Source organism: Lonchura striata, chromosome 1 (genome assembly GCF_046129695.1).
Source record: "Lonchura striata isolate bLonStr1 chromosome 1, bLonStr1.mat, whole genome shotgun sequence".
Classification (NCBI taxonomy): Eukaryota; Metazoa; Chordata; class Aves; order Passeriformes; family Estrildidae; genus Lonchura; species Lonchura striata.
The window spans coordinates 18,514,155-18,658,333 of record NC_134603.1 but is presented as its reverse complement, the minus strand read 5'-3'; the positions used below and the strand labels follow the sequence as shown (position 1 = coordinate 18,658,333).

At 38.2% G+C, this 144,179-nt stretch overlaps 1 protein-coding gene across 1 annotated transcript; it reads right to left on the bottom strand.

Annotated features, from left to right (window-relative positions):
• Positions 1–30,735: 30,735 nt before the first annotated feature.
• Positions 30,736–129,511, bottom strand: RSPO2 (R-spondin 2). Its single transcript, XM_021546429.2, has 5 exons — positions 129,232–129,511; positions 76,087–76,275; positions 71,862–72,005; positions 71,038–71,226; positions 30,736–32,853 (listed from the first exon to the last, which is right to left on the bottom strand). Exons 1-5 carry the CDS (start codon positions 129,323–129,325, stop codon positions 32,744–32,746), a joined length of 726 nt encoding a protein of 241 aa, XP_021402104.1. The 5' UTR covers positions 129,326–129,511; the 3' UTR covers positions 30,736–32,743.
• Positions 129,512–144,179: the final 14,668 nt, after the last annotated feature.

Here is a 144,179-nt window from a genome sequence, read left to right as displayed (position 1 = left end):
CAGCTCTTTTTCTTGTATTTGTTCTGCATGCCCTTTGGATATCTTTATTACTTCAAATTATAGCTACATCTTGTGACCTTAACTTGAGCTTACCATAGTTTTTGTCTAAGACTGTGTATGTTTAAGGTCACTACCAATTAACTTCAATATAACATTGAATTCACATAATAAATTTAAGAGAATGTAGTATGTAAAAAGCTCTCATTACCTCTAAAAAAACATTCTGAACTGACCCAGATGTACAAGAACAGTACTTACTGACTACACAGAACAGGTTCTAGGGTCCTTTGATCTTAGCCTCCCCCTTTCTTTTCTAAACATCTTCAAAAGGCTGCCTTTCTGAAATGAGAAGTTCACCCATCCATATTTGCTGATAGACTGAACAGGGAGGGCACATGGAAACTCTTCTCTTTTTATTGTGTGATTTATTTTAAAGGCTAAGGCAAAAGATCTGACATGTGTAACACTTGGATTCAGGACTCTTCAACATACAGCTCGGTTCTCTGTCATGGCAAACTTGGAGGATTAAATAGCTACAGCTATGCAAAACAATTATTTAAGTGAGTTTCAGTGCAAAAGTGAATTATTTTTCATTTACACTCTAGAAGTCTAACACAATAAAATTCCAACATGGTTAAATTTTGTCTGAATTGTCCTTGTCACTTACAAAACATGAAATACAGATAGGTATTGAAATATAGAGAAGTTCTTGTTTATTGGAAGTGGCAGTATCTCCAGGTTTTATTCAGGCTATTGGAAAATCTGAAGGTAAAAGTATAAGTATTTGACACCTTTAGTATTACTCATAGACTAGCTGATACGGATCTCTTGAGAAGAACTGCAAATACTCCTTAAGTCTATCAAGAAAATTAGAAAACAATTACTTTAGACAATTCCTGCAAAACCAATAGAGTAGAAATCTGTAACAAAAATATAACCACTTTATGAACTTCTTTTCTAACTCTTTGAAGTGTATATGGTCATAGTCTTACACTGTAAGGTAGTTCAGATTCATTCATTAATACTTTAAACTGTATTTATCTCTGTCATACCAGCATCCTTGAAATATTAGAGTCATTATTTCAACAGATGTTCTATATTTCCAATCATTTTACAAATGAGAAGACAGCCACTTTTCTATCTTCCAAGATGAGGACAGAGGCAGCTTCTAAGCATGCCTTGGAGATATTTAAAAACTAATTAAAGCCATTTAAAAATGTTACTCTTCCGACTCTCAGAAAATAAACCAGATATTGTGATAATGGTAGCTCTCAGATATAATTCTGTGGGAAATTATACTTCACATAAGAGAAAATACATTGATTTATGAAGTTTCAAAATGTTGCAACTTCTGAAATGGAACCTTTATACCTAAACACAGACTAAAATGCACGTCCTTACCAACTCCAAGAGTTGTGAGAACACATCTGGAGTAGTGTGGCTTGTGGGAGGCTCCTCAGCACAAGGACAGTGACACTCAGGAGAAAGTCCAGTGGGGGCACGGAGCCAATAGGGCAGACAACAGAACCCATGAGCAGAGGCTGAGAAACTGGGTCTGCTCAGCCTTAAAGCAAGGCTAAGGGAAGATCTTATTGCTGTCTACAAGTTCCTGAGTAGATAGGACTACCATGAAGACAACTCTTGCAAATGCACAGTGAAAGTGAGTCAAGAGACACAAGTTAGGAACATAAAAACATCTGCTTAGATATTAGAAAACTGGTATTTCTATTAAATATTGGGAAAGGTCATCCAGAAAGATTGTAGAATCTCCATCTTGGAGGTGTTCTGAATACAGCCCTGAGAAATATGGTCTAATTAGAAATGCTTTGAGCAAGGGATCAGACTGGATGACCTCTGGAGGTCCCTAACACCATAAATTGTGTGATTCAGTGGGTGATGTTCTTCACCCACTATTGTTGCCATAGTCTGAGAACCTGGTATATTTCTGTGAATTTGAATCCTAGCAGGTTGGAAAAGTATATTGATTTTAAGAATCCCACATTCCAGCAAGAGCTCCAACTGCTTCAGTATTGCAGTCAGAAAACACAGCCTCTACTGTTCTAGAAAATAAAGAATTTGTTTATTGTGATGTGCAGTCCCAGGAGATACCTTTGCTTTGTGGTAACTAAATGGGCAAAATACCTGTACACAGCCTTTATAAAAGTCTGTGCAAGTTCTAAAAATCAATGGTTACTCAAGTTTTCTTGACTAGCCTTTAGATATTTTAAATTCTCCAGTGCCTTACATGAGGATGTAGGTTGGTTCTGGATTTCATTTACCATGCTTAGGACTGACCATCACAGAGACTGGATTTGGACTCAGTGGCCCTTTTATGGCCCTTCCAACTCAAAATATTCTATGAATGAATTTACTTTCTTTGTTTGAGAGCTGTTATTATGGAACAAACGCAACTCTTCACATTGTTTATTTACTAGAAATTCCCCTGGCAGTTTTTTTCATGCAAAAAAGCTCTCGAACATCTGATAACAACTTGAGAATAACATAGGGTATACGAAAAGGAACATTTAGCTATTTGGATATCAATTGTGGCCTGACATGTTCCCTAATGTCCTTTTTGAACTGACTCTTAGACACTCAGCTTCTTTCATGGATATAGTTTTTTATCAAACTATTTACCCATACAAAAAGCAGGAAAACCTGATTGAATACCTTTTTATGTTCTGCTTATACTTTGTCCATGTCTGTCCTTAGGAATTAAAAGAAACTGGTCAAACACTCTGAGGATACTACACCAATGGAAAATGCTACTGTAGACTACTTACACCATGTGAACGTTAGAAAGATGCCAGTGCAGTGCCCACTGCAGCCAACAGAAAGGTTCATACTGACACTGCCAGACACACTGAATTAATTTTTTAAAAAGTGAAAGGTACAAACGAACTAAACATATGAAAGGAAGTCAAGAAATAAAATGCAGGAATACTGAAAAGAGTGAAAACACTGAAACCATGCAGCTAGCTAGCAAAGTTGTCAAAGGCAGAGGAGTTGAAATTCCTCAAAATCTTTAGTTAAGAGCCAAAGAATGTGTATTTATTTCACTCATGGTGACAAGTTCAAGGCATCTACACAAAAATAAGATGAGTGCCGAAAGATGAACTGACATAGGCTGTGCATTTCATCTGAGTGTGGGTGCTGTTCTTACAGGAGAGAATCACAGAGTTATTGAAGGCAGAACAATCACTGCTCTAATGAAATGATGTACAACTGGTCAGAGGCATACAAAAGCTGTTTCTTTTAGGAAGATAATGAAAAGCTTTTTCTGTTTTAGAGCTGATAATGAAAATGTCTATATTGAAAAACAGCTGAGAATACCCAAGCACATTATTGCCGTGTACTTTATCAGTTCCTTCCCTCTGAAAGAGGGGAATGCTACAAATAGATACAAGTAGTTCCCATTGCACAAGTTTATTTTCAACATGACTTAACACTCAACATTGTCTTCCTCACTGTATATAGCTGGTGACAATCTTTCTATATTTACAAACTGTATTAGTTAAGTTCACTAGGGGACTGAAGTGTTTGAATTGGAGGCATAGGAAATTCCAGGAATTCAAGATAAAAGTAAGCACTATTACACACTAAATGTTCATTTATAAACTGCTGGATGGCCTCAGCATTCCATCTGGCCCTCCAAACCAGGGCCTGCTATGGGACATTTGAACAGAGAGACTAGAAAAATTAGTGTTTCAATGGGAATAAGAAAGACTTCTACTTGTCAACAAGAACTTTGGTTTTCATTTTGCAGATAAAAATGAAACTGTATCTGGAAATGTTCTAAATATTTAAAAGTATATAAGAAGCTATAAGGAATTACAATAATAAAAGAACCCTCTAAACTAAAGCTACCAGGGTGTACATGGACTTAATGAAGACCTAGTTCTTACAGGCAAATTGCTCTGTTTTATTAAAATGGGATGTTAAAAGATGACTTTAGCACTAACATTTTTATTGTGAGAATAATTATTTTTGCTTTAAATTCAGATTATTCTTAAATTTTAAATTAGATGTTCATTGAGGCAGGCTTTAGTGCTATAAATTCTTAAGACATTTTTAAATTTACATTAGTTCAGTTTTTATGCAGTATTTCCACAAAGCATGACTTATTTTACAATTTCTACTCCATTCTGTCTCCCAGCAACATCTATTTACAAACACTCAGTAAATATTTTGATATGAAAACTACAGATATACAGGGTAAAGAGACAATCTAAAAAGGAATATTCAGTATCTTTCTTCTGGCATATTTGAAAACTTAACTACAAAAAAAAGGTATCTTGCCATCTTGAAGTCCTTCACTGATGAGGCTGGGGATGGATCAAGGGCAAAAGACTTACAATATTCTGCTCACAAATTCTATGAAATCGTATGTCAGATCTTTAATGTTACTTTTCACTTCATATTTTTCAACTCATTCACAAACTATGGAGGAATATAAGAAAGACTTCAGATAGATACACATAAAAAAAAAAGACAATATTCCAATGCAGTTTACCTATCTTATGAACCATCTGAGTTTGTCTAGATTTCATCTTTAATGACTAAATTTAAACCCAGAGAGTGACAGTCAAAAACTCAGCCTATGTTGAATACTATAGAGAGGAGCCTATGCATTAAAGGCCTTTTGCACATAGGATGTAAGTCCAAGCTTAAGTTTAGAGTTATATTTATGATTTTATTATTTTTCCCTTCATAATAAAATAAAACCCATTTAGCTGAAAGAGCCATAACAGCATCCCACTTCAGGGAAGTCTATTCCTGTAATTAGCAGGAGGAAAATCTGGTACTTAAGGGTAATTTGCAAGATAAAGAAGTTCATGTGAAGGGAATCTCTCTTCTTTACTAGTAACTGAACAGAGTTGCCCATTCTGTTGAGAGACAATAAAGCTATTTTGGAATTTTATATTAATGTAATAATAAATACATGGAAAACAAGCATAAAAAATGTTTTATTTCCTAATCAGGAAAAAGTTGTGAGACTAAGAGAAGAACACATGTATTAAATTAACATAGAAAAATACTATTTCAAAAGTACTTGGTAAGTGCATAGGTGTTGAGACACAAATAATGAAATCAGTAAAATTTATAGACTTAAATCTCATGTGCCCTACTACCTTAACAACAAAAACCCCAAACTTTCTTGTTTTTTTAACAAGTGAAAGCTGAGGCTCTGAAATCATCCCATGCTGAACAAAAAAAGGTGATTTTTTTAAAGATACCATGGAACTTTAAAAAAAGTACAAAGACAGAAAGAAAATCTAGGCAACATACACTCATTAACTACTTAAGCAGCTATTTGAAAAGCAGATTTAAATATTTTGGAGCAGGATCTTAAATCTGTTAAGTCTACTGGCAAAATATGCAAAGTATTACTATTAGAAGATGTTAAAACAGATGTTCCCCAACAATTTGTCACAAAAATTTAAAATATTTTATTAAGTTCATCTATTTTTTCAACAGTCTTTGAAGTACAGAACATCAATTTTTAAGAGCTGTGATTAATAGGCATACTGTTTTATTTGGATTGTTTTGTAAATCATGTGGGGCTTTTTTCTGTTCCTGTAATGTGACAGTTTAACTCCTCTCTTATGTCAGAACAAACTGAATAACATATCCATAAACAAAGAAAACTCTCTTTGGACTTGTAAATCACAAAGAATATGGTGGCATGATGCACATCAGAAAAAAACTGTAGGTGATTTCACATGTGCTTTCTGTTCCAAAGCCTGGTGACTGGAATTCTATTACTTCATTGGAAGTATGGATCTTACACCTAGTTTACACAAAACCTATATCTTAAATATTGCAGCGTGAGTATGCTGTACATATCTAACTGAATGTGAGACATTAATTCATCACCACCTTGTCCTGTGTGGGCCACAGACATTTCCTGAGCAATTAACCAGCTTTCAGTGGTTTATTAAGTTTGGGGTGCCATTCCTCCTGGAATGTCTGAGCCCAGAAGCAGCAGGAGTTTTCTGACACAGCCACAGGTATCTTGCTGCACCATCCACTCTGTACATGTTTATAATTTTTGAAACAAATTCCTTCCTCTTGATCATTTCCCATGTTGGTGAACACCCATATGGAATAGCCATTAGCACTAGAACTAGATAAGTTTTTATTTCATAGATTTCCTGATGCCAAGAAGAAAATTACTTATCTCATACAGGAACTGAAGGGAAAGTGCTTCAAAAAAGCCATTTATTGTTAATTTTTAAATAAATGCCCTGGATTTCCTTATTTTTTTTTACCATCCAAGGTGGCTTTAAGTGTTGAAAAACACTACCATTTTTTTTTCCAAAATACTGAGTTTTCAAATTAAACTTTTATATTAATTCACATTTGAACTCATTATGTCTCAAAATTGTCATATGTTGTCCCCAAACATGACATAGGCATGACATTTATTCCCAGAGAACTAGCTAACAAGGAGTTAAACATATACAATTAATTATGTATATCAATTACACTAATTACCAGTATTATTAACGCCTGTGGTAAATCTAGTGTCTTTTCCCTCCCCAGTTCCCTTAATTTGTAAAAGAGCAAATATTTGTTTTCATCAGTAACATATAACAGCTTAGCCGTATCTTGACAAAATTACTTGAGAGTTTTCTTGTCCTTTTGTGAGTCCTCTTTACAATACTTTCCCTAAAATGTCTGAAGAGCATACTGATTCTTCTATTGAAAGGTTCCTGTGAGAGCGGAGCAGCAAGTTAGGCTGAAAAATGGCCAAAGTATTATGCATTTGCATTCTTTTTGTTAGCAAAAACCCTGGGTCCTGAAAAGTTATAGTAAATCAAAATCTTTGCCTGCTCTTCTGCAAACAGAGGAAAGATAACAACACTTTTAATGACCTACTGGAAAGTCAGATGAGGTCACAATATTAATTAACAAAATAGTTAACACCTGTGAGGGGCTAATGCAATGACCAGGAATACAGAAAATCCTGGAAATCTTTATTTCCAGAAATATTCATATAGCTGTAGAAATCTAATTTATTTAGGCAGGCACCTATTAAACTATTAATTATATAAAATTTTGAAAGTTGTGTGAGGGGAAAAAGCTTCCAAGTGCATGTGATGCTCATGCACTGTTATGAATTCAGAATACACTGATCTGGAAAATACATGCAAAAACCCTAAGGAGTGGCTATATTCATGTTTGTCTGCCTCTCTGTGAAAGTTCACTGATATTATGAAGGAACATAAGACCCAGAACGTGCTTAAATGCTGTATGGTTCAGCATCCATTGTAAGTTTTAAGGGCGCCCCAATACAAGCATAAAAAGGGTTGACTTTACTCTTTCAAGTACCTATTATAAAGTACCTACACTGGGATCCCAAGGCAAATGCTGACAGATTATACCCTGGAAACTGAGATGCTTAAACATTGAAACCATTTAGGTGATTTTATGAGTAATGATAAAAATGTTGCTGTGTTTTGCTTCTTTAGTTCTAAATTTATTTTTACTATTATTGCATAAAGGCTATTAAAAGAATATACATTGGTGAACAGCACTGCTAAAAAGTTCTTCCCCTGTGTCAATGTAAAATGTATTCTAAATTTTATGCTTTTCTGGGAAGAACTATCTGTCTTCTAAAATATGCTTTTCTAAAAATTCTGTAAGTGTTTTAAATGAGTATTTGCATGCTCCAGTTTATTCTGTACATCTGGGATCCCTTTAATCAGTCATTTTTTTGTGAGACCATGTGGAGAAATGATAGTCTTGTTCACACAACATTGCATTAAAAATATGGTTGCTTCATGAAAGTAATTAAAAGAGCCTAGGGATGCTGCAGTTGACTTCATGGTCTGGTTACTTGAAGTTTAACAATTCTTGCTATTCAAAGCTGTCAGTGTTGCGCATAAGTGTTTTTTTCCCCATTGTTTCCCAACTCTTTTTACCTTTTGTAAGATTAATACTTTTTAAAGGATTGTGTAAGACATACAGCTGATAATCAACTAAAGATTAAAGATTAAAGAAGCTTTAAAAGGCACTGGATCCCTTTAATTCTTAACTTGCATAAAAATTTGTTTTTATATTTTCTCTAGGAAGCTTATAACTGTAATGTAAGAAAAGGAGAAAGTTTCATTTCCTAATTAAAAATTTCCATTTACTTCAATAGTAAATCTGAGCCTGGAACAACAAGAATTAGCTGTTGTTTAGGGAGTGAGGAAACTGCACAGACAACTCCAACAACTGTTGCTTCAAAATATGGTCCAATCTGGAAAAAGTTTTGCTGTTTCCTAACGCTGAACATCAGCATCACCACTCTATTTTCAAAGACCCAACAGGAAAGGGGAAGATAGAGGGAGGGATGTGTATGAGGAGAGACCAGAGCTCGACAGGAACTTCAACAATTTTTCTCTCAGTACCAGTTTAAGGGCAAAAGGGAATTAACAAAAAAATTTCAGCCAGCATTCACCAGCAGACTTCCTCTTCCCAACTGTTCAGTCCCATCCTGGGATGAATGAAAGGATAGAAGAATGAGTGGATGGATGAATAGGTAAGATTTGTTTTCCAACAAAAATTTCTGATAGAAATATCAAAAATCTAGTTAAGCAAGTTGAGAAGTGACAACATCTGTATTTAATTTCCTTTCTTGTCTGATATGAAATTCTGACAATGAGTTTGAATTGTAGGATTAAGTTTTGAAACTATGGACTCCTTTCTAGTGTTCCTATTAGGCTTGAGAAGAACAATACTTTTGGTTTTTAACAAATGGATTTTTGCGGTGTCTCGGTGCCACGGCCGCGGGCAGGCGGGCTGAGCCCCGGGAGCGGCCCCAGCGCCGGCGCCGCCGCCCGGCGGGGCTGAGCGCTGCTCGTGGCGCAGCTCCGGCGGCTCTGCGCCGAGAGGGCAAGGGATGGCAGAAGGACACTTGGCTGCCAGCCCGAAGAGGCTTCATTTCCCCAGGCGGGGCAAGAACAAACGTGCTCTCTGAGGGGCTGCAGGAACAAATGCCAAAGAAATCAAAGATTACAGCAACTTAAAAAGGGGGTGGGTGGACAGGGGTGCACAAACCTGTCTTGCCCAATGGGGGTAAACCAGAGAGGGATGACACCAATTACAACAACCTATGATAAAATAAAACAGGGGTGGGCACAAGGTCAGGGAACAAATAGAAAAGCTAAACTGGGGTGATTGATACAGAACTTTCTTATAGAAACTGGGGGTGGTTACAGGATTGAGAACCAAAGGGGTATGAACAAATACAGATTGATGGAACCAAATAAGGAGAAAACAGGGAGAGGTGAGAAGATTGTCAGGTAACTGGGGAGCCAAGTGGCAGGAACTTTTGGGGTGAACAACTTGAATCAAACCAACTCTGAGGGGACAAATGGGGGAGCATAAAGGATAACTAACATTGATAAAACCAACTGACTAAATCAAACCACACCAAAACAGATTTTTACTCGTGTAATGGGGAAGATCATTGCATTGTGACATCTGATTCATGTTTCAAATGCTATAACTGCCAATGTTTGTGGAGCCTGAACCATGTGCTTTTTCCCATTTGGGCATTAAGTCATTCACAGAACTCAGCAAAGAAACCCTTTGTAGCAAAATAATAGCCTGTTTGTATATTTTCTCCTAGAACTAGCAAGAAGAAATAAGAGGGAAAATAGTGTAACTGTTCCTTTAACCAATGCACAAAAATTAAAATGCTTTCCATTTAACTTGTGATATTTCCAGCTTTTTCCACTGTTGAACAAATTACCTAAGAAAAAAGATTTCCTATGAGAAATATCTCATTAAATTGAGATGTCCTTGAAAAGTTCTGCTGGCTTTTACAAATGAGAAAAAAAAAAAAATTTAAAAAGTGAGAAAATTACCAGAGCTGAAGAAAATCCCAGCAGACCACCAGGAGATTTGAGTTCTGAAAGTCATCACACCAACAAGGACTCACAAATATTCACACGTGGAGCAGTCAGAATACACTGCTGGAAATGAATCTTACATCAGCCATGCAAAAGCTGTATTAAATCAACAGCATTTGCACTGAGGCTGGAACACTAGAAGTGTCACGTTATGCTTTTGTTAATTTAGTGTCTGCTCTAACATCACCAATTCTCCAGTTATATTGTAAGTACAATATTTTTTATGTAAAATCAGTTTCTCTAACAAGAATTCACAGAAAAATCTGAGTTGGAAGGGACCCACAAGAATCAACAAATCCAACTCTTAAATGAATGCAGGGAACAAACCCCCAGCCTTGGTGTTATTAGCACCATGCTCTAAACAACTGTGCTAATCTCAGGATGTAACTAAAGTAGCACTTAGTACCATGTACAACTATTGAAGAGCATATTTTGTGTTTTTTTCATTTACTCCTATAAACACAAAAATTAGAGCCAGCTGCCAGATTAGCTGAAATTAAAAGGATGCATATCACTTTTATGTTACAAATGAAACCAGATTATTTTTTAAAGAAAGAAAGAAGCAGCAAGTTATTCCTTGAAGACTTTGTGGAAGATTTATTGCAAATACACAAACCAAATTCATTTAATGAAACCACAGCTAAGATTCAGTATATTTTATTTCATTTCTCATACAGATAGTTCTGGCAGAACTACTAATTATACACGCCAAAACTCCAAGTGTCTTTAATTATCTCTTTGTCTAAAGCTAATATGGTTGCCAGTAATTAAACTCAACCTAAAACATTTTAAATATATTTCATTATTATTAGAGGGTACAACACAGTTTTCCTTACCTTGTGTTTAAAATAAAATTCTACTATTCTCACAAATTATTCTGAGATTTTTCTTTCTGATTTTTGTCTTAAGAAAAGCCCAGTTTGATAATATTCTATAAGACCAGACACACTTTTAACATTAAAACAATGACTTGCAAAGCTGAATGAAATCATTGAAGACAAAATTAAACAAAACAAGTGCAGATGGATTCAGCTGCCTTTGGTTGGGATGCTGTCACCTCTGCATGTAGCTGCCTCATTGATAAAATATTTGCCAGTATAATGTGGTACTAGCAGCAGAGTACACAGCAGCAGTAGCTGTATTCCAGCAATGAGGTAATTTCTGCAAGGCACTGATCCTGTGCCTGCAGCGGTGCCTTCCTTCCCTGGCGTTGTGAAGGCTCTCTAGCCACCTGTGCTCTGGAATTTTCTCATGTTCCTCTCACAACCACCTTAAATAATCCTACCTCACCACACGACTTGTCTTTCTCCCGGTGCCTTCCAGCAGTGTGTTCTTGTGTCCCTAGCAGGGTTTGTCCCCGCACAGCGCCGGGGGCTCTGGCACAGGAGCATGGTGGGGCTGCTCCGCGGGGTCTCGGAGAACCGTCTGTGCAAGGCAGGGTGAAACACAATCCCCAGTGGCCTACCAACCTGTCTGTCATTTTATGACCAGTCTGGAAGAGAGAGTTGGCTCACTTCCCAAACTGTTAGGATCATACCATAATTCTGGTGAGTAACAGGAGCTTCAGATTTTTGATTCCTTTTTCTAATGACTTGGGACAAAAGTTTAGCCTTTAGCACGAATAGTTTGCAGGACACTTACTTTCTGTCCACCTCCAGCAGTTACAATAAGACTGTATTTCCCATGGCTATCCCATGAAGTTCGTCCCTTGTAGTCCCAACAGTGTCATAGGAAAGAAAGACCCTGTCTGATTCCTGCAATGCATGTCCTCCTGCAGGCTCAGTGCTCCGAGACATTCACCTGTCACTAACTAATACAAAGTTAGTACTTCAGAGTCCAGCCTATCCCTCATCTGCCCAGCCACACTTCCAGCTGAGACAGCAAGCATTTATCTTATCAATCGCCAGGAAATAATAAAAAGTGTGAAGAGGTGGTCATAGCTGTACTTTCTAATGGGGAGACGGGTCAAGGGCTCTTCTCTGACTTAGTCCAGTTCCTCGAGATGATGCTAGCCAGTACATCTACAGAGTTTTGCTTAACATGAGATGTGGAGCAAAATATGCAGAAAACAGACCTTCCATCTTTCACAATGCTTTCTCTCATGATGAAAAGAAGGATAATAAATGTCCTTTGATTTTACGACTTGGTGCTATCCATCCTCCAACAGTTTCTCTCTGGAAACATTATTATCCGTGAACTGTATAGCTGTAAGGATTTCCAGATTTGAACAGTGTCCTCTCACTAGGTTATATCTAAGCTTGTCCCTGAAGTAGACAGAGTATTTTGAATATTTGATTTGTCCTGGCTGGAGTCACAACATTTAAGTTTGTTGTCCTTCTCTTGATGCCTGCCAAAGATTTTCTCTTGCTTAGAACCAGGTTTTCTGTTTCTTTTCACATTGTTACTGGCCTGCTGCTTCCCATCTCTTTTGTTCTTTTACACCTCTGTGAAAAGCTCTGGAAAACATTGATTTTCTGTGACTCTCTTAACAATTTCCTTGTCAAGGTGCTCTGAAACTCCTTATCTCCCTGGGTTCTGGGTTTTGATTATTTCTGGCATGGGATAGGAGGAATGATATTGTCTCCTCAGTTTTGCCTAGGATTTTTGAAAAGGAAAATACAGGAAAAAAGCATCCTTAAACAAAGCTTTTTTCATTGTTTGATACTAGACTTTTTTCCCCCCTGTTGACTTTCATATGTCCTTGACATTGAAAAAGGGAGAGGAAAGAAAGGGATTTAACTTTCCTCTGGCTCTTTCATATTTTCTCAAGCACATTTCTGCATTAAAATTTCATTTTTGCTGTTACACCTAATGGTGTAACATTAATGGTACAATTATTGTTAAATACTTAGAGCAGCCAATGTCCCTGCCCTGAAGACAAGTTTTTCTGATATATATATATATATGTATATACGTGTCACCTGTGCATTCACCCTGTGTTGCCAGAATGAACAAAGTTGTGGTAAAACTTAAGAGGAGAGAAAGCGAAGAAAAAGCATCAGTTTCTGCCTTCTGCAGACAGTTCTTAGTGTCAGACTGCCAAAAATACACTCAGCACTTTAAGGAGAAAGGCAATATTTTTTTGGTTTACATCTGTGTTTAGGTTATGCTTTTCAAAATGAAATTGATATTTAAGTAAGAGGAATGTAAAAATTATGTAAAAGGCTTTTCCTTAATCCATAATTTACATGTATGTATTTTTTTTTTAATTAAAGAAGTGTAGAAGTCTCAGTTATAGTAAGGTAGTTGGATCATAGATGAATCACAGGTCTCAAAACAGACAAATCTGACCAAAAAAAAAAAGGAAGTATTATTATTTTGATACCATATATGAATGCAGTAACCAGCATGAGATTCATCTACACTCTGTTCCAAGTATATTTGTTTGCATAGGAGAAAGATCAAGGTAGAGAGCAGGATTACACAATGTAATATATTATGATCACAACTCTCAACTTCAAGAGATTAGACTTTCGCCTCTACAGGGATCTGCTTGGAGAAATAACATGTGATACTGTCCTGGAGAGAAGAGCAGCCTAGGAGAGCTGGTTGATTTTTGAGAATCACCTCTTCCAAACTCAAGGATGGATCATTCTCATGTGCAGGAAATCAAGAAAAGGCAGTTTGCAGGAGTCCTGCATGGATGAACAAGAACATCCTGACAAAATACAAGTATAAAAGGAAATTATAGAGGTGGAAGCAAGAACAGATGAAACTGGAGGAATATAAAAACAGTCTGAACATGCAGAGCTGGGCAAGACAAACACTTCTAGAGTTAAATCTGGTGAGCTGTGTAAAGATCACAGAGAAAAACTTCTACCAATTTATTGGTAGCAAAATGAAGATATGAGTAGGAGAAACATAGACCCACTTCTGAATGGAATAGGGGTCCTGGTGACTTGAATAAAGTACATGTCAGCCCTGGAAGAAAGTAAATGTCACTCCTCTCTTAAAGAACAGTGAGAAAGTGTATCTTATAGCTTATTCAGGCTTACCTCAGTTACTGAGAAGGTGATGGAGCAAATAAACCCTACAACTGCTGCCAAACATTTTAAGGACATAAACGGAAGAAGTTAACATGGGTTTATGAAGTGAAAATCATGCTTGACCAACCTGACACCTTTCCACAAAGAATGTTTCTATAGACAAGAGGATAGCAATGGATGTTTTTTGTCTTGACTTTAGTTAGGCTGGTAAACTTGTTGAACATGAGTCAGTAACATACCTTTGAACCAAAGGATGTCAACAGCATCATGTTCTATCTCAGGAAAAGAATCAACAAGTGATTGCCAGAGGTGACTCTGTCCTTCTAACCAGCACTCTCGAGGCATGTCCTGAGCACTGGCCTTCCCTGCAAAGGAGCAAATGAACATAAAGGTGTGAGTCCAGTGAAAGGACATTCATAGGAATATAAATATGTGATTTGGGGGAGTTGTCCTGTGTAGGCCAGGGGTTGGATTTGATATCTTTTTGTGTCCCTTCAAACTCAGGATATTCTATGATCCTATGACTATCAGGATATTCTATGATCCTATGAAGTATCTGTTGTACAAGGAAAGGCTGAGAGAGCTTGTACTGTTTAGCCTGTAGAAGAGAAGGCTCAGAAGGATCTTGTAAATATACATAAACATCCAATAAGAGGGACTAAAAATTACGTAGCCAGAATCTTGAGGGGTATGTAGTGAAAGAACAAGAAACAGCAAGAACAAACAGAAATAAATAAATTCCATTTAGACTTAAAAAAAAGGGTAAGGTTTTTGGGTTTTGGGTTGTTTTTTTTTTTTTTTTTCATTGTAATTGTTCTTGAACACTTTTAAGAACCTGATCCAATAGAGATATTGTAGATGTTTTTAAATACTCAGAACCTGGCTGGACTAAGTCTTGGGCACTCTGGTCTAGCTGACCATATTTTAAGCAGGTGGTTTTGTTAGAGGATCTCCAGACATCCCTTCCAATCTCAACTATGGTTCTTTGATTCTGTTCATAAGCCTATGTCCCTGCTTTTGCAAATGAAAATTTTAAATCTTTCAGTCCATTTTAATCTTGGAAATGTAAAAGATTTCTAGTACTGTCACATAACTAAAAATTAATGGCCAGCTGAGAGTAACTAGTGATAAAAACAGTAGAACTGTAAAGTAAATGTTCTCACCAGCACTTCTAACTGGTATATTATGCTTCTCTTCTTTAAATACATATCTGGCAAATGTGAGACCCCAGATACTCTGGAAGAAGTATAAGAAATATTTCTTTAGGCATGATGGCAACTTATGTTAAACCCTCAAAGCTGAACAGTTAAAGAAAGGAAACTATGCTATAATTAATTTATATTTGATTTTTGCAAACATATCGGTTTTAGCTGTAGGGCTTTCTTTCCCATGTAAATCAGGCAATAAAATATTAAGTAGCAAAATTAAATTTTAAAAAGCATATTAAGTACCATATTCCTTAACATTAAACCAGTTTATCTTGCAAAGAATATTCAGCTTGGTTCAGTAAGAACAGAACAGAATAGAATAGAATAGAATAGAATAGAATAGAATAGAATAGAATAGAATAGAATAGAATATGCTATTTCAGCTGGAAGAGACCTACAACAAGTCTAAATGTCTATATTTTTTTGAAAAATAATTAAATCTATTTACTGATCTCATGACTTTTTCAATTAAAAGAATTCACAGTCTCTACAAAATAGGTATTATAATGTAGGAGGATATATGGCCTCATTCAGACATAGAAAACAAAAAATGCTTCAATAGTGAAATATTGCTCAATTAAAATTTCCTGGGTTTTTCTGCAGGAGTATAAAAAGTATTAATCACACAGAGTATGAAAAATATCCTCGTGTGAAATATAACATCCTTTCAGGATTACATTCTTCCTTTGTAAAGAACCACATGTAGATGCAACTTTTAGGGACATGGCTTAGTGTAGATGAGGCACTTAGGGCATGGTTTAATGGTGGATTTGGCAGCGTCAGGTATATTGTTTAACTCAATGACCTTAAAGGTATTTTCCAGCTTGAACAGTTTTATGATTTAGATTTTCTTATAGATGTGTATTATCAGCTATTTATCATCAGTTTTGTAGAAGTATTTCCACACATATTTTACATTATTCAACTAAGAATGGAAATATAATTTAGAAACAAGGTTCAACATTAAACATATTAAATTTTTATTAACTTAGGTGGGGTGCAGAGAGATACTTGTAAATGTGGATTGTGAGGAACTCGCAGCAGATGTCTTGTCACTTTGATGTTTCTGTTGTGCTAATAAGTTTGGAAGCAAGAGTTTGAAAATCAGGGAGCCAGAGTTTCTGGAAGATAATTATTTTTCTTCTGATGTGAAGTATTTTACATTTCACTAAAAAATTATGAACCTGTGTATGTTGCCTTAAATTGCTGTAAAGGCCCTTTTGCCCAGCCTGCAGAAGCACTAAATTGCAGGACTGTCTTACTCTGTGCCTGATAAGATGGAGAGACATGAAAAGTTTAAAAACCACAACCTTTTTGCATCACTCACACAAAGCAAACACAAAGGTCCTGAGGGGTGGGAAGGCCTCCATAAATCTGTGTCCTCTTGAGAGATGCGCGCAACAGGACAGCCCAGAAGAAGAAGAAGAAGAAGAAGAAGAAGAAGACAAAGACGAAGAAAGAATAAGAAGAAGAAGAAGAAGAAGAAGAAGAAGAAGAAGAAGAAGAAGAAGAAGAAGAAGAAGAAGAAAAAGAAAAAGAAAAAGAAGAAGAAGAAGAAGAAGAAGAAGAAGAAGAAGAAGAAGAAGAAGAAGAAGAAGAAAAGAAGAAAAAGAAGAAGAAGAAGAAGAAAAAGAAAAAGAAGAAGAAGAAGAAGAAGAAGAAAGAAGAAAAAGAAGAAAAAGAAGAAAAAGAAGAAAAAGAAGAAAAAGAAGAAAAAGAAGAAAAAGAAGAAAAAGAAGAAAAAGAAGAAAAAGAACTGGGAACAGCAGCAGCAGCCGCGGCCTCAGGGCGGCACTCGCGCTCCGCCGCCGGGCGCTCCCGAGATTCGAGTCTGTCATTCCCACCCTGCAGGGCCATCCCATCGGAAAAGGATCTTGTTTTCAAATCAGAATGTTTCTTAAAACTATCCCCGGAAAACTAATGGAAAACAAAAGAGCTGCACAACATCTATGCAGTAACTCTTATGCTTGGCTCGGGCCGAGATGGAAGTGCCAAGAGAACGGCTTCCCCTAGTAACTCAGAATTTCTAATTCGGCATAAGAATATTAAAATAAAATACATGCATACACACATAATACTGTTATGATATTTTTCAGAGATAAATCTGAAGGGTCAGTCTCCTTCTTCTTAAAAATGCTCTTACTCTAATCCACAGGAGTGGGGATGGGGGACGGGGAAATCAGCACATCATTATGCATTTTAGTTTCTTGGGAAAAAATCCTCAGAGGCGGTTTCCTAGATTTTTTTCTTTTATTTTATATTCTATATGTATGCATTCTATTCATGCAAAACTCCAAAATCTGGTAAGATTTCTTTCAGAATTTTTCTGGATTTAACAGATCTGACTCTTCTGTGCCAGATTTGTTTTGTAAATGAGACACTGTTTTTTAACTAAAGGCTATGACAGAAAAATCACTCATCTCTATTTAAAATGCAGACAAATTTTCTCTGTCAAACAGGACTTGATTTGATAAGTAATGTTTAATATGAGGGAAGTAGAAATTGTGCTTTATTTTGTGCATAAACTGAATCTGAATTCACAAAAATTCTGAAGTCCAAACTACCTTTGGCACATACAGCTGCTGTCTTTACTATATTTTTATAAGGTGATGAACAAGCAATAAAGTGTTCTTTCCTCATTATTACTCAAAAATGAAGGGCTTTTTATATAATACAAATTTAGGCATAATTAATTCAAATTCTTTATTAATAGATAGATTTTAATTTAAAATATCAAGCAACCTTGCTGCCTCCAGAGGATGCCTTTTACCCACAAATTTTCATTTGATTACTCTCAAAGGAAGCAGTGGTCAATTTTGATCAACTGCCTTATTTTCAAAAAGTGCTTATTTTGATCTTGCTACTTTTGAAGGTTTGTGTGATGTGGGTTCTTAGTGAAAATTAATCTGTTAAACTTCTAATGCAAAACTGTTAAGCTGTTAGCAAGAAATCACACCTGAACATAGTCCCTGTTAGTGTTCTATTATACCCTGCTGAAGAGTGACAGGCTGTTTAGAGATTACAGATGGGACAAAGCTTTTGACTAAGTATGAAAAATTAATAGTAATCTTTTCCAGAGTGCTGAGAATCCTGATGTCTTCCTGTGGAAAACAGCAAATTGGTGTAGTGAAGCTGGACAGCAGCCCATCCAGAAAAGTGTATGATGATTAGAAAGTGTATGATGATAGAAAAGCAGGTCTGGTAAACTGAAATTTAACTGGACAGGACTTGATCTAACAGTGGGACACCTCAAGAGCAACTCAGAGCTGGCATTAGAGCCCAAAGGCTTCCCAAACCACTGACCAGAAGATTTAGGCAACCTTGATGATATTCCAGGATAAGAAAGGTTGGTAAGCTGTGCCCCTCAGCAAGCTCCCACAAGTGCATGAATCACAGTGTGCAGAAGAGTTATAATCACTATATCTTCATTAATGTGTAGATGATAACATTATTAAAATTTAATCCATTTCTAATTAAGAGCCTTGGATGATAGATTAATGCAGTAGTATTTTTTCATAAGACTTGAGACTAAGGAAGAAGAAATCTCAGGCAACCAAAAAATGCTCTAAGGATTTTTATTCCTACCTAAACAAAAACCACTGTGAGTAAGGAACATGCTGAATGGGAATCTTCTTGTTCAAACTAAAAAATAATAATAAAATATTAATCTTTTCAAACAACTCTTTCAGAAATATAATTTTATGCATTAATAAAAAACTGACATATTACTCTTGAAACGAAAGAGTGACAATTAAATAAATGTTAAAAATTAAAATAAGGAGAACAGACAAAGGGGTTTTCAGGAAATTTTAGGAGGTGATGCATTTGAAATAGTCCTTATCTCTGTCTCTTGATGACAATAAGAGAGAATGTTGTGAAAAAGACTGTTTTTAAAAAGGAACTATTTCCACACTTCTTGAAGACAATATTTGACATCTGTAACAGAAGGGGCTCCAACACAACTCTTTGCTGCTGCTCTATCTGCACCATGCCCCTCTTCAATAATATGATCCACAGAAGTCCCTAAACACTCCACGGCCTTCTGCAGGGATGGACATTAAGCCTGTGTTCCCTTCTCTGTTTTCTTTGAAGACTTGACAGGCCTTCTCTGGGCAAGAGGTCTCTTCTTCATATGGGTTGTAGTTCTGTAGTTTCTAAAGGAAATGATGATAATAAGCTGAAGAACATTCTGGGCATAGTTTTCATGTTAACAAGGATGAAAATGTTTCTGCTCAGAGTTTTGGAATGTTGTTGCCCTCCTCTTCTGGGGTGGCTTTTTTTCACAATTGTCTTATCCACAAGGGTCTGGACAGACTAGAAAGAAATGAAGTGCTGCTATTCTCTTGGCAACACTTGTTACAGGCATGGAGGGCAAACAAGAGTCAGTCAAGCCCTCTGAGTTCTGTGTTGTTTTCCAGTTTACATAACAAAGCAAAACATCTTTTTTGATTTCTATTCAGCTTTATGATACAGAGAAATCTGCATAAAGTTTAATGCAAATTTTACCATTCACATTGCAGAATTCTGTTCAACACTCCATGCTTCCTCAAATCATTATACAATTTGAGCCATCTCTGGCTTGATTTAAATATTTATCTCTTGAAGGTTCAGCTTTATTTAATATTGCATTTATTAATGCATCTTTGAACTAATACATCTTTCCTATTGTTTTAGTTAAAGTCTTGGTATCTTCTACTATTATAAACATTTTTCTTGTGTAATGTCTGAATTTTTTATTTTGTGCAGAGAACCTGAATTAAAGGACAGGGGTAGGAGAATTTTATGACCAGATAGCAAGTCAGGGAAAATTCAGGAAAGCAAGCACCATGAGCCATGACTGAGGATTTCATACAGAAACCGAAGATTTTGAAAATATTAAATTCTTCAAATTTGACAGCTGCTTGAACATGTATCATTAATCTTAAGTAAAAATCACAGCTTTTCTAAGTATTGCAGCTGATAACCAGAAGAGCACAATTTTGTGTCTCATGCAAAAGGGAAGTGAACAGGGCACTTTCAGGTTGGCCAAAGTCCTCCTTCACAGCATATGCAGCAGTGATGCTCAAACTGCAGTCTGATTAAATAGGCATGGTTGTTTTGGTAAGTCCTGACCTTCCCAGATCTCATGGAAGAGAGAGATAGAGGCTCAGTTATTAAAAGTCTGCAACACTTCAATGACCACCCGCGTCCTCTTCACAAACATGGACAGATGAACTCCAATTTATTGTAGTCTGGGCAGACAGCAGCATGGCCAGAGCTTTGGCTTTTTCTCATGAAGGTATTTCTGCCACTGACCATTTAATTTGTTTTAGCTTTGGGGACAAATTCCTTTGTCTTTTTAAGGTCATGACAAAAATGTGCTATGTAGATATGGCATTCTCTGACAATTCTCCAGCTGGAGCTAAACATGTGTCTCTCCCTCAAAGGCTCAGGATTTCCAGAGGGCTCCCTAAAGAAGTAGCAGAAAGCAGAAGGATGGCTGCACCACTAGTTGTGTGCTGTTACTATTTCTTAACATCAAGAGAAATTCCTCTCTTATCACTATTTTTTTATAAGAATAAACTTGTTAGTCAAGGTGATGTATACATAGATGTCTAGTGAGCAAGGAGAGAACAGCTCTTGGGGCACAGACACGTGAATCTTTTGGCTCCTTTTTTTGTTTTGTTTTGTTTTTTGTTTTGTTTTTGTCTTTTTGCAAAATCTGACCCACGAATCTGAGGAAGAAACCAAAATGTGAAAATCTTCTTGATGGGAAAAACACTTTCCCTTACGCATTTCCCTCTACTCTGACTGCTTTCCAACACAGACTGATGGGCTGAACTCCAGCTCTGTGCAAACACATTTCCATGCAGAACACTGGACTCAACACTAACCTGAGTGACTGATTCTGGAGCAGAGGATTAGCACTACAATGCCACACAGCTGGGACAAGTTACAGTAGTTCCTGCTCGTTGAGCCAGCAAACCTGCAGCACCACCTCGTGTCTTCAAGCACTGTCTTGTGGACAGCAGGAGCCATGGTTTGCACTGGCTCTGCTAAGGCATGTGCCTCAAGGACTGCATGTTCAGCCAAGGCACCCTTAAAAACAGGTTTATAGTTAAGTGGAATTGAATTTAATCTTACCAAAGAGATAGAAGAGTATCATCAGAGATCTTGTAACACAGGAGGATTTAAAAACTTCAATTTTTGTGAAATGAAGCATCTGTTTCTGTTCTAGGCTGCCATTAAACTCTACAAAAAATATTACTAACTACCAGCTGACACAAATTTTGAGATAAAGAAAAGGAAACACCAAATAAGCTCCTTATTAGAAGTAGTTTCATTATTTTCTTTTTAAATGTTATTTTTCCATTTCTAATCAAAGATTGGAACTCATTGGTTTCTTCAAAACTCTTGCCAAATGCATCCTTTTAGACAATAAATGACCTGGAAATATTTGCACAAAACCTCAGATAAAATTTCAAGGAAGCAAACAACCAAAATAAATGTTAAGCTGCCAACAAAACCAACACAGTTAATTTCCTTTACTGCCTCCTTATAAGGGTAGCTTTATGGCTTTTTTTCAGACTGAAAAAAAATAAGGTTGTCTTGTCTAAAGTCCTAATCTGTTCAGGACCTTTTTATTACTTCTCTAATCTGAGTGTTGTCAGTATTTCCCTCATCTTGGCTCTATTTGTCAGGTCAAGCATCTGAGGGTATGGAGAGTTTTGAAATTAAAACTGTAGCTGGGCTTATTTGAAATATGACTAAAACAGTCTTCCACTATTCTCTATAGCATCATATGTTAGCTCAACATGCCTTTTTTTCTACTGCTACAAACTTTTTGATATATATCTCTGTTTCTTTGATCCTAAGTAGGAGACCATGAACATCAGGACCAATCCTGAAAACTCTCCCAGGCTGGCACAATTCCACAAGCCAGAGGTTTATGAATCACTTTTTATCTGATGGGTGCTAGTTTTTCTTTGTAGGCTGCCTTCAGCATTTCCCACGAGAACTCAACAAATTTGAAAAATAATTTTCAGGAATATTGAAAAACAAATGCATACAGAAAAAAGAATTTTGCTGGTAAAATTGGGACCTCAGGCCTATCAATTCTACCAGTCTATTTCAACCTGCATGGTTATGGGCAAAGTACAGATTTGGGGAATTTTGCTGGAGTGCCAATGAACACAAATATCTGCTTACCAAATCTGCTGCTGAGAAAAAGAACACACACACACACACACAAAAAAAATATCCTTCAAAATCCTTCATAAAAACCCCTACTCCACTCTGTTCCTAGGCACTATTTTCCTTCCTTCTTCTCTGGATTATATTAAATCCAACAAGATCCATGCAATGAGATGATGAGGCACAGTTCCTCACAGGTACCTGCACCAGTCTGAGGTGCTCACACGACCTACTGTGTCCATACCCCCTTCAACACAGAGTATCTCCTGCTCCAAGAGTGCACTCTGGTCCCCACAAGTTGCAGATGTCCTTCTAAATTATTTTTGAATGGCAACAACCAAAGGCTTCTGGGTTAAACTAGAGTTTTGATCACAGGTGGGTTTTACCATTGTTGACACCACTTCTTTCAGAGTCAGCTGGAAGAAGCTGTGAACATCACAGTGTAGTTCATGGTCTCCTCACACAGGTCACTACATCCCTCTGAAACCTAAAACCTGCAACTTATGTCCACTAACATGCCAACAATAAATTCAGAATAAATTAGTATGTGCTGAATAATAAAATGGTAACTTTTGACAAAATATTGTGAAAACAGCACTGAATTGTTACCAGCTCTGATATTTATGTCATACTCTTATGCTTCACATTGCCAAATATTTCTCATCAAAATAATCCTTTGAGCTTGTTATCAATATAAACTAGACATTTACATTTGGAGGGTTTATTTAAAAATTACTTTTGCCGATTAACAGATATCAATCTTACCTTAATTCTGTTAGAAATTTGCAATCATGTATCTTTGAATCATTAATTGTAATAAAGAACTCCAGCTAGAAATAGTATTTTCTTCCTTTTTTTTCCAAACAAAAAAAGCACAAAAATTAAAAACCTGGCATTTTCTTTAAAAAGCTAAGTAACAATTATGAAGCTCTCAGCCTTCTAAGCAGCAATTTGCATAATTGGCATTGAAATGCTTTTGAATATGTAAGGAATTGAGCCCAAGCCGATGGCCTCCAATGCTAATGAGAAGTTCATCTTTGCACAGATGCTTTCTATCTCTCCCATGATCCTGAAATCCAGGATTTGTTAAAATTATACTTTTGGGAAAAAATGTGGAGACTTTCAGAAAGCCAGGGGCTTATTAAGCTTATACTAGTTTTTGAGTTCTTGTTGTCACCCACTAACGAAAAACTGCCCTCACAATTATTCCTTTTCATGAAGTCAGGAAAAAGGACTTATTCCCCAAGAAGGCAACAGGTTTACCTACACACACCAAATGAGCAGTAAAGGAGAGCTCATCTATAAGGCCTGGTTTTAAAAATAAAATCATGGTGTTCACATTTACAAATAAAATATTTCCCACATTCATCCAGGCGTCTAATCTCCAGCTAATTATCTAAATGTGTCATATGCTTCCCTGTATGGCATATAACTGAGCAACCCTACAGACACAGCTGGCCATAGCCTGTGAGATATCCTCCTTTCCTCTCAAGATCTGTCCTGTGCAACTGCCATTTTTTAGTTCAATGCAAATACCACAACATGTCTTACTGCTGCTGTTAAACAGTTGTTAAAGATATAGGTAAAACACACATTTTGCATGTGCTTTGTCTGAGGGTCAAAAGTTAAATAATATCTCCCCATGGAGAGACTTCACTGAGTAACAGTGCTTGTGAGACTGCGCTTCTGATTACATCTGATAATTTCCAAGAGGGTTAAGGGTAGGATTCTTGCTACCTTAAGATGATACCATTCTTCAGCTTGGGATGAAAATTTTGGACTATGTCTGGTTTTATCTTTCTCTGCATCTGACTGACTACCATTATGAATTTTCTCAAAAAAAAAATGGGATAATATTTCAGGACACCAGAGGAGACTATTTTTACAGATTTGTGCCTGCTCAAACTCATAATTCACTACAGTTTCTCTGTGCCTTCTGGGAACTCACCATCACAGTGAACAAAGTGGTGTCTGATAGCTTCACCTCAGCAGGATCTACAAATTCAGCTGCAAAATCTAACAAAGCGCCTGCACTTAGATGTCAGTTCCACCCTGAAGACTGATGCAGTGTAGCAGTACCCTACATGGATGCATTTGATTCTGAGGTGCTGTCATTTATAAACTGCTGAACACAGATGCATTTCATTGCAGTGACACACATGGATCTCAGCGAGCACAGCTGGGGACAGGGCTGGTGACAATTCTGAGGAGCAGCGCATGCCGGTAGCTCGGGGTGCGTCAGTGCCAGCTGCAGGTTGAGCTCTGTGTGATGACTGTCCCAGACAAGAGGCCAAGAACTGCTGACCCTTTACACAACAAATGCCATGGGGACTGCAGCATGGCCAGGGTAACACTCAGAGACTCAGCAGACCCCCAGGTTTTTGTGGACTTGGATGTGAGGGTATAAAAGCCCAGGGGTGTCTTTGTTCAAGGTCCCTTCTGGGAGGCACCAGCTCAAGCTGCTATTTTGTTATTTAATTGTTCCACCATGATTAAATTATTTAAAGGATCTTCACATCTTATGTTCTGTTCTGAGCAACACAGGGTCCAGCTGGTCAGTGTGACTGTGAGTGTGGGGTGTGCAGCCATGGAGGGGCCTTGGTTCCAGCTCAGGTGCTGTGGTGTGACAGTGACTGCCAGAATGGGTCCTGCATGGCTCAAGAGTGAAGTTTCCTTAATCCTGATGATCCCTGGAATCTGTGGAGTAGGTGGGTGGGAACTCCAAAGCATCTGGTTACCACAGTTAAGTCAGAGAAGGCTTGTGACTCAGTCCTCAGCCATGCTTTCTCGACTGTAAAGACACATTTATACAAGAACTAAAAACTGCCAACTGTGCACTGATCTTCTTTCTGGCCATATGCACACCTAGTCGTTCAGGATGTTACAGAACAAGCTGTATTTCTTTAAAAAGGCATCTATGCAGCAGTGGGGGAAGACCTTGGAAAATTCTTTTAACCTTAATACAATAGCGTTTCATCCTTGCCATGATTAATGCTTAGTTTTGTACCATACATAGCACAGTAAATGATATAATTTTTCTAATAACTTTTATAATTAATTGTTTTTATTAACTTTCTAGTTAATTGCTTTAAATAATAATAAGCAGTGCAATTATCCACTCTGTCACATCCCTCTGTAGCCAGCAATTAGCAAGGTTTATGATAAGCTGCTATTGTGGGAACACAGTTTGGGAAAATTAATGAAACTCTAAGATTTACTAAAGCAGTTGTAATCAACCTTGATATGCTCCAGGATCTAGAAAGAGGTTAACAAAGACTTTGGAGAGAGCTGTATTGCTGAAATTTGGCACAAGAAATGCAGAATTCATGGTCCACAAGGACATTTTTCAGAGCCCTGAGATTAAAAAAGAAACTAGGACAATTCAGCAATTGTCCTGAAACCCAGTCTGGGTGGATAATTAACATGAGAAGTGAGAAATCAATAACCAATAGAAGACACAATACTAATTAATGAAGCAAATTATGTAAGTTATAGCCAATGAACAATAATTTGTTTGTTAAAATTTATAAATAATGAAAAGTTTTGAAAGTTTTGTGTATATTAGGTGGAGCTATCCTCATGCACACACAATACTGAATAAAATGCTGACTTTCTAGCCTATCAAACCCGTTGGAGAGTTTATTTCTAAAGATCTAGATGATTTTTAATATTCCTTCCAACTCAAACCATTTTACGATTCCATGATATTGCACTAAAGAATGAAAATTGGCCTGCTCTGTTTCAAGTCCTATTCCAGATCTTAAAAAATCAATCCTAGGATTCAAGACTGGTCTTGAATAATGCCTTGGTGGTACAGTAGTCCAGGCTGAAATGCACATATTTTCTTCATTGTTAGCAAAGAGTCCATGAGCCTTAAATGATCTTTATTTGCGCAAGAAACATTCAACAATATTTTTATCAGTTATTTGCCATTTTAATAGGGCAAAAATAATTTTATGCTCAGGTTATTTGTGGCATGACGTTATGTTGTGGAGCTGAGTTCTCCATCTCCTCTGTCTATTCAGCACAACAATAGTAGCATTTTGCTTAAAACTACACCAATATTTTTCAATTCTAGTATGGTAAAAAAATCTTTACTTTTCTAAGTGGATTTGGAGGCTTCCCGGAAAATATATCTGCTCTTTCTTGCATCACACCTAAAAGAATGAAACTGACCAGGGAAAGAATAATAATTAATATACTTATCTAGAATGCATGTGCTACCTACTTTCTCTCTCAGAATAACATCTGGATTTTCTTCAGAGTGTGTGGCTGTGTCACTTGAAAATACATGCCAAAACATATCCAAGTCAGCTGCATATTGCAAAGCATCTGCAGCTTTGGGCTTGTGGGAATCCTTTGAATGATGGCAGACAGAGCACCAGGGAGCACCAGGGAGCAGGAAGGGAGAGGAAGAAAGAGTAGGCAAAACCCCCAAGTTCTTGTGCCGCACTGTTATCATGAAAGAAAAAAATAAACTCAAAATTAGATTAGAAATGAAGATATATTCCCTCATTCAAATAATCAGCACTGCAGAATTGCAGTTAGTTACATACAGAATTAACCCAATTTTGTTCCTCTCACTATAGATCTTTAAATTGCTATCATTCAACCTTCACACATATTTATCATTACTGCATGTAAAATTAAGAATGAAAAATATTCATTCTATATCTTTCTTCCTGTTGCCAAGTTTCTACAAGCTATCACCTTGTCATTAACTGTCACAGTTTTAGTTCAAAGTCAAATATACCTTTAGGGGATAAAGACCTTTTACTTTCCCTGCTAAGATCACTGACTGCCTTCATCAACAGTCCCAAGAGAACTGATCAAAGACTTTGATTTTAAATTATCCCATTGAACTGAAATTAAACTAATTTGAATTTATAAATCCATTATGAACCAAATAAAGGGCAGAAAACCCATTATCTAAACTATTTTAGTAGAACAGCAAACACAACATATTTTTCCAGAAAAGCCTAAAAGAGAAGCTCTAACAAGTCAAACCAATAGTTTAATATTCTGTCTCCAACAGTATCAATGGGCAATACTGTGTAATACCTGAGCCATTATCTGCTGTCCATTCATCTCATACTCCCTTAAGCATCTGCAATCACTGGATCAGGGATGGTCATTATAATTACCTATGCACTTACCTGTTCATGTGTGATTATAGCTGTGAGAGGTTACATACATGCCTTTCATCATGTGTTTATAGACCGTTAGTCCTTGAATTTCTCTTTAATTCTCTCCAGAGAGAAAATATATGACCACAAAATAAATTACTAGGATCAGCCTTAGAGTTAGAAATCACATTCCCTAGTCAAGAGAATATGCAGACTGGAAGACATTTATGGCAGAAAAACTGTTCACTGCTCCTGCTGAAGCCAGGCTATAGCACAACAAGGAGCATGAGGCCAAAAGGAGAACACCAGGCCATGACAGACAAATCCTGTGGCTGCATTCCATGTCCCTGAGACTTTTCATGTACCTACCACAAGACAATTAAACAAAAGACTGAGAGAATTCTGGTGCAAATATCAGGACCGCCATTGCAGTTGTGGTCCTTAGCTTCTGTAGATGGAACCAAGTCCACTCAGAAACAGAAAGCAAACAGAAAGTCTCACTGCAGTTTCTGACAAAAAAAAAAAAGAGTTAAAAATAAAATAAAAATAATAAATAAAATTTTAAAAAATAAAGATGTCGGGGAAAAAAATAAAACCAAACAATCCCAAACTCTTATTTTTCTCATAAAGCTCCCTTAAAGTCTGAAGGGAAGCTAAGAAACAGTTGCAAGTCAAGACATATCTTCTAACAGCTACTGTCTGCTTTCTTGATCTGAATTTCTACTTTGAAAAATCACAGGAGTAGAACAAACCAGCCTAATTTTAGTGTTTATTCATTTGTGGTCTATAAACTGTTAGTTAGCTCCATCAGTATTGCCCAATTAAAATCAAGTGTTACATGAGTGTCACTGAAGACACTATTTGAAAACAAGGAGGCTGGGAGCACTTTTGCAGCTGGCACAGCCACAGATATATTACTGGCTCTTTAAGTAAGTATACAGCTTCACTGAGGTTGAAGACATATGTTTATTAGCCATAAACAGAACTAGTTTGCATTAAAAAAAATCAGTTGAAGTCTGGAAGAGTTTGGCAATGGACTAAAGGCTGGGCTTACTTCAGAAGCTCTCTCTAGTCACTCTTTTCTTACAGTTTTTCACTTCTGAGAGGAACTGCACTCCAAATACTGAGCTGCTCTTCCCCCAGATATCCTGCGGATCAGCTGCTCTAATACTTCCTAAAGTTAATGTCCTTTCCTCAGTCCTGAGGCTGAGGCTTCTCATAAAAGAAACGAAGCCAGGTTCAGCACAGAGCTTTCGGTAAAGAACTAAACAAAAAGCTGACAGTGGTTTCTGGGTTACACTTTCAGAAGGGTACATTTTGTTCTTCTTGGTGTCAGTCCAAAATAACTTCAGTCTAGAGCTTACTGGAATTCATGCTGGCTTACACCATTGGACGTGAAAGTGAACTGGTGTCAAAAGACAAATACATTTTGTTAGTGAAGAGAGAAAGCTTGAATTCAAAACTATCATACCCTCTGGTAAGTGGTAGCATCAGCCTTCAGTAACATCACCCACTTAAAAAAGCACGGCACTTTTTCTGGAAATATCTGCTTATTTTTATTCTATATTCTATTTCATCAGCATAGAAAAGCTGAAGTACTGAATTTGATTTTAATCTGTCCGGAAAAGATCTGTCTTCTCATTTTCAGAGGCTTCAATCAGGATTTTAGCAACATTTTTGTTTAAAATAGTTAACATGGCACGTAATTGATCTTTGGTTTTTTTTTAGCTAACATGGATGAAAATCTACCTTTTTTTCCCTGCTCTGCAGTTTTCTGTGACTCACACTGATAAATGAAGACACATCATGTAAGCTCTATAACTATTCAATATTCTTTTGCTGGCATCTTTACATTGAGCATACAGGTGTAAGAGAACAATTTCCTTTGACTGACATTCGTAACATGGAAGGTTTGCATTACCATAATGTGGAATGCAATTGTTTTTTTCACCCAGGAAAAAAACAAAGAGACATCATATAACAATAATTTCTCACTGACAAGAGTAGCTGAGATGCAATAAAGACCAGTCAGCCACAAAATAATTGCTTTAAACATGCACCTGGGGTGTTTTTTAGATTTTTTTTCCTTTTTCTTTTTCTGTTTTGTTTTGTTTGGTTTTGTTTTGTTTCAATTTAGAGATAGATATTAGGAGGCCAGGATAAACTAAGGCAAACTGAGAATAGAAAGATCCTAAATACATAGTGAACTATGCAATTGTCTTTTCTGGGACACACGAACAAGATATAAAATAATGTATTGTTTTGAAAAAGCACTTTTTACTTGTCATAGCAACATAACAGCATTTTAAAAACAATGACTACAGCATATAAAGTTCTTTGTCCTCCTAATTTGAATCTTTTGTAGTTTAAAATAAATTTCCAATAGTGAATCATTACACTAGAGCATAAAAGCCTTGTGAACACAAAAGTTACACTGCACTGAAACCTTCTGCTGTTTGAGAGAAACAGATTCAAAAAGCAGTAACAGCTATGAAGGGGGGGCAAGGTGGCATTTGTACCCTTTTGGGTCAGCTGCTTATCAGAAAAGAACTACGATCTTTGTAAGTCCACTTCTGATCAAGTTTAAAGGAAATAAGAGGTACAGTGGGCACAGGCCACTGTTACACTATCTAGCTTTAAAAACCTGATCTTCACTTTATCAAGAAACAGTATCTGAAGATAATTTCTAGGTAGCCCTGTTTCAAGCAAACATTTTGACTAGCTGATGTCTCAAGGTCATAGATTCATAAAATCAAAGACATCTCAAGATGGAAAAGACCCATATGGATCACTGAGTCCAATCCCTGCTCCTCACAGGAGTACCTGAGACTAAACCATATTATTAAGAGCACTGTCCAGACACTCCTTGAATTCTGACAGGCTTGGTGCCATGACCACTTCCCTGAAGAGCCTGTGACCAAATGCCTTCTCAGTGCAAAGCTTTTTCTTAATGTCCAAGGAACAGTCCTTTCCAACCTCCAAAGTGTGATCCTCCAAAACCCCAGTGCTATGAACACACTGACAGGGTCCACCATGCAAAGGCAGGATGTCCAGGACAAAGGAGGAACTACAGAGGGCCACTTAGGGATAACTTTTTTCATTCTACACTCCCAAGAAAGCTCTTAGTGTGAGGGTAACCGGGACAGGAGAAATCAATGTACATCTAATGCTCAGGATCTTCTCAAACAAAACAGTTGTATGGAAAACCCTCACATTTTTTTACTCCACTGGAAGCAAATCTGTATCTCCCCACCTTCTGCAATTTTTCTACATGCATGAAATTCCAAAATAATATGGTATCTGAATTAAAAAGGACCAAAAATATTTTACTCAGGAGTTTGTGACACCATTTTATTGTATTTTGTAGCATTCTTTCTATGACATGCCTAATACAATATTTGTAACCACTACTGAAAGGCTTGTATGAGGGCATTAACTGCGCTTACAGCCAAATTTGATAATCAATAAACAAACAGACAGCTACAGTTCTCATTTCTTTTTTTTTTTTTTTTTGAAGTGAGAATTTTATGTCCAAAAGAGCATCCCAGGATTAGAATAATCTTACTGTCTGTAACATTATTATGTTCTAGGTAAATATGAACATACAGTGAAAACCTCATGGTTGAGTGGAAGTCCACAAGCAGTTTGATGGAACATTCATATGTATCTAACATATGTACATTTTGATAGTAACACTTGTCATTACTAAATACAGATATATTTGTGCTTACAGATGCTTTATTTCCCTAGTTTATTTGAAAAGCATATAACCCATAAAACTAAAACTGCAATTTGTAGGATTTTTCTAAAGTATATGTCAAAAGAGGCTTGTGGAGGTCTGCCATCCATTTTGCTGCTTCATTTTTTTGTGTAGGTCATACACAAGTTTTAGGTCTAAGAGTGAAATAATTTCTCTTAAGTGACACCCATTTTAGTGTAGGCTTTCCCTGTCAGGTATCCAAAAATCATCTTGAATAATAGCCCAATAATGCTAGATTACCAAATTACATAACATGTGCCATTTTGATGTCCTACACAGAAAATTTTCTCTACCTCTCCTTCCCCAAAAAATAACCCAAAGCAAACAACAGCTGCAAAATAAATTTGTTAAATTTCTACAAATAATTGGCAATACTGGGGAATTGGTGTTTTCTATACTTTTGAATAGTTGACCTTACATGACCCTTATTTTGTTTCTCTTTTATTCAGGGAGAAAAATTATTTGTTTTCTTATCTGATTGCATTGGGACTAACTGAAATAAAACACTGCATTACATTGGAAAAAAACCAAACCAAAACAAAAACACCCAAACTACACAGTCTTAGATACCAAGAACTTTACAAGTAATTTCTCTCCTGACACTCAAAACTTCTATCATCGTTGTGCCTCACCTTAAAAAACATTTAACTTCTTTTTCTGAGACAAAATACATGGGGGCTGAGGCAGAAATACTGAATAGTAGAAAGAATTTGTGCAGTACTAGTCTGGCAATGTGGCAAGTACACTTCAGAGCTGACACTGCAATGTGAGAGTCCGTGCAAGGTAGTTCTGGAAATGAGTGTGCTTTGCAAAGGAGAAAAAAAATCCAGTTTGTAACTATTGAGGAACATAAGATAGTTAAAACGAAGCAAAAAGTAAACATTTACTGGATTATTTAAAGTACATTACTAGAACGAACAGGACATACCTTTAAACATGTATAAAGTATTATACATAAAAATGCATAGATGTACAGTAAATATGCTCATTTATATGTAGACAGAGTAATATGTACACACAGAGCCTGTTGTGCTTGAGTGAGTCTAAGCAGTGAATCCTGCAGCACGTTGTCTTAAAGCAGTTTTATTACACGACTGTGTCAACGTAACAGGTGTGAGAACAATGTACATTAACACTAAGTAGGTAAGTCATACCCATTTACTCTTGAAATATACAAATATAGGAAACAAAGGCCATAAATGCAATTGTACCTACACCTCCAAGACTTCCTTTTTTCCCCCTATTTATTTAAATATGCACAAGTCCACCTACTGGTGCTGTGTAGGTTTCTTTCCTTGTCAACATGTTGACCAGGCACTAAGAACAATATCGTTGATGCACTTCAGGACCACTTCCACTGATCCAACTCAGTGCACTCCTGACCTTGAAGTCTTCAGGTCAAAAATGAGAGGAAAAAATAAAATAAAAAATATATAAATAAAACAAACAAGCTTGTGGGCTTTATTTTCACAAGCTATTTGCCACCAATACTGTCAAAGCAGCTGAATTTAGTGCATCCATGAGCAGGAGCATATAGCAGCTTTTGTGCACTTTGCAAAAAAATACATTAAGGAAAACCAAGTCTTTACTGGCTTGTTTTATCTGTTGCTAAAAAGATGCTGTGCTGCTTCTGAGCCCTTTCCATCAAATTCTTTTTCTTCTTTTTTTTGTCCTTCGTTTTTGCTGGCCTTCTCCCTAAAAAAAAAAGGAAAACCAAATAATAGCAATGAGTCAAATAAAGAATCCAGAAGTGACAAAAAACCCAACAAAAACAACTCAGTGGTACAGAAATTATCAATAGGGATTGCAATGGTAATACTGGCTAAAGAGCTTCAATCACCAGTGAAAACAAAAGTTTTCAGTGTGTTACAAAAGAAAGCAGGATCCCTGACTGTCATCACTTGTCCACAGGCACAATTTTTCTGGAATGAGTAACCATGTTGATGCCGGTTTCATTTTTGGCAGGATAAGTTACACAAGCAATGTTATGCAAGTGCTCAAGGCCTAGAGCCAAATGAGAATGCAGGCTCCTTACCCACTGGAAGCTGGATATACTCCTTAGACCCTTGTGTAAATTTCCTTGAGTGAGTAATCCTATTTAAGTCATGTCAATACATCTGTAATTTTGATGTGTAATTTGGCCTTACAGCCCAAGAACTTGGTTGGATGCCATCCTACCTGCTTTGGCAGAGACAGTACCAGAACTGTTGCTATTGCTTATTAGTACATTGTGCCTAATTCACACAGTATATAACTGTGCAGAAACAAAAATTTAATTACATGCTTCTACTATTGAAAGTTCATGGAAAAATAAACAAAATTGGGAAATCACCATCAATTCAGAAAAAAAAAAGTTTACAAGCTTTTTGAATGAGAATGATTTTCCTGTTTAGCTCTAATAATAAATCAGTGCCCTTTGGTTATCTCAGCAAAGGTAGCATGGACAGAAAAATGTCAGATACAAAGGCCCTCATTCAGCAGTGCATTACCTTTTAAGTATACGCTTAAATCCTATCAAGTCTAGTAGGATTTAAGGAGACGACCAAATGTTGTCAGATGTGAGAATGGTCTGGATTTTCTTGGCAGTATCATATACTAAAATACGTGATCAATAGTAAAAAATAAGGTTATTAAACTCTAGAAATGTCAACTTTAGAAACTTTCAGGAGCACTTAATGAACTTAAGAAGACAGTAATAAGAAATTCGATTAGCAGATTACACAAAAATGTGAAAATGCATTTTTCATCAACACTGTCAGTACATTATTTATTGGGAAAAATGTTTGCCAGTCTAGTTTTGTCTTACTTCCATATTGTTTCTTACTTAAAAAGGCCCAAACCAATGCAAAGAGTTTTCCTCTATTTGATAATAATACTGAATAAATCTGATAATAAAATTATAAAAAAATATGATTCATTAAAAATATGTACATCATGTTACACATTTGCAATACACTTTCTAGGCTACTATTCTCTAGGAATTATTGGAGTACCTGTATATAAAATAGGACGGGACATTAGGGTAACGAGCACATAAGTTTAGTCCATATTAAAAATCATAATGGCCCTTGGAGTTTACTTCTGCTTCTCATTAAAGTCTGGCACTAAAGTTACTAATGGCGTTTTGCCATTTTTAAATCTAGTTAATCCTACACAATAAATCCTCAGTCCAACCAAGCATTAATCAAAGCAGCTTTTAAGTTAAAACTCTTTAGTAACAGTGTATCTAATGACAAGGCACGCCTAATGAGGTCAGAGGGAAGGAACACTTGACACAAAGTGGCATTACAATACGGTGGTTTGAATTACAGAAATTTCAATATAATTTTTTTATGCAATTCTACTGGTTGGTATATTTTAAGGCATCAGAACTTGCATGAATTTATTGTTCAACACTGTATTCTAACCTGCACTTTCAATATGCTAAATTTTTTATCCAAATCTTTGAAATGTTTATTAAGTAGGAGTAGATGAGGGAAAATAATATGAGAAAAGTGACCAGTTCTGCTGGTCAATTGATTTTTACAAGACCAGCAGAATCAACAGGAGCTTTTACTGAAAATTTCCTACCCAGTTTGTTCAGTGATCTTACCTTCTGGAGTTTTTCACTAAACAGACCAATAAGTAAAAGAAATTTAAATTTCAGTCAGTGTCTCATCTAGTTTCTTTATTATGTCCTCCAGAAAACTTGATTAATTGCTTACTTTAAGTTTAAGGTAGTGAAAGATCCTATTATTTTTCCTCTAAAAAACTGTGAGTTGAGCTGATAAAATGACACACAATATAGTTGATATCGCTGTTTAAGCCTTAGAAAGTAGCTCCTGCAACACAAACATCAAACCAAATTGCCAGCACACTCCCCATATGATATGCTTAAAATAGAAATTAATGGGACTGGAGCTCAATGATTTGATGTCACTGTGCAACAAGCACTTTGCAATGCTTCTGCTGCTCTGCAGCACTTGCCTCCCACCCTGCTTTTCTATTCCAAGGCATACCAAAGGCAAATTAACTCCTACCTGTGCTGTGGATTAGCTATCCATGCAGAGGCAGCATCCCTGAGCCCCTGATAAATGATAGTTTGTTCTTCTGATAGGAGCTCTTTGGCTGCTCACTATATCTCAATTGTTGTACAGATTACGTTTCATTATTTTCAGGACAATATTAAACCACAGAGAGAAAATCCAGATGATTTGGTGATGCTAAGAGTCTCAAATTCCAAATGTCATTTCAACCAGAAAACTGAATATAAAAGGTATTTCTTGGGTAAACATCAGTTCCCATACTGTTAGTAAAATGTAACAGAGATTAGAGATTAGCAAGAAAAAAACTGATTATGAAGACTAGAGTTCAAACAAAGTATGATGTTGAAGTCCCCATGCACAACAACTTCTATTAACTGCACATTTCAATTACATTGTTCACTTTATCAGCAGAAGCACAGTGAACAGAAGCACCTCCTGAATATCTTGCTACAGACATCTTTTGAAGGCCATGACGTTTGTGCTGTGAGAGGATCTGTGAGCCAAGCTGTCCCTCCCTGACCGCCCAGAGAGGAGACTCCCCTGGGGCAGGATGGCAGAGCTGCCTGTGCTGTGTCGGGGCAGGTGTGTTCAAGCCCGTGTGCAGGCTGTGCTCCTCACACCTTGCCACGCTCCATCCCTGCTGCCCAGAGCAAGAGCCCTGAGCCCAAGCTCCTCTCTCCACAGGAAGCAGCAGGGCTCTGCCATGCTTCTCTGTGGCATGCAGTTGAAAAGGAGTAGAATTTTTTTAGCAGCACTGTATTACAGACCAGAACCTGCTGTGGCACATAAAAAAGGTAATTCCTGACTGAAGTAAATGAGGAGAGTGAGTGAAAGGACTCTGCTTCTTTAGAGGGGTTTTATCACAATCAAAAACAGGCTGTAATATTTTTGTACAGAACATAAAGGGACAATACAAGAGAACTGGAGAGGGATTTCTTACAAGGAAGGGCTGTGATGATAGGGCAGGAAAAAATAGCTTTAAACTGAAGGAAGGTTGGTTAACATTAGATATCAGGAAGGAATTCTTTACTGTGAGGGTAGTGAGGCACTGGAACAGGTTGCCCAGAGAAATTGTGCCTGCCCCAACCCTGGAAGTGTTCACAGCAATGAATGGATGAGGCTTTGAGCAACCCAGTCTAGCGGAAGGTGTCCCTGCCCAGGGCAGGGGGTTTGGAAGTAGATGATTTAAGGTCCCTTCCAACCCAAACCATTCTATGGTTTGTGAATATCTGAGATATTAACTCTGATCCAATTACTTTACAAACCTCTCCTGATCAGAAGAAGTATACAAGCAAGCAAACAATCCATTGCAACTGCCTAGAATCCAGTCAGCCCTGATCTTTTAAGTGACATTACATCCTTCCTTGTGGAAAGATGTTCAGCTGCTTGTCATCTGGCAGATGCAGTGCACCTTGTTTCTGCTTTCCAGGTTATAGGTCTCCAGATCAAGCCTCATCTTCAATCTTTGTTCTATGACTGCTGTCTTTGTTTTTTGTTTGTTTTTTAAAGACATCGTTGCTAGCAGCAAGGGGAGCAAATATAAATAATTTGTACAAGGAGCAGGATATTTTAGCACTATTCAGGTTACTGTATTCTTATATTTTTTTGACTGTCTTTTCCCTTGCATACTAACTAGCTAACTAGCTTTTCCTTGGAAAGCGTTTTTTATCTCTGACTGTCTAAAAACAGGCTCCTCAATTTCTGTTATCAAAGTCAGCTCTGAACATGATTTACATAATTTGTTTAATTTTCTGTAAAGTCATATGTATCAACTGAAATGTATAGGGCCCAAGAGAGATGTGAAATGTAGCTGAATTCAGTGTTCAACTACCTACCAAAAAAAAGCCCTGAAAGCCCAATCGATCATTCTTTATCTCACATTTCTGCGCAGGTTATTTCTGTAGAAGCAATACTGTTAAAGCCATTAATTTAAACTCTTTATTCCAATTTTTAAAAATTCAGTTTTGCAATTTGATTTATAAATTACCAATGAGTAAGTCTTTATTTTTTAAGTAATTTATCCCAATGGGTGGTGTCTTTACAGTATTATTAATTAAACTTTTGCTTGGACCACTTAGTTCTGATAGGTAGCTAGGCAAGTAATGTGCTATGCAATGAAATATTATAATTAGCTAACCATGTATTTTAATGGCAACATATATGTAATGGTCCAATAACATATAGGTTATAATGTAAGTATAACATGAATTCCTGAAAAAATATTATTTATGCTAATACACCCAGCAATTGTCTGTACACCAAAGAATAACAGCTACCAAAAAAAAAACAAACCAAAAACAACCTTAAGCTGGATTTTGCTGGGTTATTTTTCTTCATTTTATGTTGCTTTTGTACCATTTTATCAGTGTTCCTCCTACAACTCATGCACTTGTGCTCAGTTTTCTGATTTGTCTCATACCCCAAGTTGAAAGATGCTTGGAGATACTGCAATAGTGTATTCCTTCTGCATGGACCCACCTGGTTAGTTGGGGATACACACTACCTGGTTCAGAAGGAGCCTTCATCACCTTCTGACAGCTGCAAAGGCAGCTGTCTCCAGACAGAATTTGGGCAGCAGATTCCTAACACCCAGGGCAGTCCTGGCCCCCCAGAGTTAAACAGGGACTCCCAGCCACATTTCTTGAGATTCTTGACTCAGCCCGTCAGACTCAGTGTCTGAGCTGTGTCCTTCATCTGGTGTGCAAACACTGCTGCACGTACTGCTGTCCTAAGGAATCCTGTCCACTGGGAGTTTCAGCAAGAAAGCAGACCATACAGCCACACGAGGGCAGCAAATTTAAAACATTTAATAAACGGGAAAAACAAAAGCGACCATCTGCAGTTTTATTTCACAGTGTAATTTCAGCAGTCTTAAATACAAATCATCATACTAGAGCTACCATAATGCTTAATACTCCCTTCCTTATTTAAAACATTTTTCTCTTCTATTGATGATGAGTAAATGATGGGATTTACATGAGTGGGCCTGTTTCCCTTCCTTGGATTTTCATACACAGAATTTTCACTATTAGCACAGGGGAATCTTAAGATAAGAGCAGACTCTGCTAAATACAACTTTTAGTTTTTTTCTTCCTTTTCACTTGTCCTTTAAGGAGCTAAATGCTGCACGTTTGTACATCATGCTCCTACAGCCACAGTTCTACCACAGACCTCACGTGTGGCAGCATTTCATCCATGTGGAAAGCTAGAAAAGTTATTATCAAGACATACCACGGAAGGATATCAGGGAACTAACAACAGCAGTGGAAAGATGATAGATACTTAATGATTTACTGGTCAATGAGATCAACTCAAGAGAAAGACGGCAGGTCACAAAATCATGTAATAGAATTATTAAGGTTGGAAAGATCATCTAAGATCTCCAAGCATCAATAAAGCACCACCACCATGTTTGCCACTAAACCATGTCACAATCACAGAACCATTTAGGTTGGAAAAGACTCTAAAACACAGTCCAATCAATCACCATCTTGCCAGCTAGACTAAGTGCCATGTCCTGTCTTTTCAACACTTCCAGGAATGGTGACCCCACCACTTCCCTGGTTTAGCAACACTTTCTGTGAATAAATTATTTCTGATGTCCAGCCTGAACCCCACCTGGCACAGCTTGAGGTGATGTCTTCTAATCCTGTCACCTGCTGCCTGGGAGAAGAGCCCGACCTCTACCTGGCTCCAGCCTCCCTTCAGGTACTTGCAGAGAGCGATGAGGTCTCCCCTGATCCTCCCTTCTCCAAGGGAAATACCCCCAGCAGCCTCAGCCATTCCTCATGTCAGCTTCTGGAGGAGCCCCTCTGGCAGAACAGTGGTCATGCACAGACCCACAGATGCCTCATTTGCACCACACATCAAGCAACATATAAACACTGACTGCAAAAATCCAAACCAAGCAAATAAAGAATTCGGTCCAGAAATTATTCCCCAGAAATAATTTCTTTCCCAGGGCTTTCAGTTAAAAATTTTGGATACTGAAACTGCCAGAAAAATTGTTAAGAAATCTTATAAACACACTCAATTTAAAAAAAAAAAAAATCCTCACTGCTACAGAGTCATCCTCCTCCTAAAGCATGATTTACCAACTAACACTGACAAGTGGCCCACGAGAAGGAGACATACAGAGCTTTAATTACTTTGCAAACCACAACCCATGTGTATCCCTATCAACCTCACCTGCTAGTGAATTCACGACAGTTTTCCTAAGCTAGTTTGTGGTTGTGGATTTTTTTAATGCCATAACATGTAGGCTGAAATTTGCTCTGCTTGATATGTGCTTTAGGAGGAATATGATTTGGAGGAAATCAGCCAAAGTAAAATATCTTTTTGGACAAGGAGTGAAAGACATTTCGTCTTGGATGGTGACAGAGGAAAAGAAATAAGCTTCAAGAGGAAAAGAAATAAGATTCAGGAGATGAACCAGAAAGGATCAAGTGTTAGAAACCACTTCCTCATTTTCTTGGGTGAATTTCTGATATCATTTGACAAAGTCTTGTGAACAGGTATTTGCCTCTGAGGACACCAGAAGGGATGGAATGATCACACAGAGTACATCAGCTGCTCACAGTACCATTTCAAATCCCCAAAGGCCAGAATGTGTAAAGGTGGGTTAATAAACATTTGCAAAGCACTGAAACATGGCAACAATGGACACCACAAAAATCAAGGAATTCTTTAATCATTCTTTCTTCATTTGCAAGGGTTAAATAATGTTCAGCAAATGAGGTATTAGAACAATTACTGAGTAAGAATACAAAAAAATCATAACATAATTATAGCCATCATCAAAACAGATAAAAATAAGAAGCAAATGAAGGCACTTCAGCTTTGAAATGCCTGACTTTGCAAGCTTACTGGCCTTCTTTTATTCTTTTTGGTGTAATACTGGTAACTAATGGTATATTCCCAGCCTAATGAAATTAATAATAGACTAAGAAGTGGAATTCACTTATGCAAACACAGTCTGATGTTTTGTATGCATTCTTTCCTATTTGATGTCAGCTTTGCTGAAGAAATCAGAAAAACTTCTGTCTTGAATAAACCTTGCAATTTCTACACAAACCATTACAAAATCACTCAGTGCAAAGCTGATCAAGTGATATATCTTACTCAGCTCCTGACACCCAGAATCCTGCTAGTTTATTTTCAACTTAATAATGTCACAACTTTAGATAAATTATTGTAACTGTCCCAACCAGCACTTAGTGTTGCATATACTTGATATTTGCATACAATAGACATCAGCTACTGTAATGACAGCTAATTTAAAAGATTCAAAGACTAATTCTTCAACTAAAAGAAATACCAAAATATCTCAAGTTCCTGCATTGAAATCCTGCTAGACTTTTGTTTTGATATATCAATTAAGAAATCAAAATTATTACTACTTAGGACAAGAATAAGCAAAGTGAGGTATTCTTTTTTCTCCAGAACTACCCATCTATTTTTCATCTGGCCTGAAAACAAACTAACTAAGCAATACTATCTAACCTGATGTTCTTTCTTTCTGGACAATATGGTGTAATCAGACATTGTCATCTGTTTATGAAATACTGATTCCTAAACAAAGAATGAATTCACATGTCACAGCCTATTGGAAGTTCAGGAGTTTTTTCCCTCAACTTTAGGGCAAATTAACTGGGAAAAGAGGCATCTTACACAGCTGAAATGCAATGCATTTTCCACAGTGCAGTTTTCCAGCATATACAGTAGATGGCAGTGAGAGACGAACTGAAAACTGGCTTGCACTCCCAACATTTCAAGGAATATTATTATTTATTTGTAGAGGTATATATTCAAGAAAGAATACGGAAAGTGAAAGACTAAAAATTCAAAAACATATTCTTAAAAGAAAGCAAGAGTAAGCACTCTCAGCGAAGAGGAAAACCAGTGAACTCAAGGGAACATGCAAACTATAGAACTCTCATAGAAGACCCCATGTTTAACTGAATACACAGATGCTCAAATGTTGGGCTCCACTGCCCTGTCAGTCACAGTCCCATGAAAACAGGTGAGTCTCCACTGCAACCGAAATGTTTGCCTAATGTAAATTTAGCTCAGTATTCAAACAATACGAATATCAGTTGCATGCAGAGGACTCACTATTCTTATCTTAATAAACACCATGTCAGATCAGATACTTTGCAAGCACAGCCAAGCCAAATATTTACAATGGAATGTTCAGGTTTATTTATTTTCCCTCCTTTTACAGAGAAATATAAATCAAATTTCAAAATAATAATAAAAAAATGTATACACTGTCAAGAGTATGCATACACATGTAAATACATTCTAACCCTACAGGCAAAATATATAGCTAAAAACTAATTGGCTTGAACTTCTCTAGGATTGACTGGATATTAATCTGACTTTAAACTCCTTCTTCTCACTATTTCAAAATGGATTATTTTATTTTTCTTCCTGTTTTCAAGTGAATTTAATTAATTTTATGTTTATCTCATCATATTGGGAATAAAAAATGAATTTTATTGAATCAACATTTATTTTTGGCACCCCAAGGTTTAATTTCATACTGGAAATTGCATTTTATTCAATTAAGGGTTTCTTACAGAGAGGAAAATTATACTGAGAAGCTAATTTTTTCTTAGAGATATATTTTCTTCTGTGGAATACTATTTAGTTATGAAGAGTTAGTCCTTTTTAAATTCCCTTCAAGGATTCAGGTCAAGAACTGAGGAATATATTTGTTTCAGGATCTTTTTATTTTATTTATTTTATTTATTTTATTTATTTTATTTATTTTATTTATTTTATTTATTTTATTTATTTTATTTATTTTATTGTAGTCCTTTTTTATAACTGAAACAGCTCAGGAATTATTTTTATTATCACTCATGCCCCTCCTTAAGTATTGCACAGTAAATCCTATAGATATTCAGGAGAAGGCTAAATTAAAAACCTGACATCAAAGTAAAGTATAGTCCAGCAGGAACACTCCTTCTGAATAATAACTGAAAGTGAGTATGAATGTATTCTTTTAATATGGTGTAAAATCATTGCCCCATTCTTTGCATGCAGTGGAGAGTGTACCAGGTGAGCTGCTGCACCTGCACTGCTCCCTGGCCCTCTCTGGATTTACATTGTCAGGGTGCTCAGGATGTTCCAGTGCCCGCCCAAATTTGGTCAGGCAGTCTCTGTGTAGCTGGAACTCCACCACTGAATACAGCACACACCTTTCCCTTCCCCACAGATGTTTGATCAGGCCAGTGATCCAAATTTAGCATTGAGGACTTCCCTTTACCTGTACATCCCACACACTGTGGCCACAGACTTCTTTGTAGTAATGCTAGGACTGCATTCTTAAATTCAACAGTGCTAGAGAACATCTCCAGAGCCTGCCTGAATTGTCTGGACTTTGATCTGGAGCAGCCCTGTCCTTCCCAGAGAGGCAGAGCAGACCAGGGCTGCTCCTGCAGGCATCTCCCTGGCTTGGGAGCTCTGAGCTGAACAATATGGATGTGTCCCAACCTGTGCCCTCAATGCAGTGCAGACCCCAGCAACTTCAGTGAAATACCCTAGAGATAGTGACTGTCCTTGAACTGTGGCCAGTCAGGAGTTACAGGATGTTCGGAGTTGAGGGCTTTATCCCTAAATGTGTTACAGTAGGCTTCTTGCTGGCTTAATTAGAAGCACTTTCCCAAGACTATGAGGCCCTAATAATTCATACCTGCATACCTTTTCAAAGTCTGTGAAATAAATAACAAATACATAGGCAAATGAGATAATATTTGTCTCTTTTAGAATGCCTACACTTTATATTAATATGATAGGAAGCATGTTTTATTGCTTAAAATTTAAGATGATGCAGTGATTACAAATGAGAATTGGGATAAAGAGAACCTTTAGTGGGATTTCTTACATAAACACAAGAAATGAAACATTAGTTTCATATGCTGTTGAAGAAATTTGTCCAATCGAAATCCAAAGGCAAGAGGAGATGGAGGGTCCAATACTTTGGTAACTGTTCCAACAGTTAATCATTCCAGTACCAGAATTTTTGTCCAATTCCTAGCTTGAATTTTATTACGCAGGAGTTATTTCTCATTATTCCTTTCTGTCCTAGATCAGACTGTACATAAATGTTTGTCCATCCATAAATGTTTGAGAAGATTTTGTGCACCTTTCTTAAAAGTTTTTTTGTAGTCCTCATCTAATTCTTTCTACTTGTACCTGCAGTTTCCAACTGAACTGTTTTTCCAATATCTTATATGAAATACAGGTCTCAGTTTGGATGGCAAAATTCTGAAATTTATTTATTTTGCTTCTTCCTTATTACTAAAGTTATACAGAAAGGGATTGCATTTGAAATTTTTCTCTATATATTGTAGTGGACTCAAATGATTTCTTTTGAGAAACACTGTTTTTTGGTCACCATTCCTCATCCTGCAGCTATGTTTTCCTAGTTCTACAACTCTTTGATTCTCCAGAATAACTTTATATTTAACTATATGAAAAGTAACTGTGATTTTATTACTAAGTAACCTACATTTTACTTTGGGTCTACCCTATAGTACAGTTTCCCATTATCCTCAAATGATTTCTTCTTCTAGAAGATGTTTATATAACTGACTAAAAGATTAAGTAATGCTTACAGATTTATCTAGAGGCCATCACCACTTTTTCCTAGATATCCAGCCAGCAAATGTTTTAATTTTATTTTGTGGTAAAGATAAAGAAAATTCAATAGGTCTGTTAACGGTTGAAGTGTGAACACATTCAAGTGCAGTAGGTAGATCTGGACATGACTCCTGTGATGCTTGTTAGCTTCATTTTACAGCTGCAAATATTAATCCAAAAGGAACAAACCTTGCAGAAGCTTTTAATATATAAATATACAGGCTTAGTCTCACAAAAAGAATTCTATGTTAAAGTAATTTTGCTTGATTAGACACTTCTAATGGCATGACAACACCAAAGAAAGAATACCAAAACAACCTGGGCTGGACTTAACTATATGCCTTTAACACCTTTCATATCAGAAGCTGCAATAAGCAAAATGTGATCTCTCAGGGCAGTGCCACAGAGCCCAAGTCTGTTATTTATCTTCACTACTGAAATGTATGTCTAAGAAAAAACATTAGAAACATGACTTGAGTATATTTTCAGAATGAAATCAGTGTTACTACAATTACAGGGAATGGCACTTTTCTGAATCCAGCTGCAGCTGCTGGGCACATTTTTGTTTGAGCTCCTCCTCAGTGCCCACCAACCCAGCAACTATTACTCACAACTTTGCAGGCAGAAGAGGGAGTAATAAAATTGTCAGCCCATGGAAGCAAAGTGTGCCTGCAGGAGGGCTCAGCTCCATCCATGCTGCTGGAGACTAGATGGACAGCTGTGCACTCCCATGTCCCTTCTCCATACAGCTGTGCACTCCCATGTCCCTTCTCCATACAGCTGTGCATTCCCATGTCCCTTCTCTGGACAGCTGTGCACTCCTATGTCCCCTCTCCATACAGCTGTGCAATCCCATGTCCCCTCTCCATACAGCTGTGCACTCCCATGTCCCTGCTCTGGACAGCTGTGCACTCCCATGTCCCTTCTCTGGACAGCTGTGCATTCCCATGTCCCTTCTCTGGACAGCTGTGCACTCCCATGTCCCTTCTCTGGACAGCTGTGCATTCCCATGTCCCTTCTCCATACAGCTGTGCACTCCCATGTCCCTGCTCTGGACAGCTGTGCACTCCCATGTCCCCTCTCCAGACAGCTGTGCACTCCCATGTCCCTGCTCCGGACAGGAGCACCTACAGCAGGGCAGTGCGGGCCTCACGTACAGCAACCACCCAGAACTGAACAAAGGCTTATCTGAACCTTTTTTCATTAAACTGAAATAAGACCATGACAATAAATTTATCCACACGAGCTATTCACATGCTTAAATATGCTAAATAATGAATATGTATTTCAACCCTAAGTGCATCAGTGTTTAAGCACATTGCACTTACAAGTATTTTTTACATACAGGACTGACCTGAGAAACACAACTAAAAAATGGCTTTTTTCCCCTTCCAGAGGTAAGAGACTGATTTGCTAGGGGAATCAATAAATGGTCTGCAGCATCTCAGTTGCAGCAGCCTAGCACTGTAGATGCTCTCAGCACCACAGCTGGCTGTCTTTCCTCTCAGATTCCCCTCATATACACAGCAGCTGGAGACACATTTGGCACCATATGATATAAGAAGCAATATAACATTTTGTCCAATAATACATGTGGATTGGACAAATAGGTTCTCTTCTTATTCTGAGATATATCTGCAAGAAAGACAGTACTATAACCTCTACCATCAGTTTAAAGAACATGTCAAAACTAAATTGAAAAACAAGTTTTTCTTGAATAAAATGTTTTAAAGTATACATTCACTGAAAATTAAACTAAAAGTTGAAGGAAAATATGTGGATACTTTCTTAAGAAGAAAAGGAAAAAGAATACATGAAATAAACACAGAATGTAGCTTAAAGGCTACTTGCCATAAAAGGCTTTTCCTGACTGGAAGTTACAGTACACATGTGCTTAAAAAACAGATGTACATCAAAGACTGTTGATTAGAAGCACAGAGAGAAGTAATTATCAGTTTCATTTTTTAAAAAAAAAGAAATTCTTTATTCTAATACCAATAAAACCCTAGTATGTACAGAATGATTCTATGGGTTTAATTAACCATATGAAAAATATAAATGCATGTGCTATTCCAGCTCCACATCATCAGATTCTTATGGCTACTTTGGTGAGCTTCTAATGTATGTGAGATCTTGCCTTTATTATTTTGTGACGGTATTAGCTTAAATACTGAAACTGTTAAAGATCTAATTTTTTTTTTTTTAATTAGAAATTCCTGATGCTAATAATTCTTTCTGCACCAGAGGTACTTCCACCAGTACAGAATGAGGCTGGCTGTCAGAGACTGGAATACAGTACAACAACACAAACCACCTGAACTGGTGGCCAGCTGCAAGTGCTACACTTTATGAAAAAAAATAGTAACCTAGTGTGGTGGGTGGCATCCCTGGCCATGGCAGGAGGGTTGGAACTAGAGGGTCATTAAGGTTCCTGCCAATCCAAACCATTCTATGCTTATATGAAAATAAACAGAGCAAGAGCACAAGTTTGAACACTGTCCTGAAACATTAGCAGGTTTCCGGGCATGTTTCTTGTGCCAACTGTCTTCCAAGAATGCTGCCTTCCTGTTTGTCTGTTCTTTGCAAAAGATTAAGAGAGGATGAAACATCTACCTGAACCCTTGAGACTTCACTAACTTCAAATTTACAACAGTTTTTCAAGCTGAACAATTTTTACAGATTAGATGCATGAGTGATAAATGCCTGGGCTGGAATACATGGTCCTAAAAACCAGACATGCAAGCTGTGGTTTAACCCAACAAGCAGCTAAACACTGCACACCCATTTGCTGTGTCCTCTTAGCTGGGTGGGGGAGAAGAATTGGAAAAAAGGTAACATTCATGGATTGTGATAAGGACAATTTCATAGGATAGAAAAGGAAGGGAAAATAACAATAACAACATCAACAGCCATGATGAGATGGAATACAGAAAAGAAGTGATGCATAGTGCAATTTCCCAGCCAGTCCCTGAGAAGCAGCTGCTAGCCCCCAACCAATTCATCCCAGTTTTGTTGTTCAGCATGATGCCATATGGTCTGGGATATCCCTTTGTTCAGGTGGGGTCAGCTACCCTGGCTGTGTCCCCTCCCAGCTTTTTGTGCCCCCTCCAACCTCTTGCTGGCAGGATATCATGAGAAGCTAAGTCCTCACCTTAGTGTAAGCACTGTTCAGCAACAGCCAGCACATAAGTGTGTTATCAACATCATTCTCATCCTAAATCCAAGCACTGTACCAGCTACTAGAAAGAAAATTAACACAAATGTATGGCTTTGGCTGCATACTTGGACTGGCTGATATCGTTTTAAGTGCTGAAAGGAACTATTAATTTGGACCAAGCTCAGCTAAGTGATTATCAGCTCTTCACATTGAGGTATGACTGATCTCTACCAAACACTAATTATTTCATCATGTCAGCAAATACTCATTTCTTGGCCAGCACAATCATCACAATCTATTCCATATGTTGATTTAAACTGTCCTGTAAGATTAATAGTGGATGACAACTGGATCATTTAGGGTGTGACATACTTATCAAATTGGTTACAAGCGTTCTCTCAATTGTTTATTTTCTCTACTGAGACAATTAAGCCACTATTACAGCCAGTTTCCTTCTCTCTGAGACTGGAAGCATTTTCTTCTCCTCATTTACTGACTTCACAAAAACCCTTTCAAAATCCTGTCTGAATTTATTATCTTTCCAGTAATGCATAATATCTTCCAGTTTCCTTCTGTGTAGCCAAATAAGTACTTACTCCCTAATGCTAACAAGTTATTCTTCTTTTAACTTCTTTCCCCATACACAGTCTTTGAACATGTGATTTCTGTTGTTGCTCATTTCTGTGTAAATAAACTTTAGGTAATAGCTCTTTCCTCAAACCTGATTTCAACAGGAAATGTAAAGCACTAACACACAGTTGAAAAGAAATGCTTGTACTACAGAATAAGCAATTCTCACTAGTTTGTCTGTCAATTACAAGCAATTTAAATCTGAACAATTATTTGCATTATTAGTTAGAAATTGCCAGTGTTAAAGCTTGTCACTATCAGAACTATGGAAACATCCCAGATAAGAATAACAAAGCAGATTAACTCTCATATCTCCATGATGAACATTCACAATTTGCAGTAGTCATTATTCATATGTAATTAATTAAACTATAAAATCCTGCCACCAGCACTTTAAGCATGATATCTAGAAAAAAAAAAGTTTTAAAATGCAATTAAGACAGAATATTAACATCATACCCCAAGTTACAGAGTTATTTATATATTTAGATTTTAATTGATACACAGCTAGTTTTTCAAAGGAAAATATCTTAGACATTTGAATATTTCTAGAATAATGAAAAAATATGACCATTTAAAACTACGGATCTATCCAACAGACAAAACACACAGAAACATTTAAAAGTGATTAGTAAGGTTAAGAGCAATAAATCAATTATTCATTGTCAGGAAGTGTGTCTATTTGGATTAAGTGATCATAATATTATTTCTTTCCAACAAATACAATTCTCTGATCTTTAAACAATACATTATTTTTAAATACCTCTGATTTTATAAATTAGATGACTGATTTATTTTTAAATATCTGGATAAACATACAACTGAAATTTTTATGAATCAAGACTTTCCAAGCCAAGTCTCAACATTGAGGGATTTTTTTATGATTGAGTATGAATTCCTGGAAAACATGGTTTATCATAGAAAAATTGGCAAAACTTTCATAGTATTTGCCCTAACAGGCGCCACTGTAATGGGCTGCAGATCTATGAATAGGCCAAGTACAGAAGCTAAAACTAACACTGAACAATACAATGTATTACTAAGTGGGAAGATAGGGTTTTATTTTTTTTAAAATTATAATAGATGGGATTGATTTCATCCATAATTTATATAATGAACAACTTAACTAGCCTGATCTCATCATTTCTCAAAAACATTGTTTTGATAAATGATTCGCTTCTGAAATTTCATCTGGCAATGAAATTTTGGTCATCTTTGAGGAACTGATTTATTCTCTTCTTATGCACAAGAATTACTACTTGGAAACATAATTGAGCTTCCAAACAACTTAGATATAAGTTACTATTGCTAGCAGAATTTTGCTCATTCCATGTTGGCCATAAGTCTTGAACAATCACTGAAACTCAAATTTCACAAATCCTTAAAAGCCTATGTGCATAATGTTATGGGCTGCAAGAGTTAGCTGGTGGCATCAGAATACAAAAACATGAAAGTAGCTGCTCTGGGTGAACCAAGGATCCACCAAAACCACTACTGCAGCAGTAGCCCAAAACTAACATGTCAGTAACAGTATAAAAGTAGGACAAAGACATGCACTCCCTTTCACAAGAAGCTTCCCTAAAACACATGAGGCCTGGCATGTCCATGGCCATATGGAGGCACTCACTGCAGAAGGGCTTGGAAAGAGGTTTCTGCTGGAGAACTTTTGTTCTGGTAGAACCTTTGTAAGTGAAAGCCGTGGCCTGACCTTCTACCACTCAGGAGCTTCTTTGCCACTTCATGATGCTAATCCTGCAAATCAGGTTAGGACCATCTAACTATGACACTCTGACTTACAATTTTTCAGCTGATAATAGATCAGGGCAAACTTTTTTGCACAAAAGGAATAGCTGACTTTGCATGAAACTGAAAATGTATGAAATCTAGGCTTATTAAAAAAGCACAAGACATGGATTGAACCTGCACGTCCCACAGGTACTGCCTGAGACATGAGAGATCAGAAACAAGAAGGGAAAATGTGAACTGCTGTATGAGATTATACCAGTAGAGAGTAAAAGAAAGAGTGGAGGTACAGTTCACCATAACAGTGTTTTCATGCTAAAATCAGGATATTTATTATCTTATGCCCTGAACACCAGGTCCATTCCTGACATGACAGGTCATGAATCTACTTATTTTGTAATGCCAGCCTATAGCATCATGTAGCCATCAAGATGCTGCCACTTCAAACTCGTAGCTCCATAGTGTCATACAAAAATGTGTGCATGACTCTATCTCTAATTTAAATGCCTTACAAATCAGACACATAGTGCCTGCATTTCGGTTATATGCAGTTTCCTACTATAAAAAATAATTGCATTTTTTGCATAAGGTTTTCATGTACAACAGTTTGGAAAGACTGGTCCAGGATGGTAGCTACAAAACATGAAAGCATGTGGAGATACTAATTTCTGATAAGATGAATGGTTAAGACTTCTGTTATAAGCTGACTACGTCAGACAACACACTGAAGTAACACTTCTATCACCCTTGGGAAAGAAAACATAAAATTTCTGTGTGATTTCACTGTGATTAAATAGGGTCAGAAAAGAGAAAGGCATCTGTTAATATCCTGTTGTGAGACCAGCCTATTCAGCCAACTATTGTGCTAATGCAAATGGTAACAGTTTGTTGCAGATGTGCAGTGGAACATAATACAGCCAAATCCTCTGGGCTTTTTGAAGTAAGAAACTATACACAGAAGATGTTGGTGTGTTTAATAACCATTATAAAAGAGAATTTTAAGCACAGTGCCCATTGCTTCAACCACCAACACTGCAAATGTTCACTTGGAAATGTTATTTTGAGGAAATTAAAATGTAGATCAGTTCAGAAATCAAAGTCCAAGTGGCTAAGAGAGTTCAGGTTTGTGCATTGACATTTCAAGGCAGATAGAATCTTTTTAGGTTCTAGTCACTTATTATATTGGTTTTTATTATTATTGTAGCAAAGAGACAGAGATAGAGTGACTATAAAATCGGGGAATTACTTTAGGATAGTAAGAAAGACACAAATGGTGCTAATATCTCAGTTGTAAGAAAAAAAGCATCCACAGTATAGCACAAACTACATTCTACTTTCCGCCACATGAAGTAAACTGCAGACATTTTGCTGGCATTATATATCTCACATAAGTTCTCATTAATTTTTTTCCATAGTACTCTGCCATTTTCAGAAACTTTCTCTACAATCACCCTCAATGTTCCAGTGAGGTGCACAGCTTCCCATCAGTCATCTTGTCATATAAATTGCCCTTCCCTGGTAAAGCAACAGACTGAGAATGTCAGGTGGACTAAAATGTCAGGTTCTCTAAATTACATAGCACGAAAGCAAATGTTACATCACTAGTTTTTTTTTTAATGGAGAACCATGTAATTAATAAAAAAGCCATTAACTTTTTTACCTCTGGCAATATGCCTGCTTTTAAGATAGCTAGTGTAACAATTTTGATTCATTTACTACCACTTCAAATTCGAAATCGAACTATTCATAGCAGGGAATGGTTGCAATTGGAAAGGACTTTGAGCTTAAAAAGAGATGTCATCTGGTCCAACATCTCCTGCTCAAGCAGGACCTTGCAGAGCCATTTGCCCCAGACTATGTTCAAATGGCTTTGGAACATCTCCATGGTGGAAGATTCCACAACTTCTTCGAGCAACCTGTGCCAACACTTGGTTTCCTCACAGTGAAAAAGTGTTTCCTGATATTCAGAAGGAACTTCTTGGGTTTCAGTTCATGCCCATTGCCTTGTTTCCACTCTCTCTTCAGGTATTTAAACACATCAGTAAGATCCCCCTGGGCCTTCTCTCTAGGCTGAGCAGCTTTGCCGCTCTCAGCTCTTCCTCACAGCAGAGACAACCCAGCCCCTTCATCATCTTCACTGAACTCTCTCCAGCATGTCCATGGCATCCCAGTACTGGGGAACCCAGAGGTGGACACACTACTCCAGCTGTGTCCTCAACCACTGCTGAGTAGAGGGGAAGGATCTCCCTCATTTCACTGCCAACACTTCTCCTAATGCAACAAAGGACACCATTAATCTTCTAGGCTGCAAAGGCTGTTATGGCACATTGTTGGCTCAAATACATAAATAAATTGAGATTTCTTATTTAAAGATTAGATAAATATATCCCATCCACTTAGATTACCTACTAAATACAAAGTGGTACCAAAATTATTGGGCAGACTGATAAAAATTATCACTCTAGATACATCAATAATTTTATACAGATTGAAAGAGCTTGCAAATTTGAACAAATGAATTATAGCGTTAATGAGTAAGCAGAAAATATGTACATAGCAGAAACCCCTGTTTATTGAAGAAAAATAAAGCTCAAGCTTAGGAAGCAAAAGTAAACCATGGAAGTGGAGAAGAATATGGCTAAACAGGAAGAAATGTGTCAAAAACTGAAAGAAGAAGAAAACACACAAGGCTCCAGAAATACTTTCAGAAGGTGCAAAAGTGCTAGAAGCTTGGCAGTCACTAGACACAACCAATACCATGACAGAAGAAATGTTGACATGTTGGCATTTTGGTGAATTTATGTTAAGTGATGCTTTTTGTAATCATCCATCAAAAAAAGTAATAAATAATTTAATATAATGCTTTTAAAATCAAACATTGCAATTATTTTATGGAGGGCACAAAACTCACGTCACTATGCATGTCTGCTAAGCTCAGCAGCCTCAAAAATGGAGGTTTTGGTGAAGCTACAACAATTACATGAATACTCAAAATTGGGATTTTCAATATGCACTGTGCCAGCACCTGTGTAAGAGTGGATCTATCTCTGTACAAGCATCCTGAGTGGGGAGTCTCTCTATCAAACAAGAATACCAAAACTTGTCTCAGTACAGGATTGAAAAAATACATTATTTGACTGGAATATTATGAAATACTATGAATTTTCTTTTTTCTTCAAGATACTTAAGAAAACATATCAAATTTTTTTGTGGTTGTGGTAGAAAGCTAAATAAAAAAAAAAAAAAATACCCAGAAGTAGAAATATCCCAACAAAAATGCACAGTGTGAGCAACTACTATGTCTCCTCTCCAAACTGCATTATTCCATTGAAAATCATTTATTTTAGGAACCAAGAATTGGAGTTCTAGGGTTATTTAGTAGCCACATCTTGACATTTAGAAAAATAGTTGTATATCAAGTATCACAATTATACACAGCACAATAGCAATATAATCATACAAAACAACACACAATCCATTAACCACAATTTGAATATTTTCATATGCTTCTACAATTTCTACTTCTAGCCAGTACTGGAAGCTCCAAAATCCTGGAAGAAAGTTTGTTCTTATGGCATGATTTTGACAATTTTACATTCCTTTATAATGGTAAGATAAATGAAATCATGATAAAGACTTTTTGCAATGATATACAAAGATAAATATTATTGAGGTCATGGTTAGGATTCTAGGGCTGTGGGTTAATATCCAGACTCTATTCAAAGACATACGGTGCTACCATTATATCTAATTCACAGGTAGATATGACACAAAAATCTCTGTCCTTCTTCTATTCCATCCCCTGATTTAAGCCTTACAAAAATAGGGTATTAAATACTTGAAAATAAATTGTGTATATTTTCACTGATATCAAGCAATTCCAAGAATAGTGCAACAACATTTTTATTGACAAACTGTTTAAAACTCCCATTTCTAAACCAGTCAGGGAGGGCTCCTTGCAGAGTGTTCTGCACGCCTGACCACGAAGTTATTTGTCTTGTTTGAGCTGATACGTGTAACTGTAACATAATCAGAAGCATTTCATAAATTAGGACACTGCTTCTGAGGAAAACATGAGAATATGATTTTATGGGACTATTTGTAATCTAGCGTTTTATAATCTTGAAGTTTAGTGTGAACAAAACCTAGACTACAAAAACCTCCCAGCATGCTCTGCAATACGATTACTCTGGGCAGAAAAGACTTAACTTTATGATGAACATTTTCACAAGCCCCTGAGGGATTTAGAGCATCAAGTCCATCTAGAAGTCAGTAAGGCATTTTTATAAAAGCTGAAGGAACCTTTGAACACACTCGTCCCTCAGAAAGAAAACTCTTCAGCAGCAAATGTTCAAAAGTGCTCAGCACTCCGTAGGGCATGATAATAACAAAATTGTTATGGAACAAATTTTTGAAAGCCTGAACAACAGCAGTTGTGTATTAAAAGAAACACCAATAGTGAAAGATTAAAATTATTCTAGCTGCAAGCATCTTCTGGAGTTAGGAAATACCAGAAAGCCTGGGAGCACACAAATACTTTTAGTTCTGTGCTTGTACATTTTAGTATTAGTATTATATGTAAACACTATTTTTTTAGTATTAATATTATATCTAAACAGATGACTATTGTCCCAGTCTCTCTAATGTGGGGATTTTAGCTTTTTGGGATAAAGCAGTAAGCTTTAGGTATAAATGAAAACCATGATATGTACCAAACTTAATCAAGCACACACAAAATCTAAGTTCCCATATCTTAGCCAAATGTGTTGAGTAGTAGAAAAATAAAAGCAGAATAATAAGTGTTGGCTATTGAGGTACAATCATTCAGTCAAAAATGTTTCTACATTTTATTATTATATACACAATTAGATACTCAATTTCCTGGTATTTTTCCATCAAAATAAAGCTAGACTGCAATAAACACTGTATGAAGAAAGGAAGATTTAGATCTGATTTTTTTTTATCATTATCTTTATAAATTTGGTAGAAAAACACTCCGAAACTTCCAAACAAGGCAAAGTACCTCTTGTATTTATCTTCAGAAGTGTAATATCACCATAAGTAAAATTTAGCTCCCTTTTAATGGGAAAATATGTTTGTTAGCTAAAATGAGATTATGGGGCTTGTTTAGTATTAACTTCTGCCAAGAATAAACAATGTTTCTCTGAGTTACTACTGACTCATATGGCTAATGGCAGTAACGATTATCACTTCATTTTCTGTAAAAAGGCTTAGGCTTGAAACCTCTCACACTTGACCTCTGTGATAACTCATAACTGTTAACAATCAGCAAGTGCTTGCTTTCCAAATCTCATACCTGAGGTAGCATGGTGATACCTCTACCCTTCAACAGTCCTTTAAAATGAGTTCTTTGATTTTAACTTAGGCTCAGCTGAACACCATACTCATGTGAACACTGCTGTAAATAGGACAACTTCAATCAATTCACTTTTGAAGAAATGTTTCTTTTTCACATTAAAAAAAAGCTATGTTTTACTAGCAGAACATAAATATAGCTGAAGACTGAAGTATTTTTATCTGAAGCAGGAAATTGCCGTGCTTAATAGAGGATTTGGAAAGTCTGACTATATCACAACTGGGTTTAGAGCAACCTCTTTTTGGACACACAATTATACCTATTCAAGACAAATGAAACAGCTGACAGGAACCAAGGAAGTAAATTACCAGCTATTATTTTGCTCAGTCACAATGCATTGCACTAGCTAATTTTTTAGAGCTTAATAGAGAATATGAATTTCTAATCTTCTCAAATTAGCATGCCAGATACAGCATTGCAGTGTTCCTTCACTAATAACACTTGATTTTTTGCTGCTGAATAGGTTTTACGTAAATATGTAAAATTAAATACATAAATGAAAACCAAATGTTTTCACACAGAAATAAATCAGTTTTCACATTAATACCTAAGTGAGACAGTGTTTTAACAAACACTGAAAAACACTACCTCTAAACATGTTCCCTTTGGGGTTGATGTCATGTAAAAGTTTGACAACCACATTGAGTCAAAAATCATAAGCCAGTTGCAAGTAAAATTTAAAACCACTGGCTTTTAATGGAATAATTAATTTCCAGTGCTTTTCATTTAATTTCTGGTGTTGAAACATTCAAAGTGTCCATTTTCTCCAACTTTTGCCTGCAGCTATAAAGACTGGAAAAACAGCTAAAACATTAAAAGTATTATGTGGTGGTTCCAGCAGCTGAGCTTTAAGAAATGAGGAAACTGGTGACAAAAATTACACAAGAAAGCAATACAGGGCACTACCATTAATGTCCTCACTACTACTTTATTCTCTAAATCGTTTTAGGAGGTAATGAGGTAAAAACCTTTCTATACCAACTCCTGCAAGTGATACAGGGTAAATTTCTCACTTTAGTGAGTTCTGCTGAAGGAAGTACCTGAGCTTTCTCAAGGTGTCCACAAGGAAGAAATACTCTCATAGGTTTTAAGGCATTTGTACCTTTCCTTTGGCAGCTGAAGCACTGCTACACGGACAGCATTGGAGTTTCACTCCCTAAGAAAGGTGTCTTTCCAAAATCACTCATTTGTGCTTGAGGGAGAAGAAAAAAGTTTGCACATGACACTGTTCTCAGAAGGCATCTCCTTCTCTTATGTCTGCTTTTGTCTTAGAACAAGATAATTAGAAAAATTACTGTAAGTGGAGCAAAAGGTAAATGCACCAATTCAATTGCTATTGAACTGACAGGAAGCCTTTACCAATTCTAGAGAATTTACACAGCTAATTGTCCAACTACATGAAATTTCGGTTCACATAGAAAAATGAAACTCCTATCAATAGATCCACTCCCTTCTTTAATAGCCCTGAAAGATGATACAGAGATGCTGACTTGAACAATGGTCTAAAATTGAATAATCATTTTTAAGTGGTTGTTTTGAAGCATGTTCCTCCCAGCTTTGAAGAGCACTGATGCAGACAGTTATAACTCCAAGTCCAGCAACACTATTTAAACTCTTAGTCTATACTCAGTTGAGGAAAGCGTATCACTGTTTGGGTTTTTTTAATTATTTCTTCTAGGACAACAACCTTCACTGAAATAGAGAGAGGTTCTAAAATTGCTCATTGAAGTGAGAAGGACTCTAGTTATATTTTGGCTGCTGTTTTACATTCACTTTTAAGTTTTGAGGTCTCATTACTTCATGGAACAAGTAATATTTACAAAACAGATAGATTTACTTCTCACTTAAACCAAGCAAACAATTAAACTTTGCTGGCTTTGATAGGACTTCTGATTTTTGGCAATAACCATCAAGAAGTTCATGCTCATCATATCTGTAAGAGATAAATAGCAACTCATCTATGAAACTACACCAACCTATTCCAGATAAGCATCTTACCCAAAGAACTAGGAAGTGAATGATTTATAATCTTGTGTCACAGTTTGAGATACTGTAAACCTATGACACTGTAATAAAAGGGGGAGAAAGTTCCCCACCAAGAAATTTAATTTCTTTTATCTCTCTAAATTGTTTGGAAGAAAACTAAGAGAAAGTAAAACATTATTATTTCACAACATACTCCACCCAAAAAAACATTATTCTGGAAAAGACATACGAAACAACTGTTTTTTTTTTAGAGCTTGAAATTTGAAGAACAATTACTTATATTATTAAAAAATTCCACTTGAAAGAACTATTCAGCATGTTATAAACCTTCCCTCAAAACACTATGCTGTATTTTGGGTCATGTTTATTTCTGACTTTTGCAGAAATAATAAATCCTCTTCTCTTTTTCCTTGCCACAGCTGCAAGAAAAAAAATGAACTTATCTCCCAGGATTTTTCCATTTATATGTCTATGGCTCATTATCCACTGGCGTCCCTTGTTCTCAAAAGAGGAATTATTGCAGCATATGTTCAAGCTGGCACTGGATTGCAGACATGATTAACAAAGTCTGGTGGCAGAATAAGCATGTGCTGAGTGCTGGGAATTACAGCTGATAGCATCTATTCATCCCATAGAGAGCATACATAGAATCACCTTCGGTGACTATGAAAAACTGATTCTGACCTCGCATCAGAATGGCAGTAATTTGTATCATTACACTGACACAATCTGTAACGATCTTGAAACAACTTCCTTTTTCTTCAGACTCACCTCCCTTTATTTTGCCACAGTACTTTCTTTTAGCTAGAAACCTCCCACCAGTTACTCCAGTTGCCTAACCAGAGCAATGACCTGAAGCCTGACACAGGACTTGCTCAGTAGATATTTTTCATCTGTCAGGTTTTTATGGCCCAGAAATTTCTTCAGCCATCAGTTATCAAATACAAAACCTTGTTTCCTGTTGTAAATACACTCAGAGTCCTACTCATACATCACTCTTAGTGCTATATGGCAGAGTTGCAAACTGATTTCTAGTGCATATCCCCTGCACAATGTTTTGCGAGGCTTAAGATTATCCTCTATATTTCACCAAATTGTGGTTTTCCTTTGCAAATCCTAACAGAAGTTTTTTTCTTCTTGTTTAGAAGTTACAAGGAACAGATGGTAAATGACGAGGTAACAAAATAATCTGGTCCATAAATTCAGAGCAAAAATAAAAAGCCAGCATTTAATCATCTTTTTGGTAGCTTATAACAAGCTTTGTTTTAGAAACCCTTTAAACATTTGTCATGTCAAATAGCAGATAAATGTAGCAACTTTGTCAGTCTTGAAGAAGCTATAGTATAGATGCAATCTAGCTTCAGGGCAGCTATGCTAGATCTGATCAAAGCTGCTTGGCACTCGCCTCTAGTCAACGGCTAAGGTTTCATTGTGCAACATTAAAAGCAATGAATTAAAAGAGTGTGACAGTTTTTACAGTACTCTTTCTACTGAACTTTCTGTATAAGTACAGTTGGCAACCCATTCAAAATGTTCACGTTTGTATCTGACAGAGAAGCAGAGTAATTTAAGTGCTGGCTGCAATTTTCATCAGGAGTTACTCTAGCAAGTGACACGGTGTTAACATGGGATATTTATGTCATTGGAAATACATGTGATCTTTGTGTTCATGATAGCCCAAGCAGCTATGTTGGAGTTGCAAGTCATGTCCCTTGTTTGAAATTCTTAAAGTTTTTAATAAATCTGACATGATGTAAAGCACCTGCTTTGGTGTCCGACTGCTGCTGCTGCTCTTTGTGAGTAGATACCTCTGACTTGGTACCAGGTTTGCAAAAGTCATCACACTTACATGTATGTACCTAAGAATGCAAAGGAATGCTCACAGGAAACCAATAAAAGGCTTAAAATAGACAAATATATGAACAGCCAAGATAATACAGTTGTGTAAATAGAATAGTCTTAAATCATGATCTAAAAGCTGGCTATTGTGTCTGCAATATTTCTACACAGTAAATAGATGTGCATACTACATACAACTGAAGTGTCAAACTTGAAGGCGCTATGTAAAGCTGTATAAACTCAGCCTCATTTGAACCCCAGTAGCCTTCTACCTGATACACAGTTTATAAAGAAACACAAACTGATAAACTCTCACATTAAATAGCAAAGATGATGTAAAATACTAACTCAGTGGAGGACACTTTAAAACAGACTTTTGGGGCCCATTCAAAATCTAAACAAGTTTAGACACACAAAATAAATATGTTTTAGATTGAAGATATTGCACAAAAGGGCCCTGTATTGTGTCCATCATAATTAATACTGCTTCTGTGTTTGATCATTTGGTGCACAATGTTTATATTTACAAAAGTATTGAGATACCTCCATAGTATTGCATTGTTCTTTACATGCTCCTACTCATTTTAGGCTAATTTGTTTTTAAGACTGTGATCAGAAAAGTATTTCAACCTAATCATATTTAATGGTTACAATGCCATGTAACATCAGTGCAGAGTGGGGATGTCCTGTCCATCACGAGAAATTCTTGCTTTCTCTCACTCTTTTCCTATACTCAGGATCCCACTCCTTTGCCAAACACTATCTGCAGTAATTTTTGTAGTTCTTCAGAATGAACTAGGAATTCAAATGGTTCAAGATGAAATTCTTTGCATTCACCTTTGAAGTGTAAAGCAAAATGTACTACAGGAATCAGTGGTGCCCAAGTTTTCCAACCTGAAATAAAATATCAAATTATCTCTAAAAGCTCTAAAAAGACAACAAAGGCAAAAACAAGCAACAATTAAAAAAATAAAAGAGTATCAGATCTGTGCTTTCATTCCCCTTCTTCTATTGTCCTTCTTCTGCTGCACATGAGAGATAAAGATGCAGACATATCTAGAAGCTTTCTGTGAAGAACTTTCACTGCACAGCCTTAAAATCAGTGCAGTTGACTGCAGCTTAGTTCTAGCACTCTGGTCACACAAGTGAGAGCAGCTGGGGAGATTGCTCCTTCACATATTCCTTCTTGGCACTCCCCCTTCACTCCTCTAGATGTCTGCTGCAAGTTAATTAAATTAAATCTGGCCTGCAGCAGAGTACTGGAAGCTGCTTCATTTATGCATTTGAGCAGAGTGGCCTTCCAGAGTTATTGTGAGACTCTGTAATAATTAGACAGGAATAAATCCCACAAGAGAATGAGTCCCCCAGATGATCTATGCACCCACAGAGCAAATCACAATTCTTCATCCCAAACACAGTACCTCATGACCTGAAAACATTCTATCTGCACAGCACCATGACAGACCTAATAACTCGTGTGTCTCAGCAGGGACCATTAGCAGCACAGCATTATGCTGACACTTTTAAGCTCTGTTTCTTGAGCTACTTTATGCAGCATTGGCTTAGGAGTCTCTGAACTACACATCACTGTAGAAATGCATACTCTTTGCTTGATTTTAAAAGCCACTGGAAACCATTCAGTGAATCATCATGTGTTAATAGGCCTTACCTTCTCCCATTGGCTAAAAAAGGCATTAATTAGGCACCATATGTCTGTACCTTCATGATTTTTTTTCTAAAGAACCAAAGAAGGGGAAGACACATTCACTCTATTTCTTAGATTCTTTCCTCTCTCCTTCTCTTTCCTGGATTCTTTTCCCTCCACATTTGTGCTCTCTGGCTGTAGCATAAGAAGTAAACCACTTCTGCTGAATTTAGCCTGAAGCTGTGAGGCTCCTGTCTTAGGCTACCTTAGCTTGCCACAAGCTGTCAAGCAAGCAGGCCACAGAGCATTCAAAATGATACTCCAGAATAACAAAGCTGTTACAAAGGGTAGAGATGAGATGTCACAATCACAATTACAGCAGTGTAATGAGTTTCCATCTTAACAGTCAAGCAGCTGCAATTAGCTTGTATACACTGCTGGCCTATTGCACGTGGGAGGGTGGTCTAGATAATTTGCATTGGTACTGGACAAGGAGTACTGTACCTGATGGTTACTAATACAAATGATCATTGACACCAGTGACACCAAGACTGGAGGAAACTTGGGCTGTTCTGATCACACACTGGTGGAGTTTGTAGTCTTGATGGATATAGGTCAGGCAAAGAGAAAAGTTGAGAACCTGAATTTTAGGAAAGTGAAATTCCAGCAGGTGAAGGAACTGGTCAATAGGACCCCCCAGTCCTATTTCTGTTATTCATTAGAAACCCCTGGTTTCCCCCTGGGAAACTGCCCTCAGGGACAAGAACTGGTAGAACTTTAAGGAGCTTTCCATAGAGCACAAGAGCTCATGATTACCAGGTGTAAGAAATCAGGAAAGGAAGGCAAGAGAGCAGCATGGCTGAGTCAAGACCTACTGATCAATGTAAAGGGCAAGAAGGAAATGCCCAAGAAATGGAAGCAGGGCCAGGTATTCTGGGAAGAATATGGGCTCTCTGCCTGGTTGCATGGAGATGCAGTCAGGAAGGCCAAGGTATAGCTGGACTTAAACGTGGCAAGGGATGCAAAGAATAACAGAAAGGGCTTCCATAGGTTCATCAGCCAGAAAAGGAAGGTCAGAGAAAGTGTACCCCCCTGATGAGCAAAACTGACAAACTGATAACAACAGATGAAGAGAACACTGAGGTACTCAACAACATTTTTGCCTGTCTTTATCAGCAGCCTCTCTTCTCACACCACTTGAGAGAATGGACTGGAAGGACAGGAGGAGCAAAATCCATCCTACAGGAGAAGTTCAGGTTCATGACTGCCCGAAGAACCTGATTGTATATAAGCCTATGGAGCCTGTTAAGATACATCCCAGAGTCCTGAGGGAATTGGCTGATGTAGTCGCCACGTCCCTCTCCATAATGTTTGAAAAATCATGGCAATCAGATGAATACCAGGTGACTGAAGAAAGAGAAACACTATACTCACTTTTAAAAAGTGCAGGAGGCAGAACCCTGGTGAATGCAGACATGTCAGCTTTACCTTTGTGCCTGAGGATACCAAAGTCAGGATGTGGCCCTTGTACCAATGCTGTGAATACAAATACTCTCTGTATACCCAAATACCCTTACTTACTTATTTAAGTAAGGGTATTCTCTACTTACTTAGAGAATACCCTTAAGTAAGTCTCTTCTTACTTAAGAAGAGACTTCTGTGCAAAGAAAGCCTTATTGAACCTTTAAAAACTGAGAAAGGCTGATTGCTCTCTAGTCATGTCACACCTGAGGCAGATGGCTCTCCAGACCTGACATACCCACGCTTGTGGATTGGCAGAGGATATGCACAGAACTGTGCCTAACAGATTTATCCTAAGGGAAGAACATATAATCTCAGGCAGGTGAGCATTTGCTGGTTTCTCTGCTGTAACTGAAATGGCTGACACCATAATGTACAAAAATAGCTCTTTGGTCAAGAATTAGGAAAGAGTATGTACATAGTTTTCCTCCTACAAGTGGATTGTGGTTTCAAAATGAGCAAGAGACAAAAACCAACAGGAGTTACTTCACAAGGGTATGAACAATAAAATCCATCAAGTACCTTTTATGGACAAATTCAATCTGTGCACTTGGATCAGCTACAGCTCTTTTCAATATTTGTATTTCCATGTGGATTAGAAGCTGGCTCTCCTTCAGTATTTTTAAACAACCCTGAATTGTAAAATTGCCATGGGACCATTCTAACTCATACTCTGGTCATTTACAAGGATTTACACTCTGGTACACTCAGTTATTCAATAAAAACAAATAACTCCCATAGGAGACACTGCACCACTCAATACTCATGCTACTTCTGAAATATGGTATACTTAAAAAACCACACATGTTAGAAGTACCTATCTGGTCTAAGATATAATAATTACAATAAATAAATAAATTGTGCATAGTACCTTTTAATGATTGGGAAAACTATGTTAATGTCTTCCCAAGAAAATAGTTCCTATTACTTAAATTAAAAAGAAGAATTGAAGGATAATTTATATTCAGAAGGAAGGGAAAGTTGCACTTAAGTTTGCTTTTCTGCACTGCCAGTAACTCCCTTGAAAGCCTTTAAAAATAAGCTGAAAATGTAGCCTGCCAATATGACAAAACAATACATAAATGTTCGCAAGCTCTATCATCCTGATAAAGAATGTAGAGTTAAAACCTTGTGCTCAGTATACATAGTCCATTACAAAATATGCTTTGGGCAGTGGTACTGAAGAGGAAAGCTAAAACAGAAATCAAATTACAACAATGCTTTTCTACACAAGTGTTTTGCAACCATCATGAAAAGTACCCTCTACAGATCACTTTAGACAGATTTAACTTTTGGTTTATGCATTTTTAAATTCTGCTTCATTCAAAGAGACTGAAGTCACTTAAAAGCTTTAAAATGTAATCCATCAATTAAAAAGTAATGCATTATTGCACCACATTCACAAAAACCACAAATTTTAATAATTGTAATTGTAACCTATAGTAGTATTTATCCAGACAAAAACAGGAAAAATGTTTTGTAGGAGCACAGTCACACAGTAACAAACTTCCTCAACTCCCATGCAAGAACCACCATCCCATTTTCAAGGAAAAGAGAAACTCAAACACTGAACAGTTACCTAAATGACATATGGCTATGTGACAGTTACCTAAATGACATAAATCTCAGAAGGGTTATTTTCAATAAGTGTTGATATTGTTTCAGAGCACTTAATTGTTTAACTACTTACTTTAACAGACCTGATTCCAAATATGTAGAAAAAGGAGGATCACTCAACAGCTATGTCTTGTTCACAGAGCTTTAAGAGCCACTTCAACCTTCAAGCAATGTGATGTAATCTAGCAGCAGCAAAGAGGAGGATTCCTGCAAAGTCTGCCTGCTGGTCCTTAATGGATAGTACTTGGTTTAATAATTGAACATGACTGCTACTCAAACTGACGTTCAAGTTTATGTGGCTTATAAAAACTATTTCTAACTACTTTTCAAATATGAGTCCAATTGGATTGCATTTTCTCTTTGGAAAATAACTCAGAATGGATTGCTCCCATTAATACAAAAGAAAAATAAAAGCAATTGTTTAAAAGTCACAGTAAGTTTATTTGTAAACTCATTTTAATAAATATGAATAAAATGCATGCATAACACAGCAATTTGCTCTTTCCAGTCCCCCCCACACCCAAAAAAAAAGCACAAAAAATATCTATGCAAATTTTTGTTCCTAAGAAGGAAGATTATAGAAAACATGGTATTTTAATGCAGGAAAGAAAAATCAGAGTTTGTTGCTTCATTTTAATTACTTTATAGTATGCTATCACCTGAGAGGTACACTGCCTAACTTTTACCTGCAAATCTAAGAAGCATCAGGTATAGAAGTACTCCAATAGAGGCAAATGCATGCATGTATATCTGTCAATGAATCCAAATGTCATGAAAATAAAACTACAAATTTACTGTGCTTTTATATATTTTTCACTTTGAAACAAATAAAAACAACAAGTTGTAAATCATCATCTCTGAAATAAGCATATGAAGAAGAACATAACCAAGACCAAAAAATGGAGACTATTTAATGTCTGAGGACTGTAAGAGTAATGGCTAATCTAATCTGTTTTCTCACAATGGACCTGATTTAAGCAGGAGGCTGGACTAGATGACATTCTATGTTCTTTTCCAACCTGAAACTGCTTGTGATTTGATTTTCCTTTTTTTTTTTATTGTTACCAGAGATTGCAAATTTTCTGCTCTTCTTAGAAGCTGGTATAAACTTAATTGACTACTGAAGATATAACTATAGCTCCTGCCTATGTGCCTTAATTAAAATACAGTCTAGTTGCAGGCACTCCCACTGAAATGAGCAGTATTATGTGTTTCATTTTCTTCAGGATCTAGATTTCCTTTACAATTAGTTTTCACTGGCTGTAGTCCCTTCTGAATGTGATCAGCTAAAGGGTAGAAAAAGACCCACATTTTAATACTTGCAGCACAACATTCTCTGTACAAAGTAGATAATGACAATCCAGACGAGCAGAACCTGCAGCTGACAAAGGCCTGTTTCCTGAACAAATGTACTAACAAGCATGCCAGGCTCTGAGGGTTGAGCCACACTGTAAAACAGTTCTTGTTTCCTGGAAAGCCTCCAAAATATGTCGGATTACTATTTTGTCCTCTCTTGTTCCCACTTATTTAGTCCTTTGTAGAATGGCCATCAACTAAAATTGATCACAAAAATATTATTTCTTTCTCGCCCTGCTCTGTGCAATTAAGTTTTTGGTGGAGTTTACTTCTTGTAAACTGGCGCTGAAGCTGGTTTTCCTTCTCTCCTTCAAAAGCTTTGAGTCATGATTTGTAAATGAAAATGATGGGCTATATTTTCAGACAAGGTAAGGACAAGCCTTCTTGTCCAGAGTGGCGTGCAAAAAACACATCAAGGAGGGAAACCTGATTGGTGACAGCAGGATTCTAGCAGAGCCAGCACTCAGTGGAGCTACACTTAATGCAGCTTCTACATGTCTGGTGAGTGCAAACTAGGGCAGATTTGGACCAGTGCAACTTCAAAATTAACAGAGCTGCAGCAGGCAATGACAGTATAATTGTTGTATATTCTATGTACTACAGTCTTTTTTAAAAATAAGTCTTGTAAATCCTCATTTTAGTCTTAAAGTGATAATTAATATTCCAATGTCTTAAAGAACCATGCAATACTAACAAAGTAGTACAATCTGTTTGTAAATCTTGTCATCTTTCCCTAAAGTACAATGGTTTCTGGTTGCTACCATCTCTGGTCACATCATGCCTCAACCTAATAATAATAGATAATCTTTCCTATATTAAAAGATAATCTTTTCTAAGTGGGATAATCTTCTTTTATGTCTAACTTGACACATACATTTATGTCATAACTTAACTCGTAATGGAATGAAATCCTCAATTTATGAAAAATGTATAAAAATCAGTCTTTTCTTTAAGATGTAAAAAGTCATAGCAACTCCAAAACAGTTATATAGCTACATTTCTATAGTTCTGCTGGTCTTCTAATATTTTCTTAGACTTTCATAGTGCATTAACTTAAAATAGAAGTACATTGTACAAGGAATCTTTTAGATCCTATACATGATTTTGAATTTAGAAGTTTGCAGCATTCAGCCAAAGGAAACTAAGTTAACAGGTCAAGTAATAACAAATAAATCAAGAAACCAGCACTTTGAACTAAGATTTTATCCTGGTTAAGGCTGAATTTGGAAATGCATGAAACAAAGGTTAGCATTATATTCAAAATATGACACATACTTTGCATATAATTTCAACTAGAATAAAATAGGCCAAATGAAGATATTTCAATGTTATAGCAGCCACAATAAAGATTTAGTTTGCTCCTCTTCTCTACAAGCAGTCATTCCAGCTTTTCTCTAATTCAAAGCAGAAATTACCAGAAATTTTGCAAAACCCAAACTGGTCCCCAGTCCAAACATCAGTAGGATTGAGATCCCCAGTGCAACATCCTCAGTAGGACTGAGACCATTCAGACTAGATTGTTCATGAGTTTGTCAAGGGAGGTCTTAGGAACTTCCAGGGATGGTGCCTACACAATCTGCTGGACTAATCCAGCCAAATCCTTGACAGTCCTCATGGAGGAGGCAACAGTTCTTGCTGTTCCTGAACCAGCCTTTGACACTAAGCTATCTGCTCTTGTGGCAACACAGCACAACCAATAGGAGACATAAAGTATGGTGGTTATGTTTCCTGAGACCCAGCTAGAGAATGCCCTAGCCTTGACTCAAAGGGCAGATGGTGTTTGTAGGTATTTGGCACTGAGACAGACAGTAAGTGCAATATATAAATTATGGTCTCAAAAGAGTCCCAGCTTACAAACTTTTCAACATTGGGTACTACAATGTAGATGTATCAAAAAGCTCAAAAGAACGTGATCAACTGACTGATCATTCACTGAGTCTGGTGTTATATTTATTTTGACTGTTTTTTATTTCACTTGTGAGGAAAAGATTCATTGTAGCTGAAAGGAACCTCATGAAATTCAACAAACTGCAAAGTCCTGCATCTGGGAAGGAAACACTCCCTGAAAAACTATGGGCTGGATATGGACTGTCTGGGGAACAGCTCTCCTGGGAAGGCCCTGATGAAACTTGAGCCAAATGTGTGTCATAGCAGCAGTGATCACTTCCTTCAATCTGCTGACCTGTTAATACAGCGTGACAGCAGATTAAGGGAAGCAACCATCTCCCTTTATTTGACATTCATCAGACCACATCTAGAATACCATATGCAGCTTTGGGTCCCCTAGTTCAAGAAAATAAAAATATTGACAGAGTTTGGCACAGCATCACCAACATGGTCATGAGCTGAAGCGTTTACCCTGTGAAGAGAGACTGAAAAAATGGGTTTGTTAAGCCTGGAAAACAGAAGGCTTTGGTGACCTAGGACTTTGAGGTGCTGATGGGTGAGAGGCTGGACATGGGCCAGCAATGTGCACTTGCAGAAGTATTAGTTTGGCATAGATTAATATTCAAATTTCAGAGAGCTTGAAGAACTGCAGTCTGATGAACAGTAAAAGAGCAGAGAACTCCTTTGCTTGCTTATGCAACACTTAATATGAATAATTAAATCAATCTGCAGGTTCGAGAGTGTAAAAACAAAAGAGAAACAATTACTGAGGTAAACATGAGCAACATACACAAGAGGTACATAAATACCATAAGAGGTACAAATAAACTATTTATAGTAAATAGTTTAAATTAGTAAATATTTTAAATATAGAAAACATGAAGAGAGCAAGATTTATTAGTCTATTGTACATTTCTGACTGTTGATTTCCCCATTGTTTTTTTTTTAATTCTGGCTTTCTCTCTTTTTGAATTAAAGAGGAGAAAACTCCTTATCAAGAAGAGACCAGCATGGGTAGAACGTGGCCTGAAAAATCCAAGTCTCCTTTGCCCAAGTCTAACCTCTCAAAGTAGAATCACATTACAGTCAAAGCCACAGGGTAACTTACACAAAATTAACAGATACACAAATGTGACATTTCTGTACGGTAATAACAGTTAAATCAATAACTACTGACACTAAGAAACTATCTCCAAGTAACAAATATTAAATCAATGCTATTCTTATGTTGCTGGCTTCAGTAGGAAATAAGTTAAATAATCTTTCTCTTGTAGTCCAGTTTATATCTCTGCAGCTCTGCAGATACTGGGAAAGGGATAAGTAATTCATTAAAAACTGAAGTTGTACCACAGCCATATGATCAGCTGGGTAGCACGTTAAAACTATGAAACTGAAATTGTACAAAAACAGAATTTAATTCTCCTTCTTTAAATCTCCTTCTACTGCAAATGCATAAAAATCTGTTTTGGATGTTTCCCTGTAGTGTGGACCATAAATAGTAACTTTAAAATAAAGAGAAGTAGAAAGCACACAGCAAAAGCACTTTATTTGACCCTATTCTACCAAAAATATCCTTACTTCCTGTGCTCAGATTAATCCATCACAATCTTCAATCATTTTAGCTGTATAATCCATTACTTATTCTCCACATTTGTGTGATTTTATGTACTGAGAACATTAGGATGAAAGGATTTATTAACAGCCTCTCAGCTGACATTTACAGGGGATTATGGTTCTTCAGTCTCCCAGAAGTGCTAACCTTACCATTTTTTTCTATTATTTCTTCAGTTTAAAAGTTCAGTCACCAAATTCCTAACATTAGGAAAACACCATATTTTTAAAGACTCAGAATCTCTTCCTTAGCAGCCAGAACCTGTAAGCCGTGTCTGTGCCTCCCACTATGTCACAGTGATCAAATAGGCAATAAAACATTTTCAGTGTCTAATAGCTGCTAACTAAAATATGATAAAGGAACGGGCCCTTAGACCAGCCCTGCATATAGTATACATTAAAACATACTACAAAGCAGGAGTTTTATAAGGGCAGCCTCTGTGGCTTTCTCACCTGCAGAGATAACCAGGTCTGGGGAAGACTCACCCATGGCACTTAAAACACTACTAACACTCTCCCAGGAGTTTCTTAGGAGAGAGAAAGGAGCTTACACTCTGGGAGGTGCTTTCTATGATGGCACAGAAGCAGTATTAAACATTGTATTCAGTGTGGACAGTTCAAACCTGCAGTTTTGTACACATTCATTTTTATCTCTGAAAAGAAATGCAGGGAATTCCACACCATGGGACGAGAGGACTGTAATCTTTAGGATTTACTGGAGCCCATGAAAGAGTACTGCAAGTACCACAATGATTTTGTATTTGCAGCAACAACTTTCTTGATATGTGGTGGAAAAAAGCAAAGATTTGATCATGGATCAAATCCTAATACAGAGGCAACTAAGAGGGACACTAAGCAATAAATATCCTCACTCTTAGGAAAGCCACTGTGCCTTTGAAAAGATAAATTTGAGATGCAAACCTTTAAGCAGTGACTTGAATTGCTAGACAAGAAAAATTGAAACAATCTAAGATAATATGACATAAAAAGGTATGAATGTTCAAATTAACATAGTTACATGAGCATGCTACAGCATTCTTGAATATTATGGTTCACTTAAGCACACTTCTCAAACTACTTACAACAATTTGAATAATTTGTATCCTAACTAAATTATTAAGACTAAACCCATATTTCTACTTGCTAGGAGTTTTTATAGAAGTTGGATGCTGTATCCATAAAATACCTGCCTTTGTACACACTGAGTATATAAATGACTAAATCTGTACCACATGATGTTGAAAAAATTCTGCAATTTTCTCAAATTTTTCACTGCAAGCTAAACTACCTGCATTTGAAGGCAAATGAAAAGAAAGAAAACACTGGAGATTTAGTAGAATTTGTCATAGGCCCTTTTTATTTCCTTTAATTTCAGCAGTAAAACATTTCCTCAGTTGATCTGATTACTAACTCTATTTGGGCTTCAGAATCTGTTAAAGTAACTGGATCCCTCAGCAGGCTGCAAGCACTGGCAAGTTTCACTACCTTGATGCAGAGGCAGCTGACTAATATTCAAGGATACCATGATACACACACCATGGCAGCCCAAATCAACCTTCATTTTTACCTTTTCTTCTTCTTGCCTACAGAGATGTTAATTTTGTAGGTTCCACTCTTCAATGCTTTTGAGAATTTCATTCAGGTTGCAGATTAACTGTGCTGTACTGTGCCACTGTGACTGTGCCCTGTGTGCCCATGTGTGTATGAATACAGGGAGTGGGACAGGGAAGGAAAGTACATCATAGACTGTCAGCATGGATAACAGAGAATCAATCAACTTTATATACTCTTCCACACTGTCTTGTCATCTTAGAGACAAAAAAATGAAGCTTACAGAGATTTAATCCATATCCATAAGATAAAACTCTATTGTATAACATACATACACACTGGTAGGCAGAATGTTCAAGCCAAGATAGACACCTTCAACAATCCCAGAATACAAAGCAACTTATTTAGGTATCTTTTCTAAGACTGTTTCAGGTTTATCTTATTCATCATGCTAAGGGTTTCCTCAGGATTCCTCAACCCTTTATTTCTTTTTCTGATTTCACAGTTGACCCAGCTAGCAGTAGGAGGCTGAACTAGAGATCTTTTGAAGTCCATTCTTTATTTAACCCTGTGACTCTGAAAGGCATGGCATCTTTATCACCTGCTGATCACTCACCTATCCTACAAATTTTGAAACCTGTTTAAGTTGTCAGGATCCATTCCTGAGAGGTTAAACTTTTCAACTTAAAAGATAACAAAAACTCTCCAGCAGTGATGTGTCTTCAGTTTGGGGTCTACAAAAACCACATCAGCATCACGACTTAAGTCTTGCAACACCCTGATAAAGAAATTTTATTTTATTTACCTGGGGCAATTGCCATAGGCTGGTCTCAAGCTGAGAATCTTGATATCTATCACTGTTCTGCTTGTATCAGATATCTATCACAGTTTCACCTTGCTCCAGAATATTCAAAATATCATGTTCCAGCTAATGGTTCCAGCTAACAATGCCATGTGTAACTAACTAATTTGAATTTAAATACCCACTGTATGTGCCACCTGCAGAGAGGTTTAGAATCATAGTCTTTCCTTTCATGTGCAGAACAAGTAGCTCTTCCACCATGAGCATCATTTCCATGCTGAAGCTCAAACTGCAACCTGTCACAGTTCTTCCATGAGGCACCTCATGGATGGTGCTCATGGCACCTTCCCATGCTGAGCCTTTCCCCAGAGTCTCTCTGCCCAGACTAGGACTAATGCACTATTGCTGCTTTTCAGCCTTGGCTGGCAGAACAGAGACAGAATTTGGCCTTCAGCTTATAAAGATTTTTCAGGCTACACTTACCTCCTGGACAATGCCTCATGGCCATTTTACACCGTCTGGATTCTGCAATGGTTGGACATGGTATTGTGTCTTTTGCTGGCTTCTTCACAATTTGTCTTGTTCTTGTTTCAAGGCCCCATTTAAATCCACATGTTTTGTTATTTCTGCTGCAAGTTCCCCACTCACTCCATTGACCCACTTCACAGCCTTCTGATAAAGCAAAAGAAAACACAAGTGAGCAATTATTTTGGTTTTTTGTTTTGTTTTGTTTTTAATTTTTCTTTTATTTTTTAATTAGAATATAATGTACATTATTAGAAAGCAACACTTGACAGTTTTACCATTAGCAGGTAAAAACCTAGAAACAAAATTAAAGTCTCTTACAGAATCTGACTCTTTTTAGCCAGCATCAACCCAACCAAAAAAAAAAAATCAGAATATCAAACTTTTTTTCTCTATCTAATACATAGATCCTATTTGGTTGTCACCTGGGTTTGTAAACTTCAGAAGTTCACATTTCCAAGCCCTCTCCATCATGAAATGCAAGAAATACCCTTGAAAGAAAGAGTTTGCTCTGACACAAGTCCTGAAATCTTATGAATTCTGAGTTGCAAATCTTCATAAAGGTGATTTTACAGTTAAGAGGACAGAACATTCTGATGCACAAGACAGTGGCATTCCTAGTAAAGTGTATTTTAAAGTTTGGAAAAATGTACTAGTATTATAAGTAAAGAAATCAATAATAATTCATTACTGAATATTTCCTGATAAGAAATACTAAGCATCATCATAAAGTAGTGCCATATTTGAATATGGCCACCTGGCAAAAGAGCTGCTTGACTCACCCACACATTCCATAAGCTCTTCCAAGGCTGCAAATCCAGCAGGACATCCTCGAAAGCAGCGGCCTCTGTGCGAGTAAAAGCCACTTTTGCATTTGGTACAGAAGTCTCTGCTAAAGCAGGAGTCGCAGTTTTCTATTCTGCATCCTAAATCAAAAGGATCATAAGGAACAATGAGACAGCAAAGTTAGGGTAAGACTAAAAATGAAGGATCTTATAAAGCAATAAAATAGCAAAGCCAGAAATGCTGCAATACTGTCATCCTTAAATCCATCTGGTATATAGACAGAATTAGAGGTAACTGTGTTTATCACATTTTCCTCTATGTCCTTCTAATCCTGCTTTTTTTAAATCAAACTGTAGATAAAACTCCTAGTTTAATTATATTTGAATTTCTGACATCTCTCTGGAGGAAAAATGTTCAGTATAAATTATTTTCATATGTAAGTAATTTCAATGAAACTGAGATGCAACAAATTATTTTGGGAAGTACACATGTATTATATGTATCATCTTCAGTTTATAATTTATCACTGAAAACAGGATACTTTTTTTTTCTATGAGTTGACCATATGAATAGCTGAGTGGATGCTTTCATATTTGATATCTGTGTCTACACATATGCATGTGCAAAAAGCCTCAATTTTGCTGGATTTATCTCCTCTCTATTATTGAGACACTTAATCCACAAAAAATAACCATTCTTAAATTACTAGGAGACATACACCATAATGAATAGATTAAAAATTTTTAAAACCCCAAACAAACCAAACCAAACAACTATTATCTTTATAAAATACTGTATTCTCTGAAAATTTAAGAGAAGTATAACCTGCCATAGATGACAGACTCAGGTGCAGGCTTTTCAGAAATATCCTATTCCATTTTAAAACATGTCAATTTGGAAATGAACTAGTTATAAATGATCATATGTATACTACACATACCTACAAAAAATACCAGGGAAAAAATATTCCAAAGATTAAAAAGGATAAGCCATTATATTTGGAACAGTAATGATAATTTTATAATTAATTTTTTTAAAATCTAATCCTTCAACTAATTAAATACAATAAATAAGCTACAATAGCTGTATCCTCTCTTCAGCTATCTGAAGCCACAGCAAGGAGCATTTTTTTATTCATTTTATGCAACAATATAATAATAATTTTGGTAATTTATTCATTTATTCTTCCTTCTTTTATAATGGAAAAAAAAGTACAAACCATAAGGTCACTACTCTGAAATAGCAATTAGTAAATATCTCAAATCAACACTTGAAGTTTAGCCAACATTTATAAAACAGATTTTAATATTTATTCTTGAACTTCAGCAGGCCAAAACAGGGCATCCCACAATACTTAAACTGTGTGTGTGTGAGTGTGGTTGTGTAAAATTCTTTGTTAGCAATTAGGGAAATATGAGATCATTTCAAATCTGATCATTTCAGATCAGATTTCTTGTGGCATTGGGCAAAAAATTAGGCAGATTGAATGAAAAGAAAAATGTATATTTCCAGTGGTGTTGGCCTTTGCTTGGTTAAAAAGAATGTGAGCATCAGTTTGAAGCCTTGCCCTGACAAAGATAACTTCTCCTAGCTCTATTTAGACACAAACACTCATAACCTGAATGCTACCAACTCCTGCGTCCAGCATTTTTCAAAGGGGCTTTTAAAACTCCAGTTTATATAAGCAGCACAAAGTGGGCTTCTTGTCCACACTTATGGTTAGAGGAAATTCATTAGAATAATAATTTCTTTTTCACAAAGGTTGAGCCAGTCCCTAAAGAATAAGATCCTGGTCAATTTCTACACAGTGATCCTGCAAAATAACTTTCCTACATTAATGAATCGCAAGGCAAAACTGCAGTGTCCAAGGTGGACATCATATCCAGCAGGAAACTGCACTGATTTCTAAAGACAAGCAGTCTCAAATTTCATGATTCACTGCTACTAGAAAAATAGTCTAGAACCACTTAGCAAATTCTAAGAACACATACTGCTTACATGTAGAAAAGAAACTTTGTCTTCAAATCCAAAATTCTCATCATGTTAGAGCTGCTGCACTTGGCTGTGGTATTTACTGTGTTACATTTGGCACTGACTAGGTTTGGGTTTTAAAATCAAGACATTTTCTATAAAAATATGTTCTATAGCTTCTCTAACAAAAATGGGAAAGTGTTTCAGTAAAAAAAAAATTAAAAAGCTTTTGTGCCTATGAAGACATTTTTAGGGCAGAAATTATTTCAGTTTATGTAATTCAAGCCCTTTAACTCCCGTAAGGATTTTAACATAGCCAAATTTTTTGATTATTTTTAGCTGAGATATTACTATCTGAGCAATGAAATCTGTAAGCATACCTAAGAAGAGCAAGTAGGAAGAAACCTATTCCATTTTTAAGGATGTCTATTTCAACTCAACTTCAATCAACAAAATGTCTGTATGTCCACAATGCTTCATATGTACAAACCCAGCTCACCAAACCAAGAAAACAAAAGAGAAGTGATGTATAAATACACCAGTTAGCAGTTACACTAACATAAAAGTATACAGTACAAAAATCTTCAGAGGGGAACCAAGATTGGTCCACAAATGCATCATTATTCTCACAGGAGGAGACTGTCAAAGACATGAGGGTGAGACAAACATCAAGTTCCCAACACATGCCAGTATGGGTTAGACAGAACTTGTATTTATGTTTCTCAAAATCAATCCTGTTATTCAAGGGAAAAGGACACTTTCCATAAGTGGTAAAACAAAAAAAAAATTACTTTGAATTCACCCTCAACCTTCTGCAATTAACTTTTCTATTTTTTTTATTTTCAAGAAAGTAAACAATACTCCCAATACACACTATTTTGCCTTTCTCACAAGCACAGTACAAGCTAATAGAAATATCAATCAATTTCCTAAATATATAAATATATTCAAAAATATTTTTACATGGGAAAGTATTTACAGCCGAGTTTTGAAAGATGTCAAGTACGGAGGTTGTTGAATTCACAAATGTGTTATAAAGATTAAGGCCAAGATTCTAAATTCCTTTACAGAATGGATACATGAACCATATACTGTCTCATTGAATATTTTATCAAAACTTAAGCACCTGGTACAGATTAGGCAGCACTCTGCAATATTACACAGCAGTTGGGAATACTATATCCATGGAGCCCACGCAGGGAATGTGGAGAAAGAGGTGGGATAGCTTGGGACAGATCCAAGCATGGCCATAAGTGCTCCTCATCCAGCCAGACTGCCACTGAGTGACCTCATGTGAGGCTCAGGATTATGTGTGATGTGAAAACCAGCACACGCTTTCTCACAACTCTGTGCTCCCAATGACATGGCACAGCACAAGGGGAAGGGTGCCACGCATTTAACAGACACTTGATTATTGCAGGAAAGAAAGAAAAGCTATTTCTCACTTCAGGTTCTTATGTCAGGTGACCTGATTCTGGCTAGACTACGACAAAAACATTCTCTCCCTAAATAGGAATAAGAGGTAACAGCAGTGATTAATAATCCATATGGTAATACTCCCCATATGAGCATATGGAAAAATCAATACAAATCAGCACAACTGCCAGACAGAGGTGAAATAATGTGAGATACCAGAGCAGTTGTGGATTTAAACAGTTGTGCTTCTAGGCAGAAACATGCAAACAGGGAATCTTGTTGCACATTAGCAGGTTGTAAATTTCCAAATAAAATGTTTCACTAAAAGTGAAAGGTTGTTTGTTTGTTTTAATAGTACATCTGTTTTATTAAATTAGCAACACTTACATATTAAAGCATGTCTGGCGTGAGGTGTCTGGTCACCTGAAATTTGTGTGGGAAGAAAAAATATGACAAGAAGCCCACCCAGTGTTTATACTGACTTGTACCTACATGCTCAATTCATTCTGAATCCTTTTTCTTTTCAGATAGCGGGAATTTGTTTCTTAAAACTAGGAGTATCTGAGTGAAACTGTATATTTTTCCCTAAATTACCCTTCTAATTAAACTAATAATAATAACAATAAAAAATAGGTCGATTCATCAACTAGTTAATCTGCTGAATGTTATATATCTCAGAATGAGCTGGGACTTCCCTTAGCAAAGAAGTTTTCAGATGATCTTGAGACATTTGTGAAAATACAACTGCATTTCACAAGATTATCATCTTAAAAACCAACCATGAATTATGGCCTTCTGACACAAGTGAGAGTAAGGGTTGAAGAAATAACTCACGTGAGCATCTGTTCATGTCTGGTGTCCGCAGCCCGTAGTACCCCGAGGGGCAGGAGTGCAGGCACTCCCCGTACTGCCTCATCCCCTCTCTCCGCAGGAAGAAGAATAACTTGTGCTGGCATCTGATGCACCCATTATCCTTTGAACAAGATAAGCAACCTTTGCAAATTGGATTTGGCCCATAGTTAGCTGCAAAATAAAAATATAAATTACACTTTAAGGTCATTTGGAAAGTATTTTGGCTGGAGGTCCTCTATTCTCTAAAGTGTTACTCATCTTTTGCATGACTACAGAAAGTTTTGAAAGGAGGGTTCTGAAACCCTCACTTCAGAACTCACTTTCAGACATCTGCACTCGCACTGAATAAAAAGAAATGCAATCTCTACATTTTTAATTGTATGTAGGGCAGTTTAATGATTTTACACATATTTAAAATACAAGCACAGGCAAGGAGAGATGAAGCTTTGTAAAGCTCACAGTATAAAGTTAGATAAAAATGCAATGCTGGATTCCAAGTTAAAGCTGGAGACATAAGCACACAACAGCAACAAAATATAAGAACTTCAACACCCTGATATATGCACATGGAATGACATGCCCATGGAAATTGAGCAGCACCACTAATGCAATTTTTGATTTGTGAAGCGAGCAATATTCAGAGTACAGAAGCCTCTGCAGAGCAGGTACAGCACTAGCAATGTGTGCAGTCCCCTCGCTCTCAGGGTCCTAGAACAGCTGTCTTCTTGCAGAATCTTCTTGACCTGAGTATAAAGACAAATTTTTCAAGAAAAGAGAAGTAGTCCTTGGGTCTATCAGGGTATCACAAGTTTGAGGTGGGGACAACTTCGGTCTGCGATCCATCCTTCGATATATTGACTTAAGCATCTTCTTCTCTAGGATGAAAACCATATGTTATTACCAAAGGAGCACAGTTAGTGCAGGTTACCATTTTAGGTCACCAGCTGCTGTGCATTCAAAGTCCATGCTCTGATTTTGTTGGATTATTTTCTTTTTTCTTTTAAATTGCTTGGCTGATAACTGCAACACAAACTTCAGCCACATCACTCTTTGTTCTTACAAGCTTTTATTATCCTGCATTTCTGCAGAGTTGCAGAATGCTCCTTTGTCCCCACGGGCTGTCATGTCCTTCTCAGGTGCTGGGTCAGCACAGTAGGTTAGCAGAGGGAGGAAGACTCAAGACATTCCTGAAACCAGCACAACTTTGCAGGTCTGTTTTAAATATTAAATTGGCTACAGAACTTCACAGAAATTTGCCAGTTCAAACCTGGTTTACCAAAAACAAAAAAAATATTATGCAACAAGGGAAGTGTCTTTAGGGTCTCAAGAGGTTTTTAATAGAAGCCACCCAGGGAGCAGCTTATCAAAAAGGCCTATGTTTAATTGTTATATTTTTAAATATTTAAAATTATTCACACCCTTATGTAGTGATGTAGTACTTTTACCTTGTATGACTTTATGACTTGATAATTAAGATTGTTCAACTGATGACTTCACCACCAGAGTCAGGGAAAATAAAACAAGGCAAAGCCCACCACCCTCTGGAACCAGTAGCTGATAAGCTTTACTCTCACCCTCACACATCTGTACACCACATTCTAATTCCCTCTCTGCTCCCATCCCCCACACAGGAGTCACTACATTCACCATGACAGGATTCAACTCCAATCTTGTACAAATAATCCTAGTGGGTGGCAGGCAGGACAAGAAGTGGAGCAATCTGGTGTGAAACAGCTCAGTCAGTGGAACACTTTCTGAGTGCTGGAACCAGTACCAGTCTCACTAGGTGAGATCCTCTTGAAGGGAAAAGAATCCTTACCCTTCATAGTATATGTATGATTCTTCAGGACTCTATTAACCCTTTTGTAATGAGACACCCTAACAGACCAACATCCTTACACTCCTAAAACAATTCCCACCTCCTGTTGCCTAAAAGACTTGAGATATAACTTTTCCTACACTTCATCTCGTAACTATTTTCATTCCCTATTCACTTCTTCAAAGACATACAAGACAAACAAACAAATTATAAACTAGGCATGGATGCATCCCTCCTCTCACTGTGGGCAGGGATTGCCTTACTGTAACCACATCAAATAATGTGTGACCATGTACACAAAAGCAATTGTTGCTTAACACATAGTGGGCAATCCTGTAGATTTCTGACTTCTCTTTTAGTCTCCCTGGATGTCACTCTCCGTAAATCTTTACCTCCAGTCTATTCTAAGAAATAATTTTGTCTTTTAACAAAAGAGTTGAATAAAACAAAAGCAAGGATTCATTACTCAGAGTGTCTTTTATAGTTCAGAACAGCTGAAATAATAGATAGGATTTTGATTTAGGGCCAGGCCAATTGCTGAACAGTTGTGCTTTCCAGGGCTGAGTGCTGGGGCCAGTTGTGTTTAATGTCTTTATCAGTGATCCAGGCGAGGGGACAGAGGATGCCCTCTGTCAGCTTAGAGGTGACATAAGCTGGGCAGGAGCACTGAGCTGCTGGAGAGTAGGAAGGCTCTGCAGAGGGATCTGGACAGGCTGGATCTAAGGCTGAGAGTACAAATTTCAGTGAGGTCAAGTGCTGGGTCCTGCAGTTGGGTCACAGGTGCAACCCCATGAAATTCTAAAGGCTGGGGAAAGAGTGGCTGGAAGGCTGCCCAGTGGCTGAACACGAGCCAGCCTGTGCCCAGGTGGCCAAGAAGGCCAGTGACATCTTGGTCTGTGCCACAAATAGTGTGGCCAGCAGGACCAGGGCAGTGATTGTACCTCAGTACTGGGCACTGCTGAGGCCACAACTCAAAACTGCTGTTGGCTTTTAGGCACATTAGCCCTTCTCTGGACATGCTCCAGCTCCTCAGTGTCTTTCCTATTACAAGAAAGACGCTGAGGAGCTGGAGCATGTTCAGAGAAGGGCTGTGTTGCTGGTGAAGGGTCTGGAGCACAAGTTCTATGAGGAGCTGCTGAGGGAGCTGGGGTTGTTTAGCCTGGAGAAAAGGAAGGTCAGGGAGCATATAATTCTCTACAAATACCTGAAAGAAAGATCTAGCAAGGTGGAGTTCGGTCTTTTCTCCCAAGTAACAAGCAATATGATGAGAGAAAATGGCCTCAAGCTGTGCCAGGAAAGTTTAGATTAGATATTAGGAAAACTTTTTCCATGGAAAGGGTTGTCAAGCCTTGGAAAGGAATCCCCGGGGAAGTGGTTGAATCACCATCCCTGGAGTTATTAAAAAAAATGTGTAGATGCAGTGATTAGGGACATGGTTTAGTGGTGGTTGGCAATGCTGGGTTAATGGCTGTATTCAATGATCTTAAAGGTCTTTTCCAACTTAAACAATTCTATGAACTTGTGGAGCAAGAATTAGGCTTTGGATACATGTAGATTTCTTTGCCATCTTCTTTCATGGATCTCCATGAAAATTCTGACTTCTTTGCCACAAAACGTGTCTGTAGAGTTTGACTCTACTGTCCAACTCTACTGCCCATCTTTCTTTTATCACTGCCACATGTTACTCTTCCCAAGCACCTTTTCTGTCTATTTCTAGCAAGCCATCTTTGATAACCATTGATAACCATTTATTTTTTTAAGCAAATTTAATTATGATGACTTCTCTTGGCTTCAGCTCCATAGAAAAGATGCTAAGAGCATAAATTATCTTCCTATGCTATTATTTGTTCAGGAAATGGATGGCACATCTTTCACAGATTAAAGTCAACTCAAGATATATTAAAAAGTTTGGTAATATATTAAGTGTGTAGATTTTATAGATTTCCCAAGCCATGATACCTGGACTCTCCTCCTTCTTTATCTCCTGAGCAGCCTTAATTTTTTTTTTTTATTTCTATAGCTGTAATTTTTAACTTCTTATAGAAATGTTCTGAGATTCAGAACTTGTAAACTGCTCTGAAATCCTCAGATATATCGTATTTATTGTTACTTAAATTAAAAATTATTTAATTCACACATTGACTTTGGACAGTGTTCAAAATCATCACTTAATTAACAGTCACATATTGATTAATTTCCCTGTTGGTCTCCTAGCTTTATTCTTTTTTTAGCACATGAAGAAATTAACAACCACTGAAGAATTCTAATGGTAAGGGGAAGATTTGAATATGATAATATGGTTTTTCACAAAGAGCAAACTTTGTGAAAGAATCTGAAAACTTACAACTGTGCTGCTTAGGTATTAAACTGAATAACTTCTGGGTAATTTGCATATAGTAAATTACTGTAAAATGTGTACCACCAAACTGATCTCCTTCCACATTGTTGTTGCTTGTTTTCTTTTCAGAGCTTCACGGGAAGGTCTAAATTCTGAGACCTTTCCATTATTTCAATTTCTTCCAGAGCCAGGGAAAATTGTGATATCATCTGCTAAGAAATTACTTGGACAATGAACATACACATTCACAAATCAAATACCATAGCACTGGTTTTGGGATCATGTAAGGATGACATCTTGAAGATACCCACCCACTTAACTGTGCATCTTTTGGCCCTGTATACATAGGCCATAATTTAATCCTATAAAATCCTCCTTGCCTCAAAGTCTTCCCTTCCCATCTCAGTTTCTTAGCATAGCAAATTGGATGTATTATTATCATACACAGCTTTTCCAGTTCACATATAATTGCTCTTTGAAGAGGAAGCAAACGCCTCCGCCTTCAATAGAAACATTCAACAGAAAACTTCCTTTTTAATTTTTTCATTACTTCTTTTTCCCCCACTAAATTCATTTGCAATAAAAAATAAAAAGCTTATAAAACAAGGCCTATCACATTCCAGATTACTGAGTGCATCACATGCAATGTAAAACATCATGTTACTCATCCTTATTTCAACCCTGGCAGGAACACCCTCCTCATCTCTGTGTGCCAGGCAGGCAGGTCTCTTCCAGCCAAATCCCTCATGAAGACTTTGCTCCTTCCACAAGGCCCACAAATGTTAACCACTGTCAGAGTGCTGCTGTCATCACATCACAAAACTGAAAATGCACACATGCTGTAAGTTAGCACCATCCTCTGGCTCTCAAAGCACGATTGCCTTGGGTTCTCTATTAGGACTGTAATGCACACTAGTGTGAACACTGCACATAAACACAAGCACACACCTTAATACAGGTAACATGTTTTGTATTCCTTCTGCTTCTACAGCGATAATCCAGAGCACCTCTGCAGTTAAAGAAAAAACACTTACAGACTTGATTCCCTATGTGGTGTCTTTATTTTAAATCTGGTATTAAATTTGCCAAGTTTCAAAAGGTTACTTGAGAACACAGACTAGTACCCAAACACTGAATGAAACACTTCTGAACCCCAAGGGTGTTCAAAGTTTCATGGTTTGGATCCATATCAAGTAAAATCAAATATCAGCTAATTACTTTAACTCTTGTCTAGATCAAATGTATTTAATCCACATTGCTGAAGCAGTTTTAAGTGAGTTGTTATGACTATTTGAAATCACAAGAGAATCAAAATGAGTCTAGCCTGTTCCCCACAAGAATACAAGTTGTTCTGTAAGCAAGAGACCTTAAAACATTTGATTTTCTGTGATCTTACTGTCCTGCAGTCCATAGTACAACTGCTTCTAATTTGTGTCTTTCTTGGATACCCATTTGTTGGGTGTTACAAAGCTCTTTTGAACCTGGTGCTTCAGCTCACCACAAAAACCTGGTTAATTTTTATGCTTCTGTAAAAACCAGACTGAAATAGACAAATGAATCCAAAACCAGTTGGAGAAAGAGGAGATCCTGGCAGAGAAACAAGCTGTAAAGTTGCTCCCTAAACAACATTTCCTTAGACAGCCAGGCTAACATGCTCACTATGTCCCTAGTATCACTCGCTATCTGGTTGCTGCGTCTCTCTTCAGCAGCCTTTGGTCTTTTGAGCTCTCTGAAGTCAGAAACTGAGCTTGCTGATACAATGGCCAGCTTAATGACACTCTCACCCTAACTGGGATTGCAGCCACAGGAATGCTGGTAAATGGATTTCAGTACAGATCTAGCAGAAATGTCTCCAAGACACCACTGTAAACACGAGATGTGCAGATGGGATTCAGAGGAGGTGAGGAACTAAAAGACCACTACAAGCTGCACTTACTGCAAAGCAGAAGATTTCATAATCCTGAATTCAATTAATGCTTTGAAGACATCCCATACATATCTCAATGAAATACATTTGTGCTTAGCTTATTTCTTCAGGGGTGCCAAGGAATTGAACAAAAAATGCAGCCTTATAGATAAACCAATACTACATAATATATCAAGCCATTGAGACTGTAACACTGCAAGTCCACTACAGCTGAAAAACATCTGACTGGGTATGAACAGAAGCTGGCCATTAAAAATACCTATTTTTCATTAGAACACTGTAAAAGCAAAAGTAAGTTTTAGGGAGAAAACTTCAATTAACAAAAAAAAGAAAGACTAGCTTGTTTCTAGTAATTATCTTTTAAGAGAATTTAAAAATTCAAGGTCAAAGGGGATTTTTATGAACAATTAGGCCAATGCCCTGTACAAAGAAGCCACAGAACTTTTGCTTTACTGAAACATATAATTTAAGAAACCATTCAATCTTAATTTTTAAATTGTCAGTGGTAACGAAACCACCACAACCTTTGTTAAGATATCATAGGGGCTAGTCACTCACACTCTTGAAAATGTGCAGTGGAATTTTGAACTTCAAGGACCAACCACTGGACCTTTTTATATCTTTGCCTGCCAGTTTGTTAACAGTTTTTCAACGCTTTTTTTTCTCAATGCATATCCTCTGATCATGTCAAATCCAAGCTTTCTCATGGGTAAGATAAACAGAGCAAGATTCCAGAATGTCTCACCGCAAGGCAAAGTATCCAGTCCTTTGATCAATCCCTTACAATTTTATCAACAGGCTTATGGATACTCAAAAAAAGCTCAACATTGGAAAAGCAACTGTACCAATGCCAAATAGAGAAGTGATATATCTTCTCTACTTTTCCTAGATTTTACTCTCCTGAAACATTCATGTATTATGTAATTTTTTTTGACCACGAAAATGCCATTTCCCAGGTACCATGTTGTTCTGGGTAGGATGCAGCCACTTTTTTTTATACAGGAGATCACCCAGTGTTCCTTCTCAGGCCACCAGGCCTTCACCACTCACCTACATGTTGAGATATTTTGCAATATTTACTGACTCTAGGCATTAGCACCACTGCATACCAACTACCAAGTTCAGAAGTCTACCAATAAAATGACATGTATGTTGGTTTCAGGATGCTTGGCTACTTAGATATTTTGAGAACATTTCTCATTTTCTTTCCAGCTGGGATGAACTGCTACTAACACAGGTATCTCAGCCATCTTTCTTCTTTTGACCATCTGGAGCTTTTAAAAGTATCTATCATAGTTCACTTTCTGGATACCTATTGTCATCTGGAAACATTTATCTCTTTTTGTCCTCTTCTGTTCGCTGTTCAGCCTACTAATCCTCATTTGCCTTAACTCTACGGAATGCTGCCTCCTTTTTTTACTTGGGATGTGAATTCTCCTCCACAATTTCTCTCTGTTTAGTTCTAGACATTTTCTCTTCCCCTGAAAATGGAGCAGGTTGATCAGGCCTCTTGCATTTCCCCAGTGTTTCCTCACTAATGGTACTTGTCTTTCCAGTAGGGAAATCCAGAGCTGTCAACAATTTACATTTTATCCATGGGAAGTTCATTCTGACTACAGGATGGAAAAAAAAATACAGGACATCTGTTCCAGGCACAAACATCACCCTATCACCTGCCTTCCTAAAAACAACTACAGAAATAGACAGCTAAAGTGTCATACTCCCTGTTGCAATGTCCTAGGAAGTGTTAGCTTTTACTGACACTTTCTGTTCACAAATTCACCAGTTTTTTTCTAGGTCTTCCTGTTACAACTGAGAGTAAAACAACACACACACTTGAAATATTGGTGATAAAAGGTCCACATATCACAACCATAGAGTATACTAGAGACAAAAAAAAAGATAAAATAAAATAAACTTAAAAAGTCCTGGTCCACTGCACTCATGCAAACAGGACAGCTAAAGAATCTGTCCAGAGAAAAAAAGAAACCACACAACAACCAAGCCTTACCAACCAATTCACAAATACCACTCACAGGTCATTTCTTTTGAAGCCTAGTTCGGCCCCCATCCCCCACCAAGTACTCATTTGGTATTCAAGTCTTACATGATGCACATGTATATGTTGCCAATTCCATTTCTGAGTTTTAATTTATTGGCCATTCCATTTCAGATATGGTACAAAATTCCATTACTCCAACAAATAAACCAACTGCTTCTTTTAATCAGCTGAAGTTGCTGATTTGTAAAGTGGCTGCTTCAGTTTTCATCACACTGAGAAGAGTCCTTCCAAGATGACCACTGTTTCATCTCCTTATGAGTTGATTGATGCTTTTTTAGAAACCCTATAGGTCTAACAGTACTGAAGCATAGACAATATCTGCCAATTGCATACTATTTACACAGCTCTGGGCAGTTTTGTCTACTCCATATCTCAAAAGTCTTTTTCTTTTATGGCATCTTCAGTCTCTGTAAAAATATTCATGATATAAGCTTTGCATAAACTTCCATTGGGTTTTAGGATACTTTATAAGTCCCATATGATGTGATGAAAAGTCAGTAGCTTCATGTATAGTAACCTTGAGAAATTCCAATCATAAAACTCAAGACTTTTAACAAGCAGTACTTTTGAAGAATAATTTCAAATGTTGCTATTTAGATTTTATATTAATTACTTCCTCCTTTGTCCATGTCTATTGAGTAAATGTAGAAATCCCCCAAAACCAATCCTTAAAGAGAAGCTGCCATTCTTCCTCAAACCCCAGCAATTCAGACAGAGAGTAAGAGCACCACAATCACTGACTTTGGCCACAGCACAGGTTATTTATATCTGATGAAGACTATACAAATCAAATGATAAGAAAGAGGCCAGACAGCCAGTCTGCTCTACCTCTCAGATCTACCCCAATGTTCCGCTCTCTCTGAAATGTTTTCATGCAATGACAGGGCTCTTCTGTCTTAGTGGAAAGAGGGCTGGGGGTAAAATAAGTGGAAACTGAGAAATTACATTCACACTCTAACATAAAATGTAACTCTGTGGAAATTACAGGGTAAAATATAGCTGCTGCTCCCTGGATGCTTCACAATGACTCCCCATACACATGATCTGCAGCCAAGAGGGATGGTGGAGAGGAGTGGAGACACCACAGCCAGGCTCTGTAGAAATCCTTGGAGGAAGGGGAACTCAGTGGTACTTTGCAGCTGATAAACTACAAAGTGCCTGTCAACCAGGGGAGACAGGAGAAGGTGTCCAGCTGCTGAGTCAGCAAGTGTGGGGAAATTGCTCTCTGTGGATGAACTCTGTTCATTGTAGCCTAATTATAATGTTAATCTCCATCCAAAGTTACCCTACTCCAAGATATGATCACCCCTCACTAAACATGTGTGCTATATTTTTTAAATTGTATTTTTAAGAGCAAAGCAAGATAATTTTACACCACTCAGTAACAAAGGTATGTATGACTAGAGCCACTCAAGCTCCACCTAAACATAAAGAAACAGTAAGCTGAGAACGGGGAAACACTAGGGAAGACTCCATTTCAACTGCTGGGAGAAGTCAATGGGCTGAACCTGTTTTCCCCCCGACAGGGTTCTTACCAAATCGGGTTACCTATTTGGTAAGAACCATACTCTATGCACACTGAATACTTTTACTGGGGATTAGCAATATTGCTTTGAATACATTTTTGCAGTCAGATACTATCACTGGCAATTCTTGAACCTTAATCTGTCACAATTTTATATTGTTAAAGAGTGTTATTCTGTAAACTGTTAGTGTTGAATCTTTCATGGGCACAAGCAGTCACTGGCAGCAGGTAACACACTCCAAATGGGAAGATCCAGTGAGGAGTCTCCTTTATGCTGCTGGTGTGTCCCTGGCTCAGCCAGTCCCACCACCCTCTGATCCAGGGCTTTCAGTGAAGGCTCCTGTAATGGACACTGGCAGACTGGCTGGGCACAAGGGCCTCAGCTTTCCTGCAACACTGACAGACAAATGAAATACTAAGGGTCAAGGAAATCTCCCCACACTAAGGGTTGAGGAAATCTCTTTTCAAAGGACACTAGGCCAGCAGGCTGGTTTCAGTGCAGGGCCAGCCAGAGCTCCCTTCCATCAGGCCACCACGCAGTCACTCACCAGTGGCAGCCCCGCTGCACAGTGTGTGTCTACCAAAGAGCCTGGCTGCTCAGACAGGGAGCCTGCACAGAGCTGACCTTGGACCAGCTACAGCAGAAATGGTGGGTTTTCAAAACCAATTGCTGTGTTCTTCCAAACACAGGGTTTTGAAAAATCACATTCCTCAGCTGAGGCTTTATTTCTTTTCCACTTACATCTAATCTACTATGTCTTACACATATATGAGGCACAGGAGCTCTTTCTAGGCTTTGTATGTGGGAAGAGATATGCAGGGGGGACAGTACATGAAAACTACCATGTTCCCCAGCTTATTTCAAGTGGGTGTTTTATTTGCCTTCCATTGAAAATAAATTTCATTGGGAAGCATGAGCAGATGCTCAAACCAAGGTCAGTAGTTACATTTCTAATACAGAAAAATAGTTATGCTTCTTCTGGAAACTAGAAGAAGTCTAGAAGTTAGACTTACTATACCTCGGACCAACCCGTTATATATATTTAAAAGTTACTTGGACACAATTCTCAGACTTTTCCATTTCAAATCCCCATGCTATAGTCTCCCATAAATGCAGAGGCTGTCATAGCCTATTCCCTAACTACAAAATTGCATAGTAATGCATTTTTCCCGCACATTCTGTGCCACTATCTGATAGGCACATTCAACACAAATTTCATCCAGCATATTGCTGGTGGAAATCAACATCTGGGACACAAATCCTATTGAAACAAAGTCCCAGTAATCTTTTAAAAAATCATTTTTTCCCAAGAATTTTAATATCTAGAATATTTCAGCTAGGCTGCTGTCAATAAGATTCATCTTAGCATGCAGGTGAATAAACAGAGATTTAATTTTTCCCCTTTGATGGTGAGTTTACTTTGTTTTCCATTGTAAGTCATAACTTTTCCAAGCACTGAAAACTGCAGGGATCCAATGTAGAGGCATTCCAATAAAAACACAGTTCCAAATCCAGATCCACCCAAACCACAGAAGACAAAACATTATTGGCAGAACAGAAGCCATAGATGTGAAGATCCAGAACACTCTGTTTAAAAAGTACAATGACATACAAGAAGACTTTATGCATGATGGGTGATATTTCACTTTACCTTTTCATACTTTTACCGAAAAATTCCTAAAAAGGTAAAAAAGACTGATGAACAGGAAAAAAATGCAGTTAGAGAAGTTTAAGTGAAGTCTTTCTTTTCACTTCTCGAAAGATGAAATGAAATATATTTTAAAAGTCATAGATACCATATCTGGACTCATACAGAAATTTCAGCAGAAATAACAGAAGCAAAGACTAAGTAGTTATTTGCAGTTATATTAGGTACCAGTAAACTAATGACCACACCTTAACTATTGATAGTGTCACATTTTATTGTTCAATAGAACTGGCACATAAAAAAATTACAAAGGAAACAAAAAAATGCTTTTGTAAATTTGTAACAGTGAAGAATTTGTCTTAGTTCTCCAGATTATACAGCAGTGAACACTCTTGGAAGGAAGAAATTCAAAGTTTAGATAGCTGTTAATAGTCTGGAAGATTTAATATCCTTAGATATAAGTAACTAAGTAGGGAACTTTAAAATGCATGTAAGGTTATATTCACAGTATAAGAAATTTTGCAGAAGGAATGTTGCACAGCTCTTAACACTGAGCAAAGCTAGCTCTGACCTAAGCTTCAGTAAGGGCCTGTACAAGTAGATTTGCCAGATGTCCAAGCCTGATGCAGGGCACCATGGCTTCAGTCTAGGCATCAGAAATTGAGAATGATGCTCTGACCACACAGAAGAAAATTGCTCCTCAAAATATTGTGGAGGACTAAGCCAGTAGTTTCCTGGTACATATGATTTGTCTGAAGAGAAACGGAGTTGGGTACTGTGTAGATGCAGCACTGCATTTCCTCAGTACAGCAGCTGGCAAGGAGTAGATAATGATTATGTTTGCACTAGAAAACTGATAGCACTTAAGTTTCCATGATGTCTTGGGCTGAATTAATTACAACTCAAGGCAAATTTTTGTCAAAATTTTCCTGAAGCACTAGGCAAAGAGAAAATACTGTCTTATCCTTGCCCAGGAATGAGATTCAAAGTAATGTGGATGCTGTGATTATTCCAAGAGCTGCTCAGTTTGAGTAAGTGCAGGACTCCAAGTGGTGTCACAACACTTCTGAACAGTTTAATGAAGGCACAGCCATTTCAAGCCCCAAATAGATAAAGCCCAATTAACCTGGCCTGCCATCACACCTGACCCTGCTTTGAGCAGGAGATTGATGAAGTCCAAAGTCCTGCCAGAGAGGTCTCTTTCACAGGACTCACCCTGTGGTCCTACAACCTGCATGTGAAGTATCAGATCCTGCCTGAAGAAGGAGGTAGCTTGAGCTACATTATGTGAAAGAGATTTTGATGGAGGAGGAATAGATAACATAGCACATGAGGATATGCAAAGTTTTCTGGATGTCCAGGTATATTCCTTTACACAGGAGTTCCCATGGAGGGAGACAAGTATCAATGAATGAAAAAGAAACAAAGCATTTTAGATGTGTTGTAGCTGCAAATAAGGTAACAAAAAGGGTATCTTCACAGCTGAAAGTACCTTTCCCACACAAGGCGAGTCATCTTAACAGACAAAAATTGCCTACCTGAGGAAAAGACCTTTAGGTAGCAATGCAGCTCAGCTCAAATGACATGAAGTTCAGGAAATAACAAGACAATATCCACTACTGGCCAATTGCCTGCTAAAAATTCCCCACAGATATAATTCTTGAAAAAAGCAGACACATTAGTTTATAAATTACACATAGTCTTGTACTTCAGGGCACAGCCAATAACCTTGAAAGGTTACCCACTTCAACAAGCATCAAGCAGATACAGCTTCCCAAGAACGAACAAAAATTATTTTTCTTCCTCTGAATGATCAGAGACTGACCATAATGAGGAGGAAATAATATGCTAGATAAAAACTCATGTCTAATTAATATATATCTCCAACATACTCAGAGTCAAGCTAGTTATCAGATTACATACAGAAAAGAATTTTCTTCCATCAAATCAGCTCAGACTTGCAGCATGTGACATGGTTTACTAGCTGGGACTATCTGGGCAATTTTCACTTAGTTAATTCTCACTTTTCCAAGGACCAGAAGTGGTTTGTGGCTCCTTGGTCACAGTCAGTGACACATAGTTATGTAACCTTTGACTTGAAGTGCTTTGTGCCAGTTTGAATCTTTAGTCTGCATGCATTCAAGTAAAAGGTAATAATACTTGTCAATGTATTTTAGGAACAGTCCTTCCTGGTCATGACAAAACAAATTACAATATGATAAATAAATCACTTTATTTTTTATCCCCTTTTATTACAAAGGCTGTACCTCTGAGAGGAGGAATGAACTAGCTCAGTGAGCCTTCATCTTAGGATAAGACACACCTAAGTTCAAGCAATAATTTGGGCATAGCTGTTTTTATGACTTGGGTGAATAACTTTAGCTTTTCTTACTCTTCCCTCTTTTTTAAAAGTCAAATAATAGAACTTCACTATCTCTGAATGGAAAGACAGTCAGCGACTTAAAGTAAGAAGTTACATGGGCTTATATCTTATTTTAAAAGGAGAGAGAGAGAAGAGTTCAATATATCAAAAATAGAACAATTTCATTTCTGGAGCATTTAATAAAAGATAAATTAATCCTCCAAAGTTCTTCTATCAGTTCTCAAAACATTTCATTCTAGAGACCACCAGATGTAAAAAATTACATAAGCCACTGAAATAAACAGCTATTGAAAAATGCAGAAAAAAATTTAATGAGGCACTGAAAACTTATCAGCTAAATAAATATTCCAACAGTATTTTTTTCAAGATTGCTGTACATGAACAGACTCCATTCATTTCAACTAAGACAATAGTAGTCAGGAATGCTCCAGTTGTAAGACCCAGTACAGTTTTCTGAATGATAAATGTTTGCTGGTCGTTTTCCAGAAAGAAAGGATGGTGTAGAACAGCCGTGGTGCAGCTATGGTCTTTAACTCAACCTGCTCATGAGTACGACTCCATTACAAGACATTCTGACTCAAAGTAATTAACTGGAAGAAAGAAAAATTCTCTTCCCAGTGAAAGCAGATGATATGAGTTTTCTGTAAAGATAGGCAAAAACTCTCACTCAAGAAAGCCTCTGGAGAGTCCAAATAACAACGCCTGAGTAAAAAAAATCCTAGCCACATTGTTATTTAACAAGAGAAGCCTAAAAATTAATAGTACTAAATATGCTCTCCTATTTATTTGTCTGAAGTCCCACATTAAGACCTAAAAAAAAAAAATTAAGGTTCTTCATTCAGAAAACTATTTGTAATTAAAAAATCTTTCATGTGGGTACATCTGGGCTCTAAAATGAGAAGTCAAAATGACTCAGAACAAATTACTTCATTGCATATGAAATGAAAGCTCATGTACTGGGAAGGAGAGTGCACTCAAATGACCCCTAATAAACCTGTTTTCTTCACTATTATTTCATAGGAAGAAAGCAATATATTTAAATAAATTTCTCACTTTGTAGCTCAGATTTAACTGAGTTTTTAGTTTCTAAGATTTTCTAAGATTATAAGGCTGCAGCTGAGAATCATAAGAACATTTTCATCTCTACCACCAGATATATTTTTAGGAAGTCATAACACATTTTTTGCCTCTGCAAAAACATCATTAAACACATTTGTATTCAAATGTCTATTTGAACACTTTACTAAAAATGAAACCTCAAGATATATATCTCTATAGTACTGGGGTTTTGCTTGTTTGCTTTTATTGCTTTTCTGACACTATGAAACACAGAAAAGAAGCTAGCCTAACCTCAAGAATATTTTTTTTAAATGGAGTAAATTATGCAGTTAGAATATTCTTCACAGTACAGCTCCAAAACATAATGGCTAAAACAACAAATTGGTGTTCCACAGCTGAGTCTCAAAGACTTGCCAGAATAATTTGCTGAAGTTATGAGCATGTGTATGCATATATGTACATGCTCACATATACACATGCATTTATACTCCCTGCCAAAACCAGCCCTACAAAACAACTAATTAAACAATGTCATAAAACGGGCTTGTATTTCCCTCAAAGGTTTTGAACTCCCTATGCTTTCTTTCCAACTACATCAAAAAACGTGGCCTTCATAATTAAAAGATGTAAGCAAAAGCAGAATATAGGTTGCAATTTTATTTCATTGTTCTTAAATATACAAGAATTTTTTGTCACAATGCTGACCTTGCAAAGCCAACGAGACAACCAACCACTTTTCAACACTATGGAACTAGAATGACAGAGAATGAATGCAAGACAGTCCCATAGAAAATCTTGTCTTATAAAACATTTTTTATATTTCCAAGGTTATATTATCTATTTTTTTTATTTTGAAATCATCATGCCTCAATATAGTACTATTCACTGTTACTTAAACACTAATTTTCTGCAGATTATAATCATTAAGATACAGCATAAACCCTAACATGAGGCAACTCCTAATTTTCACACCCTCTTATGCCTAAAAATTAACATCACTATCTCTTTATAGGTAGGGTGATGGGACAAGACTTGATAGCCCATCTCACTGAGATCAGGCACCTGGCATCTGCTCCACAAAGGGACAAGGATGGGAGCATCAAGTCCTGTACAAACAGCAACTGCCAGTGCCTCCACTTGGAGCTGTGAACTCCAGAGTCTGCACCCCTGCCTCCATGCTGGGCATTACAGGCAGCCAGCCACGAGAAGTTTGTGATTACAGCCAACCCTTTACCTGCCTCCAGCCACTACCTCTTTCCACCTGAGCAGGAGCATTGGCCCATGTGATTCTGGCCCTGAATGTGGGGCAAACCAAAATCCAAGTTAACTCTGGGGCTATTTTCCTTTTAAAGAAACTTATCTTACATTTTCCTGAACAAAAAATGAAACAGATAAGTTTCACCTGATCATAACAAAAGATAAAGTAGATGATTTAGAATTACCACGGCAAATGGAAGAGAGATACTCATGTGTGATTATCAGAGTCAAATATTTCACTGCATCCAGAGGAGAAAATTGAATCTTGAAAACTGCTTCCCCTCTCTGCAAGCTTTCTGTAGGGATTGTTTGATGATGCAGTACAGTCAGGTCAGAATAGGATTCTGGCCAAAACATATCAAACCTCATGAAAAGAGGGAATGAAAGGGGAGAGGGATGAGGGATATATATACACACACACACATTAATATATATAAATAATGGTACCTTGCTATGCCCATTCTCTCCTTCTCCACTCCTCATATATACACCATTCCCCAGGGAGCTATTAAACTCAGTACAGCCCCTTAAAATTACTATAACCATCTGATTTTTATAACTTCCCACTCCAGGCTTTCATTAACCCCAGACTCACTTGATGCCAAGTCTTCCTTCCTGGAGCACCAAGGCTATGTGTGGAGTCCAGCTGGCGAGTCAGGGAGACGTCGTAAATTGGAAGAATGTGCTGGAGCTACTTAAAGTTGTGGTGAACCAAAGGAAAAGGACCAATTGCACAAAAGATTTAGGAAATGGATAGAAGGTGTTAAAATATCTATCAAGATCTTAATTTATGAAATGACATCCAGAGCACAGACAAACCAAAATCATCCACCCAGACCTGATTCTGCATAGTGACCCATAAAAGCAGACCCTCAACAACCACCATATACCTATTTTCATACATTTCCTGACTTCTAGAAATGCAGCACAAACAGAAAACAGCAGATTTCCTAATCTTGTTGATGTGCCTCTTATTTCAAAGCTGCCAGACTTTAATTGCTTTTCATCAACAACCTCATATGGCATGCCTTGGCTGGGAACATATTTTTATAGCCAGTTATAGCTCCCTATCTCCAAATGGAAACACTGACAGGTTTCTAATTCCAAAAATATTATCAGGAGCCAAAAAAACATGAGTCTGCTTTAAAACATAACCTGTGACCTAGAAAGTCATTCTTAACACTTTGTGTTTCAACATTTTGTGTACTTTTTCAGGGTTGGTTAAATGTAAAAATTAGAAACTGAAAAAGAATCCCAGGTGCCAAAAGAACAGTTTTCCCTCACTCTCCACTATGGTCTTCATTGAACAACTGCCTCCTTCATCTCCAAAGCTGGAGAGAAAAAACATAATTGTGGCATATACCTGCATATACCTGTACAAAAACATGATGCTATGCTTAGCTCTGCTTTGCTGCAAGCGCTGTAAAACACATTCATTTTACTTCAGCTTTTAAAAATTATTCACATATGAAAAGACAGAAGGATGAAGGAACAATTTCACAAAACAATATGGGTTGCAAGGGACAGTCAAAGGCCATGTAATTCCAACCCCCTGCAACAAGCAGGGAGATCTTCAACTAGAACAGATTCCTCAGATCCCTGTTCAACCTGGATGTTTCCAGGGATGGGGCATCCACAACCTCTCTGGGCAGTGTGCTCTGGTATTTCACCACTCTCGTTGCAAAAAAGCTCTTTCTGATATCTAGTTTGAATCTACCCTCTTTTAGTTTAAAACCATTATCCCTTGTCCTATCACAAAGATCATTCTTATGTTGGGGGTCCCAGAGCTGCATGCAACACTCTAGGTGGGATCTCAGCAAAGCAGAGTAGAGGGGCAGAAATCCCTTCTTTGCTGGCCACACTGCTTTTGATGCAGCCCAGGACTTGTTTGGCTTTCTGGCTGCAAGTGCACATTGCTGGGTCATGTCCAGCCTCTCATTCACCAGCACCCCAAGTTCTTCTGGGCAGGGCTGCTCTGATCCGTTCATCCCCCAGCCTGGATTGATACTCAGGGTTGTCCCAGTCCAGGTGCAGCACCAGCACTTGGCCTTGCTGAACCTCATGAGGTTCCCATGGGTCCATGTCTCAAGCTTGTCCCAGTCCATATGGATGGCAACCCTTCCCTCAGGCATGTCACCCACACTGCTCAGCTTGGTGTCTTCCACAGACCTGTTAAAAGTGCACTTGATCCCACTGTGTCAATATTGAAGATATTGAACAGTACTGGGCCTAGCGTGGGCCCCTGAGGGATACCATTTGCCACCACTGTCCATCAGGACACTAAGGTGTGGATCACACATCCTCTTCACAGCACTGTGAAATTATCTGTTTACAAAAACTCACACAAAATTTTCTGATTACTCTAACTCACTCACAAAATAAACTTTAATTCTGGAGACATGAGCTCTGCTCCACTAAAATTAAAATAAAATCACCACAAATGCTTGACTCTGCAAACAACAATTTATCTACCAATTCAACAATGACTGTTAAAAGGAGAATTTATTAGAAAAATAATATAAAGTAGAAGATTAATATTATATGTCACACTATTCTTCTACACCACTAGTGTGATGACTTCCTAAATTAAGTCTTCTAAGGTATTCCGTTCCCTAACTATGTAACTCTTTAGCTGAATCTACCTAATACTTCAAAATCCTGTGACACAAAAACAGTCATTCTCATTTGCAGTAATGTTGAGAAAATATTACCCTACTCTACAGATCTTCCTGTTTCAAAATCAGTCTTCATTCCAGTGCAGGATAACATAGGAACAAATAATTCAAAGCCAAGTTCTGGTGCTGCCCATCTGACAAGAGCATTTCATTGCACCAAGAGCAGGAACACGGGCGCTTGGGAACTGGTATCACAGGGTTTCCCAGGTGCTCATGCCCTTCCAGCATATTTAAGGTTAAGGGGAAGCCCACATGGCTCAGCACCAGGACACACCAGTCTGCTCTCCCCACAGTGCCTGGGAAGCCAGTGGAACAAGCAGCCAAAATCCTGAGAGCCCTGGAACGTTGTGGTAAACTGAGAGCTGCAGCGCACAGAAGCTGCCGCAATCACCACTCCAAGCTCCAGCCTCCACAGCATCTTTCCCAACTGAAAAATATTGCCCCAGGGAAGCCCATCAGACTAAGAGGGATTTATGTGCCAGTGGTTTCTGCAGTGATTCCAAGATGGTCTAGACTGAGTTGTATGTAATGACCTGCTGACTGACAATACTTAAGTACACCCACATTTATTTGTCGACTAGCAGTCTTCCAGCTATTGTGTTCGTTAGTAGCCGTGTCTCCCTGACTCTCTAGAAGCAGACAGGCTGCAATTGAGTGCAAATACAAACATTGTACATATTTTAGAACCAGCTTGCTTCTTAACCATATCCATTAAATTTTACTTCGTTCTCCACCTCTCCTTCTCAGTCAACAATAAAAGATATAGAATTAAGGAATTCTGATTTACAATCAGAAGAAATTATGACTAGATAAATCATCTTAGACCTGAAACAACATCTGGAGACACAAATTAAAACATTACTTAGCATATACTTTACTGCTAAACTTACTGGACTGAGACTGGAGAACATGTATTTATCAATACATAGTCTACATAGAACTTCACGTACAACTACAATCTCCTTTGAAAAGCTGCCTGAACTCTCTGTTTCCTTAAGAAAACAAGCCTTAATTATAACTTCCTCCAATTGTAACACTCTTAGCTCTTAAATCCTTAGTTTTACTGCCAGTAGTTGAAAAGTGTATGGTTGTTGTCTAAATAATGGAATTGCATTAAAATATAAGAACTTTGTCAAGAAAAGTAAGTACTTTGATATTGCCAAATTACCATTTCACTCCCCCCTTCACCTCCCCCCACCCTATGTTGCTGAACTAATTTTGGAACATAACACCTATTGAGCTTGGCTTTGTCCCAGACAAATTAACTTGAAATCATAATTTACCATTTATGATGCATTTTCAAAAAACATTTGACTACTGAATCCCAGTCAGATTCCTTTTCAGAAGAGTTTGCTTGAGCAAACATGGCTTTAGACACCAGGAAAACAATTCATACCAAGAATCAGAGTAATATACTGAAATCTTCTGCAAAAGTAAATGCATTTTCATTATGTAAGTGATAAAATATATGACTAAAACTTGTGGGCAGTGTTTTGATTGCAGGCTAGAAGCATTATATAGTAAAAAAACCTTGTTAAGTAGAGGAGTGTGCACACATATCACAGAAAACCTACCTTAGCAGTCTTCTGTTTATGTTAGTCAATTCAATGGCATATGTTTTACACCCAAAAATGGTTAAAAACCCACAAACAGTGCACAGCAAAGCAATACTGAATGTAGATTCCGCAATCTTATATCACTTATAAAACAAAATCCTTGAACTAGAAACTGCATTACAGCCACTGATACCTCAGGAAGCTGCGGTTTGCTTCTTGGAACACTTCATTCATGTATTATTTTTAGGAATGTAGACATCTAAATAAAATTTTGTAGGGACACAAGGTTATCTAAGGGTGAAACTTAGTTTATCATATTCAAAAACACAAGAGAAAAGAAACAGAGAACAATAAGTAATACTAGGACAGTCTTTTTGAAGAATCTGGTGATCAGGAGAGAAAGAAAAGCTCGTCATAACTCAGTCCAAACTGTGCTCTTAGAAATCTGTACCACCATGAGGCTTAGAAGGAGTTTCAGCTAAAGAGGTGATCTTTTCAACACCACTTCTTTTCAATAATGGATTTTGTCCCCATAAATAGGTGGTTAAGAAGCAAGAAATGTCTTGGCTGGTAATGAGCAAGCTGAAGCGTTTTTCTGGGTTTATTCAGCCGATTGCTTTTCATTTCTAATTAGAAATTAGTATGATCTTTCTTATAGCTTTGTTCCTACTGATGGCACAGGTATTGCTAGAGTCTGCTGCAGAGACAAACACCCCTAAAGCCTTCAACTGGCCATCAGAAACCTCTTTGTTACACCAGCATCTGCTTATACTTCCCTTTTCCTCATAAAGTTCCAGACAAATGCTGTCTTACCAGGTCCTCCTGCAGCCGCTGTACAACCACCTAGCAAAGCATGGATCTCTGTGGAACAACCTGTATTCTCTAGTTAGGAGCACAGAGAATTAGGAATATCTCAGGAAGCAAGACACTCAGGCATTTACATGTCCAAGTACCAAATTAAATGGGTTCTGTAGCAGGGAAGCAGGTCACTTCAACTTTTTACCCCACTGGGCTGTAAGTTGGCTGGTCTGAGGGCACATGTGACCATCAAGGGCATTCAGAAGGAGTTTCAACAAGTTTGTACAGAGATGGGAGCACAACAATTTTACAGGAGGAGAACATGTATGGGGAAATACAGACAAAAATTTCAAAATTAAAATTATTCCATCACATTCACACAATTTTCCTGCTATTCCACCTTTAACCTTACTCCAGGCCAGGATACATTTGACTTGAGATCTTTACATCATTTCTTTACTGTATCAGATGCATGTTAACAAAGGAGAAGCTGAAATTCAGTAACAAGGAAGCCCCGGTTACAGTTCAAGTTTCGTGTGCTGCAGATAGGTTCCCTATTTTTAGTTTTACTTGACAATAAAATGGCAAATAAGTTAGTGTAGTAAGATGCTTAAAACCATTCCCACTTCCTTATTTTATTGTCCATCCTCATGGTCTTTGCTTGGCTCCACAGTCTGACTTTGTTTGGTGGGGAGGCTGCGGGTTACACATTTAAACTCTCTACTGAACCAGTAGAACATTTACCAGCATTCAGCTGATTTAGTCATTTAAATCATAGGAATTTTATATACTTTGAGGATTGCCTTTCCGCTGTTTGCATTTTAGAAATTGTGCCATTCCCACCCCCATCAATCCCGCTGTGTACAGGAAGTCACACTCCTTTTCTATCAGTGGGATTTTATGCCTGTGTGTGTCTGTGTGCAATGTTAAACCACTTCCTCAGGCTTCAAGGAAAGGCTCTTGAAGAAAGTGGTGTGCAGAGGAGTGGATGTAGACCAAAATTCTTGTGCAATAAGGAAGACAAAATAAATGCTAAGGTAAAGCCAGAAAAGGAGTTTGTTAACAGTCTGTTTCATGATGCTGGTTGATTTCAGGTCCGACCTATCCCAGCTCAGATGCACAACTGACAATAATCCAAGGATTATTAGATGAATTCTTCATAACATGAAAGCCCTCTCGATGCTTTTAGAGATGCTTCAAATTTTGACAAAGTACGTTCTCTGACAGTCTGCAGTTCTATGCTTATCTCCTAAATGTCAGCTGCCATTTCTGCATGATGTTGGGACAGACTAGCTAGCAGGATCCAGCTGGAAGTTAACAAGCTGAATCTGGCTCAGCGCCTTTTCCCTGGAGGAGGCAATGCAGCCAGCTGCCTCTCGCACAGCTGAGCTGGGAGCATCTGCCACCCTGCAACGGCACAGCCTTGGAGAAACCTGAGCACTGCAGCTCTCAAGTGGAAGAAGGGAGTCAGCAGAACTACAAGTTGTGTTTATCAGAGAGGCAATGAGGAGACAAGCAGCAGAGCTTGGCCTCCAACACAGCTCAAGGTTGCCCTGAGTTTCTGATGCTGCTGACTCCCAAGAAGAAACCCAAACCTAGTTCATAAGCCCAGTGGTTAAGACTAGACCACCTTAGGCTAAATAGAAACTTGACCCTGAGATCTCCCATGGTAGTATGTTATCTCTAAAGTCCTCAAAATGGAAGATCAAGAAAAAAGCTTATTGGAATCAGATCAAAAAGGCTGAAATTATTAACTGCTAATGCAAATCCTCAAACCTTCCCTCCTCTTGCTTTGCTGTAGCAAATAGATAAAAGACACTTCACATAGCTTAGAGATATCTTAAATGATTTTCATTCCTTTGGAGAGGAGTCTCAAAGTGGCACTCAGATGGAAAGGCAGAGAGTTGCCAGGCTCTCTGAGGCACAGGAAGTGTTACGGGAATCCTCCTGGGCAGTTGCAATATTTCTGCCCATTCATCACCTTTTTCTCAAAAGCCTCTGCAGCTTAGGAGATCTTCCTCCAAACACCCTTTTGGCTTAAAATATTTCACCATCAGACATTAACAGGTTATGGTGAAGTGGGATTTAGAACAGGAAAAAAGAATTTAGATATCCTGAACATATCTGAAAATGTCACTTTTGATAAAGAGGGTTGATCAACCAATTGATTTGTTTTTTTTAATCAACCTCCATCTCTTGGCAGTAGGTATGTTTCAACACTGCAATACAAGAGAATGCAATGAAAAGTACCTGACCTTAGAAACAGGAATTAATACAAATTTCAGAAAACAATGCCCAGAAAGAAAAGCTATACATACACACACACTCAATCTCTGTGGCTGAGCAGGTATTGGTAGCAGAGATGTGCTGTTCTAGAGAAACAGGAGACCATGACTCAGTGTGACAGAAGAGAAAAAAGGCAGACAAAAACCCAGACTGACATGGACTCCTACTGCAATACCCCAAATCCCTTCACTGTCAAATAGAGTAGATGATTACATAAAACTACATTTAGTAAAACAGGGAAATAGTTAAATATATTATTTTTTTTACAAAGAAATTTGGAGAGCCTAAAAGCAGTTACTATATCAGTTTAGTCTTTGAACTGTTTAAACAAAGGATTAGTCTCATCTCGTTTTGGCTGCTGGTCTTGCTGAGCAGCAATCTCAAATTTTCATGTATCAAAATAAACAAATAGAAATTCATCCAAAAGTAAAAAAGAACATCCAAATGTATCTAAGTGTCTTTGGAAATATCATGCACAAATTCAAGAGAGAACAGACTGGTTTTTGATAAACTGATACATAAACTTCTGACTGTATCCAGAAAGTGCACAAATGGAAGATCCTGGTACACAGCTGGAGAAAAAAGAAAAAAGAATTTAATGTTTCTAAACCACAAAATAACATCTGCTTACATATGTGATGCAGTTTCAAGTATGTTCCTGTGAGAGCTCCCATCTTTACATACTTATTGTGCAGAGCTTTTCCACAGATTAAGAAAGCACTGTGATGGAGAGACAAGGCTAAAATCTGCTCAGCTGCACTGGCAGTTGGAGGAATTCACTACCAACTTAATCCACTTCACCAAGCAATTTCATGAAAACAGCTCCAACACGTTCAAAATGGAAAGTATACTGACACTCCTAACTTCCAGTGGTCTTGAAACCAGCCTTGACTAGATATTTAAAATCAGTTATGTCTGTACACATTTGAATTTGTTTGGAAACATGAGTATGGAAAGTAATTTTCAAAGTTAGAGCAGAGTTTACGTAACATATGGTACCTAACAAGCATGCTTGGGACAATAAAGCAATCAATTAAGCCACGTGCCAGAGATCTGTTCTTTCACTTGACATCAAGCAGCAGGTACCTGTTCCCTCCTCGACACCTGAAGTGGCACAGTGGAATACACAGTGGAATACCCTAACCCTTCCCTAGCACTGAGTAATATTTACTAACAATTGCTAAGAGGAATAGTATGTGTTTGAAAAAGAAATAATTAATCTAATGATGTGTAAGAAGTTTCAACACATGCCACTCTAAAAATCTTACCTTAATGTACAGGTGCATACAAGTCCTATATGTTCACCTGCATGTGAGCAGTAACTTTGCCATGAGCAAAATTACATGCTCAGTTATATGGAATAAGATTATAAAATGAGAATTCTTAGTTTTCCACTCAAATACCATTGGAAATCCCTATTTTTTGTAGTGGAGAGGGGAAAAAATCCTAACACTCAAGAAACTAAATAAAAATTCCACATAGAAATAAAAATCAATTTGCTGAACATATTTTCAATAAATCCTTCAAACCTATGAAACACAAGTTACACCAACTCTCAACTTTTAAAAAGCACTTTACAAACTCCCTTTGGTCAACACTGGAGACATAAAACCCACCTACAAGGTCAGCTGTAGAGAACATCAAGAAATACAGGGGCCACACAGAAGCACTTGCATGCACAGACAAAACAAATACAACTCATATAAGATTTCAACACATTTTCAAGTCTTTTTAGAGTTGGCAGAAAAATACATGTTCCCTTGAGTCTCGTTGAAACTATAAACTTTACCCAGGTCTCAGTTTTGAGTCTGCTGAAATAACTGTGTTTTCCATAGTGTATTCCGTGTTGACTACAAATGTTGGAAAAAAATACATATGCTCTTTCCTTTTTATTTTTTTCCTTTTTCCTCTTTGCTGTCCAAGTCAGTAGGTGAACATATGGGACTATGCAAAGAACAAACTATTGCACACTGTGGAAACTCTAAAACAAACACATCTCATTGTAAGTACTAGAGATAAAGAACAGTGACTACAATCAAAATAAAAAAATAGGAGTTAAACAGAAGGCAGAAGCCAGCCAGGCACCAGTGCCAAAAGCAAAATAATTTAAGAGCCAATCCATTGCCCCAGCTCTCTACCAAAAAAAAAAAAAAAAAGCCCAGGGTGGTAACTAGAGCCAGACAGGAACCAGAGAACAAGAACAACCTATTGACATATACAGAATATTATAGAGAGGTTAATACTGCTGTGTAAGTGAACATACCAAGATTAGAAGCTTAGCAGAACACCTTTCTAGGCAATCCAGAAATTTAACCTACTATGGCAAGATGTTCCACAAACAATACTGCTGAATAATTTGAAACTTTTAGTTGCTTTAACAGAATTGGAGACAAGCAAGTTTCTTCATTTGTTTTAGGTGTTTTCATCAGCTCATTGATAGTTGTGAGAAAAAGGATGTCACTCACAGAAGTGTGTTAGCTTTGTGCACTTGAAGCCTTGCAGGATATATTGATTCCAACTTTTGTGAAGGTCAGGATTAGAAAATACAGGAATGAAGAACAGGACAGGACCTGTGCATGATGCACAATGTAAAATACATGTTTAGGTTTCATCCTAAAAGTGTTTTTCTACCATAGCCCTTTATCATAATGGAATGATACTTCAAAAAAAAACCACTGAAATTTCAGTCTTTAGACTCTATCAAAACTTCCAAAATGAGAGCCCACCCACGGGGATCCCAAGCCTTGACAAAGGTATTTCTTTTCAGAAATTCACAATTCAAAATTTTTTGTTGCTCTGTGATATTGAAACAAATGTTCTGCTTTACTGCAATTTGTAAGCTGATTTAATATCCAGCACAGAGATCCTGGGTCACTTTCAAGTCATAAACAAGTATGCCCTAATAACAATATTTAGTGAGGGATGGAATTCACCTCACCTAACTTCAGCAGCTAAAACCTTAAGGATTCATTCTTAGGTTAGCCCTTTGGCATAAGACAAACCCCTTGGAGATGCTCATCAGGTTCCACTGACTAGAGAGAAACCTAAAAGCTAAGAGGGATGAGCATCCCTGCTGAGCTGCCCATTTGGTTTCACTGACTAATGGCTAAGTCAGACAGAGCCTAACCTTCAGATGGCCACAGTAAAATGAAATGTGTCCCTCTCTAAACTTCAGTCTAAGCCAGTGGTGTACTTTGCTGTACAAAGGGGCCACACTTCAGGGGTAGGTGCAGAGACACTTGCCAATAGTCCCTGCTTATTAGGCAGCAGCTCCAAAAATACCTCATTTACATAAATATCTAACTGAAGAAATTGAGAAGCTGCAGTAAAATATGGATTATTACTATTATTATTTCCCTAGAGGTTTTAACATATCTTTTTGCTGAACATTTGGCTGGGAACAATGATCACTGATCAGCACATGAGTTCATAACATCTCCCTGAAGTTACCTCTAAAGACCCGTTTTATTGCAATTTATTAATCACATTTAAAACTCCTTAACCATGTAAGATAATTACTTCAGGCTTAAATTTCAATACAATTACCTTTCAGTGGTTGAATTTCCAGCTTTGAGATTTAAGGGGATTTTCTGGAGTTTAATGCTTTTTTGTACATGCGTGTCCTTAGCATTACTGTACAGCTATGCTATAGGAAATGAGGGACTTGTACTTAGAGAACACCAGCTTCTTGTTAAATTCAATCAGCAGACAAACAACTGTGCCTTTGTCACAGAAGCCCAAGTTCAAATGTATAAGGATCAGATAATGAAGAAAAAAATAATCTTGTATGACACAATATGCTTTCACTTTATTTAAGAAGTGAATGCACAAGTATCTAAATCAGATGCTCTGGAAGCAAAGCAGTTTAAATGACTGTATTTTATAGCCCAGAATATGCTTAAGCAGTTGCATGTTTTAACAGAATATACTACATTAAAATTAAGTTAAAATCAGATTCTTTCTGTAGTCTTAAATATAAAAGAGAAGAAAACAAAACTAAAAACAAATAAATGGCCTTAAGCTCCAGAAATAATTTTAAAATTTAAGGAAGAGGGGTTAAAATAATCAGACTTCATTTTCAGAAACAAATTACCATCTCAACATCCTTGTCTTTTATGTTCTGAATATGTAACAGGAAGTGGGAATTGTCAGAGGTATGTTCAACTATGCCTAAATTATAGCTATAAAGCCAGCTAGCCTAGTTGTTAGAGAACTTCTAGTTAGAACCTACTCAGATTACATGCAGATAATAAAAAGAATTAAGCTAGGAAGTTGAAGGGTTTTTTTTGCCCAAGTTATTTAAACATGAATCCAATTACTGAAGTTTCATGGAGCAGCTGTCTCACTCCATTCAGTTTTCCCTAAAACAAAGATGATATGGCTGTATTGCAGTGCTGAACAATCCTGAATTAATGTGGGCAAAACAAATCTCTTCTACAACATTCTGCTGTGGGAGGGGGTGTGGAAGAATCCCTTTTAACATAATAAAAATGATGATGATATAATGAATAATTATTATGGGATTTTATAGCTGGAAGGCATGGTAGTTATTTCAAAGCCATTTGTAACCAACAGCCTTATAAAAAGCTAGAATGTATTACATATGTGCAGAAGGTAATTGCAAGCATGTATTCAATCCCAACATCTGAAATAACTAATGTATTATGTTTGTTACTACAGTAACTACCTCTTGATGAAAAAAGTGAATTTACAAATAACTAAACTAATTAATAATCAGCCCTTTTTGAAAGGAGAAATGATGACTTACAAATAAATAAACTTTCAAGAGAGGAGACAGATCCTGACCTTCTCCGACAGCTATATAGTTCCCTTCCAGCATCAAACTGGCTTTTTGCAGAACCTTCAAAGGTATTGCCAACACTTAAGATATGGGAGAATGGGACCCTAAATCTACAGGTCCTGGGTTCTGTGATAAATAAAAGAGTAAGCTATAACATTTCTTTCTTCTCAAAAAAAACCCCAAAAAACAAAAAACAAAAAAAAAAAAAAAACCACCAAAAAAAACTATGAAGAAAAAATAGACGAAGCAATGCCTAAGTTTGCAGTCAGTTTGTGTAACAGCCTTGAAATATATGGGTTACTTCACAGACCAAGAAAAACTGTTCACATTTTTTGCTTTATTTCCCTTTCTTTATAGAAATTACCAGCAATTCCAGTAAGTTTTGAGGAAACTGTTTTACTTTATTATGACAAGGAGTAATATCAACTGTGACGTCACTGAAGAAGCAGCCTATATGCCTTTTTTGTCTCTCTAGGAGTTATAAATAGACCCTCACTGCTGTTACTCCCATGTAGCAAAAGAACATTTAGTTTGGTAAGTGATCTCCCTGTCCTGATCTCTGCCTGTGAGCTTTATCATCCTATTTCCCCACACTGTTCTGCTGACAAGGAGCGAGAGTGGCTGGGCAGGCATCTGACCTCCAGCCAAGGTCAGCCCACCGTGCTCAGACACACACAGCCATCCTGAGACTTACTGTGAATACCCACACGGACTATGGAAGTGGGAGATGCACCTGAACATGGGGCAGTTGCTTTGAAAGGAAGAATTAAATGCTCTGAATATGAATTTGAGGGGGTCAACTATGTGTAGTAAAACAGTTCCTTTCGAAGTCAGTCTACCTTTTTAAAAAAATAAAAGAGTTTAACATTTCATGGAATTAATAATTCAATATGAAAGAGATTTTTTAATGAAAATAAAAAGATTGAAATGTATTATTCTTTCAAAAGATTCTTGGAAAAGACAATTTTTATATACTTGTTTTGTAATTTTTTTAATTTTAACACCTCAACAGAACATAGTAAGAATTTCAGAAGTATGCAGTAACTCCCTTGTATGTTCTCACATACTTAGAAACATACACATTTACATACACTATTCTGAAAAGCACAAATCATTTTAATTCAAAAACAGATTATTAGCTTCCTGTCTAGGCCCTTTTAATAGAGCCATGACATTTGTTTTCTACCAAAACATGCTTGTCTCATTAGCATTCAGCTATGCGAATGTCCAGAATTCCTGCAATCAGCTTCCACCAATAGTTTCTGCCTGCCTCCTAGAAGATGTGTTGGTGCAACTGGGCAGTTTTGATGCACAGAGCAGCAGACCCAGCCAGGAGTGAATGGAGAAGCAGAATATCCTGATGTGATGCAAGTGTGCACATTTCTCACTAACCTGTGCCCCAGGAGAGCAAACGAAGGAGGGCAAATTGCTACAGTTTTTAACATGCTCCCCCACAGCAATATTGATCAAGAGTCCAGTGGCCTGATTTTCAATATGAAAGAAGACCACAGGCTAGGTCAGGCAGCACACATGTACAGTTCACTGGCTTTGGAAATACTCCCAAGCATAAGCACAATTTTGAGACAGGGAGAGAGGGAGGGGAAATGGTGGGGGGAAGGAGATGCAGGCCATCAAACTGTTTTAAATAATGTGGCCCTAGGCTAGCTACCCATTAGTACCTTAGCTATTTATAAATTAGAAATTATAAACAGAGCTGTTTATTAAAACCCTTAACCATGCAACAACTTTTAGGAAATAGCTATTAACATTTCCATATCACAAATTATCACTCATACAGGAAGATTGCATTCTATGTTCCTGTAATCCGAGATACATCTACTATTCTGGTCTTTATTCTGAAAGGTATAAACTAAGGTATGTATTGAAACAATTGTTTTAAAATGCAAGTGACATACTTGAAAAGCTGCTGCTTGTTCAAAAGTAGTTCTTCCTCGGGAGCAAGGATATTGCATTTCAGTTTCCAGGAATTTAAAGGGACAATGCAACCAACACTGATGTCTGTTCATTGTAGCAATATAAACTATATTCCTGTTAGTTTGAATCCATTAGTGAATTAATCTTTGTCAGGAGAGTGTCTATAAAGGAGGTTCTTAAAAGACCCCAAGGACATTGTAGCACTGATGGTTTACCATTATGTGGTATAACAAAGTTTTACTTAACCAGTTCTAAAAGCAAACATATGGAGTCCATTAAACCCCTCTCTTTTTTGTGGTGTAATTCTGAATGGCTGTATTATACTACTTATTTAAAATATGGATTGTAACTTCCAGCACCAATTAATAAGAGTTCTACACAGTGCATGCAATTTATAAGATGCACAAACTTTGTCCATTAGCACCTAAAACTTAAACACTCTTGAGAACTGTATTTCAGTCAACTGTTACAAATAGAAGACCAATATGATGAGACCCAAGTAACTTTGACACTGATTAACTCAGGGACACAATTTTGTTGCTGTTAAAGTCAATGAATAGGTGTTTCTCCTGTAAATCCCCTGATATTTTAAGTAGCTTTGGGTTGTTTTTTTTTTTTAATGTATGCATTGTTATCCTCTGCCACAAATGCATAATCATTCTCAATCACAATATTCCCAAGTAAAGAATTTCCATTTGGTTCTTAAACAAATATTAAAAAAAAAAAAAGAATCTCACATATGAAACTAATCAACTCAACTGATTTCCCTTCCACAATAAAAACTCCCTTCACTGTTCCTTCCACTTGGTGCCACATTCTGCTCCCTTGCATTAGCATTATCTTTTACCACCTTTGTTTCCTTATTTATATTCTTTAGGACTTCCTGATTGAAGTATTTAGGCCTTGATCTTACCTGCGATTCCTGAATTCAGTAGAGTTCATCACAGACCTAAAAAATACCTTGTACTATACCTTACTTCAAGATAAGGGTTACAATGAACAAACCCAAGAGGCAAAGAACAAAGTACATGCTCAAGATTCAAGGGACCATGTTCTTGTAATGCATCCTACCCAAATAATGAACAGCATGGAAGTAAAGTTTAAGAAATATTTAGAAAAATATAGCTGCACTGCGCTTGTATGCATATATATATATATATATATATATATATATATATATGGACTGTCAATCAAAATGTATGTCAGCCAAAATCACAGCAGAGGGTAACTAAAAAAGATAAGCATGGGAAAACTTCCTTATTTTTATTCATCCCTTTATTCTTATGAAATGTAGTTAAAATGCTAAGATTTAGTAAATTACTCAAGTAGTTAAGAAGGACTATTTTCAAATTTATAAATGGAAGTAAAGGAACTGTTACTGACAACTACAAATTTTCAAGGCCGTACAATCACCAAATTCAGCTTAACATATGTTGAATATCAAGAAGTTTGAACTTTTGCTAGGTGTTCCAAGACAATCTGAAAGTCCACAAATAAAAAATCTCACGCAGATGCTGGCCATTAGAAATAGATACATGGAAAAAAAAATGAGAGGAAAGAGAAGACCACACATTCCTGGCACTGGAACAGAGGTTGCCCAGAGAAGTTATGGATGGCCCAACCCTAGAAGCATTCAAGGCCAGGGTGTAAAGAGCTCTGAGCAACTTGGTCTACTGAAAGGTGTCCCTGCCCATGGCAAGGGGGTTAAGCTAGATGATCTTTGATGTCCTTCCAACCCAAGCCATTCTATGATTCTATGATTCAAGATTGACTGTTCTCATGTGCCAACCTGCAGCCTGTGAAGTGTTACAAGGCCACAAAGCTGAGAATGTGCCAGGTTCTTTACAGGGCAGATCCATGTCCCACTGAGCCCATCAACTGCTCAGTTCAGATCAGGAGGAGACCAAGAGCAGGTGATCATATCCTGGAAGATGTTGGTGGTTAATACACATCAGCATCTGTTAAACATTACAAACACAACTAGACTTAGATGAATGTAAGGTTCACAATTAAATTTTTAAATCATACTACCACGTGCAACTTCATAGTGACACTTTTACAGCTTTTTCATTCCTGTTTTGGCCTCATTGGCTTATCCTGAATATGAAAGATCCTCTCCAAACGAACTCAAGAGAATACTTTCCTGCTCTTACACTTTATCTCCTTTCTCCAGTTATGAAACCTTGGGTACTTCATACAGCATTAATATAACCAAGAATTAACAATCAAATATAACACACAGCAAATATTCTCAGATGAATCACTGTACTCTCTACATTCTTGATTTGTTGGTTTCTTTGCTGAGCAATCATCAGCTAATTACTGGGCTAACTATAGAACACCAAAATAGTTACATCTGCTCAGACACAGCCACGAAGGAAAGAAAAGATTTCCCATTTCATACTTGAATTAAAATGAAAGTGTATATAATTATAGCTTTCAAGAGATCTCATTACAACTTTGCTTCAGCTATTCCAAATTTTTGACACAACTATGTCCTTTATGTTTTTGAGAGGAGTGCACAGTTCTATTACCTAATACCACAACCCTACCTTCAGGGTAGTCTCCCAGTTCTTGTAATACATTTGAGCAGCTTTGGGTTCCCTCGTTCAATATCTGGAAAATTCCAATAGATCAGGTAACATTACAAAAACAGAAGCAATCATTTTACAGAACATTTGGTATGACTTTATGACTTTTTTCATTGCCTTTGCATCCCACACATATAAACTGAGCAATGCATAACATCAAATGCTACCATGGCTGTTTACTGGTCTTTTAGACATGAAAGTCTAAATGGACAGGACAGAGTGGCCGCCACAGAGCCCCCTGGGATTCACGGCAAACATCTCTATACACAGGAAAGTTTCTGGAGTGTCCTCCACTGCAACAGCAAGCTGTTAAAATCATCATTGTATCAACACAGAAACGTATCTCTCCCCACTGACAGTTGTTCAAATGGTGCACTTGGCAAGAGTACTTGCCAAAAAGGCAACTGGCTTTTGTTCGAGGAAAGCGATGCAACACAGACAACAGGCAGGCAAGACATGCTGCAACAACAGCTTTTAAAAGTAGCAGGAAAAATAAAAACTTAAACTTTTTCTGAGGGTTCTCATCTTTTTTTTTTTTTTTTTAATAGAACTGTAAGAGAAATCTGCTACTGTTACAGCTACAGGTAGGGCTGCTGGTGGATATTCAGTTTCCAATTATTTGTTACAACACAGCTGTGAGCAATTAGACAGTTTACATATGACTGGTAGGAGCCCAGTCCACATTATGTGGACCATCAGGTCCTGCAGCCTAAACATAATTCTTGATTTAATGGATAAATGAATTTTGCTAAACCACTTCAAATAGAGGAATGTTTTCTGAATCTGTGTGCAGGCTGTTAATATAGTTCTATGAAGTCTCATTCTAAAGAGATCACAGCACACTTTGTCAGATCCAATAAAAACTGTACCCCAAAATCCCACAACAATTAATTTGGTACTGTTTTCTGGGGCTTCTTGTGAGCTTCTAGACTGACATCTTGTTTGGCAATTGGTTCTCTTTTCACTGAATGATACTTTCTATGATAGTTGTCTGCTTTTCATGAAAAAAGTTGGGTTGTTTTTTTTCCTATTTCTTTGCCAAACCGTGACTACCAATACAAAGCACCTTTTTGTTTTTCTTCACCAAGTACACTGATTCCTTCACCCGTTTTCCACATTCTGTGCTGTGGAAGCATAGTGTTCTTGGTCCTAAAGGAGAGGTCTGAGGATTAAGAAAGGGACAAATTAAGGCTACAGATTCACTGTATCTCTTACTGCTCAATTGCCAGTGCCATGGAACTTGTCTGATTCTTAAAAAAGCCATTAATGAAGACCTGAAATTCTGCTATGGTGTCTCTTAAGAGAAAAAAAATAATATAGCATCACGCTAATGCAATACACTAATATTGCTGCATTATTAAATCATTAATTTGGTGATTTCAAAAGAATGTCTCCTCCATTTATAAAAGGACTGTTCTTTCACTTATGCAAATGTACTAGAAGTCTGTCTGGCTTGGAAGCCAACAAACAGAAATATCTTCAGGACAAACTCCATGGAGTAGAAAGGGAAACATTATAAAAAAAGATGATGACTTTCAGTATAAGCAAAACAAATCTCTCTCTACAGCTTGATGTATGCTGGGTGAAAGAACCTATTTCAGGAGAACAGGTCCATTTATGGACTTCAAAACCTTTGGAAACATCACAAATCACCACTGTAAGCAGCTGTGTGAGCAGGCAGTCTGGTCCTGGGGCAGAGAGACATGGATGGGGCCAGCACGGAGCCTCAGGTGTCTGCAGGGCTGGGGTGGGGCAGGGGCTGAGCCCTCTGCAGCCTGTCCTGTGCAGAGACAGTGCTGAGGGACAGTTTTTCTCCTGGGGCAAGTCCAGCTTAATAGAGTGGGATTTCTGTAGGAGTGAACAACTCCTGAAAGCAGCTGTGAGTCCAGCCCACACATTTTGTGTACCTTGTGGGATCTTGAATTGATTTAATCTGGCAAAGAGGATCTAAAAGGGGCTTAAGCTGTCCTTGTCACCCAGTGAAAAGGGATGGTCCATGCTGGCCATGTTTCCAAGCTCTCCATGGGGAGGCTGTGCCAGATGAGATGGAAAAAGGCTGGAGAACTACTGGACAATTGCTTACACAGGGAACTCCAAGCAAGTGCAGGAATGTATTGCTGCGTTTAGCTACAGAAATGGAAGAACCACTAATACCAATGATAACTTGCATATTTCTCATAGCCATAGTAAGGAAGAATTGGTAGTGGGTGCCCAGGGAAGCATTTGAGTCCCCATCCCTGCAGGTGCTTAGAAAACACGTGGATGGGGTGTTTAGGGGCATGGTTTAATGGTGGGCATGGCAGTGCTGGGTTAACAGCCTGACTCACTGATGTTAAAGATCTTTTCCAAGGTGAATGACTTTACGATTCCATTGTATAATGAGGACTCTTGATCAATATTCTTTCACAAATTTCAAGCAGAAGTCTAATATGTTGACAACCCAAGAGGAAAACATTGCATGGGAAAATTAAAACTGTATTCAAAAGGCTTTCAAGCTTCCTTTCCACATGCATGCTCCCCACAGATAAGATACATGCATTCCAATGTGGAGACCAGTGTTTGGAGGCTGATTTTCCCCACTGTGTAACTCATTCATTGACAACTGAGACCATTACCATCATTTCCAAAATCCTCAGAGCAGATGCTATGGTATCATTAGGAATTCATTCTTTCTCACCTTTTAAGTAATCTGAACAACTCTCAGATTAAATCTGGGAAGGAAAACCAGTTCCACATTAAAAGACTGTGGCAAAATAGAACAGCTTGGATTTACTGCTTCATAGACTAGAATTACTTTTTATTATTATTCCCAATGTAAAAAAAGTAGCCATTCTCATAACTGAGTAGTCTTTTTCTTCTGTGAGATTTACTGATTAATTCTTCTCGTATTCTTTAGTTTGTCCTGTTTCTTGCTTCAATTAAGAATACTGACTTGAGGTAATAAAGGTACTGGCCCTGTCTATTTAAGCTGCATCCAGCCAGATGCAACAGGCATCAAGATATAATGTCAAACAGTTGAAATTTCTTAAGGTCTTTTGCTCTTAACCCCAACACAAACCAATAGCAGATGAGCCTTGTCAACAATTTGCTAGTTGCTTAGTTCACTCCAACTATCATGTTCTAGACTGCACACTACATATCTGGTTGGCATTAAAGTGCATAATGAAGAACATACTTGCATCCTGTATTTTTCCAATTTTAATCACTATATTACAGACTTAACAGGCTTACAGTTCATGTCAGGAGCCAAATTGTTCTAATAAAATATGAAGTATTTATCTACTGAGAGGATGAAAAGAGCAAAGTTTGTTTATTGCCAAATCTGAAACAATGCTAACTAGAGCGCGTGTTACTTAATCTCCTTCGTGCCCATAAGATTTTACATGCTAAGACCAAGATGAGCAAATAAAATTCAGAAACTTGAAAGAAATCCCATTCTCTTATTTTTATTGAGCATTAGTAACAAGCTTGGCTCTGTATTGGAAATAGCCTGTTTTCCAGTTCACTTCAGCTATATCTAAGGCACCTAAGGCTCCATTATAATCTCTGTAAGATGTGAAAACTACTGGGCAAATAAGCAAAGGAGAATAGTGCTACCAGAACCCAGGAAAAGCACTGGATAAACAAAGCCTCTTCACAAACACATCCAACTCTTACAACATTTCATCTGACACTTGCAAACCAATGGTGATTTTCTCATTCCACCCAGGTCAGCATAAGATGAGCAATTCATCTCACAAGGCCAGAATTCTCCCTATGTCTTTGTCCTAAGAAACTTACTTTGCTTAATTTAAGCAAATTGAAATACCATGCACTAATGTCCAAGCATGAGATTCTGCCCACTGTGTTGCTTCTAAGAAGAAAGCTTCCAAAGAACATGCCAGATAAAAGCACTAAAAGAAGAAAATATGTAGTGCTAAGGAAAAGATCATCCAAGTTATAAATATGCAAACAAAAAAAAAAAAAAAAGCATGTAGCAGAATGCGAGAAAAAGCAAAATACTAGACAGCAGAATTGAATTTATTTCTCAGATGTGCAGACTCTTCACCATTGTAGAGTTGCTGCAAGACTACACAAGGAGCAAATGTCTCATCTTCCAGAAAAATAAATGTGGATATAGAACATTTTCTCAAATTCACCAAGGTCACATATGTTGAGAATCAGGAAATGAAAATATACCTTCTGAGCACCTGAAACAGTTCCTTATCACTGCAGTCATTCTGCTCTGAACATTTAGCAAAACCAAACATAATAATTGCAAAACCATAATTCACAGAGCTCTTTTAAAAACTCAAATTATTGGATTTTTATTGGATTTTAAAAATGTCAAAAATTCCTATAAAGTTATCTTGCAAGATAAAAATGAACCAAAGTAACCAATAAGGACAGATTTTTTTGTTGTTGGGAGACAAGAAGGTGGTATAAATATGGAGTTTTCAGCAATACCCTCTGAGAAAATGCTGGATTTGCAGCCAAACAAAAGAGTTTATCAACAGTTGGACAAACAAAGGAAGAATAAATGTTATTTATGCTGCCATAGCCACACAGTACTGAGAAGAGGAGAAAAACAATTTAACTAGAAAGGGGAAGGTGGAAGAGCAGAATAGGTGTCTTTAAACACAGTAGAGAAACGCTGGATTGAAAAATTAGAACTCTGAAAATATGAAACTATCTGACTCAGAAAAAGATACATGAAAAAGACAACTCAAACTGGATATTTCCATACTACACAAACCTACACTTAACTGTAGGACATCACTTTAATTCAATCCAACATCACTGAGTTTACATCCTGCTTGTACTTGCAACATTCAAAACATCCACCAAATCTTGTCATCCTCCCTGTTGTCAACCCCAGGCACCAGTCTGAGACTTCAAAGATGATGGACCAGACTCGGGAATCTTGAACTAGAACAGATGGAGCATATTTGCTTTTCAGATATATTTATATTGCTATCTGCACATCTTGCAGGAATACTACTAAAAATGAAATTAAATGTACTAGCTTCTGTATTTCAGGTCCACTTAAATCACAGCAGGCTGGGTGTCATCCTGAAAAATGATACTTAATGACTACAGGGCTTTTTTGAATTCAAATGATAATTCCCTCATAATGAAGATAAAAATGCATTATATTTACCTGTGTATTCTGAGTGCTTACCATTCAGTACATTTCAAGCAGAAATTAGAATAAGAATTTAGCAAGAGCCTATTGATTTTTTTTTTTCATACTTCCATGGCAATGCAGAAAACAGACAGGTCATATTTCTAAAAAACTAAGAGCTACTTGGCTGACATTACACAAATTATGTTTGCAATGAGAATAATGAGGGACTGGAGAACTAAAGAAAAGAAGTGGAAGCTCTGAGGAGGCAAAGGCAAAGATGGAATCTCATTTTCTTATATTCTTAATATAAGAAATACATATTTCTTAATTTTGGGAATACCTTAAATTTTAAAGCTATGTTTCCACTTTCAGAAAAGGTAAATTTAGTAAGGTGTTTGGCTTAGTAACTCTAAGTGTGGGCCTCTTTGAGACATCTTCATTTCACAGGCCAGTTTTGACGTATCTGATAACAGTTGCCTCAGTTTGGAAATAAACAAAACAATTTGGGGGGTTTTTTGAGAATATATAACTTCTTAATATAACAATTAAACAGACTACTGGACATACCTACTTTCAATTGAAGAGCTCCATCCTTTATATCTGAAAGTTTAAATGTCAGGATAAAACCCCATTTAAATACTTTCAGACACTTACCTAGTAATGAAAAGAGGCAGAAGTAGTTTCTGCACCCTGCAGAGCACTGATGCAGAGTGAAACAAATTTTGCTATCTCAGCTCTGATAGACATGACAGCACAAAAGACTTCACATCACATAGAGCCAGCACTTTCTAAAACTCCTAAATCATTGCCACAAATGCAATGTTCTACATGCTGGTGTGTGCTCAGTCAATAAACTTGGAGGCAGGAAACTTATTTATGTGCTTATTATCCTTCATAATAACCATATAAATGCCTAGAGATTAACACTCTAGGACCTGTTAGCCATGCATATCACTGATATAATTTAAACTGCACTGTGATGAAACACTACCCTCTACACCCAGTACTCAGAGGTACTGAGGCACTGAAGGGAAAGACAGACATGCAGTGCCTGCTTAAGCTGCTCAACGTTTATTTAAGAAAAACAGAAAGAGGAAAAAAAAACCTGTAAACACATGCAAAAATCCGTTATGGGGTGGTGGGGTAGAAGAATCTGGTTTTAAACACACTGACCAGCTCTGTTGGTAAGAGAACCAGGCACCTTGGATTCAAATTTCATGCTCTCACCACTAAACCACAATCCCTGCAGAGCATTTAAGTAAAGCTGTAAAATGGAACATCAAACAGCAAATGCAAAGCTCTAGGATACACTTGAATATTATCAAGAGCATTCAACTAATCAGATTTCTTATTAGCTAAACATACATAAACAAAATAAAAATTATTCCACACAGTAGAGTATCATGGGAATCTCTACATAATTACTACAAGGACAGTGTTTCTGTTACAAAGAATGAAAAAAACAACAAAAAAAACAAACACTATAACAATCAGTGATAACTTTGTTTGTGGCTAAACAAAAATGGTTAAATCTTACTCACAATTTCATAATTTAGTAGTATGAGATGCAAATGAAAAGAAGGTTAACTCTAAATAGTTCTGACATTAAATCATTGCAATATAAGTCTCTTGAAAGACATGCTATTCCTCCACAGCACTGCATTTCATTGCGTGTTTTTTCTCATTACGTATCCACCAAAGTTAACTGTGACTTAAGGTATTTTTAAGATCAAGCCCATGCTATACTGAACCCCAAAAATATAGATCAATTACCATTTTGTATGGAAAAAGAAACTCTGCAACAAAAATTTTACATGGAAATCTTTATACTAAGCAAAAGCATTGATCACTCCAGCAGCAGCCAATGCTTTAGAGGAAGGTATCAGAAACCTCCTGTTGGTAAAGGCAAATTCATCTCCCAACTAGGAGTATTCCCAGTCTGTGATACTCATGTCTATATAGAAGCATGAGATTAATTCCTATAATCATAACAAGAAAATTTGTAATTTTTTTTTTTTTTTTTTTGCTATGTACAAGTATTACCTACTTTACGTTTCAATAGTCAAACCTCAGATTTAGCAGGTATGGCTATAGGGGCCTGCTGTGGTGAACATCTATCTAGTTGCATGATATTGGCACAGTCATTTAATTTTTTTCAACCCCTGTCCCAGTTCTGTACTGTAGCAGACTTGAGTAAAAAAAAGAACATCACTTGTGACTTGTTTTTTCAGAGGTACTAAGCATCCCCAGTTATCATTCTCTTTTACTTCATTTTGTAACTTCAGGACTCCATTTCCACACCTCTAAGAGACACCCATCTGTTCTGACAGGTGCATGGGAAAGCTCTCTGAGCACTCTAAAACACCATCACAAAACACATGATTTTCAAAGACACAATCACAGTAATCATGTTATTAAAAATAAGGTCACTGGGTTTGCTAACACCACATAATCAGAAAGCAAATACCATGGCAGATGAAGTACCATTGCTACTAACTACTCCACTGGGTCTTCTTTTGGAATTTGAAGTGTCAGTGCATGTATTTTTTTTTAAGCTGTCCACATCTATGGATATGAACTACACGTGTAGCTGCTTATCAGCTAGAGTGTATACACTGAGCTCCCAGCAAAGATAAAAGCAACAGAATGCAGATGAAAAAAATGTTGACTTTAGTAATTAGAAAATGCCAGCTGCAGCTAATAAGGAAAAGGAATGTTAAACTGAGACCTTCTTATTTTTTTTTTTTTAACTTACTACATCTGAGAGCCAGAAGCCAAGTAAATCACTAAACTCTTTCACTCTATGACTGCTGGTAGAGAACTGCATAGAAAAACTACTGTAGTTGATCTGGTAGGAACACAAGCCCTAAATGGAGGTCTTCGTTCAGGTCAAGCTTTGGCAAATTCTAATCCTTCTCAGGTGACATTACACGTATTCAACCACATCCAGTTGATCTCTTCAAATATTTTCTTTCCTCTCCTCCTTAAGCCTTCCAGAGTGTGTTTAAGTAGCAGAGACCAATGTTATTTTACTCAATGAGCCTCATGTTACATCAGGTTCAATATGCAGCAGTTTCACTTAGTGCCTGCTTGGAAAACTGTTAGAGAAATCCCCTCTTCCAGAGCTGAAATAAATCCCTACATATTGATGCCACTGCTAATTACAATAACTGAAATAAAAGTTGAAAGCAGCAAGACTTTTTCCAAGAGTCTGATGAAAGAGTTAAAGTAATTAAAGAATTCTCAAATATAGCATCAGCAAAGTGACAACAATATCCCAGAGCAAGCACCATCTCAGAAATATCCACTATTTGAGAGTGGATATGACCCCCAGATTTACAACAAAATGAGGGAGACCAGAGTTAGGTCTAGTATCTTAATTATTACATTCACAGTGCACTTTTTTCTATCTGCAAATATTTGAGAGAGGAAAAGTGGGGGAGCAAGGAACTCATGGGATGGAAAATTCCCATGACATAGAATCCTATTTTTATGATGACCTGCGCTACTACTAAATACCAAGAAGCTTCTCTGGGTTGATTTTAGTATTCCAACATTAAGGGAATTGCAACTGTGCATGATTCTGTCACTTATCCTAAGGATTCCTAAAGAGAATGGATTGTCTGTTTCCTCTCCACAGCTGGCTATTGCTAAAAAGAAAAAAGCAGGCTCAAGCCAGGTACTCAATACATTTCCAATCCATCTTCCACAGAATGGCTGAAGTTGGAAGGAACTTCTGGAGGTGAAAGGAATCATTTGGTCCAATTATCCTGTTCAATTAGGGCCAGACAAATGCAGCTGCCCAGGACCACATGTGGATGACTTTTGAGTATCTCCAAGGACAGAGACTCCACAAGCTCTCTGGACAACACATATCGGTCCTCAGTCACCTGCACTGTAAAAAAGTCTTTCCTGATGTTCAGAGGGTACCTCCTGTGTTTCAGTTTGTGCTCACTGCTTCTTGTTCTGTCACTGAGCACCCAGCAAGCCCAGCCCTGACCTAATTGCACCCTCCCTTTTAGCGACATTGATGAGAACCCCTTTGTGCCTTCTCTGGGTTGAACAGTCCCCACCTCTCTCAACCTTTCCTCACAGGAGAGATGCTCCACTCACCTTGTGTTCCTTTGCTGAACTCCCTCTAGTACTGAGCAGCCCAGAGAAGGACACAGCATTCAGCTGTGCTTCACCATAGCTGCTAGAGGGGAGTGATTCCCCGCTGGCAATCCAGAACACTGTGAGCCTTCCTGGCAGCACGGGAACATTGCTGGCTCACGTTCAGCACAGCATCCACCATGTCCCCCCAGGGCCCTTTCTGCCAAGCTGCTTTCCTGCTGATTGCCCCACAACTTACAGTGATGTCTGGGGCTGCTCTTTCCCAGGTGCACTGCAGGGCTTTGAACTTCTTGTTGAATTTTGTGAGGTTTCTTTTGATTTCTCCAGCTTGTTGATGTCGCCTGGATTGGGAGTATTTTCCAGAATACTGCTGGCACAAGTTGCAAATAACAAGACATTTTTAGCAGAAGAACAGACAGTATAATCCTCTTCTTGTACTCACAGCTGAGCAAAACTAGATTCCCCTTGACACAATACACAAGTCTCTGCAGACACCATGCAGAAGAGATGGATGTACAGCACAAATGCAGAACAATAGCAGAAAGATGGTCTTTCTTGCTCAAAGAGATATGGATGAAGGTGAACACTAATCTGAAATGGAGAAAATACTTTTTTTGTGCAAGTACATGCCCTCAGCACAGAGGGGCTATATAATCCAGGGAATATGGATGAATCTGAGAATCAAAACTAAAGCTCAGATACTCAACTTTGTTCACTAATAAAAAGGTTATTCTATGCCTCTTTTTCCTCTCCATTTGACAGTTTTGTTTACCTGAATACTTCAAAAGGAGTATATATATTTTTACTACTCCACATTCGTACAGCACTAGACTCGGTGGTCTACAAGTTCTATTCACCTAAATACAAGATTTTGCATATCTGTTTCTCAGTTTCACACCACACATTTTGCATCAAAGAAGGTCATAGTTGCTACTTCTATAAGAATCTCTCTTTAAAAAAAAAAAACAAACAAAAAAACAAACCACCACAAAAAAAAAGTTACTTTAAACACTACAAAAAATATTGGAGATCCCTCTCATTTTAATTCCTAACTACAGCCATATGCATTTCCCAAAACTGAATTTCAAAACAACTTTGAAGGCCACAGACAAAATTCAGCAAATTCTGTGACTAATAAAAGAATTATGATAACTACTCATAATTTTGCAGTTCCATTATAGCTAAAAAGAGAAATCATGACCCAGTGTCATCTCAGCATCAGCAAAGATGCTGCATTCCAGCATACTGCAGTAGTGCTGTTAGAAATAAGAGTTGGAAGCCAAAGCACTTGTCTGGAAGCACCATTTCAATTAGATGCTGACATTATTTACATCCCTACTGCCATAACATTTTATTTTCTGTTATCATTTTCATTGATGTATATATATACAAACCACAAGCCTTACAGGTAGGGAGTCTAACAATAAAAGCAATCCCTCTGACATCCTAAAGGATGCCTCTAACCGGGGAGGCACAATTCCCAGCACTGAAACATGTCAAGTAAAACCAAACACATAACAATGATTGTACCCATGTACAATCAATATTTGCTGAACAACTTAAAAAAGACCAAGACAGATGCATGCAGGCCAGCCATATTTTGCATGGCCCAGGCAAGGAACATAAGTTGAAGAACTGTCCTGCTGCCACAGAAGTAGATCACAGCAGCAAAGGCACACAACTACTCTACTCCAAAAAGTGCCTTCTCTCAGATGTCCCTTGAGTGTCAGCTTTCATTGCACACAATAAAGCAGGGGAGAGAATGCTGAGCATTTTGGAGAAGATAGGAACCCAAATTTAGAGGTAAAATCACTTCCTGAAAATGTTCCTGGTGAAAGTAGAACACGTAAAGTGACGCCAACAGATAAATAAGAAAAAGCTCTGTGGAATGCTCTCTAGAGGTTTAGGTTTCTTGCAAGACTGAAGCATCTCAGATCAGAGGCTAGTTGTAAGTATTTCACAAAAAGTGATAAAAGCTTTAAGAAAACTAAAACCACCAGCTGCTGTGTTGTGCTGTGAACAGAACCTAATGCACCCAATGTGCATCAAAGTGATTGTGCCAACTTACAGCTACTCTTGCTGAGTCAAAACTGAAGCCAAGCCCATCACATTATTGGTGGGCATTGTGTAAACTGAGATGTGAACGAGGTCTGAACTAGCTTGCATGTAGGGCTGAAGAACATGTCTGCTATAGGAAGGGAATCCAGGACAGATTTCTGATTTCAGCTCTGGTGACCTTAGTTCAGAGGCTGTCATGTCAGCATGGCCAGCACTGCAGGGCCTCACCTTAGCTGGGATGCTTAAGTACCATCTCAATATTGATAAAGCAAAAGATGACGGAACTTTAGTGCCCATTCAAAAGAGTCACAGCCACGCATTTGGCAATGGAAACACTGTGTAAGTTGGAAGGTTTATAATAAAAACATATGGTATCTACCAAAAATTCCAGAAAGAAGAATGAGCAAATCAGTAACATCCATCTTTACTAAGCACAATTGCTGTTTCAGTAGTTTTCATCCTGCCCATGATGTTTTGGTATGGACTGATGGGTGTTGTCAGCGCTGCTATACACGTGCAGATTAATCTGTGCATGCACAACAGCCAAGTGTCTGATGTGGCTAGTTTGGGGTTTTTTTGGTATTTCAAAGGTGGCAACCATACGGCTGAGAAGACCATACATTACTGCAGAGTATATGTTTGTGTGCAACATATTTCAGCCAGCATTTCAACTCAAAAAAGAAAATAATATGCTTGGATCAGGAAGAATATATTTTATGGCAGCACTGCAATTCTCTAACAGAAACACACTTGTCCATTTGCAGTGTAAAGCAGTACGAGTGCCTTCCAAGATAAAAAGCCACCAACATTGTCTTCAATGCTGCACGTGGTCTGCTTTGGCGTTAGTGCTCATGCAACTGTCCAGTGATTTTAAAAAAACCACCAACCTAAAAGCTAATATCACAAACATTACTTATCTTTCATATCCCTTCCTCCATCTCACTATATCTAGGTTTGGGTCCGGTTTTCATCACAATGGAGAAAATCTTGACAATTCTCAAAAAAATATAGACAAAATCTTTTGCAAGGTAAAATTAAGACTCAGTCTCTAAAGTATACACCTTTGATTACTCTTAGATTAAAATCCTAGAGAGAAAAAACATTTTTACAAAAGGAAAATCACAGTAGAAGTACTTTCATTTTTAGATCTATATTAATTGTACATGAGATTTGCCATTATTCTTATCAAATAACACACATAATTCCACTGAAATTGTGAGGGGTGGGGAGGGTGGTGATTGAAAGAAAATTACAGACCTGCACACTTCTTTTAAATATTCTGTGCACAACCTGTAATTGCTTATTTTTCTGTAGTTAGTCTTACAACCATCCCATAAATTCAATAAAAAAGGAAGGAAAGGAGACAATATTTCCTCACAAAAGGACAAATCTTAGAGATATATCAACTACTTGGCTCTACTGAAATTTGTATTTCAAAAAGAAATACGTAACAGATAAATTACTGAAACAGGACGTGAAGGGTTTTTGTATTTCTCACCAGATCTTAACAGATGGGATCTTAAAAGCCACCCATTGATCACATAATCAAGGTACTCAAATACTCATCGCTTCTTTGCTTTATTAATTTCTTCCCCACACTATAATTCCATTCCTTCTTTTACATCCTTTTGAACGTCACAGTTTGCACATTCAAGTACACAAACAAGAGGAAATTTCAGAAAATTTAACTGCCAATCTTTCGTATGCTGTCCCCTAAAAAGAAATTTTAAGCTTAAATTTGAATTTAAGTAACAAGTACTTGCATCAAAAGAGGATGAGATGGAAGCAGAGCTATATAAGCTCACTGGAGTGTTTCATTCAAGGGTATTTAGGTAGACACACAAGGATGGGACAGTGTGATCTCTACAGATCCAGAAGATGCTAGCAGCTGCTCCACAGACCACAGTTTGATAGACAAAGGTCAGAGATGCATGTAGCTGTTTGAAATCAAAGTGCTAAGACATAGAAATCCCAAAGTAAGGACATACAACTAAAGTCTCAAATCCTTTAAGGCTCAGAGGATGATCTACAAAGGAAAATATCATTATATTCCATCATTTCATAGGAGATACCCTTGTCATCTCCATTCCATTTTCCGAACACAGGTTTCACACCAATTAAGTATTTTGAAATAGTATTACATATAAATACCAATTTCTTGTAATTCCTCCATCCCACCCAGCCCCTCCACTGCAGAAACTTCATTGGAAAGGTAAGTGGTACAGTGTGCTCATGGGCACTCTGTTCCCCCTTCCCCAGGACCCTGTGACTGATCAGATAACCCTGGACCCCTCCTTCCTGCCCCAACGGGGTTGGTGGAGAGCCAGGGAAGCCCACCCTGTCCAAAGTCTATATAAACCCCTGACATTTCCTGTTTGTTCTCTTTTGCCCCGCTCTCCCCATGGACATCACAGAATAAAGAGAGCTGCACCAACCTATATTGGGGTAAGAGCCTCTTTTGGAAATCTTGGCCTTCTCCTGATATTCCTCCCCTCAAAGCCTTGCATCTCTGGGCTAGCCTGATAATTCAGGGGGCTGAGATGGGGGGAAACGTCAGGTAAGGACATTAGAGTGTTGGCAAACTTACGTTTTCACTCTTGCCTCTCCTGCACTTGACACTGTGTTGCATCACCATCTGCCTCTTTGGGCACCCTGATCCCTTTCAACTTCATTTCTCCTCAGAGTTTTGAAAAGTATTAGCAAAAATGGACATGAGCCTAATATAGAGAATAAACTGACACAGATGGAATTCAAGTTAGACTTCCCAGTGACCTTACTGCCCACAGATATGCGAAGCTCAGTAAGTGTAACACTAAAGTCTGATGAGTAAGTGCACATCATGGATGGAGCTGCCTGGACAAAGCTATCGTGTAGGCAGGAAAGAGAGCTCTGCATCTGCCTGATGGTGCTCACAAGCAAGATCCAAGTGACACTTTGACACCTCACTTCCTAAAATGTATTAGTTAGAATCCAAGAAACAAAAAGTGATACAAAGCCTATTCCATCCTCTACACCAAAAATTACTTGGGAACAGGTTTAAATACACCACTGCTGTCCCAAAAAGTAATAGATTTACTCTTCTTGCACAAAATTACTTTGCAGCATCACACTGACACCAAAGCATTACATCTGCTAAACACGTACTACGAACACAATGAGTATACAGACCACGGCAGCACCTGATTTCAGTTTCTAAAGCAGTCCATGATGAAAGGATCAAGCTGTTACATTTGTGCATTACCAACAGCCAGTACTTATGAAGTCATGCTCTTCACTAAGAAAAGGATTAGCAAATACTTGGAGCCTAGACAAATACAGAAGGTTCTCCAACTGTGCCTGAACAAAACTTTGAGGTGAAAAGAAAGGGCATGCTTGAAGAATTGAATATATTAAAAAATACCTGAAATTAAATCAATCTCTAATACAGGAGAGACTTAAACTTTCAGGAACAGTATCTGTTAAAATTAAGAGCTGCACCAATATTTAATTTTAATATAGGTGGTGGATGCTTTCTCATTGAGGGCTGATTTCAGTTTAGTTTAGGGACTAACTCTGAAGACATGTACAGCCAAACTACACTTCAATTACTGATAAAGGTAATCAAGTAATCTCATATTTATTTAATTAGCGGTATGCTTTATCTGATCAAAGGCAGGCACCTACCATAGGATTAGATAAATTGTAGCAACAGCTTAATAGACTGCACCAGTTAGCACTAGATCAATTATAAAATAACATGTAGACCTTCATGTTCCAGATAGTTACTGATAGTCACATGAATCCCACCCCAGAATTCAAAACCAAAGATGCATTTTAAGGAAAGGCTATTATGGTGAGTTATAAGCTTTCAGTTTGGAGGTACAGTAAGTTGGGCAATGTTTTCAGCCTGTGATGATTTGCAGATTTGATTAGACAGTCCCTCTAGTTAGCTAACATTTTTGGTATTAAAAAAATATCTAGATTATCAGAAATGAAATGCAGGCCTCCATGGGATAGTCATAGTCTTGGCAGAAAGAGCAAGAGAAAGAAAAAGCCCAACAAAGAAACAGCCCTTTATTTCTTCATTCTTTGAATTTTGATAGCAAGCACCTCTTCCACTTTCTACCTTTTAAATAATTTCATATTTTCCGTATTTTTAAAGGCAGCTTATAAAAACAACACTATGCTAACATACTTTAACATAGTAATTATGCTGGCCTGTATATTGTAAATGACACATTGAATTGAGAAACTGCATTCTTACTTTTATTGCCATAATGTCCCTATATTAGTGTGAAAACTCACTTCAGTATCTGTCATGCATTTTGACCTGCTTTAGTGAGAGACTTCAGCCAAGCCTTAGAAAATGTTTATCCCCTCCATGCCCCAAAAGGGGAAAATATACAGTTAAGACAAGTTTATCAAGCATACAAATCTAAGCCCTTCATAGTGTAAATCTTACAGCAGATTTTAACATAAAATCATGTACACAGACGTCAAGGTCTGATCAGGGACATCCATCTAGCCCTGCATCCTAAACCCAAGTGACCTATAATGGAACCTAAAGGGATGGATACAGGCAAGGAAAAGCATTCACACCCCAACACTGTGCCAGAACATGCTCCCCAATTCTAGCTTCTCCAGTAACAGGTCTTGGGACACCCAAAGTTGTCAAATGCATAGGACCTGCCCCAAGGTATCCTGGCATCCTGCCCAGCCTCGGGTTGCTAAAGAGAGTCACATACATATCAAACCCAGAAATATATCTGAAATATTATAAGCAGCACTAAAAACCAGTTTTGGGAAGCTGAATCAAACACCTAAACTTAGATGTCTATTTTGACTTTGAATCCTGCTGTTGTTGCTTTGAGCATTCTCCTGAAAATCTTCACAATCTGATTGAGCATTGCTTATCCTGAGTAACACTGCATCATTAGCTAGTTCAGTATTCAGTCATTCACACACAAATTTGGATTACTATCAGTTTAAGAGACTTCCTCAGATGTACCCAACAATAAGTATAAGTGGCCAAAGGTTTAGAAATTGTAACTTTTCAATGGTTAAAGTGTTAGGATATTCTAACGGCTGTAGTAACAATATATGTATAAAGAATGATTAGTAACTATCTTAACTACAGGTCTGAGGAACAGAAGCTACACTCCAAAGCATTTCTCCTGATCATGAGTGCCTGAAAAATTACCACTTCCGTTAGCACATCTCAGTTCTTTCACAGGTTCTGTTACAACTGCTTCATGCCACAACTGTGGAAAAAAAACATTATCTCAAAGTACTGCTTCCACATAGAAGTTTAAGTCTTAACCCACATATAAATAAGTTAACTGTCCTTCAAACATAAAACATTTGAGGTTTCAGCCTCAAAGAGAGGATGACAGAACAGCTAGAATATTTGGGTAATGCTAGACAATTAAATGTTATGTAGTATGATTTTTTTTTTTTTTTGAGATAAATTACTCTTTAGGAGATAGTACAGTCCTTGTAAAAGAAGAGGTAGTATTTATTTCAGTCAAGTATTTTCCTAATGCTTAAGTCATCCATCCTTCCCAAAGCTTGACCATACAATATAGCTGAGACAGGTTCCAAGATTATCCCAGGTAAGTACCTCATTAGGAAAGCTAAATCACAGTCCCCCAATATCCAAGCAGGTTTTTTTTTCTAGTTGAAAATCCATGTAACAACTTCCTATAATAATAACAGGTTTGTGGTCAAGATTCCCATCTTACATTAAGATGATAAAGATTTAATTGACATAATTTTGAACCCAGTAACTGTGCCTCTCCATATATAAATGCATATTCTTCAATAAATGCTGTGCAGAAAGCTATATTGATGTCTAAGAAACACTTGGGAAATTTCCTGCCCCAGGTATTCCTCCTCCAGGTTTCCACCTGTGACTATTTTGCTATCACCACTGTCACTCACTATTCACTCATTGCCACAGGTATTCTGCCTTTATGTACTTCTAACACAGAGCGTAAGCATCTAAAAGATAAATGTTCACCCTAGCCCTCATGACACTCCATGAATAAGAACTAAATGGAAAGACAAGTATTTTAAAGCCACAGGTTTTGAGCTCTTGGATATAAACAACTTCTGCTTTAACTATGTGAGTATGTCCCATTCACATTTTTTGTTACTCCAATGTTGGTTTTACCAACTGTGGAGAGCATCTCTGTATACTGTTGAGTCTTCCCATCAATGCAGGCACTGCTATCACACTGACTTTTTTTTCCCTTGAGGAATTTTGTTAGCATCTGGTTTTTGATGGCTGTTTATAATGTTCCCTGTATTCTCTTCTGTCAAAACTTTTGCAGAATACCATCACACCTCCCTGAGAATCTTCATTTCTATATACCCCCATTTTGACTTGCAGTACTCTTTGGAAAAGTTGTTTTCATTACATCTCAAAGGGAAAAACCACTGGTCTTTCACACCCTGTGACATTCAGTGAAATGCTAAGACATGAAGCTGCCCATCTTATATTGATTCCTAAAGAGAAATCTGAAAAATAAATATAAATTTTCATTGAAGAAGACTTACAAGAGAAACAAAGAAACAAGTTACACAATGCAACAAGAAAAGGAAAGATTAGGCTAAACCAGCTGTGATATTACACCATCAAGCTTTAAGCTAGGTAACCCTTAAATGGGTTTTCAAATATCTTCTGCAGGAAAGGCAAAAAGGCCTTAATCCTGCTCAGAGCAGCGACTTCCAGAGGGAGACTTTGGTGAGGTGTTTTAAGGAAAGTAAGGGTCTGTTCTGAGTAACTATGTAAAGCAATATTCTAATGAGCTGAAAAAGTAAATTAAGAGCAGCGGTGGAATAAGCAGAGCCTGTTGATTATTACGTATTTACAAAAAAAAAATTAGTGAAGTGACATTGACTAACAAAACACAAATCAATGCAAGGTAGGAATCACTTTCTAAACTCTATTTTATTATTCCACTTTTACTGCAATTTTGCAAGCCTTGATTTGGGAAAGGATTGCAAGCAGATGGCGAATGAGGAATTCTGGGAACACCTCCCCAAATTTACTGAAGTCTTCTTTATTAGAGTATTCTGCATCAGCAACGAATCCAAGCAAATGCCAATGCAGGCATATACACTTAAAGTCCATTGTACATTTAACTGCTTTAAAAAAATCAGCTACACGTGATATTTGCCCATAATTCCAGACTGAATGCAATTGATTCCTACCACACAGGAGACTTAATCTATGCCAAAAATTATATTTCATTAAGAAAACTATATTATGGAGCATCTGAGATCATGTAACAGACAAAACAGAATGCCAGAGAAATTTTAACTGCCAGTACCCCACAGTGACTGCCTGATTATTTGCAGATGGGATATGGAAAAATTGTGAAATTATTGGAATTTTGAGTCCTGTACGAAAGCATTACTTCAGACTGGATGTGTCATGGCAAATACCTATTATAATTTCAATACATTCTTAGATTCTGCTTTCTGCGCTTAGAACTGGCTATGCTTACTTCTTTATACTTATTAACTGAAAAAGACTGCATTCTTCAAAGCCCAAAACAAAACCCATAGGTGATAGCACAAAACAGAGCCAGTAAGTCAATACTGACCGTATTTATCCCATAATTAAACTAAAACCTAATTTAAATCAATCTCCTTTTGAAAAGCCAACTGTTGAACAAGCACAACAATTGGTCCAGGATCAATCAATGAACATGAGATCAATTAAAACCAGCTTAAGTTTTTGTAAGAGGACAATTCACACAACTTGAGTTAGATGTCTATTCATTTCAGTAGTCCCACAATGCAGCCCTTAAGCTCTGTTGTAAAGCAGAAATACCACTATCACCCTCCGCTGTCTAGCCAGCACTCTAAGTAGTTCCACATTTAATTAAAGACACAGTATACCCTTTGTTAGCACAGATAGTCTGGTCACTTTAAAGGACTGCTATCGTTTTAGCCACACACACATAAATTAAACTCTGGAAACCATCAAAACCAAACGGCCTTACAATTTTATTTGTACCTACTTTGAAGGTGATATATGCATGAAAGTGCAAACTATTTTCTTGTCACAGTTTTATTACTATTTGTAGTAGCTTAACACTGGAGATATTAAGTCCCTCCCCTTCCAAATAATACCACTAAAAGTGCAATTCTTTCAGAAATACAAATTTCTCAGCAGCTTGAGCCACCTGATTTTCAGCGAACTTTTAGAAACGCAAAGGGGATGCACGGCCGAGAAAATAACAGGAAAAGGCAACGAAAAATAATTCAGGATATGTGGGTAATACAGCATTTTATAATAAGGTGAACTTCCCCACCACTCAAAAGGGAAAAAAAATAAATAAATAAACAGACGAAGCCTGGGCCAGGCTGCCAGCCGGAAGGCGCTGCAGTAACCTCTCTGTCCACACGGGAGCTGTACTGGCATATTGCACCGCTCCGGCTCCCAAGCTCCGGCATCCCGACATCAGCGATAAATCCCAACGCCCCGTTTCTGTCCTTCCTCAAAGGGCTCTGCACGTTTTCAGCGAAGTTGGCGGCACAGAAATCCCCTGGGCGCTGGGCATGGCGCGGTGCGCTCCGCCGCCGCAGCTCTCCCGGTGGCCAAACCCCGCGGGAGCGGCACGGCGGTGCCGGAGGATGGCAGGGGAAAAGCCGCCTTTCTCGTCTGGAATCGTCCGGAGAAAGCAGCCTCCAAGTCCGTCCCACGAACATGCGGCTCCAGCTGCGCGGGCTAACAGCGATCCCCCGGCAGCCGCGAGCCGCTGGACGAGCAGCGACGGCGACATCAGCGACCTCCCTGCCCGCTGCGGCCCTCCCGCGGCGGGCAGCTCCAGCGAGACCCCGGCTGCACCGGCCCGGGGCAGGACACGCCGTGCGGCCGAGGGCCGTGCGCCTGCCGCTCGACATTCTCGTGCCCGGCTGCCCCGGGCTCCGGCCGCTCCCTCCCCATCGGAGCTCACGTCCGCGCCGCTCCGCCCGCTCCCGGCGCGCCCTCCGCAGCAGCGGGCGGCGAGCAGCCCCGCGGAGCGCTGGCCCCGCCGGCACGGCCCCGCGGCCCCGGGCTCGCCCCGCTGCCGCCCCACGTGCCGGCCCGGGGCCCGCGGAGCCGGAGCGCCTCACCTGCCGGAGAGCGGCCCTTCCCCGCGGCGTCCCGCGGCTGCCCCGGCAGGCGTCCCGCCTGAGCAGCCGACGCCACTCACCTCTTTTGCTGCGTCTCCAGCGGCCGGGCTGGCAGTGGCCGTAATCCATGCAGTTCAGGATGACCAAGGCAAAGGAGAAGAGGCGAAACTGCATCCTGGGCCGCTGGGGTGGGCAGCCTCCTCCGGCGACAGCGAGGGGCGGCGAGGCCGGCGGCGTGCGGGGCGAGGAGGGGCCGGCGGAGGGTCGGGGGCAGCGGCTGCCGCTGGGGACCGCAGGAGTTTACACGCTTCTTGCCGCCCTCCTCGGGCGCTGCGAACTCACCGCCGCTTCCAGCATCTCCCCTGTGCTGCAGGGAGAGAGAGGTGAAAAGCTGGGACCCGGGCTCTCCTGGTCCTGCACTGCTCTGGCTCTCCCCAAAAGCAAGCAGACAGACAGAGAAAAATCACAACCCGTGTCGGGGCAGGAGCGGGGCCGTGGAGCGGAGTCACCGAGAGCCCCAGGCCCGTCCCACGGCAGCTGGCGAGCGCTGCCCCGGCCCCGGACGGGCTGTCAGCCGGGGGACAGCGCTATTTATCCATCCCGGCGCGGGGCGCTCCCCGCCCACACGCGCTCAGGTCGCGGCACGGCGGGGCGAAGCCGTCCCCCCGCACCTCCCGCGGCCGCCCCGTCCCGAGCGCGGCTCCGCTCGGCGGGGCGGGCGGCGGGGGCTCCCGGGCACATCAGGCGGTGTCCGCGCCGGGCCCCCGGCCGCCCGCCTCCGCCCGCTCCTTTTATGCGGCGGGGCGGGGGCGCGGGCGGCGGGGTGCGGGCTCCGCGGGGATGCGCAGCGGCGCGGGGCCGCGGCCCGTGGGTGGTGCCGCGGCCCGTGGGTGGTGCCGCGGCCCGTGGGTGGTGCCGCGGCCCCGGCCCTCCCGCCGCCCAGCCCTGGCGCCGCCCGCCCGGCCCGCGCCCCCGCCCCGCCGGGCCCTAACGCCGGCCGGCCCGGGAGCCGCTGATGCTTTTGCCTGCAGGCTCTTCCTCGGCGGGCTTCTCCCTCTCCCCGCAAAGCCTCCTCGTCCTTTCTCTTTCTCTGCCCTGCTTACAGCCTGGGGAAACTTAGTTATCCTCACTTCTAGCCCTGTTCTTTCTCTCTTTTTTATTTTTCCTTTCCTTTTTCTTTTCTTCTTGATAACTATGTCTTTCAAGCCTGGATTTAAGACCTTGATTGATTTATTCTGCCTACAGCCCCTCCACTCTCTTTCCTTCTGGCTTCCTAAAGTCTGATCTCACATATTTCAAAGTCTCTTCCTTGAAGAACCACTTTCATTGTCTTGGCAAAATGGCTCTGGAAGTCCTAAAGTGTGACTTCAGTAAGTGATTTGTACTTCTTTCTAACCACATCTCAACTTGACAAAGGTATTGTAAAGTTAGTAAAATGGGAATCTCAATAGTACATATAAGGAAGGTTGAAACAAGGGGAAAACCAAGAGTTTCCAAGTGAATTTCGTTTTGATACAGGAAGATCTGTTAATTCCTCATAACATCCACTACACTGAGTCCACAGTGCCATTTATTTCTCCGCTCCTCACTCACAGGCTGTTCCCCAGTCAGGTATGCACAGACCATGACTCTTTGCTTGTGGTTCTCATCCCGTTGTGCCTGACCTAATGAGCCCCGTAGGACCTGGGGCTCTGTGAAGCAGGTGCAAAAGCTGGGAGGCAGCGTGGATCTGGTACAGCTGGTGCAAAGCCAAGTCTAATAAAATCAGCTAGATCCAGGATCAAGGCTGGGTCTGTGCTGGGTGTTTCTGTTCCTCCTTCTTGCCCCCTCCCCCAAAGCCTGTGCCAATAATTCTGGTGCTGAAATACCTGAGCTGCCTCGGGATGGAGCCAGCTAGGTTCTCACAAAAGCAGATGTACTCTTTCCACAGCAGAGCTGGCCTTAGAAAGAGCATAACTCCTTTCATGTGCCACTGTGCCTGAGCTAGTATCTAGTGTTAAACCCAAGCTGGTGTTTCATCCATGGCCTGAACAATCTAACCATAGATAAGTGAAGTCTGACTGTATGGTGTTTGCCACACCACCCTGAGACCTCAGAATTTTTGACTGCATTTATTGTATAATATTCCTTTGGAGCAGAGAAGGATCAGTATCACCAGTTTCCGTACTGAAGACTGACTTACAAAAAGGGTAAATAACTTGCCTGAAATAAATAGGGGCATATGAGATTGAGTCCTGAATTTCCCAAGCTCTCAGATATCCTCTCCAGAGGGAGCTGTACAAGCTTGAGAAGTGGGCATGTGGGAATCTCATAAGATTTAACAAGACCAAATGCAATGTTCTGCACCTTGATTGGGACAACCCCTAATACCAATACAAGAGCAGCCCTGCCAAGAAGGACTTGGGGGTGCTGGCAGATGAGAGACTGAACATGAGACATTGTCCATGGCTGGACAATGCACTTGCAGCCCAAAAAGACAAACATGTCCTGGGCTGCATCAAAAGCAGTGTGGGTAGCAGGTCGACACAGACAATTTTGTCCCTCTACTCTGCTCTCATGAGAACCCACCTGGAATGTTGTGAGGTTCACAGCACAGGAAAGACACTGACCTGTTGGAGTGAGTTCAGAGGAGGCCACCAAGACAATTAGAGGGGTGGAGCACTTTTTCAGGAAAGCCTGAGAGAATTGGAATTATTCAGTTTGGAAGAGAGAAGGCTTTGGGGTGACCTAATTGCACCCTTCCAATACCTGAAGGGAGCCTACAAGAAAAGAGAGAATTTTTACAAGGGGCTGTAGTGACACAAAGGGGGATGTCTTCAAACTGAAAGAGAGTAGTTCTATATTAGCTATTAGGAAGAAATTTTTTACTGTGAGGGTGTGAGACAGAGAAGCTGTGGCTGCCCTATCCCTGGAAATGCTCAAGGCTAGGCTGGATGGAGCTCTGAGCAACCTGGTCTCATGGAACGCTGGAACTAAATGTTCTTTAACATCCCTTCCGATCTAAGCCATTTTATGATTCTATGATATGAGTATTTTCTGATGCAAAATATTTATTTATTATAACTGTCATGATGGAGTTACAGTGTGTGAGATTCCACTGTGCTATGCAGAACATCAGTATCTTTTAATGTTGTCATAATCTAAGAACGACAAAGATGTGACCTGTCAACTAATAAACACAGATCTAACAACTCAAGTCAGTCAAGATCAGTCTAGCTCAGTGTCAGTGGTATTCAAGTGGGTTTGGAGTGGATGCTAAGGGAAAGAGTGCCAAAAAAAGGCACGTGTATATGTGGTTTATGGTCTTTATTTTGCCCAATCTGCTTACACAGTGAAACTTTTCTGTAAAACTTGTTGCAACTGGTGCCATATTTTATTTCAGCCAAGTGTGTTTACTGTCAGCTGGAGCTCTACAATACGTGTAGTCCCTGTATCCACTCATGTTTCATGTGACATGCTGTGTACCCTAGACAGCTAAAAGTGAGACTTTTTGCACTAACTTTAGAGTATGTCCTTGAGATTTCCTGGTGCAGAAATAAGAAGTGTCCAGCACCCTAGAGACCTCCCAAGCTTTAATGCCAGGGAGAGAGAGATCAAACTACAAGAAGGGGAAATCAAGCAAAGGTGTTAACTACACTTTTGTGAGGACTCCAGGAACTAATTTCCTTTACTGTTTCACATCTACAAATTATGCGACTTTGACTCTACACCATTTTTTTAGACTCTTGGAGTCCTTTTGGCAACCAGTGATACCAGGACCTCCCCACTAACACAGCTCCACTTCTGGAACAAAAGTATGAAATAAAAGTATGAAAGGACTTTCTGACAGGTGTCCAGCTGTCATTCAAAAAGACTGATATCTCTCCAAGTGTGGTGTCAGTGGCTTGGAAGCCAAACCAGAGTCTGCAGAGCCCAGAACATTTTTTGCAGTCAGAGGGAAAAAAAGGCAGGGGCTCCAAGAGATTAAAAGTCAGAGAAAGGCAAAGAGCTGGGATGAGTTCTGTAGGTCATGGTAGATCTCTGTCTCTGCAGCTTCACTTCAGTTAACAGAGAGGAATTGACTGTAGGTACAGCACCTCGTATACCGCAGCTCCAATGAACACTGCACTCACTCTAAGGCTGGTTTTGTCACAGTGAGGAACTTGGAAAATTATCTGAGCATGTTCAATTAACATAGCCATAGAAATAATGCTTTAGTCAAGGCCCAGGTGGATGATGTGGCAATAATTGAAATACCAGATCATGACAGTCTGGGCAACAGCTTTAGCAATGGGGATAGCTAAGAACAGGTGTATTTTACACAGATTACTCAAAACTCTTAGCAGCCAAATTAATGTATTTGAATAGTGCTGAGAGGATTCATTACATGCTGTTCAGAAATCATATTTTCTAGATCTAAATTTCAGTTCATAGAAAATTAATTTTTGTGTGTTGTGCTCTACAGAGGTTTCACTGACTGTAAAAGATCTTACCTTTTACATTTCAGCTGTATTAAAGCCGAAGAGCTGCTGCTTTAGCGATATTAAGTAATTGTAATTGAATCTTTCCATTCTTTATTGGGCTCCCTAGGACTTGATATGTAAGTATCCTGACTTCATCATCTTAAAATGAACAACACTAAGGTTTACTTTAGAAGAAATTTCTCCATATTCTTATAACTGGGTAACTCATTGCTATGTCCAAGTCATGATCTTTCCTAAGACTAGAATCTCATCAATAACATGTAATGCTTACCAGCCTTACATTGCAGGAGAAAAGACAAATATTTATTTTCAGTGAAAGAAAAGAATGAATCTGACAAGATTTATATCTAACCTTCAAAAATAAATATATTTATATAAAGTCCAGCTTAAAACTTTTTTATTTCTAAGTCAAATTTTACCTTCTTTAAATTCTTAAAATATACTTAATTCATTAGTTCTTCAAAATGTCATCTGAAATAATAAAAATAATGGAATACTGTCTCCCCAAATGAGAGCAAGACTACTGGAAAACCACAATGTTTGGGGGCTGGAGCACTAGTCCTGTGAAGGAAACTGAAGAAGCTGGGCTTGATCACCCTGAAGGAGAGGATTTAAAGGAGACCAAACATTTATTTCCACATCTATGAGGAGGTTCCTAAGCAGGAAGTGCCAGGATCCTTACGGAGGTGCTGGACAAAAGAACAGGAGACAGTGGTCATGTACTAAAATGGGAGATTTTTGCTGGGTATAATAGAAAATAATTTTCACTCCGAGGATGAAGAAGAACTGGAAGTAGTTTGGCCAGAGAAATTGTGGTCTCTCCCTCCTATGAGGCCTTAAGCAGCCTGGTCTGGCCTCTGCTGACTGTACTTGCTTTTAGCAGGGGGTTGCACTCAGGACTCCCACGGTCCCTGCCAACCTTCATGATCTGTCAATCCTGTAAAACCCATCAGCTCCGACAACAGGCTGAGAGGACTGCCCTGCACACCTCTGCACACCCACACTGTGGCATGATTATATCCTCTGCAACACCACACCTCTTCCATTCAAACCCTGGGGAGATCAAGAGATTGACATCCTTCTGACTCTCCTGCCTCTCTGAAACATGATCAAACTCCTCGATTTTTTACCTCCTTGTGCAGATTTTGCTCTTGCAGAGCTTCCAACAGTGTCCATGAGTGTTTTGCCTAAAGAACAAATTCATCAATTCATGAAAGCTATATGTTTTTATTAAGGGCTCAGAGAAGAAAAGATGGGGGAAAAGGGTTAACATCTCTAAAATAACTTCTGAACTTCTGCAGCTCTCAAATATAATTTTCAGCTCTTTCAAAAAAAAAAAAAAAAAAAACAGAAAATAGTAAGAAAAATATGTTCTAAATGGTGTGTATACTCCTTTTTCTCCTTTCCCAGTTTGGACTGGCACCATGCTACCAGTTCCTGCCTGCCAGTTTTGGACAAGATGTTTTTCTTGGAGTGTGCAAGAGCCAGTGTCCGCCTGTGTGGATACTGCATTCTGAAGGTGAGAGTTCAAATTCCAGCTAGGCAGCTGCAAAAAATTCACTTCTTTCGGAGAATAGTGTTTTTAGTTTGCCAGAATATAGGTCAGAAAATTACTGAAAAATTAATGTATACCAAAGTTCAGGCTTTCTGTTTTGCAATGCTTTTCATGGTACTAGAGCTACAGAGGAGGTTTGCATTACACATATATAGGTTTAAATTTGCTTGAATATGGCCTCAACAAGAACGCAAAGATGAAATGGTGAGCTGGTATTTGCATAGTTTTTTTACAAAGATTTTACATCATGTGCCCTAAACTTTATGCAATCACCATTTTATCTCTCATGCACATAGAAATCCACCCCTCCCTCCACAAAAAATCATAGAGTAATTGAGTTTGGAAGGGACCATGGAAGATCACCTCTTGCTCAAAGCAGAGCTAACTTCAAAGTTAGGTCAGGTTACTGAGAACCTTATCTAGCTGAGGTTTGAAAAAGTTCAAGGTGGAAGATTCCACAGGTTCTCTGAGTGACTTCTTCCAGTGCTTGTCCATCCTTATAGTGAAAATTTGTGCCATATCTCCAGAGAAAACTTACCTCATTGCAAGTTGTAATTATTGCCCTTTTGCTTTTGTCTGTGAAGCCCATATTCCTATAAGCTCCCTTTTATACCTGAATATATATATATGTTTGTAGATATATATTTATATATTGAATTATATCTATATAATAAATATATTAAAATTATATATATATATATTTATAATATATTCTGGTTTAATGTATGTTTGCTTTTTATTTCTACTTTACTTTTCCTCTATTTTATTATCACTTATGCATCTAATAGAGAAAATATCTGAGGCTAACTGTATAATTTTGAAATGTCTAGTTTGTTTTCCCACTGTTTCTGTTGGTTGCAGAAGGGAGCAAAGATGATTGTGTACCTGTAAACACAGAATTGCTACCACAACAAGCAATGACAATCAAAAGTGGCTTTCAAAATGAGAAAAGTGATAAGGTGGAAACTTTTTTATTGATATGTTAGAATTTGTGGGTTATTTTCTTGTAACAGAAGTATTGTTCCACATAGACATATGTTGTATTCAACATCCTTTCTTAGTAGCCTTTTAATTTAGTAATTGGCTTTGGAGATGTCTTCCAAGTATAATTTAGAGATATTTACTCTTTAATGTTAATAAGGGCTAAGTTAAATGTTGTGATGTTAAGTGCATGTTTTCTCGAGCATATCTATTTAGCAATAAAGTGATTGCAATACTTGTTGGAATATACAAGAAATATCTCTGCCAAATGATAATAAAGAAGGGAGTTTAAGAATTTTGGACAGTTGAGAATTCTTAGATAAAATCCTGAAATTTGTGTAGTTAATCTACACCAAGTTTCAAAAGCAAAAGTAAAATTGTCTCCAGTAACAAAAAAACATATGTTCAGGATAGTTTTATAATCTGCAAAATATTATACTTTTCCACTGTCACATCATTGCTTACTCTTTGTCTTATATATTGAACAAACAGCTCAGGAAAACAAAGTACAAGAGAACTCATGAGCATTCTCTCTGAAACACTGTCACCTCCTTTAGCCCAGCTCAGGAGAGAGCCTGGAGCAGTAGGTGATCCTACCCTGAAGGAGTAAATAGTGACAGGAATAGGAAAGGGGAGCACTTGGGATGCCAGCCCCCAGGATGACCTTGTACAAATACCTAAGTACAGAAAACAAGGGTCTTCTGAAAGGGCAACAAAAGAGCTTACATTCAGTTTTGTCAGAGGAATTGTATAGATGCAACTGAAGACATATTTTTTAAATGTCAGAGATGGAAAATACAGCTTTTAATTTTTAAAAAGTGCAATAAATCACAGTAGAATATTGTTTTATTTGAGTTTTATACCCTGCCAGTCATGATGGGAGCTGAATGTCAGCTTTTACTTCACTGCAAGTTTTAGAGAAGTGCATCATATCTATCTTCTGGAACCAAATTTAGACTGATTTCTTTCCTTACAATAAAATAGAGATAAACCACATGAGGAAAAAAGTGAAAATTTGAGGCCATCATTCTTCAGAACAATTCTTCAAAGTAAAATTAAATTAGAGCATAGGGCAGAGGAACTGTGATGGCTGCCATTTCAACAGCACCCCAGGGGCTGAGAAGACTGCTGGAGCCAAAAGCATGAACCACAGTACATAAGTAGTTGTAGCCATGCCTATCTTCTGATGATCAGCAGAAAGCCCATAAATCATGCTCCTTAGGGACTGAAAGGCTTAAATAAGTATTAAAGGACTCAGTCATGCACTGGCAGAATAATACTTATGATAATCTAGAAGATTTAATTTCTACTTTATTTTGGACATTTTTCTCTGTCCACTGAGCCCTTTAAAGCAGAGGAGAATGTGAGGCCATGCCAAATGCAGATGTTTCTTTCCTTTCCCTGAACTCAATACTGAAATTTTTTTATCATCACTTTGAGGGATATTTTCAGATCAGCTGGACCTTTGTGTTGATTTTCATTATTTAATGTCAACTTCTCTCCTTAGGGAAAATGATAAGTTAGGATTTTTTTAACTAGCATAAAAATTAACAAAGGGAATATTACAAATCACATGATACAGTCTAAAAACAGCTACTGATCATCATCTTCAATGCCCTCATGACTGTCCCAAACCTTCCTTTACCCCAGTGTTGGTTTGGCACACAGCTGGCAGCTGAATATTTTCTGACTGATAGCTGGCTTGGTGAGTACAACTAATAATGTCTCTGGGCCCAAGTCCACTCCCTGCTGTTTAGTACTTCTGGGGAACAGCATCTTGCACAGTAAGCAATTGTTGAAGTATCAAAATCCACATTTTATCTGCCCCTCATGAGGGATGCAGAGGGATGTAGCTGGAACGATTTTAGGCAAATTTTTAAATTTTTAAAATTTTTAAAACGGATTCATGTTGTGCTACTGCTGGTCCCTTACAAAATGTCACCTTCAAAACTTTAGATGCTTTTTAAATATTAGGGAAAGATAAAGTGCCTTGTCTCTTATCCTTTATACATATGGGATAGAAACTAGGGGCTAAATCCGTAAAGAACATATCTGTCTGCAACTAAATTTTACCTGAATTGCTGCACCAAATCCAAAATGGAAATAACCAATAATAATAATAATTTTTAAAAAGTATCTTGGCTTGCTTCTCAGCTGGAGGTTTTAATCTCCATAACACCATTTAGTTTGATTTCAAAGATCCTGGAAGCTTTGCTTCCACCTCAAACTGGCAGATGTGGAAGGCTGAGACCCTCTTCAGCAAACACATTCTCAAACCTTAATTGCAAAACAAACATGAAATGTGCCTCAGTATTTTCAATGTATGCCCTTTGCCCTGCCAGTGTGGCTTATCAGATGCATTCTGAGAAAATATCCAGGAATGGTGTCCGTGCAAAATATGGGTGGTAACCTCTTTGTTAGGCAGCAACAGTACCCTAACACTACACAACTGACTATTTCCCATTTGTTTAATGATATCAAAACCTACATCTCTGAATGTATCCTAAGTAATTAATAGTGGAAAGCAGAATGGGGATGAAATTATCTAAACAATCCCAGGAAATCAGGATTTGTTAGACTAGAAAGAAGCAGGAGAAAGAAGCCCACATTCTAGGGAAGATCCATGCATGGCTTCCTGTTTTCTGTCCCCCAAAAGTTTTATCTTTGCATTCATCAGTTACTGCCTAAAATATTATGTGTTCCACTACAGAAAAGCACCTTGGAATGGGGGGCTGAGAGCCCTCAGCTACAAATTGCCTTTGGAGCAATCAGCCCACAAGCTCTGTCTACAAACACTGTCCATGAAGTTGCTGTAAGGGAAGGCAGCAATGCATCTCTTGATGAATCCATCTAGAGGAACACACGGCTACCAGTGCCTGGGGAGCAGTAGATGTGGCTCTGAATATACATTGAGGCTGAGGATGTTCTTGAATACCTATCTCTGACCCCCCAGCTGAGGGACTCAGCCTGTAAATTACTGCACAGAATCACAGAACAAGCTGAGTTGGAAGGGAACCACATTGAGTCTAGCTCCCAGCCGTGCACAGCACCATCCCCAAAAGTCACACCATGTGCCCAAGAACATTGTCCAAACTTTTCTTGAACTCTGTCAGGCTGGTGCTGTGACCTCTTCCCTTGGGATCCTGTCCCAGTGCCCAACCACCCTCTGGGTGAAGAACCTTTATCTAATGTCCAACCTCAACCTCCCCTGACACAGCCTCAGGCCATTCTCTTGGGTCCTGTCACTGGACATCACAGAGAAGAGAGCAGTGTCTGCCCCTCCTCTTCACCTCATGAGGAAGCTGTAATTGCAGTGAGGTCTCTCCTCAATGTCTTCTTCTCCAGGCTGAACAGACCAATCAACATCAGCTGCTCCTCATGCAGCTTCTCCTCAAGGCCCTTCACCATCTTTGCTGACCTCCCTTGGACATGTTCTAGTAGTTTAATATCTTTCTTAAATTGTGCCACCCAAAACTCCCCCCAGCACTCGAGGTGAGGCTGCCCCGGTGCAGAGCAGAGCAGGACAATCCCCTCACCAGCTCCCCTCCATCAGGTCCAGCTGGTGATTCTGGGCCTGATGCCCCCCAGGTCAATGTTGGCCCCTGCCAGGGCACTGCTGGCTCATTGATCATCTTGCCATCGACCAGGACTCCCAGGTCCCTTTCCATGGCGCTGCTCTCCAGCATCTCAATCCCCAGTCTGTCCATATATCCAGGGTTGCTGCATCCCAGGAGCAGAATCCAGCATTGTCCCTTGTTGAACTGCATGTGATTGGTGATTGTCCAGTTCTATAACTGGTTGAGGTTTCTCTGTAGGGACTCCTTGCCTTCATGGGACTCAACAGCTCCTTGCAGTTTTGCATTTTCTGTAAACTGGCTCAGTATTCCTTCCAGTCCCAAGTAATTTATGAAGATGTTGAAGAGCACAGGGTTGAAGATGGAGCCCTGCAGAACCCCACTAGGGACAAATCTCCAGTCTGATGTCACCCCATTCACTGAAACCCTTTGTAACCAACCCATGAGCCAGTTGTTCACACATGTAAACACATGATGTGTTTATCCCGCTGTGTGAGACAGTATCAAAGAGAGACATGACCTAATGAGAGTCTTTTTAAAAGACAATTATGGATTTGGGTCTGTCCTTTGACAAAACGGCTTTAGATAAGTGCACATGGTGCATGTTTTCAACCCTCTTCACTGGTTAAAGCAGTATCTCCCTTTGGGTGGCTCTTTGGAGAAGTGCAGGATCACTGCTGCCTCCCAGATACCTTTTATCAGATCACCACTCACAGGCAACTGCAACCCAGCTCCCATTACAGTTTCCTTAGTAGCCCCACATGATGCCTTGGACATGTGTCAGCTTTGGAGCATACGTGAAGGGAGCAGAGGTGTGTGGATCACTGGCTTACAGCTACCTATGTTTCATGACTTCTAACAAATGCCCTTCACAAGTCAAGGATGAGAACATAATAAAAAAGTGGCCCAGAACTAGCAGTGTTTGCTGAGCCCCATTCAGGTGCCTCAGACTGAGGTATCTTCTCATCAAGGTAAAGGGAACCCATGCCAAGATGCTTTTTATTGGTATTTGCTTCTCTAATGTCCCTTGATACACTGATGCAGCCAAGTAAGTGCTTGCTGGGTCAGCTGAGGAGGCTGTGGTTCTGTGAAAGGTGACAGCTTTGCTTTGCTACCTCAGCTTTGCTACCTCAGCTTACAATTCACACATAACACTACAGATTTTTTTCCTTGATGCTTAAATAATGATCATCTGCAGGGAGAGGGTGGAAAAGAAAGGTGAGGAACACCACATAAAGCCAGTCTAGCTAGGTGGGTTTTTCCATGCTCTTCTTTTTGTAATAAGAAATGATTGTTATCACGGTGCATGTACTTGAATTCCCAAATTTCAGTTGGATGTGTGCTTGCATGTGATCTTGGGGCAAAAAGCAGTGGGCACAGAAGATGTCTAAGACCAGGATGATAGAATCACAGCATATAGTTTTTTGAGGAAACTATTATTGCTAACTTTTTATCTAAAATTACCACTGCCTGCTTGGAGGACATCTGGAGAAAAGTAAATGGCATTATCCATGGAGGGGACAGGACCAGGAGCTCTTACCCAGCCAGCAGCAGGGCATCCAGCAGCTGCTAAAACAAAGGAAACCACAGCTCACAACTGTAAAATCAGCCATTATTAAAAGGGAATATGGAAAGAAGGGAGAAGTCCTGAAAACCTTATGTGAGTTTACAGAGAAGGAAGGTAGCAAATCATACTTACCCGTGGCAGTTGCAGCAATAGAGTAGAAGCATTAAACTCTTGGCAAGACTTAGAACAGATTTTTCCATTCTGCTGACATTTTTCTCACTCTCTCTCGACCATATATCATTCTTACATTAAAGTTTGCTCCTGAAAAATATTTCACTCCAAAAAAACCCTTTGCTCCTGTAAAATACAAACTACCTTTAATGAAGAGGATTCCTCCAGGACCCCTTCCATTCATGTTTATGCTCAGGGATGACTCAGATGTTCACATCAGACACAAGATAATACTCCATCTTCAGATGATCCATTAAACCCAGCTTTCTTGCAGACCTGCATTAGATCTCAGCCCTGTCCTGTGCCAGACCCTGGCCACAATCACATTGAAATTGCTGGGAGAAATTTATTTTGGACATTTCCAACTATTGTTCTTGGGTGTATGGTTTGTACTAGGAGGGGCCTTGGATCCATGTCATGCCAGCCTTGGAGAATACACTCCAATTTCTGGGGCCTGGTTTAGCTCTGGCACAGCTGCATTGCCATGTTAGAGTTCTGTATTCTATCTGGGTATGTTGCAGTGTTTGGTACTGGCACATTTCCATGCAGTGGTCTCATGCACAAAGAAATTATCACAGAATCGCAGGATGGCTGAGGTTGGAATGGAAGTCACCTGCTCCAACCTCCCTGCTCGTGTAGCAACAGCTGTTTGGCCAGATGGCTTTTGAATACATCCAAGGAACACTTTGGGCAACAAGTGTTTGATCATACTCAAAGTAAAAAATTTTGATCTGTGTCAGTGTTTGGTCAAACTCAGAGTAAAAAAGTGGAGGGTTTTTTGTTCAGATTGAATTTAATTTTTTAGGTTTATGAGCACTGCCTCTCAGCTTGTCATAGACCCCATTGGGAAGATTGTCTTTCTCTTTTTCATCCCATCCCACCAGGTATTTATTTATACATATAAGGTCCCCCTGTGCCATCTCTTTTCCAGACTGGACAGTCCCAGCTTTCTCAGCCTCTTCTCCCAAGTGAGATATTCTAGTCCCCCTCTGCCAGGCTCACTCCAGCAAGTCCATGCTTCTCTTAACTGGGAAAATGAGTGGTGGGTCTTCTGAGTTGGCACAGAAAGGCCAAGTGAGATGGAGACTTGTTTTGAGGTATCAGGTCTGAGACTACTTAGGAAGCCCGAGGACAAAATATCTGAACCTGGTTGGGGACAGTCTAATGAGGCTGATATACTGTCACGATTGTACAATCCCAGATCCAGCAGAACAGAGGCCATAAAAATTACATTACAAATATTATTTTAACATCTAACCTGGTAGTGGTGTTTACACTAGGCGAGTGATTTGGCTGAGGTAGCTGCAGCATGTTTAATTAAATGCCAAATTGTCAACAACTGTTTTTCCATTTGACTCTGCAACACACACAACATAATTATTTTCATGATTTGCTTTTTCAAACTTCCTGCAAGATACTCTGTAAAGGGAGACTTTTTTATAAAAGCAAGTAGTACGTTAATATAGAGAAAGCACACCAGAGTAGCTAATGAAAAAAACTTAATATTTTTAGTAAAAAAAAGATGTTAAAACCCAAACTATATACATCATACATGTCCAGTGTGAGACTGTGGACAAAAACAAACCTGCAATACTTTGTAACTTGTTCAAATAAGCAGTAGAAGAAAGGCACCCTTTGAGTAAACCACCTGAAGTAAGCAATTAGCAGAGCTTTGCTAAGAATGATTCCTGTTGCAGATATCTCTTATCTCTCAGATATCACCAGAGTTAAAATAAATCCACTTTGTCACTTTGTTTACACTGCTGGAGAGTTTTTGTTTACCAAAACCTTTCCATAAACTGCATCATATTGTATACAAGGTATAGAAAGCATTTGGGTTGGGGTTACTGGATTCCCAAACAATAGATTGTTTCTTTTTCTAAGATATAGCTGGTTTACTTTGAAAAAAAGCATTTAAACATTGATTATAAAGGAGAAATTATCAAACTCCTGGGGCAGACCTGATCCAAAAATCGTTTAGGAATTGCAAAATCAGAAAGACCTCCTACTGCCCTGTGAGAGGTCAGATGTTGAGGTGCAAATCTGTGTTCTAAAATCAGGAAAAAGAGGGATGTAAGCGTGGTGCTAAATGTCCTAGGCACGCACTCGGGCTATACAGCTGACAAATCCCTCTTCTTAGTTTTCCTGATAGGACAGATCTCAGAGCATGCCCACCAGGTAGGATGGACTCCAGGAAAAGGAACACAACTTCAGCTCCTGCAAAGTTCAGCCTGCACGTATGAAATTAGGCACTTAGCCACATGGGGAATTCAGAAGTCTCAAGGGCTAGATTGCAGCCAAAGAAGGTATAATAGGTTTAAATTTTGGATGTAGGTACCTGAAACTATTTTCTATCACTATTTCAGCCTGTGGGGTGATGACAAATAGAGTAATGGTTTTCAAAGATATTCCCTACTCATTGTAATCCCACTACCTGGCTGAAGAAAGGTGGTTGAATACTGTGTTCTTATGCATTTCTGCCCACAAGACTAAAATAACCTTTTCTGCAAACTACCACATCTCTTCCTTCTGGCTTCTTTATCAATAACTATTGCTGAAACAAAAAATTATAAAACACTATTCTCTCAGTTTTAGAAGATCTGAATAAAGACTGCAGGAAACCTGTCACACACTTAATGTCAGATAAAAGTATAGACAGATGTGCTGTTCACCTGAAAGCAAAACAATTTTAGGAACACAGTGTGCCTAGGGCAAT

Bases quoted from the DNA above. Each gene is read 5' to 3' on its own strand.
- RSPO2 (XM_021546429.2), bottom strand. From the start codon at position 129,325: ATGCAGTTTCGCCTCTTCTCCTTTGCCTTGGTCATCCTGAACTGCATG. The intron at 71,227-71,861 runs GTGAGTCAAGCA...TTGCTTTATCAG, and splicing joins AGAGCTTATGGAATGTGTGG to AAGGCTGTGAAGTGGGTCAA. The intron at 32,854-71,037 runs GTAAGTGTAGCC...TTTTTTTTTTAG, and splicing joins CATGAGGCATTGTCCAGGAG to GGAGAAGGCCAGCAAAAACG.